Source organism: Vanellus vanellus, assembly GCF_965231255.1.
Source record: "Vanellus vanellus genome assembly, chromosome: 17".
Classification (NCBI taxonomy): Eukaryota; Metazoa; Chordata; class Aves; order Charadriiformes; family Charadriidae; genus Vanellus; species Vanellus vanellus.
This window is the reverse complement of record NC_138922.1, coordinates 10,641,956-10,784,240: the sequence shown is the minus strand read 5'-3', so window position 1 is coordinate 10,784,240 and position 142,285 is coordinate 10,641,956. Positions and strand designations below refer to the sequence as shown.

At 41.5% G+C, this 142,285-nt stretch overlaps 6 protein-coding genes across 6 annotated transcripts; 2 read left to right on the top strand and 4 right to left on the bottom strand.

The window, feature by feature from the left end:
* Positions 1-6,502: 6,502 nt before the first annotated feature.
* Positions 6,503-13,088, bottom strand: RNF135 (ring finger protein 135). Its single transcript, XM_082492181.1, has 6 exons — positions 12,737-13,088; positions 11,753-11,839; positions 11,014-11,205; positions 9,627-9,786; positions 8,233-8,334; positions 6,503-7,398 (listed from the first exon to the last, which is right to left on the bottom strand). Exons 1-6 carry the CDS (start codon positions 13,082-13,084, stop codon positions 6,863-6,865), a joined length of 1,425 nt encoding a protein of 474 aa, XP_082348307.1. The 5' UTR covers positions 13,085-13,088; the 3' UTR covers positions 6,503-6,862.
* Positions 13,089-14,504: 1,416 nt separating this feature from the next.
* Positions 14,505-22,986, bottom strand: ADAP2 (ArfGAP with dual PH domains 2). Its single transcript, XM_082492409.1, has 10 exons — positions 22,856-22,986; positions 21,040-21,170; positions 20,257-20,348; positions 20,037-20,122; positions 19,581-19,690; positions 18,762-18,908; positions 17,946-18,029; positions 17,490-17,552; positions 16,113-16,190; positions 14,505-15,514 (listed from the first exon to the last, which is right to left on the bottom strand). Exons 1-10 carry the CDS (start codon positions 22,947-22,949, stop codon positions 15,296-15,298), a joined length of 1,104 nt encoding a protein of 367 aa, XP_082348535.1. The 5' UTR covers positions 22,950-22,986; the 3' UTR covers positions 14,505-15,295.
* Positions 22,987-27,062: 4,076 nt separating this feature from the next.
* On the bottom strand, positions 27,063-45,423 carry ATAD5 (ATPase family AAA domain containing 5; the record flags this gene model as incomplete). Its single annotated transcript, XM_082492022.1, has 23 exons — positions 27,063-27,234; positions 27,425-27,589; positions 28,586-29,418; positions 29,715-29,902; positions 30,668-30,848; positions 31,757-31,821; positions 32,055-32,148; positions 33,091-33,209; positions 34,067-34,237; positions 35,818-35,968; positions 36,084-36,229; positions 36,319-36,401; positions 37,274-37,370; positions 37,544-37,833; positions 38,063-38,220; positions 38,530-38,687; positions 39,497-39,678; positions 40,170-40,254; positions 40,811-40,949; positions 41,467-41,631; positions 42,207-42,294; positions 42,675-44,467; positions 45,358-45,423. 23 exons carry the CDS (start codon positions 45,421-45,423, stop codon positions 27,156-27,158), a joined length of 5,496 nt encoding a protein of 1,831 aa, XP_082348148.1. The 3' UTR covers positions 27,063-27,155.
* Positions 45,424-45,967: 544 nt separating this feature from the next.
* Positions 45,968-59,173, top strand: CRLF3 (cytokine receptor like factor 3). The gene is made up of 8 exons (XM_082492023.1): positions 45,968-46,093; positions 49,076-49,283; positions 51,133-51,220; positions 51,685-51,862; positions 53,414-53,636; positions 54,315-54,447; positions 58,494-58,606; positions 58,914-59,173. The coding sequence occupies exons 1-8, from the start codon at positions 45,971-45,973 to the stop codon at positions 59,165-59,167; spliced, it is 1,320 nt and encodes a 439-aa protein (XP_082348149.1). The 5' UTR covers positions 45,968-45,970; the 3' UTR covers positions 59,168-59,173.
* A 4,312-nt stretch (positions 59,174-63,485) lies between these two features.
* Positions 63,486-95,100, bottom strand: SUZ12 (SUZ12 polycomb repressive complex 2 subunit). The gene is made up of 16 exons (XM_082492161.1): positions 94,657-95,100; positions 91,714-91,760; positions 91,557-91,621; positions 86,672-86,740; positions 84,107-84,156; positions 81,215-81,300; positions 79,538-79,769; positions 78,634-78,736; positions 75,911-76,016; positions 74,077-74,254; positions 69,358-69,449; positions 68,760-68,903; positions 67,944-68,101; positions 67,272-67,470; positions 66,669-66,748; positions 63,486-66,331 (listed from the first exon to the last, which is right to left on the bottom strand). The coding sequence occupies exons 1-16, from the start codon at positions 94,982-94,984 to the stop codon at positions 65,986-65,988; spliced, it is 2,283 nt and encodes a 760-aa protein (XP_082348287.1). The 5' UTR covers positions 94,985-95,100; the 3' UTR covers positions 63,486-65,985.
* An 11,188-nt stretch (positions 95,101-106,288) lies between these two features.
* Positions 106,289-121,124, top strand: UTP6 (UTP6 small subunit processome component). Its single transcript, XM_082492140.1, has 19 exons — positions 106,289-106,391; positions 106,508-106,592; positions 107,209-107,250; positions 107,337-107,429; positions 108,089-108,136; positions 108,941-109,004; positions 109,581-109,699; positions 110,311-110,388; positions 110,813-110,894; positions 112,109-112,190; positions 112,868-113,049; positions 113,910-113,989; positions 114,656-114,733; positions 114,905-115,084; positions 115,798-115,878; positions 119,765-119,874; positions 119,962-120,028; positions 120,319-120,391; positions 120,943-121,124. The coding sequence occupies exons 1-19, from the start codon at positions 106,300-106,302 to the stop codon at positions 121,098-121,100; spliced, it is 1,794 nt and encodes a 597-aa protein (XP_082348266.1). The 5' UTR covers positions 106,289-106,299; the 3' UTR covers positions 121,101-121,124.
* Positions 121,125-142,285: the final 21,161 nt, after the last annotated feature.

Here is a 142,285-nt window from a genome sequence, read left to right as displayed (position 1 = left end):
AGGCTGCAGGCACAGAGGGAAGCAAAGCACTGAGTGGACTGGAGGGGGGCCGGGCGGCTGTGGCCATGGGAGCCGGGGAGTCTGCGTGGGGTTGGCAGCCTTTGCCTTTGGGCTTTCATGGCATCCTTGAGTTTGGCCCCATGAGCCAGCGGTTTGGGGATAGGGAGTTGGGTCACAGCGGAGGGTGTTTGGGGTCTGTCCCCGCCGCTACATGGCTGCCCATAAACCTGCTGCCCTTTACCTCCTCTTCCCAGGAGAGCACTGGGGACCAGTCTGCTCCAGCCGAGACCCCCCAGGCTGACGTGAACAGCCAGGATAGGACAAGCTGCATGCTGGAGCCCAAGGGACCAGCCACACAGTCTGTGCCCAGGACAAGCACAGTGTCCCCAGGCACCTGGACCACCACTGCAGGGGTGCAGCCAGGATCCGCCAGCACCCAAATCACCACCCCAGGGGTGCAGACACCATTCCCTGGAAGCAAGACCACCACCGCAGGGGAGAAGCCAGGGTTCCCTGGCACCTGGACTGCCACGCCAAGAGTGCAGCAAGGATCCTCTGCAGTGCCCCATTCGCAAAAGCCAGCTATGCCCTGGGGGTCCTCAGCATCCAGCAGCTCCTCTGGCCACGGTATGGAGACGGTGGAGGCTGTCGGCCAGGTCGGGCAGGTTGGCCACCTGAAGGAGCAGGTGGACCACAAGGAAGCTGCCACGTCGGACTACGAAGAGCATGAGGAGCCCCACTTGCTCTTCCCAGAGGGAGGTGAGAACCCTGGGGGAGTTGGGGGGGGGGGGTGTTGGCGTGGGTACACCCCAGGTCAGGGGCTCATCGTGCTCAGAGCCTGGCCCCAAGGGTGAGACTCCCACACTGACAGTGTGTCCCCTTGGACCATGTCCCTCCAGATGAGGAGAGCATCACCATCCGGGGTCGGGTGTCCTCCCTGCAGAGCCTGGCCAGAGACCTGCAGGAAGTGAAGGAGAAGGTGAGCCGGCAGCAGTCCCCGAGGGGGCTGGGGGATGCAGGGGGGAGGTGGGCAGGAAGGGGGCAGCCAAAGGGCCCCCGTACTGGGGCAACACGGGGGGCCGTGCCCTGACCCTGCCACCACTGTCATTCCCAGATCAGGCAGCTGGAGGATGCTGTTGGAAAGCTGGGGATGGCTGGAACAGAGAGGAAAGCAGATGGCAGCGACCACATCATCCTGCAACTGAGGTAAAAGGATGGGAGAGGGTTTCCTACCCCGGGGGGCTGGAAGGCGCCCGGAGGGCCGGGAGCATCCCAGTTTGGGGGGTGAGGGACACCCCGCTGAGCAGCCCCAAGGAGCCTAAGCCTGATTGTGTCCCCATCTCGCTGTCCAGGTCTGTGCTGCAGGACATAAAGCAAGAGGTGATGGAGCTGAAGGCCCTGGGACTAGAGGAGATAAAGCAGAAGGTCCTGGAGATGAAGGAGCTGGAGTTAGAGAAGATAAAGAGGGAGCTGAAGGAGCTGGGAGAACACCGGGACATGACTGAAGCCACGCTGCAGCGGTTGGTGACAGAGGTGGCCAAGCAGACGCAGGCACAGGTGAGGTCCGGGGGGAGCACACCCACCAGCCGCCAGCTCAGTGGCGTGGTCCTGGCGGGGTTCCCGACCACGTTCCCTGGCTGGCTGGGGCCATTGAGCCTCCATGGAACCTGGGCTTGTTGACTAACTCCATGTCATCTCAGAGCCCATTCCTTCTCCCCTTCCTGCAGCAGGACAAGCTCAGGGAGATCGAGAGCGTAGAGCAGGAGCAGGCAGAGGCGCAGGCAGCATGTCCTGCCTGCAGTGGGGACACTGGAATGCAGGTGGGGAAGCTCCTGCAGCGCTACGAGAAGCTCCAGGAGGTGGTGGACTCCCTGGTGTCCCGGCAGGCAGTGGGCAAGGTGCCGAGGCAGATGCCGAGGAGGAGCCAGGTAAGGAGATGCTGGCGTGGGGGGCTTGAGAGGGGGCTGCTGAGACCCCCCGGCTAGTTGTGCTTTGCTGTAACGTGGGGGAGCCTCACGCTGCCCCCAAATTGGCTTGCACAAGTCAGCAGCATGGAAGGAAATGAAAGCCTTGGTGCAAATGTCCTGCTGGCACTGATAGCCCATGGCCACCAGCCAAGTGACCTGGGTCTGTCCCTGCAGGGCAGCCAGCCCCCCTTACACAGCACCACTTTGTCATCTTCCTCCCTGAAGCAGGATGAGGAGGCGCTGAAGCGCATCCAGGCCACCCTCGTGCAGGCGCAAGAGGACTACGAGAAGCTCAGCTCTGTCGTGGGGAACCTCTTGCGTGACAGCCACCGGCAGCAGAAAGACACCAAGGTAGGTGGCTGAAACCCTTGTGGGGTCGGAGCATCCTTCAGGCAGAGCCCCTGCTGCGGACCACAGGGGGTTTGTCTCTTTCCTGGAGGGTTGTATGGGAGGTGGGGGGTGCTCTGCTGGCTGGGAGGCAGCTGCGACCCTGCCGTGGCGTCATGGGGTGCTTTCTGCTTTGCAAGGCTCTGTTCCAGTCCCTGGAGAAGCTGGCAGAGGAGAAAGCGGACAAGGAGGACTTGTTGCTGGCAGTCGATGTGGTACGGCCTTGAGGGTGCCCAGCACGAGACAAGGGGGTCCCGGGCAGGGTGGCAAACGTCCTTGTCCCTTGGGTGCTCAATAGCAGAACCGGACAGGGGGAGGGAGGGTTTCCAGACCGGCTGCGGGTCCCTCGCCAGGTCCCTCTGTCTCCCCCGGGTCGCTTTGGCTGGTGAGACCAACCTCACGGGGGTGATGAGGCGAGCGGAGCCATGTACCCACTTCTCCCTCTCCTCCTGACACGAGCTGGCCCTGCCCATCGTACCTCCATCCTTTCCCCACCACTCTCCTGCCTTTCTCTCTTGCTAGAAAGCAGACAAAAGCGCCCTGGCCGGCAAAGTCAGCCGCAGCGAGTTTGACGCAAGGATGGAGCGGCTGACTCAGATGGTGGAGGAGATGCTGAGCCGGCAGACAGGCCAGGAGAAGGTCCAGCAACAGCTCCGTGAAGAGGTGGCCTCCAAGGTGAGGGGTGGCTTGTCCCCGCCACGCAGGACTGGCACCTTCAGGGCTTGGCAGCCTAAGGCAGCATCCCCCCAAGGGTCCCCTCTCCCGGCTGTCCCACCCGGGGACCGCAGTGTCCCATCCCGGGGCGGCTGTCTGAGGCTTTACACCCGTCCACAGCTGGACCGCCTGGAGCTGGGGCCTTTCCAGCAGCAGCTGGAGGGGCACTGCAAGAACATTCTGGAGCAGGGCAAGGAGAAGGAGCCAGAGGCAGCGGCTGATGATGCGGCTGGGATTAAGAAGTGAGTGCGATGGGGACGGTGGTGGCTTTGGGGATAACTGGCTGCTGCCTGCCAGCTGCCTGCCTGCGTCCCCCCCAGGAGCTCACCCAGCCCTTCTCTCCCCCCTCCAGCCCACTGCTGACGCATTTCCACTGCCTGTCCTGCGACCGGCCCCTCGACATGCAGGTTCCTGGCCCGTGAGTAGCACCCGGCACGGCGGGTGGGACGGGGGGAGATGGGTGCTGGCCGTGCCCCGCTGTGCCAGGCACAGGGGTTGGGGTGTCTGCCTGGGGAATGCAACCCTGCCAAGCCCCCTCGCAGTTCTGCGCGGCAGCGGGGGACAGGGAGCCGTCCGCGGGGGGCAGGGGCCGCCATGGGCTACAAGACCGTTGGTTTTGGGGTGCTGCCCCGAGCCAGGGCAGCGTAGGTCCTTTCTCCCCCATCACCCATCTGTGGCTCCTGCCCTCCCCAGACACACCGTGGCTATCCCGGCGCTGCCACCGCTGCTTCCGCGCCTCACCCAGCAGCCCCGTACCATCCTGAAGCCAGTGCAAGAACAACAGGACGGCCACAGGTAGGGGACACGGGCACCCGGCCCCTGGAGTGCAGGGTGGCTCTGCCACCGCGAGGGAGAGCTCTTCCGCGGGTGGGGGCGGAGGGGTCCAGGGGGCGTGGGCAGGGCAAGGGAGCAGAGATGTGCTGCAGAGCGTCAGCTGTGCTTGTCTCGGGTCTGTGGGGTTTTACAGCCGTCCCCCTCGCTGCCCCATCTGGGAAACAAGTTGCCAAAAATAAGCCCTGCAGCTGGGACAGCCCAGCTCCTGCCTCCTGGTGTCCTTGGTGTGGGGTGCAGCGACCTGCCACGGCCAGCTCACCGGGGCTGTGGGGAAAGGGCAGATCCAGCAGGATGGGTGGGGTGTCTCCTGCAGCAGTCAGAGGGAAGCTGGGAGGGACAGACCCCACTGGGGAGCAGCGCCTGGTCCCCTCCCTCGTGTTGTAGGCTGAAGCACGGGGTGCCACAGTGCCGGGCACTCAGCATCCCCGTGCCTCATCCCACAGGGAGCCATTGGTCGAGGGCAAGTACCCCACCGTGCCGCGGAGCTGCGGGGGCCGGGACACTGTCACCACCCCGCTGCAGCGCCGCCAGCGCCTCCAGCCGCTCCTGCTCCCCAACAAGGTAGGGCTGACAAAGGTAGGGATACGGCAGGGGCGACTGAGGCTGAGCCCCTGGGGGGTGCGTGCCTCAGTTTCCCCCGGGAGCGCTGGGTGTGGGAGGGTTGCCTGGGGATGCTGGCTTTGCCCCGTGGTTCAGCCAGCCCGCTCTCTCCTTCCCAGTGCAACGTGACAAATCTGTTGGGCACGGATCGCCCCATTTCCAGGGACCAGCTGGACGAGAAGCTGCCCATGCTTGCAGCCAAGGAGGGTACGGCCGGGGCAGGACAGGGGAGGGGACCCCAAGGGTGGGAAGGGGACAGCGGGGAGGGCCGGGCACCCGTGGGGTGCCCGGATTTCCCCCGCCGCGGCTCCCTCTGGTCTCTCTTGCCACCCCTGCTGCCCGCCCCACGGGCTGCAGGGGGGCTAACCCCTGCCCCTCACCCCCAGAGCCCAGGCCCGGGCAGCCCAAGACAGCCCAGCACCAGCCCGGGCTGCACAAGGCCGCAGAGAGCAGAGATTCATCCAACCGGCACTTCTCCATGGCACCGAGGCCACCGCGGGACAGACCCAGCACCCGGGCAGCCATGCGGGCACAGCTGCTCTTCAAAAAGTGATTTGTTATTTAATTAATAAAAAAAACTTTGCCCTTATTTTTGTCGGGCTTTTTCCCTTTTTGGGGGGAACTAAGAATGGCGGTCAGAGGGACAGAGGGGGCACCACCTCGATAAATCGCAGCCCCCAGTTCTGCTCTCCCCCTCAGAGCCCGGCGGCAAATATAGCAGGCAGTGGGCTAGTGGGCGCCTGTCCCCCTCTGCGGGGAGTTCTGCTCTGGGCTTCCCCGGGACGGTGATGGACGTTTCTGCCATTACGGAGCCAGGATGCACATTTCAAGTACTGCAATGGAATGGCTGCAGTGCTGCGCCAGCCAAGTGAGCGTGTCCAACACACAGGAACACCAGAAGTGACGCAACGCACTCCCTTTTAAATTGTGTGGTGACGTATGATCAGAGCGTAACAAATGGCTGCTCCCGGGCAGTGGGGCTCAGCTTGTATGTGGAAAAGGAGAGGTGCCCATTGAGTTCATCATGGCGGCCGTTTTTTTTCCAGACGGACCGGGAGGGGGCTCCTCAGTCCTAACAAGAGGCACCAGCATTATCTCTGCATTACACTGTTGGCAACACTGAGAGAGCGCTACCCCCAGTCTTGTAGAAGTTGACACATGCACTGCTGGGATCTTACAGATGTGCAGTTAGTCCAAAGTTCTTTCAGAGTGCTCAGTGACAGCAAAGGACACTAACCTTGAAGATTACCAGCAGTTCTGTCAAGGACTTTAAAAGCCACCCAGCTCCATTGTACTACTTGAATCCCACATGCTTTATTCACATTAAACTTCTCATTTTCCTTATTCTGGAATGCCGCTGTCTTCCTGAGAAAGTTTTTGCTTCTGGGGCACTCTGTTTTCAGTTTGCCTGAAGCAGTGGTCCTCTCAGAAATTCAGCAGTCCGTAGGTTTTACGGGATCTGAGCTCTGCCCCCTTCACCCCACACAGGCAACAGGGACCTCCCAACAGCCAGAAAGAAGCGACAAAGAGCCGAAACACTGCCTCTACACTGGCAGGGAAACTCGTTGAACCTCTTGTTTCTGCAAGCTCTCTGGCAAGTAAAGATGGTCCTTTCCATGACACGTTCACGTCTGCTGGCTCTTTGAAAGAGCAATAAAGTGACCTCATCACTTATTGGTTGATACAGACACATTTGAAATCATCTGCTTCCAAAAACCATTCCCTTGGTCACACCACCACCAGGACTGACAACCCTTTGGCTGGGCAAGACTAAAACAGGATATGGTGCCAGTGAGACGGGATCTTTTTCTGGGAGACCTCCCTGAAGATTCACGTCCTCAAATAAAAAGCCTATTTCCTGTAGTTTGGTACCTACTCTAAAGCAAAAGATTTTCATGCATGAGATCAGTAACATTCTTGCCCTCTGAGCATTCCTTACTCAATTAGATCTCCCTAAAGAAAGCTCACTTGACAGAATGAAATAGCATCACCTGGTCTCATGTAATTTTTTAATTAATGGAGGAAAATGAGGGCCATGGGAAGGGTTTATCCCCAACCTCAGTGTTTGCTTGGTGCATTCCTTCCTAGGAATATCTTGGGACTAGTTAAAGCCGCTTAAGAAATCCACCTCGCTCCCACAGGGATGGTAACCACCCTTAGCATGCACTGCAATTGCTTTAATGAAGTATAGCTACATCAGAGCATAGCATGAAGAAAAGCGGAGCAAAGTAGTATCGGCTGCTGATTTCCAGGAAAGCTTGGGTCGCTACACACTCCTTGATAAATTCCCGTGCGAAACACTGAAACTTGTAGAGAAGCTCTGCAGTCACAGCCAAAATCGGCACTTTTCTGAACAGGTTTTATCCCCTGTTTGTGTGACTTATAGTTAAAGATCCATTTCTTTCTAGACTATATAGCCAGAAAGCAGGGTAAAGAGGATTTGAGGTATTGATTTCAAACGTATGCAAAAGCATTTCTTTGTCAGTGATGGAATAAAAGGACACGGTCTTCTTTTGTAGCTCCAGCAAAACTCCAACCTTCAATGGTTTCTCCTTGTGTAATAAAGTTTCTTCATCTCTATGCCATGCTGACAGCTGCTTTTTGGGACCTAGCCATTCTACACACCAGGAATGCTCCGTTCTTCCTAATTTGTCCCTTTTACCAATCATTTCATGAGCAACTCCAACAGCCCATCCATTGCTGTCCTTGGTAATTACTTCCCAGTAGTGGCACCCAGCAGAGAAGCTCTGGGAACACATCGCTTGGCTGATGCAGAATCTGTTGGGTGATGGTTCATAACCAGTTGGGGAGCTGGAAACCATTACTGTCTTGTTCTGGGCTGTGATTGCTAAGCGCTCATATACTCTTGTGACATCAAAAGTCACATCAGCTGCCCCTAGAAGAGAGAAAGGAAAACATTCTCACTTGCAGGCAACAAGAAGAGAGATCAGATCAGTATTTCCACACATCCTAAATAACAGTAGATGTGCATCCTACTCAAGAACAGAAATGAAAACCAACGGCCATACAATAAACCTCAATCAAAGCTCAACCCTGCAAATCGGCAAGAATCCTTAACCAAACACTAATGACTGTATCCTGAGCATACTGAAACACTTAACAGACACAACTGAGGAAACATCCATGACAGACTCATGCACTCCAGTGGGAAGGTGAAGGTACTTGCCCACCCTACAGGAGGAATACTATTCCTAAGCACAATTTTATTAAAAAATTACACTTTTGCCAATAACTAATGGGATGCTTCCCTTAATAAAACTACCATAGTCATCTGTTCACTGGGACATGTTATTGCACATTTTATCAGAAAAAAAAAAATTTTTTGGTGTGTTTTCAGCTACAGCTGTAGTATTGTGTGTTGACTGTAAAAATAGTTCTGTAAAAATGATGCAGAATTCAAACAAATGGAGTCATTATGGCTTAAAACAGTAGACCAGTAAGGTGTGGTAACTGCCCATACACCAACTCAGACCCTGCAGCCAGCTCAAGCCACAACCTCCTTTTCATCTTGCGTATGCAGTCAGGTATAGCATTGCATTATGCTGCAGTATCTGATGAATTCATGGTAACTTCATTATGTTTCTATGCTTCAGGTAAACAGCCAGATCTCCTGCTGAATATTTGTAAGTACATTTTTCTTCAGCAAATCCAGAGTCTCATAGTCACTTGGATATTGTTACTGAAGAGTCACAGTGACTTGCATACTTACACTGAGAAAATTGGCTTGAAATCATTGGTTCTGGAATTTTAGCTGCAGACTCTGGAGATAATGAGCAGACACTTGTCTCCTGATATAAGTCTGGAGGTTGCACTAAAGACAAAAAAATTAAAGCATTAAGACACTTCTTCAAAGCGTACATAGGAAGTATTTATGCTTCCAAAGGAAAACGTACATAAAATAAACCTAGCTAGTGGTTAAAGTACAAACCAGAGAGTTGCTTTTTTGATTGTGTAAATTATCAAAGGATGTGTAGGCAAACATTTTTATCCAAACGTGTACACTGCTGCCCTAAGTGTGGTCAGAATGGAGCAGTCAGGAAAGCTGGATGGGTAAAGCAGTTGGATCTATGCAGATAAGCCAGTTTCTGGCATAAAAGTGTTTACAGTGTTCTTCATTTTTTTCTGAGTATCACGTGTTTCTTGTGTCCCTTTGCACGTGCATTTCATAAGCACAAAATAATTCTTTATTTTAATTGCTGACCAAAAAGCCTGACATTGAGCCCTACATATTTAAGGGCTGTTTCTAACTTTCTATGACATTGTAGTGCATATTGACAAGACTCATTTGCAGTCACTTTCTGGTGTAGCTACATAATACATCGGTTTCATCACGAAAGCCATCCTTAAAAGTTCCTGTCCCCACACTTCTGCCTACTGATTCCTTGGTTTTGCAAGTAAAAATGATTGGGGAGCAAAGCTGTAAACTCAACTGCTGAAATGATTGAGATAAGACAAACCCTGAGGGAAAAATATGATGAAGTATCTGGGGTTTTTGAGAACCAGTGCAGGTAGTATTGGAAAGAGTGGGAAGGGGAGGATCGCCCCTCAGTGGTAGTAGGATTTTAGGTCAGTCTGAAGTTGTTCTCAAAATGCTCAGAGGTCTTTCTACAGCAGAGGGATGGTGCTGGGAGGAGGAGAACTCCATAGCAAGGGCCATACCAGGTCTAAAGCTCTGCTTAGACACAGCTTTTGGTGGGAGGGAATTTTCTGTCTGCTCTTAGCAAACACTTCGCTGTTACATCACTGTGTATTTAGAAAAAAAATATTTAAATGGGTTACATTTCATTCTCCATTACTGATCTGCATGACAGTCAGTTCCTTTCTTTTGGGCTTCCATGAAAAAGTATAAAGTAACTATATTGTCTTCAAAACTGCAAGGGGTTTTATAATAATGACACACATGCACACCCGTTTTCTCTGAAGTTTTTGGGTTGTTTTCCAAAGTTGCAGGCCTGCTTGTTTGTAAGAATGGTTCTTTCATACAAATCTTTGCACAGCAGTCCAACCTCCCCACACAAGGGACTGAGTTGAGGGGGGTCACATGAAGGGCCCTGCTAGATCCACTCCCTCTGACAAAGAGACTTCAAAACAAGGAAAACACACCTGGTGGGAACCGCCGAGTGTACTTCTCCAAAAGTAAAATTTCCAACTTTCTCCTAAGATCTTCCACAGCAGTTTTGACACCATTAAGCTTCTCATAAAGTGTAATTTTAGTCATTGTTGAAGGTGAGCTTTTGTACCTCTGTCTCTCAGGTAAGTTACTCTAATAATGACATAAGAGAACCAAGGGGAAGATGTAAACAATAGCAGTTATTTCATCTAGCATGTCAGATTATATTATAAAGCCAGAGTGGAAAAACAGCAGTGATCCCTCTAAAATCTTATTCTTTGTATTGAGAGCTTCCTTTGGAGGATAGTTATCCGAGAGAACTAACCTGAAATCTTACAGAAAAGATGAAAGGATAGTTTATTCTTAATAAAAAGTAAAATAAATTGTTTTCCCCAAGAACACTAAGAATGGGAGTAATTTTTCTTATATATACACTACAATTTTCTGAAATATACAATATGTATACACAAACTTTCTCTTTTTAAACTTTCTTCTTTTTCTAGAACCCAAACCAAAAGTTTTAAAAAGCATTAGTATGAGTAGGGATAAGCCTCGTTTGCCTAAATTTACAAATTGTGGAAATCTACCTCTGAGCTTGTTCTCTCAGTCTGCCTTTACACTTTGTGGAAAGAAACAGGTGTTTTGAAGGCTTGACTAATCTCACTTGCAGGTAGGCGCTTCAAGTAGGGCAGATGACTCACATTCTCTAAAAGCGCCCGTTTCTCTTCATTGCCTAGAATGGGAGGCTGGATCAGATAGATGTACATAGTCACCCCAGGTAAATTCCAATGTACCTTGGCCCTGGAAGGCCACTTCTGCCTCCGGGCACTGTCACACCCCAGGAGCCCTACTCCAAATTCCTGATAGCTAATTTGCACGATTGGCATTGTTGTTTTCAGCATCAAAATGGGCTCTGCAGAATTGAAAGTGCTTTAACTGCTTCTTTTGAGAGCCCTTGACATATTTTCCCCAAAAAAGTTGTTAGAAAGTACTTAATAACTTTGTGAGTTCTTTAACTTGCATGCATATGTGTATATACATATTGTGGAAAATAAAAAGATAATAATTAAGTATCTTATCTTAACCTTAGATTTGACTCAGGACTAGATTTAAGCAATCCAGTCCCCACTTCAGCTCACCAACATCCTTGGAACAAACTGAGTTCTGAATTGCATCTCCAGCCTTTGCTAATATTCGTTCCCTCTGAATTTCTCACTTCCAAACTTTCCCTGGTAACGGCAAAGTCTGTGGACTGGTAGCATCGTCTCTAGTGAGAATAGGGCAGTAGGGACCTGAAAGTGCTCTGTACATTTTCAGCTACCCAAGACGTTGATCTTAAGAGTTTTTACTCATATTCTGCCACTTCCTTTCATCACTTACCATTTGGTCTTTGATGTCTGTGAGCTTGTTCACTTCACAACAGAGCTGGTGAATAGTCTCTTCAATTTTCTCTTGAGCTGCCTTTTGCTCTTGTTCAATGAACATCAGTGTGTTTCTTTCCTGTCTTTCAACATATTCCTTCATGCAACAGAAATCTTCAGTAATCTGGCTTTTGATCTGAGATGCATAGTCCTGAAAGGCAGAAAACATGGAGTTCATTGTGTTGGTTGAAAAGATGTGTGGAATATGAGAATCAACTACCCCATCTGATGTGCTCTTTGACTGACCCCTGCAGACCAGAAGCAGCTACCTTGGTTGAAAGGAATAAAATATATTTGACACTATCCTGCATTACCTGCAAGGAGATTTTGGGCATGTTAAGGATCTTGACTATTTTATGGCGAGCAGTCTCTCCTTGACAGCTTAGAAAGATCAGTATTCCCTCTTGATGATTTGCATTATGCATCTAAGAGTTCCAGAAACATTCAGGCTAATCCTGGGGTAGGCAGAAAAAGGCAACAATGCACAACTCCAATGGCCTTTGTGCCAGCAAAGACAGGAGTTAGTACAGCTGCTGCCACAGTTCACTCACATCAATAAAAACAGAGTTGACAGCAACAGTAGGAAACAAAAAGGCAGATCCTTGCTTGGGGCTGGAAGGCTATGCTGGAGTCAGTCACGTCTCCAGGTGGCAGTGGAAACAGAAGCTAACTGCAGGTAGTGAATGTACAATGTGTACCTTTGCTCTACTCAGATCTTTCCTCAAGAGGTGGATGGTCTCTGTAGTCATTTCTAGCTGCTTGGAGATGTCCCATATCTCTTCCTCCTTTCAAGAGACACATTGGACCATTTATCTACAGAACCCTCAAAGAAAGCATGACTAGGTTAAGCAGCAGGATAATAAAAATCCCTACATCATTGACATTAGTTAAGCACTGGACTGGTTGAGGAGAGATCTGGAAGACACAATTAATTCTGAGTGGGAATAATCTCAAGGAAGTCAACATGCAAGTCATCAATTACATGTTCAAATATAATTGTGAGCTTCAGCCCTTTGCTCAGCTGCAGAGACTGAAGTAGGCTTTTTAGACATATATGTGCTAAAATAATGACATTCAACAGATTCTTCTCATCTCCTCCAAGTTTGGGAGTTATTTTAAGCAGAGATCTGGATAATGAATCAGTCCCATTTTGTGCCATTCAGCTGGATGGAGCTGCAACACTGTATAATAAATGTTATGTGTCCTTTCAGGAGTCTCCAACATCATGCTGGTGCAATAACACCCAGCACAAAGAACAGTTAGTTATTACGCTCATACATCAGCTGAATGTGTACAGCCATTACTTCTTCTAATTCAGCTACATGGTCCTCAGTATATCAGACACCACCGATGAACCCCAAACACTGCTTTACCTAAACTGGTCTGCTCCACATCCAGATTGTTATGACAATACTAATATTAGGGTGTGAAATGCAAAACGGGTGGGGGGGTGGCAAAAAAGAAAGATAAAGTTCACTCAATCCCAGGTATGTCCCACGTTCATGACGCTGGTAAAACATTTAGAATTGTGGCAAGAGTTGTCCCGGGGGGTGCCGCGGGAAGGAGCCCCGGGCTGTCCCGGGAGGTGGCCCCGGTCGGAGCCCCGGGCTGTCCCGGGGGGTGGCCCCGGTCGGAGCCCCGGGCTGTCCCGGGGGGTGGCCCCAAGCTGCCTCCGGCCGTACCTTCTCCCCAAGTCGCCGCCCCGCCGAGCTCCCGTCGCTGCAGGGAACAGCTCCGGAGGGCTTCGGTTCATCCTCTGTTTCCAACTCTTCCTCCTTCACCTCCTGCGGGATTAAGCTCACCAAAGCGGCCAGCTCCCGGTTGGGCCGCAGGTCCTTCAGCTCGAAGCCTTCCCGGCAGAGCGGGCAGCCGGCGCGCTGCCTCCCCTCGCAGTACCGGACGATGCAGGGCCGGCAGAAGCTGTGGGTGCAGCCGGTGAGCCGCACCGGGTCCCTGAAGTACTGCAGGCAGCAAGTGCAGCTCAGCTCCACGGCGCTCAGGAGCTGCTCCAGGGCGACAGCAGCAGCCATGGCCCGGCCCGGCCCGGGGCGGGGCGGAGCGGAGCGGGCGACCGAGTTTCGTTTCCCCCGGGCGCCTCCTCCCGCCGGGAGAGCGCCAGGACAGCTCCCCCGGCCGGGAAGAAAGCCCAGCGCCGGCCCGGCTCTGCCTCTGCTGGCCACTGGGGCCGAGGATTTGGGGTGACTGGGCTGCAGAGCTCGGCGTGACCTGGCCTTGACTTTTATTCACTCTCTAAAGAAGTTGCTGCTGTCTGCACGATTTCATTTTCACAGGGAATTTCCCGGGTTTGTAACAAGTCACAGCAAAGTTGCTGACACAGCTGGTCCAGTGCCCCGTCCGGGAGAGCGAGCAACACAGCGCAGGGCGGCTCGCAGAGCCCTGTCCATGTGAAGATCAGGCTATGGGATGGACTGGGCTCTTCTGAGGTCATCCCAGGTTACTGAGCTCATCTCAAAATAACAATTAACATATGTCAAACCAAACGAAGACTGACATTGTTCCTTGTACAAGCCAGAAGGTTCTTTCTTTACCATCAATTTCAAGGGCTGCAGGACTACGCTGATAAAAAGATTTGCTGAGCCAGCATGTGAGCTAGAATGAATCAGGTTGTGTGGGGAGAGAGAGAGTGGGAACACAGGGAAGTTCCTAGGAGCATACCGGCAAGCAAAACTGCTGCAGGTTGCTCACAGCTGGATGGCAATGAACTGGCTGAGATGGGCAGAATGATGATCCAACTCAAACAATTCTTCTGCACTACTGGGGGAAGGGAGAGTTAATTTCACTAATCCCTGCAAGTATTGGCACTTCCTCATTTCTGCAGAAGAGGAGAACTATTCTGGCTATCTCAGACTGACTGGCAGCTGTCAGCAAAAGGTGGAAGCCTCAGCAGAAACTTAGTCTGCAAGACTTCCTTTTGACTTGCAAACTAAAGCTATCTGAAAAGAAGAATTAAAGATCTGAATGACTGGATGCTTGGTAGAACCAAATCTCCGTCTTGGTCCTGAGGCAAGAAAATACTCAGTGCACTGTATCAGCCAATGCAAACCTGCACCAATTCCTGCACAGAAGGGGTGTGAGTGGGACCTTATCAGGAGGTGCCACCCTCCCACTACCAGTGCTGGTCTTCATTCACTGAGTGTCTTCAAGCAATTTGTAGAAGACAACACTTTTAAAACTATGTTCTGCCTTTCAATGTTCAGATTAATCAAGCTCATTAAGCTTCAGATGTTTTTTAGGAGGAAAGACAGACCAGCATCCGTTTATCCTGTACTGATGATATGTTTGCTGGGGCACTATGTGAGGTTGCTTTGGAAAAATTTGGTCTTCACATGTTGGATTTGCCACTCATAAAAGTCAAACAGCAGAGACTGTTGAAAGCAAGGAGCTAGGAGTATTTGTCATCAGAGCGATTCCGTTACAGTATCCTCCACAATGCAGGCTTGACTTTTATTTTTTTACTGTGACAGAATACTAACACTGTAAAAGACATTAAACCCACTCTGTTGAAAACCATGTCCCTATCTGGACAGGAGCTGCAACCAGGTAAAGTGCAGCTGCCTAACTCTGCTCCTCCCTGAGAAGGACATCCAGCGACTCCAGCATGAATTGGTATCTTGGATCTATCCAACAGGACACCCTGCATCTTCCTGATAGGTGACAATACCTTTCCCTCTTGATTGCTGTCCCTATGTACTCATGTAACAGACAACCCCCTTCACTGGCAGGACACATGCCACTGGCTGGGTTGTCAGGTTCATCCTTCAGGATGTACAGGAGTCCTTCTGACATCAGACCAAGGCAAGAAAAGGAGGATCTGATCTAACAGCACCTGCAGGAGCCCTCATGGATGTGCATGCCAGTGCTTCTGGGGGCAGACTTTCTCCACTGACTTTGTTTTTTTTTCCATTAGACAACACTGGATGATTCATCCCTATATCAGGCTGGGAAGGCCTCCTCTGCTCAAAAGCAGAGAAGGGTAGGAAGAGAGAAGGCAATTCAAGCAAAGTTCCGCAGGGGCACAGATAATTTCTGAATATCTGGACTCCTTCTTGCTCATTTCTCCGTTGCCACCCTTCCTGTGCCTGTGTCTGTTGAAGAAAGAAGCCCTTTGCACTAAAGTCACCGCAGGGCCTTGAGCACCTTCCTTGCCAACAGAAAGAAGCCACAAAGCAGTGCTGAAACAGAGCCCAAGAAGTGCAGTTCACCAGAACTCAGCGCTAGTCTTAACCAGTCAAAGGCTGGGCGATGACTCCATTCAAGGCGTCTATCCACTCCCGCTGCTCCCTGTCGTTCTCACATATAAACACAAATTCTCTCATTGGCGTGACCACAGTGATCGCTGGTTTCCTCTTCTTCACACGGACTCCCTGGGGCAAGCCAGCTCGTACTTTGTATCCCTCATCCATCCTCCCAATAAAAACCTGGCCCTGTGCAAATGCATCCTAGAAGGAAGGAAGCAAAGATAGCCATTAGCTAGTGGACAGCGCAGTTCCACCAGACACTGTTCTATCCTTTGACATGGAGCAGGAACTGGGGATGTGTGAAGGGGACATCCATTTGCTGACAGGCAGCAGGAAACACCAGGGTTTTTTTAACACAAGTGTTCTCAGAAGGAGGAGGTAGGGAGCTATTCTTACAGAGCTGGTTGGTGGGTGTTCAGAAAGAGCTAGAAAGGATATTCTCGTGGCTAGAGCAGTGCTAGGAAGCAGGATCCTGGGGCTACCAAGCCTCTGCCATTGGCATATTGGTCATCTTGCCTAAGGTTACAGGCACAATAGCAACAGGGCTAAGAGAGAGTGGGCTATAAATGCTACAGGCAGTAGCAGCTACTTTTAAAAGACTTAAGATCTTCCTCTCAGCCACTGTAAGGACCAGAGTTCCCAACCAGCTCAGCTGCAGAGATCCATTCACAAGGGGAATGAGCTCTTGAGACTGTGCCTGCTTCAGTCTTGTGCTGGAAGAGCTGGATGAGAACAAACCCTTCTTCCCCACCAAACTTCATGAAGGGGCTAGTGCAATAGCAGAGAACCCTCCTCTTACCAGTGGATTTTTAAAGTACATCAGGTTCCTTTCTTGAGAATCCAGGCAGAACCAGCGCATCTTAAAGGCCTCCTTCTGCTGCAAGAAGAGGGTAGAAGTTCTTTAAAGACCAAGTCCCAACGGGGAGTTCAGCCCATTCCAGGCAGATCCCTGGACTGCTTAAATGACTCAGAGCTTGAGTTCAATTTCATTCATCCCTGTAACTGGTAACAGATGAGTCACTGTTGTTTGTGGCCCTCAGCTCTCTTCCCCAAAGGATTGTTGCTGAATACAAATCTCTAGCGTGAACCCAAGGAGAAGGCAGGGAAGTTTGGTTCTACCAGTGATCAAGTTACCAGGATTAAGAAAGTTGCAGCAAATGGATTACTTGAAAGCACTGCAGAGAACGATCCCTGGTCCAGTGGCAATAATGGAGAGCCTGCGATCAATTTCAGCATTTTGGTTTGGGGAGTTGTCCCAAGCATTGCAGGATGCACAATGGTAGGGACAAATGGTAGCTTTTTTAAAAAGTGCTAATTCCATCAGCTACACTCATTTGACCATTCCTTGAGCTATTTATTGCTCCGTGCTGAACTAAAGGGTCCTCTTCTAGGGCTCACTTCAGCTTGAGCAGAATTTAGGCCTCAGGAGAAAAAGACGCAATCTTTCATGCTTGTAGCTGCCAGTATTCTCTGTGCAAGTACCTGCAGGAAGATGTACAGGGGCACTAGCACTGAGCTGGGGCAGAACCCAGCATATTTAATATCAACATTTCACCACTGAACTTCTTAATGGGACTTTGGCTCATGGTTCATTCAGAGGACAGCAAGGCAAGAAGTGGCAGTTGTTCAAACAAAACCTCAGATCTTTATCCCCTCCTTCAACAGAGCCTGAAATCTCCCTCTCCTGTTCCAAGGAACAGTGCCCCAAATACTTTCCCACAAAAAACAAACCAAACCATAGGCTTCACTGCAAAGAATTTGCTCAATCGTACTTTGCTGCTATAAGCAGATGCGACTTATCTGCTACTGACTTTAAAAGAAACAGGGAAGTAAGGGAGTCAGCATGTGATGTTCTGTTCTAGCAGGAGCTGCAGTTCTAGAACTGCAGTTACCGGACACAGCAATCCATTTAATGTTGCATAACAGGACTTTGCACGTCCACTGCCAGCTAATCCATCTTGCCTACTCTTCAAGGAGGATTCTTCTTCCCAGTCTTATTTTCCACACAAAATAAAACATGATCCCAAAGAACACAACAGGTTTGAATATAATGTCTTTTAGCAACCCAGAAAGCATATAGTCACTCAACAAATCATTTACTAGTAAACATGATAGAATTATCAAATATTCTCCACCTGGCAGTACACAAACAGGATTATTCCATGTATGCACTTACTTTTGGTCCTGTTTTCTCCATATATCCTTCTTTGACGTAATTTCTTGTGATCCTGGGTATGAGCTAGAAGAACACAAACACATACATACAAAAAAAATGTCCGGCTCATTCAAGCTTGCTTTCCCGTTCTGTTTCTGTCAAAGCTAATAACGATCAATTTTGGCTTTGGGGGCATGGGGTTTTTTATGGTTGCTCAGTGAAGGGAAGTCTGAAATAAGGAAGAACATAAGATTTTTGAAAGATTACACTTCAAAAGGACCACATGGAGACTTTTTGGCCTTAAATGTTGACCACCTTTTTGCATGTTCTCCAGTATGGCCTTTCCTTCTACCTCTTCTGTCCATTCCCAAAGCCCATGTGCTGCTGTTTGAGTACCTGACTCTGGCAGAAGAAGTGAGAAAGTGTTTTCCCATGCTATGTTTGCATAGATTGCTTCAAGCTCTGTTCAGTTCTCACCTCAGGCTCAGGGAGAGTTGGAAAGGTTGTTCTGAGATAATGGTAACGCGCTGCCCGAATGGCATTGAACCAGTCAACAATCTCCTAGGGAAAACAGCAAATACAAACATAAAGACAAGAATAACAAGAAGGGGCAAGAGTGCTGCCTTTCCAAAATGCCTTTCTCTTTCCTTATGACCTCTTTGCAAAGAGGTACTTTCTCCCCAAGGGGCAGAGAGAGTCAGTGACTTGTCCCAGACACCTGAAAAACATTGAGCCTTCAAAATAATTTAAAAATGCCCCTCCAGGGAGGTCCCAGAAACTCTCAGCATGGACAGCCACCCAAGTCTGTGTACAAAGGCTTTTTCAGTTGATTCAGTCATGGATTGTTTAAAAACCTTTGTACCTGGAAAGACCTGAGAACTATGTCAAGGAAAGAAACAGAAATCTAACAAAATCCGCAGACATACTTCTTAAAATTATCATTGTTTGCTTGGAAATAATGCAGAACAACAGTATTTTCTATGTGTGTCAAGAAGGCTTTAAAGAATATAACTACAGAACTGTGTAAAACCATTAGACAGTTACCTTACAGAGATTTACATATGCGCTGCACTGAAGCCTTAAAACTACTCAGGGTGTGAAGCTGAACATATAGCCCAACAGAACAGGAGAAATATGTTATAGTTATTAGTGTCAAATTCTGCAACTTTTTATATTCTACAAGTCACAGTGACTTCAAATAAAACCAGATCCTGCAGGAACAGGGTATCTCTTCCAAAATATAGATCTAACATTTAAGCATCTTGCTTATTCCAAAATCTCTGTGGTATTCACCTTTCCACTTTCATGATAAACAAAAAGATTCCTTGTTTGACCATCTGTGTTGTATGTGATCTGCAGCCCATGAGCATGTTGGATTTTCTCTGTCTGGAACATTGCATTCAGATTCTCAATGCTGATAATGGCTTTTGGACCTCTGGACTGTGAAATGAAAAGCATCACTGTATTAAAGTGCTCTCAGGGAAGGTAACAGAGGACAGACTAGCTGTATGAGAATTATATTCCTACTGAAGAGAAAGCAGGCATCCTAACATATCTGAATACCAGATATACCTGAAAGAAAGCCTTAATTACATGCTACATAAAATCACTTACAACAAGTGACTCCCTTTCCTTGACAAATGCTGGGTGTCTCTGAGGGGGATGTGTCTGACTTGAAAGGGATGGGTTCTACCTCCAGCCTCATAGTTGGAGAACAATTAGCTACACTCTCCCACAGAAGGGAGACATATTGACAATAATGCTGAAGCAGTGGATGAGAGAATATTTTGGTAATATAAGAGGTAACAGCTGCTAACAGATCTCTCCTTCATCTTCCTATTCAACTGCAAGTATCCATTTCCTTTGTTCACTAAGCAAAAAGAGGCTGGAAGGTTAAGAAAAGGGATGAGGGAAGGGGCTAAATCCAAAAGAGCAATTGCCTAAGATATCACATATGTTAATGGGGAAACATCTGGGCTGCTCTAAACACAGGCTGGCCTGGCTGCAAAACTAGAAACAAAGCTATTTATGCTGGATTTTGCTGATGAAGAGCAGGGTCTGAGGACGGATGTTGACCAGCTACCTACAGAGAACTCTGGCTGAGGAACTCACTTCTTTGGTGTAGTACTTCAGCACCCCTTCCCTTGCTGATAGGAGAAACCGCCTCTTCTGGAACTGTCTGCTTTCCCGCCCACGCTTCCAGAGGAATCCTTCACGGCTACCTGCAGGTTGGACCAAGATAAGCAGAGAAGGGCAGCACAATAGTAGGACTGTTTATCTAAATGGTGATGTGGCACAGAGTTTCAAGTCTCTTCTCCATCTGAGAATTTTCACCTCATGAAAAAATCAGTGGAGAACCAGAGAACTGTAAGATCTGAATACATCCTTGCACTTGTCTAAGTGCCTTTTCTTAGAAGTTTCTTCTCAAAGTTAGACTCAAAGCAAGGCCTGCACATCCAACAGTTCAAATATGACAAACCAACCTTAAAGATCTTCAAAGTTGCAAACAGAACACTGTGCTGTTGGCCTTAAGGCTATCACCTTTTCCCTGACAACCCTAACTTTTACCTGCAGAACAAGGATCTTGGCAGATTCGGGTGGCAACAAAATCCTCACGCTCATATTTAGCTCTAATCCATTGCTCTCTTAAAACCCTGAAAGAGGAAAACATGGATAAAGCTGATCTGCCTCTACTCTATTTTCACCAACCAATCAAAGAGACCTGTAGAGGGAAGCAGTAGTTCAATAGCTGTAAAGGTCTGTATCAGTGAATACACCATCAACTTACAAGCAATCACAGGACTGGGGGATGTAATAGTAGGGAGGGACTTTCGCCTCATATTTAGCTTTGGCACAGAGATTTCCGTGCTTCTTCATAAACTGAAATACAAAAGAAATTACAGTTAGGTGTGCAACTACAAAATCAATACCATGTAATGAACACAAAATGAAACTTGTATCAAAGGGAGCACTGCACTTTTTGCTCAGCATTGCCATAACTCTCAGTGCATCTCTACATATGTTTATAAATTCCCCTTGGCACTGTAGTTTGCACTTTCTAGGTAGCTGAGCCTTTTTCAGTATATATCTGAACCAGATGGGAAGGAACACAAGATTACAGTTGTTGATTAAAAGAACAAAGGAAAATGAGGGGAAAAAGTATTTGTTTATGATCTCCCTGTACCTTCATCTCCTCCTAGACATTAACTGTGATTATATTATTAACACAATTCAATTGAAAGATGAGAGGCTGGACCAATATTTAAGAAGGGTATGTTGATTCTCGAATAGAGCATACTGTCTGGAAATATCTGTGGGCTTCTAAACCGCAGTAAGGAGTTGCTGCATGCTATAAAAAAATACACTGCGGGTTGTTAGAAACATAGTCACTTATCAGTGCAGTTTGATTGAGTAGGTCATAAAAAAACTCCTAAAGTTACCCACGGAGTTAACTTGGTTCTGTGTGGCTTTGCTCCTCTGTCCATGGGGGATGACGTAGGAATTACAAGGCAGAGGAGGTTATGATGAAATGTGGAGAAAAGTAAGTGAATTACTGCTTTTTCCGCTGTACCTCCATAAGATCGTTCTCCCAGAAGTCAAGCCGAAGGGATTTGACCCTGCTGATTTGAGAAAGATTGCGATGGATTCCAGAGCAATTTAAACAAATGAATATTCCAAGTTTGTAAGAAGCCCACTCTGGATCTAGATACAAACACAAAGAATGAAATAATACATGGGAAAAGGTACAGCCACTGGCAAGGGCAAAAAAAGCATATCTGATGCACAGCCCAGGTTTCACACTTAATACATCAAATCCCGCCCCATTGTTTATGGCTGTCACTTCACTGTATTCAGAGGAACAGCACCTGCTTTCCCCAATGAAGAATGCAGTCCCTGCCTTTGCAGGCTCTTTCACCAGCTACTTGTTTAAAAATTAATATGACTATGCAGGCAGCTGAGTAGTGATGTAAAAGCTCAGCTAATTATTAGTTCTGCATGGAAAACTGCTGTTGCTGAATTAACAATGGAAGGATGTTGCAGACAGTGAGTACGACAGAATACAACCACCCAGAGCGAGGACGCGAGTCCACTGCCCATGAGAGCTCCTGCTCTTGCCTGCTGCTGCATCCCCTGAAGCAGTCTTGACAGGTCAACGCTTAGAGGCGTTCTGAGTTCTCTGACATGACCATTTCCTTAGAGCACCATTTTCACCATGTCACTCTCTGCTTCCCCCTTATCACAGCAAACAGAAGCTACTTGACTTCTTCTCCCAGCTGCTGTAGGCTACCAATCGACTGCTCAGTCAGCGAGGGTGACGCCCACCTCAAATGAGCGCAGGGTGCCAGCCTGGTGTGGGCTTTCCAGCAGGCTCTTTGGTGCCTTTCTCTGCGCCAACCCCAGTGCAGAAACATCGTCATAGACTCCTGGAATGGTTTAGGTTGGAAGGGACCTTGAAGATCATGTAGTCCCAACCCCCGTGCCATGGGCAGGGACACCTCCCACCACACCAGGTTGCTCCAAGCCCCATCCAGCCTGGCCTTGAACACCTCCAGGGATGGGGCCTCAACAACCTCTCTGGGCAACCTGGGCCAGTGTCTCACCAGCCTCACAGTGAAAAATTTCTTCCAGATACCTAATCTAAATCTACCATCTTCCAGTTTGAAGCCATTCCCCCTCGTCCTAGCACTACACGCCCATGTAAAAAGTCCTTCCCCAGCTCTCCTGTAGGCCCCCTTTAGGTTCTGGAAGGCCGCTATGAGGTCTCCCTGGAGCCTTCTCTTCTCCGGGATGAACAACCCCAACTCTCGCAGCCTGTCCTCACAGCAGAGGGGCTCCAACCCTCGGAGTACCTCTGTGGCGCTCAGCACATTCCTCCCCCACCCCCTACCCCCCCAGACAGACAGCCACCCCACGCGCTCTGGCCTTGTGCACCGTCGCACCGTCTACAAATAACTCCGGGGAAGCTGCTGGGGCGCCGAGGCCACTTCCTCCCCCACGCCGTCCGCCCCTCGCCCCGCGGGGCTCCCGCCGCCGCTCCCGGCCCTGCCGCGCTTGGTGCAGCCGCCTTCTGGCAGCCCGGAGCCCGGCAGCCCCGCAGGGCCCACCTGAACGGCCGCCTCCGAGGGCGGGACAGCGGGGAAACCACCTGCTGCCGCCGCTGTGGTACCACGGAGCGAAAGGCGACGATGGGCCCCGCTTTCAGGAACTTGAGCGAAGAGACCGGCACGCCGGGAGGCTGACCGGGGATGGACAGAGGCCCGGCGGGCGGCACAGCCCTACCTGTCCCTCACTCACCCCCACTTTCCTGTCAGAAATGAGCCGGGCGGGCCCGGAGAGGGGACGAGGGGAGCGGAGCTGAGGGAGCTGCCGGTCGGAGCCCCCCTTACCTGGCTCCCCGCAGTCGGCGCAGCGGCCGTTCCCGGTGCCAGGGGCCCTCTGCAGCTCCAGCAGCAGAGTCTTGTTGCGGTCGCGGTCCATCATCGCCGCTCGGTGCCCGACACGGAGCTCTGCGGGACCCTCAGCTCCCGCAGGGAAATGAGGAACTGGAGAGCGGCCCCGGAGCGGCGGGGCGCCCCGTCCCCTCCCCTCCCCTCCCCTCCCGCGCCCCCGGGGCGGGCGCTGCTGGGCCGCCCCTCAGCCACCTCCTGGCGGCGGCTCCTCGGGCGGGGCCAACCCCGGGAGAGGGAACCGCCCGCCCCGGCCCCCGGGACGGCGTGAAGCGAGGCCGGGAGGGTCGGGTCCCGCGGCGGCCCCGCGCCACCGCCCGTTACGACGCGATGAGCCTTAAGCACCGAATGGAGGTAGGAGACGCGTTGGGCGCCAATAAATCGGGGGGGGGATCTGTCCTTCGCTTCAGAGGCCAGTCTGGCCCGAAGCGCGACAGAGGGGCCTCCGCTGAGGAGCTACGAGTTTCTGCTGTGAAAAGGGTAGGGAGGGACTCTTGGAGGAAATCGACAGGACGAGGGGGAACGGTTTTAAACTGGAAGAGGGGAGATTTACATTAGATATTAGGGAGAAATTCTTTACCCTGAGGGTGGTGAGCCCCTGGTGCAGGTTGCCCAGAGGAGCTGTGGCTGCCCCATCTCTGGAAGTGTTCCAGGCCAGGTTGGACGGGGCTTGGAGCAACCTGGGCTGGTGGAAGGTGTCCCTGCCCAGGGCAGGGCAGTTGGAATGAGATGATCTTTAAGGTACCTTCCAACCCAAACCATTCTGTGATCTTATGAAATTCATTACTGAACCCTGCTCCCAGGAGGAGGGCTCACCCATGCACCCACAGGTTCATCTCAACTCCACCTCAGGTTTGTCTCTAAAAAAATAATTTAAAAAAGCCCGCTGTGTAACAGAACAGCATCCATTACCCAGAGATGGCTCAAATCGTGGGGACACCAGATGGCAGGTAAGTCCCGCTCTGCCCCACAGAACTCTGCCGCCCTGCGAGGGCCCAGCACAGCGCCTGAGCAGCTTTGTGCCGCCAGGAAGAGCCCTGCCAGCATAACTCCACCCGGGGAGAACGGAGCATTTCAGGTTTTGCAAAACCTAACGAAAGCATCCCTCTTTCAAGATAAAGCCAAGGTCAAAAAGTCTGTGACTTAATATTTCAGCTTATCTAAGGAAAGAAAAAGACAAATGAGAAAAATTTCAGATGAGGGAAGGATTTTCAAGAAGGTTAATTAAATCGGAAATAGATGAAGAGGTTTTAAAATATTTTTAATTTTACTAGTTTCAGGCTAAGCTTAATTTGCATAGTTAACTTCCATTACTATAGTGCACTATAACATGCAGTTATTCTTCAGTAAAGTTTATGTGTAATCTTGTAAAAACACTGTGTAGTTACTTATTTTGCAGGCAACAAAATACTGTACTAGAGATGTATTCTGAGTTGAAAGTACTGACACATTTTTTCCATCTTTTTAGACACTAAATAGCATTGTGCCTTTTATTTATTTTTAAATATTGTGAAGTCATGAAATAGAGCAGCAGAATATCTGAAACGTTGAGTTTTTCATCTGCCTACATAAAATCTCTCTTTTCAGCACTTACCCTTTAAGAACTGTTGTATACTAGAATGTAAACACAGATTTAATTTTGCCCAGGGGTAATTTTCTTATTTTCTTACAAGCCACACATTGAAGCTCTTTTGCTAGCTTAATTTTTGTGTTGTCCTTAAAAATTCTGTAAAATATAAAAGATAATCTGTATGACATTTGTGAAATGATTATTTATATTCAAGACAACCTATAAACCCCCCACCAAAAAAAAAAAACCCACCAAAAAAACCCAGGCATTGGTGTGTAGCCCCATGATTTTTCTTACATTTTTCGTACTCAGATGGCTGAGCTTCAGCATCTCACTGCGACTTGCAAGGGACAAATCCTTCCCAGCCCTCCAGATACATCTTGCCCCGTTTCAGGGCTTTTACAGAGACTGAGACAGTCCTGCTCATAAAGGGATCCTTCCATCCTCCTACTTCTACTCGGCAATGGTATTAGTACACCGCACACTTGCAAGAACATGCCTAAGGCTTAACTGCTTTTTTCTGTATTACTCATGGGATTGTAGAACAATGGCAACTTCATTTGCATTCTAGAAAGTAATATTGGAACTTGAGATTTTAACAAGAACAATGTTTGTTGTTTTTTTATATTTAAATTGTTGCACACCTAGCAATAACTACTGCTTAAATAGGGTGTAGAGTCATTGTGAAACTCCAGGGATTTTCACTTCTAGTTTCACCGAATTCTTTGTTTAGGCAAGCATGGGTTTTGTCTTTTTCCTTTCCAAGTATATCAATCATTCTCAAGCTGCCCACAGCTGATTTTTACAGTAGTTGAAAAAGGACCCAAACCATTGCAGGAAAACATTTTGAATCAAAGGTAGGAGACTTCCACAGTACTGGGATGGATCTTTTGGAGCACTTCCTTTTAAGCCAAGTTAATCAAAACCAGTCCATCCCTCATAGAAACGTATGCTTTCTTCCAGCATACAAAAGATGCTTATAGTGGATGCATAAAATCACAAAGTTGCTAGTTTATCAGAGTTCAAACAAATAATCTCAAGTAGATTATCTTTAATTCAAACTAGTTTGAGTTGGTTTTATGTGGTAATTACACACAAGTATCTTATCAAGAAGTGAAATACTTGAATTCCACCTCACATTTTAGACACCATAGCCTGGAGATTCTATAAAAAAATTCTTAAGGCAATTGTTAGAAGCAGATAGTTAACTCCAAAAGGAGGTTAGGCTGTCTCCTATTGATTTCTACTATACATCTTCTATAATGCTTTATAGGGCCTGTTTCCAATTTATGTAGATCCGCCCTGTAATGTAGTTAGGTTGAGATTGCCTTTATAAAGCAGTGAACAGATACACTTTTACTTTGTTATTTAAAAATTTTTTGAAAGTTTTTATTTATTTTTACAAAAATGTACAGGAGTTGCTTAGACCATTGACACAACAATACAACCCATTGATTTTAACAGCCACCACTTTATTTCATTCTTAATGGTAATTCTGGGCTACTGAAAGAGTAAGCTATAAAGACTATTATTTACAATTCAGAAGCTTAAAATAATTTACTGTTTTCATAAATATTTCTCATTCCTGAACATCTTTAAGACATGAAAAATATAAGATGAGAACAGAATGTACTAAAAAATGCCCTTCCTTATTATTACAGAAACATTGAGGTAAGTGGAATACCACTGCATGGCACCAATATGACTCAGTTTGAGGAAGAGAAACAGTCCAATTGCAATATAAAGGCAGAAAAGTACATGGTTGAAATATTTCAAGTTAAAACACCCTTAAACATAATATTTATGGACTGAAAACAGTTTTAGGAGTCTTACTTTTCATACAACAGAAATGTTCAGAATTGTAGCAAAGTCTCACAAATTTATTGTATAAAACCAGATGCAATCACAAATAGTCAGGCTGAAGTCTTGTCAAATACAAAATGAAGTATAAAAATAGAACACAATATACAAGACTACAAGTAGTTAAATATTACTAAAACCAAAAGTGGCACTGGAATAATTGTCATTTACAAATGAGTCTATCTTGACCTACAGTAATCATTTCTCTATCTTTTCAGATTAACATACAGATGTGACTGCTGTAAATAATGAAATTAAACCAATGTATACAAATATATGTACATTGAGGCATAGTGCTTTGTAAAGACTTTGTTACCCAGTCATTATTACGAAGAGTTGTTTTTAGTCATTTACATTTTAGACTTGTCGCATCCTCTCTGTGCCCCCTCCCACCCCGGGTTATTTAACACTTAACTGCAAATTCAGAAAGAAACAATCTTCTTAAAATAAAACAATGTTCTCAGAAAGAAAGCAACTTTGCTGTTGCAATTGTGACAGTTGCTCATTACAAAAGGACTTCTTGCTATGAGATACACAAATTATAGAGAAAGACAGTATGAAGTTGTCCCCATTGATTAGTTTGTGCATTTAATACCATAAATGCACTTACTGGACAAGCACCAAACCAACCCACATGTCAGCTGTGGAGAGCAATATCATGCCAATAGATATATACATTAAATACTTATAGAAATTTAATATACAAATGGCTCTGAATACACAATAAAATAATGTGGTACAAAAAATATAAAATCAAACTATGGTGAGAATACCACCATTAGGCACAAAATATTTCTGTTGTTAGCAATTTTAAGGGAAGTCCAAAGACAGACTGTTTATCATTTGTATGGGCATTTCGAGATGAATCCCTTCAAGATAATGCAAGAACCTATAAGAAGAGAAGTAAAAGTGAGTATAAGGAGACAAAATTATTTCCAAATACAAGGCAACACTTTTATTATTTAGAGAGGCAAACATTCATCTTTCTTGTCAGGAATTATTTGACAAAATATTTTATTAAAATTCTTAACTACCGTGCATATGGAAATGTAGCGAGATTAAAGAAAACCAAAACTTACCTTCGTTTAGTCTTCCCTTGCTGTTTAAGCTTCTGAGACCTACAGATACTGCGAAGAGTAGGGAGGTATTCAAGTATGCTGGCTTGCTTATTACCCAGGTTTAAAGGACTTCTGGAAAATACAGTTCTGATGACTGCCAGCCTCTTCTGTGCTTTTTTGAGAATGCTAAAAGGGAGAATGAAGCTTTATTGTTTCTTGTTCAAGAATGTGCAGTCCCTATTTTGTTCCTTTAAGATCAAATGCTCTGGTTTAAAACTGATATACTGATGTCCAAAACTGTGTTCCAATGGATTAGATGCCTGCAACTGTGGTTGTGTGTGGCTTACACAGCAGCACAGAGCTGCACTCCGACAGAAACATGAGGGACAGTAGTTTGTTTGGCCAATGCTCTTAGCTTAACTGTAGAGTCTAATCTGGGGAGGTCTAGTTATGTGTGTGAGGTTTAGTACATCCGCCAGACAGTGTAACCAAAAGTATCTGTGGCCTTCAAAAATAAAGAGCATCATGTGATTTGGTATTTGCCAGAATGTCGATATCACATCGAATGTATAACTCATGATATATATTGGTCAAACTTGGTCACAGGTTTGATAGTTAGGTCCATATTGACATTGCCCCTCTGGGTACTGAATTAAAGTAGCATAAGGTACTACAAAAAAATTGCAATAACTTTGCTTTGAATTTTGTTAGGTATCCATCAAGCAACACCTATGCATCTAACACAGGCTCACTATGACCAGGCACTGGATGAAAAATTTGCATATCTAGTACTTGCAGAATCCATTTCAGTCCATCTGTCTGTCTGGAAAAAGCCATTCCGTTAGGGTTTTGTTATTCTTTGGGGGGGGGTGGGTGGGTGGGGGTGTTTGTCTGTTTGTTTTTAAAGTAAATAGACTAGATTAAGGCTACCATTCCTGAACAACATTGTTTAAAGTCAGGTGATTCAAAGAAGTCGTCACTTTTTGCAGATTACCAAGCAGTTAATTTAAGCTTATACAAGCAAAGTGAACAATGTATTCCAGCATTTTGAGGCATACTGACAACATTCATGTTGGTATGAAGGTGTATATATATAGTATCTGAAACAGTCCTACACCCTCTGAAATGCTTTTCTTGACAAATAACTGCATTAATATTCCAGACATATTAGCAAAGTCTTACCTTGAATCAGCTGACTGACTGAAGGATACATTATTTCTTGTGTTTGAAAGAGGCAAAGTCAGTCCCTCCAGTTGATCACTTTCGGGTGTTTCACTAGTACTCAGAGAGGATTCCAAGTTTTGTGAAATATTAACAGAACATTTGTTAAAACTGAGTGCTTCAATAGCTGCCTTTATTTCACTACAGCTCTGAGAACTCCACCAATCAGTATTTTCTATACTGAATTCATCACAAAGACCGTTTTTGAGTTTGCCATTTGTCCAATTAAATCCTTCATCTTTAGAAAACTCCAGCAGTTCCTTGGTGTTAGTGTTTACACAGCAATCCAAAAAAGACATGTTCTCCACAAATTCACTCAGTGAATTCAGACACTGAAAAACAAGAGCAGACCTTTTCTCACTTGCTGATGTTTTAGTTTTAATTTCTTTTTCTTCTTTATTCACCAACAAGTTTGATTCCTCTTTATTCACTTCAGCACATGATGTAGGACTATCCGATGGCAAAGTTATGAATTCAGCTGAATAGTTCAGTCCAGTATCAAATAAGTCACTGTCATCCAATATATCAAGCCTTTTCTGGTTCTTTGTCTTTTTAGGCTTTTTCCCAGGGCTACTTTTTCCTGAGCAATAATTGTTAGTAGATCTGTTTTTCGAAGAAACTGTGTTAGTCCTTTCAAGTATAGCGTTAGAGGCTTCAGACTGGTTTGAAAGAACTTGCACCGGTAAGGGAAGAATAAGTTCAAGATTACTATATATAAAATCCACTTTCTTCATCTGGAATTCTGTGAGAAGCTGCGTCAGTTTATTCCATTTCTCCACAGTTGTGATTTTGTGCTGTAAAACAATAATTGTGAAAAATTTATCAATGTATTAAAATATTTTTTTTTTAAGTAAATATGTTATTACAGAAAATCTCATATTCCTGGCTTTGTGTTTATGAGGCAAGGGACTGTTTTGCTTGTAGGAGACTGCCCCCGTCCAGATTTTGCTTAATAATGACAGAATCCCCTAATTCCTACAACAAACCTTTTCAAAGAGAATTGCTTCTAAGAAGATGCTATTCATAGTGATCATTACACTTAATTATCTGGCAATCATTCAAAGTACTAGCTAGTCAACTACAAGAGTACCTTAAGAAATGTAAACAAATCTTCTGAAGGCAACAGGATATTCTTAAGGCCGAGCAATGTCTCTACACAGCCTGTATCACATTTTGGAAACTCCTGGAGACGTCCATCAGCTTGAGAAAAATCAATCTTGGAATCAGTTGTCTTTTCAGAATGAATTACATGATCTGCTTTTTTTGTCTCATCTTCTCCTGCACAAAGATAACATGCTTTACTTGAAAAGAAACAAATTCATCACGAAATTGATTCTTCCCCTCTTTGTCTCAATTCCTTTTATAAAGGATACCGGAACTGTTGCCTCTTGCTGCAGTTCTGAATGAATATAGTAACTGAAATTAGTCATCATCATCCCCATGCATCATCTCCATTTCATTTCTTTGTTACCAATCTGCCCACTCTTCTGTCTTTGCAAGTAACCATTTGAAATAGTCTCTTCTTCCTTTCATGCCCCACTAGTTTCTCCTGTCACTCGCTCAAAGACCGTCTCACACACCCTCACCTGCTGAGAATACTCTTCCTGTATCCTTTGGGACCAAATTCATACCCTTGCTGCCTGCTGCTAGCTGTCTGGTTTTTCTCCTTTTTTCACTTCTGCTTCTTCTAGGTGAATTACCTACAACTCAACTAAATGGATAAAGAACTGCAAACTCTGGGCTGAAGGGAAACTACTAATGGCTCCCTGCTTTGCCCAATTTTGCTACTCAGAAGGGGAAAGGGAGATAATTCATTACGATAATGATGGGTAATAAACAGGTGGAATAAAACCCAAACTTTTAGTTCCTTCTGTATATATACAAAGCTTTGAAGTATGCAAAAACCCCCTAAACCCTACCCAAATGTTCAGGAGTCTTACAGAAAGTTACCATTTATTCATATATGTCTTAAGAATGGTTTGATTTAATCAAATTCATATTAAGATGGAGAATTATTTTTTAAATGAAATTAAATCAACCTACCATGATGTGCCAAACATTTGTCTTTCAAGCATCCACCTCCACTTCTAACCCAAAATTGTAAGTAGAGAACACTTTGTCTGATATCACAGTTGTTTGTGGTTAACAGAGCAGCTAAGTCTTTCACATCTGTTCGTAGATTCTCAGCCAGACACAGCACTTGAAGATAGCTAGCAGCGTTTATCTAAACAAAAGTTAGACAAAGACCACTGAAAACGACTCTTACCAGACTGCAATGTCACACAGAAGCAAATTATTCTATGAATGCTTGCAATACATTGTTCCTTGTAGCACAGATTAGTTTATTAGATTAGTAACATTAAAACCTCTATAGAAAAGCAAAATACTCTACCAAATCTAAACAGTCCACATCAAAGAATTAAGTTAAATTTAGAAATTCAACTCATTAAAAACAAACAAAATACACATATTTTGCTTAAGTTCCTGAATGCCTGTACACCTTGCGTCTCATCACCAGTAAAGAGGTTTTAGCGAACTATATTCATTTTAAATGTTTTGCTTTCTTTCAACTCTGCAATTGTCTGGTAGCCCAAAAGATTTTCAATTTCACATTAAAAAAATTCCCCCTCTCAGAAGTTAGTTCCTTCTGATTCTTATTTATTTAGATTTTCCATATAATACATAGCTGCAAATAAAACTATTTGCTATACAGAATACTAGTGTTTCCATTAAATAACCCTTAATGTTTCTAGAATAGTTCTTCTATTTTTTAATGAATGAACCCATACTGACATAGTCAGCCTTCAAAACCACTAGATATATCATCTATGAAACTATTTACTACATCCTAAAAACTAAATTAAACGATGAAGTGATGTTCTTACTGTAATTCTCTGAAATACTAAATGGTTAAGAAAATAAATCTTCCATGCTCGTAAAAAAGTTTCTACATGTAAAGAGAAATAAATCCTATACATACATCCTTGCATACTCCCCCCCTCAAATAGTATTCTGATGAAACAGATATATTACATCAGATAAACATAAACCTACACCAACATTTAATTCTCAAACTTACGTTAGCTGATGATTACTTGCTTACGACATACCCATGTTTCCATACAGACTTACCAAGGAAGGGGTTCTGAAGTTGATCTCTTCAAAATAGCCATCAAACATTAAGCTGAATGTTGGGTCTATATAAAGAGATATCAGTGAACTGTCACAACATTATGTTCAAAACTACCCGTTTTCTTTACCCATTAGAGCAGCTGGTATCTTTATTTAAATTCTAAAATACTCACTTTATACTCTCCACCCACTTAATTTTACATTTAGGACCTGTATTCAACTATCACCATTTAAACCATCTTATTAAAAGAGGCTCTTCTGTCTGTAAAGCCTAAGTACTGTAAAAAACAATACTCACCATTGGTAGTAAGAATTACAGGTCTCTTTGCAGTTGCCATGAATGTCTTTATTGCACTTAGAAATCCCGCATCTTCATCAAATATTATATCTACCTATAGAAAACAAATGAAGTGCAAAACACCAATAGCTTTAACAATAGCTACAAGCTGTGTATGGAGTCATACTGGTAACGACTTGAGTAACACAACACAAACACAGGTTTCTTGAACATGCTGGGCAATGACAGTATACGTGCTTCAGTTAAAGTTCACTTCTTAGCACACACCACTTCTGTCACAGTCCTCTGTGCTGAAGCTTACAAAAATCACAGGCTGGTTGAGGCTGGAAGCAATCTCTGGAGGTCAACATGTCTACCCTCCACCTGCTTAACCTGGGTCACCTAGAGCACATTGCCCAGGACCATGTCCAGGTGGCTTTTGAAGTTTGTTTGGTTTTGGTTGTGTTTTTTTGTTGTTGTTGTTTGTTTGTTTGCTTGGTTTTGGTTTTGTTTTTTTAATAGACTTGCACCAGTGATCTGTAGGATCAACCCACAGTTAGCAACAGTGCTACACCTTTATTTACTTAAAATTATATTCTTGACTGCAGTTTTGTATTCTTAGTTTAAGACTCAAAGACATTTTTGGGCAAGAGGTTAAAGAAAAGAAGAATTTAATGTGGGCTTTGATATTGTAATGAAGTGTCACCATTAACACCCCAGTAAAGTGTCTTAGTGCATGTAAGTAGTGTAAAATTATAAACCAACACTTTTGGCGTAATCAAAGGAATTAAATTAGCAGAATCCTGCAAACTGTTCCAACAGTGAACAACTGCTGACAGATTATAGTTTCTTTATCCTTTAAACTAACTTTGTAAAATGATCCGTGGTTAAAAAGTACTCATGAGGATGAAATCACTAAACATTGAATTAATTTTTAAGAAGTTGATAACTCTCACACTTGAATCTACATAGAAGACTCAAGGAGGAAGGGGAAAAAAAGTTAAACTAAACATCATGAAAGGATTGCTCACATCAACATACTTCACATGAATTTTACCTCTTCAAAAAGAATGAGAGATGTTGCACTTTTTCTGTTGTTTTCTCCTCCTTCTAACTCTTTGTTTATTGACTTAATTTGAGCATCTTTCTTTTCTTCATGTGAATTCTGAGTATTTCCTGCAGATGGGTGAAGAATTGAGCAGGAAGTAAGAGAGGACTGAAACCATTTATTATGCATTCTAGACACTGGTTTAAAAAACACCCAATGTATAAACTGCTTAAGAAAATCTACACTGACATAAAAAAATAGAAATTTGACCCACATCCTTTTCTGATGTCTCTTGTTTGAAAAAAATCGCAACAAATTTGCTGGAAATTCAACTGTGTTTGGTGAAGGGCTGACTATTTGTAAAATTAATTCTGCACCTAACCTGTCTGTGACCTATGATGTCTCTGGGGCACAGAGTTGATGCAAGTCCTTCAAGACAATGCAACTTGATTGCCTGAAAAGACAAGGACTAGACTCAGTTACCCCAATTCAATTCAGCACTTTGCTCACGCATTCCTCAAACATTTATTGGCTTTACAGGACCTTTTAATACTGTGGCAGTAATTTTGATATATATGTATATACACACCACCTAGCACAATGACCATTCCACACCAACTCGAAACAGGCACTGAGGTAATATAAAGGTGTGTTTTTCTAGAGATAGTTCTCAATTTATCTTCTTTGCCTAAATGCTCTGAAAAAAAAAAAAACAAACAATCAAACCCACAACAAAACCAAACAACTAAGGAAAGCTTACTGAACTTCAGATAGTCTGTACCCTGGTTAACTCTCCTGTAATACAGAGTAATGACTACTTCCTATGTAGCTCAGTGTATCTGAGATGCATTAAGTAACTCTTGCTGATAGTTGGAGTGTAGTAAGTGTGCTCTTACCCCTTTCTCCACACAGCTCAATGTATACCATAGTACAGTGTAGCATTTCCATCTCCAAAGGTAACTAGTTATTAAATAGTGATACCTACCTTTATTTTTTTCTTGAGATGTTACTGCTCCATCATTACCTTTATGTTTGGAAGAAATTTTGAAATAGTTTGCAAGTGTTTTAGGGGGTAAGCTTCGTTTTAATCCTGCTCCTTTTGGTGACAGTGGAGGTTTTCTTGGTGAAACAATTTTCTTTGGAGAATACATTTTTTCTGCAAGATAGGTTTTATATTAAGCTGTAATGAAATCTCAAACTGACATTTATCAGGCAAATTTAGAGCAAATCCCAGGTTTGTATCTAGTACAGGACAGGTTTACTGTGCTGATTTCTACTTATTTTACTTTTCTTCCGTTACAGGGAATGCTTTCTCTTCAACTTTCTATTCAAGTGCCATAGTGCTTACTCCACCACTACAGAAATAACTTAAGATAATCAAGACTCTGTCATTTTGATAAAGTAATTATTTAATTTCAACACTGTCTCCCACATCATCCTCACAGGCAAGCTTAGGAAGCGTGGATTAGATTAATAGACAGTGGGGTGGATTGAGAACTGGCTGACAGATAGAGCTCAGAGGGTTGTGGTTAGTGGCAGAGAGTCTAGTTGGAGGTCAGTAACAAGTGGTGTCCCTCAGGAGTCAGTACTGGGTCCAGTCCTGTTCCATATATACATCAATGTCCTGGACAAAGGCATAGAGTGTACCATCAGCAAGTTTGCTGATGACACAAAACTGGGAGGAGTGGCTGACATGCCAGAAGGCTGTGCTGCCTTACAGCGTGTCCTAGACAGGCTGGAGAGTTGGGCAGAGAGGAACCTTATGAAATTCAGCAAGGGCAAGTGTAGGGTACTGCACCTGGGGAAGAATAACCCCATGCAGCAGTACAGGTTGGGGGCTGACCTCCTGGAGAGCAGGAAAGGGACCTGGGAGTCCTGGTGGACAACAGGATGACCGTGAGCCAGCAACGTGCCCTGGTGGCCAAGAAGGCGAATCGCATCCTGGGGTCCATCAAGAAGAGTGTGGCCAGCAGGTCGAAGGAGGGCATCTACTCTGCCCTGGTGAGGCCACATCTGGAGTACTGTGTCCAGTTCTGGGCTCCCCAGTTCAAGACAGACAGGGATCTGCTGGAGAGGGTCCAGCAAAGGGCTACAAAGATGATTAGGGGATTAGAACATCTCTCTTATGAGGAAAGACAGAGGGACTTGGGTCTTTTTAGTCTAGAGAAAAGAAGATTGAGGGGGGATCTTATTAATGCTTACAAATCCTTAAAGGGAGGGTGCCAGGGGGGTGGGAACAGTCTTTTTTCAGTGGTGCCCCGTGATAGGACAAGAGGTAACGGGCACAAAACTTGAACATAGGAGGTTCCATCTTAACATGAGGAGGAACTTCTTTACTTTGAGGGTGGCAGAGCACTGGAACAGGCTGCCCAGAGAGGTTGTGGAGTCTCCCACTCTGGAGGCATTCAAAACTCGCCTGGATGCCGTCCTGTGCAACTTGCTGTAGGTGACCCTGCTCTGGCAGGGGGGTTGGACTAGATGATCTCAAGAGGTCCCTTCCAACCCTGACCATTCTGTGATTCTGTAATATGTAGTTGTGTTAACCAACAGAGCATTTCCTATTATTATGGCACAATAAACTGAAATTTGCTATATTTTTTTAAACAACTGATGTCTAAAAAAATAGTTTTGGGAACTCAGTTCCAATGAAAAAAAACAAACAACAGCCAACCAAAAAACCCAACCCAAACAAAACCCCAGCCAGACAAAATCCCCAGACATAACCACAAAACTTACTTGGTGACTTGGCACTGCTACAACTGTTAAAAAAGCAAGGCTTGTGTGCATTAACGCCTTTTTTGTCCACTTGATGAGACTGAGTAGCTTCTTTTAGTTGAGACAGTATCTGTCTACCACTACGCTGGCAAGAGGCATTGACTTCAAATATCTGCAATGGTATTTAATTTATGTTAAAAAAAACCTTAGATATCTTGTTTTATGAATGCTTTTGTATCATGAGTTACAAGTAAGAAAAACAGAACTGAGGAAAGGATGCCACAAACCTTAAAACCAAGCTCCTGAGCACAAGCATATACTGCAGCAGTTTTCCCCACTCCCGGTGGGCCTGTTATCAGAACTGTATTGCAAAGGCTAGTCTCTTCCTCAATATCAGATTTATTATCTTTAAAGTCAAGGCTGTCCAAAGAATCTGTAGAATTATTTAAAAGAAAGGATTCATGTCATTTTTATGCCAACTTTAACAAAGAGAAGCTATAAAATTTTTAATTCTCTCAGCACCTTCATGCTCTGTGTCCTCCTTTTCCCCTTTCCGATTTCTTTTTTCTTCCCAATCAGCTCTTTTTTTCCATTCTTTTAACCAACTATAAAAGGAAGGAACAGAACAAAAAATAAAAATTATTGCTGAATAAAGTGAACCAAAATTCAGATGGAACAGAACATAAAACCAAGGGACACCAGCCACTTGATAAGTTTCCAAGAGGGATAAAAAGTCCTTTCAGACTGAAAAAAAATATTGTTCAGTGTTTGTTTGATTCCTTTGTAAAACAGGATTCCTTCTTCATTCTCCATTCTATTAGTTGATTGGTATAAAAACAAGTTACCTGGTGAACTACTTGAAATGTGGAAAATGCTTTCTCATTCATAGTTTGGTGGTGTTTGTCAGATGGATCTTTAAATTCTGTGTAAGAGCCACAACAATAACTTAAACCCATACAGAAAATTTAACTCAAAGCACAATATATTAGATGGACTTGAGCGCTAAATTACTGCCAAAAGCAGAGGCAGTGCATCAGTATCAGGATCAGGGATGCTTATAAGGAAGTATAGATAAGTACTACTAAGTTGCTGTCTCTCATTCATAGTGTGTAAGCTTAAATAACCCGGAAAAAAAAAAAAAAAGTTTCTTTACTAAAATTGTAAGGGCATTGGTTACTTAAGTATTTCATCCTATCCCACAGCCTAATGTAGCATTTCATGCTTATTTTTGTTTTGTACCATACAAGCTATGGAAGTATTACTGTAAAAGAAACTATGACCAAAAGATCATTCACAACAACTGACAATTTGTTCCTGCAACTTTTTGGAACTAAACCAAAGCAAAGGCCGCAAACATACACTCTGTAAGTGTTACTCAAGCACAGTGTAAAATAATTGACTTTGCTTGTTTGAGCATAATCAAGTAATATGATGTTCTGAGTTATTTTACGAGTGGATCCATGCTCCCACTTCTGACCTGTGTAGCCTTTCAATTTCTTTCTTGTTCCCTACAAGTTCACTGGAATCTTGAGGCTGATACTTTTCTGTCCAGAGCATGTCTTCCTTTTCAACACCTACAGAAAAAATATTATCCATTTTTAAATAGTTCTTCATGCAAAGGAGTTGATCCTTAATAGAACCTTAAGACTAAAAAAAGATTTTTGCATCACAGGGGAAGGCTGACATACATCATACATACATTCCCTCAATGCAGAGAGAATTAAAATCAGACAGGAAATGCAGTTACCTGAAAGTGCATTTGACTCTGATAAATATTCAGTGTCTTCTGTCATAACATCTGGTTTCTCTGTCTTGTTTTTTCCCAAATGCGTTGCCTGTCCTGTCTCTGCTTGTATTTCTCCAGATACGGAAGAAATAAGGTTCGTGGAAACTCTGGTTTTTATTTCAGTCTCTGTACCTTCAATTTGTTTTCTTCTTTTTGATTTGTGGTCTTCTGTTTCTTTCCTTTTCCTCTTAGTTTCCTTCCAATTGTCAGAATGTTTCTGATTTACCTCAGAATTTGCAGTGACATCTCTGCTTTCTGAGGAAAAAAAAAATTACATACTTTTAAAATTTCAAGCTATGTCCATTACAACCATGTGTGTTTAAGCTGTATTTGAAGAATCTGGTCAAAATTACCTGAAATGCAAGGACCAATTTATTTCCAACAACAGTATTCCTTCACCAAAACATTTCTGTAAATTCCAAGTTGCCTTTTTATGCCAAAGAGTGTGAGCGTGTGTTTATTTTTCCATACATAGATTACTAACCTTGTATAATGTTTTCAAAAACCAAACGTTCAATTTGCTTTTTCAGAAACTTGTAGAAGTATTTTCTCACAGGAAATTGAGAATTAGAAGATGTGATCTCATCTAGTAAATCTTTCCTGAATGTATCAGGAAAAACAGGTCGGTGGCCAGAAAGCTGTAATACACACATACACACACAAAAAAATTGTTACTCAAAAATATTAAACAGAATAACAATGACTGTTTTGCATCATTTAAATGGGTAGCTGTCTTGTTAAACCCAGAGATTAACAGAAAGCTTTGAGAATTGTCTAATGTAACGATGTAGAATGAGTGAATCACACACAAGAAAAAAAATAATCCAGGACTGACAGAGATTCAAACTCCAGGAATTTTTAAAACAGAAGTCCTAACAAGTGACAAAACACTTTCAATTTTCTTTTCATTTTCCTTATAACACAAACCCCCATTTTAAAGTACTAACCACAGGTGCAGAACAATTTGCAGTTAGTTTTGAATTCACAGTAGAAAATTCACCAAGCGAGAGAGTGATTTTTGTGACATTAGTAACTTCTGTATTCAGTTTCTTTAGCTTAGTTAATAGAGGACATGATGGTGATTTCAATTTCCACATTGGATAACCTACAGAAGAACCCCCACCAAAACAAAACAAGAGGAAACTTTTGTTAACAAAACAGAGATAATCACAGGCAAAAACATCCTACAATACATAAAAGAGCATTTACTCTTAACTAAAGCTTTATCATGTCAAAGCCAAGCTTATTTAACTTACACTGCATCAACTTTTTGTCCGTATTAATTCCAACTCACACAAGCAGAACGTTTTTGCATACAACATTTCTCCAGTAAGTTGCTTCTGGGCTCTGCTTGTTCCAAGTAACAACCTGTGCCCTCACTGGGTCTCAGCAGGACAGATGCTCACCAAGGAGTTTGTTTATTGGTTGGTTTGCAAATATAAACTCTGTTAAGTGATATTCTACCTTCTGCTCTTCTGTCATGCCCCTGCATAAAACATTGTAGCATGCTTCCTCACTTAGTGAAAAGAAATGGGCTGTTCTTTTCTCTTTTGAGAAATATTTTGCCTTTGGCAGAAGGCAATGGTTTCAGCCCCAGTCAGTCCAACCTGATCTTTATTCTGCAAATTGGAACTTGAAAGACTAACTTTTTTGACTAGATATTAAGAATTTTCCATCCTCGCCCATAAATGTATACACTACTTTAGTATCAATTTTAATTTGTAAATTGTATCTTCAAAAGCATCTCACTGGAAACTTCTCGGCTATGTTTTCTTACTGTGACACAAAACAAGAGGGAACTACCAGTTATTCCAGTCATAAAAGTAAGTTCTGCTGTTCAAGTTCTTCTCTTTTCTGCACAGATTTACTAGAAATTATTATATAAATTTACACAAAGGCTGAACAAAAGCTTACAGTCATCCTTCTGCTGTACATGGACAACAGTCTTAAAACATGAACTTGCAAGAGAGTACGCTTCCATTGCTGCTGCTTTCTTTGCAATCTGTCTTTTCAGTGACTCCGGCAATCCACTCATCAAGAATTGACGTTTTGCTCTGAACTGATCATCATCTTGAGAATTTTCAGATGCATCTTGGCTTTAATGAAAACAGAAATGAAAAAAAAAAAAAAAAAGAAATCATTAGAACTACCAGTTATGTAAGGCTTACAACAGAATTTAATCACATTCATTTCTACACACAAGTTAGAAATAGTCTGGGAGAACTGCTAAAATTAATTTACATGTAGTAAGTTTAATTTAAATTTCAAATTTTGTGTTAGAAATTTTAATTTAAAAAAATCTTTGGTTTTGTATTTTTGTATGCAATTTAGGATTTCTTTTTATCAGTCATCAACTATGTCTTCAACCATCTAAAATGGCTCAACAATGGCTAAAGAAACAACTCTGGAAAGAACCCAAAATTTTGCAAGTAGATTAAACTATTGATCAGTATAAAAAAAAAAAAAAAAAAAAACAACTTCTAAATCACATTTCAATAATTGTATTTAAATTTGTAAAGTGAAAGAATGTGAAAGCAACGTGGAAATACATTTCAATTCTTGAGCAACTGCAATCTTGAAAACTGACCTGCTTTCATCAAAGATCACAATTGGTTCACCTGCAGAGTTTTGAGCATTTCTGCTTAGGAAGGAAGGGGGATATCCCAGTTTTCCTTTAAAAAGAAAAAAAAAAGTCATGATTAGATTAGCACTGATACAGAATTCTAACCTTGCTTCTCTGTTTGCTACCTATATGTTCCATTTAATAACATTAAGGAATCTCCTTTTCTTAAGGGAAAGCTGAATTATAACAAAATTAATTTCTAGTTATTTCATCACTATAGACATTATTTTCTGTAACATTAAAAAAATCCTTAAATTAGAAGACAGCATAACATGGTATACTATTGGCAGTTTTTCAAACAAACCTAGTTTTCTCTGAATGAAGCAAAATCAAAGCAGCACATGTAAATAACCTCTGCTCTATTAACTTATATCATAAAAATAAAAAGGTATACATTGTAATATAATATAAAAAGCATCACAAGAAAAGATTAATGTACTGCAATGGTAGCTTCATAAAATCACATTATAATAGTCAATAACTAATACAAATTAACTGCAATAAAAATTAAAAATTAAACTGTAATAAGAACAGCTTTATAAAATCATGTTATTGTAGTCAATAACTGTACTAAAAATTAAACACATTCAGGAAAACTCAATTACCATTTGAGTTCTTCGCAACCTTCAAGTTTCTAGACTTTTTCCCCAAAACATCATTTAAGCTCCGAAGATTCTTTTGCTTCACATTCTGCACTGTAGTAGTGGCATTACTCAGGCTTGAATCTAATATAACTACTGATTCCTATAGGGAAAGCAAATAAAAAAGGAAACACAACTTTTCCTCCTTTATTAACTATTTAGTGATCAGTACTGAGAAAACTGAAGAAACTGCTAGAGTACTTACTTAGCAAATACAATTTGAAGATCATACAATACTTTTATTACTGTTGTCTACACAGAAATAGTATATAGAATAAGATCTCCAATATATAAATGAAGGCCAGTATTACTATCATCTATATTTAAATGTCTAAAACATACACATCTGAAACAGACACCTTGCTGTCCATTAGGAAAGAAAAACAGTCACTTCCAAAGCGTGACCATCTGCTGCTGCATGTTATAGATCTGCATTAGGATGAGCTTTCCAGTCTATGCCTGGCAGTTTACTTTGACATTTACCATACCATTGCATAGACACCTACCTTATTTGATTCTTTAAAAGAAACATTTGCAAGATAGAAACGTTTTTGTTGCTTAAATGAATCACAAAAACATAAAAATAATTTTCTTCCCCTCTACAAAGTATACACACTTACTTCATTTTCTTGTAATTTTTTCTTTTCAGCAAGAGCTCGCTGCCGAGATGAGCGCCTCACAGGAGCTGGTAAGTCTTCATTAACCTTTGATCTATTATGGCATATAGCCTTTGCTTTTTCAATCAGTTGTTTCGCTTTGGACATATTTTTAGAAGTAGAGCTTATCTGTTAACAAAGTAGAGAAGTACCTAGCAATTAACAGCAATATATTTGGTAAGTATTTCACATATTAATATAAATTTCTCACATTCATATAAGCATTCTTTTATAAAATATTGTTTGTATTAGACAGAAAAGGAAAAAATGGAAAAGAGGGGCAAACCAAGATGATACAAAGTTTTCAAAAGGGAGTGAGAGCCCTACAGGGGGATCCTCCAATTTGTCCACAGTAGACATGAAATACAGGCAGTGACGTTCTTAAGCATAAGCTGTTCTGCTGTACCCAAACACTACGTCCCATCTTAAGAACCTGCAGAACACGAGCATACTATTTTACTGGATTTTTCTATTACATTATGAAAAGTAGATTTACACTAATAAAACATATTTTGATATCTAAAGTACAATAACTATACAAGAAACTCCCAAATTCTATCATAAATCACAGCAATATTCTCTTTTCATAGGGCATCTGAGAATTGTCATATTGTATTACAGTACACTGTTACACAATACTGAATATTGACATAATTATATGCATATAGTAAATGACAAAATACTGAAACTGTTACATAAATTACCTTTATGTTTTTGGAGTTAAACTCTTCATTTTTCAGTGCTTCAGCTTTGTTTGATTTTGTAGTCGCATTGATACGTGTAAACCTCATTCTAATTAGGGAAAAATATTACAAAATTATTACTTTTTAATAATGGGAAATGTTACTCTCCACCTCATTTTCAAAAGGCTTTAAAAATTCAGTGCTGCAAACAAGCCATCCCCCAATTGGTGGTGGTGGTTTTTGGTTGGTTGGTTTGGTGTTTTGGTTTTTTTTGTGGTTTTTTTTTTTTGTTTGTTTGTTTGGTTGGTTTTTTTTTTAATATCTTCAGTGCAAGCACATTTATAGAGTCAACTTCAGGTCTTTTGTACTATTATCCAACATGATCAGTATTCACGCAGCTTTCCAATCAATTTATAATTACGGCTTACTCTTAAAATACTTGCAGCAAATTGAAGTGCAAAAAGGTAGAATATACTCTAAAATGTTTACCTTATTGGGCTGTTTCCATCCAAGGGCACAGTAATCACCTCGGCTTTATACACATTACTTTTCTTCAAGGATCGCTTGCTTGCTTTTGGCGTAGAAGTCTGAAAAGAAGAGCCACTTAATTCATCTTCAGAAAAGGTATTTCTAATTCTGTTTTTTTTAGGTGTAACATTTTTGGATGTTTTGATTTTCTTCTGCCTTAAACTCCTCCTTAACTCATTCACTTTTGGACTTGATGAAATTCTTACATCTAAGGTGTTTTCCTTAGAAAGAACATTAGCTCCCGAATCTTCATCTTCATTAAAATTGCTAGTATTTGAGACATTCGTTCCCTTAGTTTCTGAAGCCTTCCTTCTTCTGCTTCCTTTTTTCTGAAACTTTTTAGGTCTTTTAGTTTTAGTTCTATTGTTTGCAGGACTAGAATGTGTGTATTTGTCCTCGTAATTTTCTGGTACTCCACTTTCTAATCCTTTATTTGAAGCAATGTCATCTTCAGGTCCTTCTTTTTCTTTTGAAGACTTTCCAATGGCTTGCTTTTGTTTTCCAGGTGCCTTTTTAACTCCACTTTTTATCGCATCTGATGTTGGCTGTCTAAATGCCTTCATAAACTGATGCCTTTCTTCGAGAGTACATTTTGGCTTCAAAGAATCTGACCCTGCAGTCTCTAGTACAGCTAACTCCAATTCTTCTTCTTCAATAACTACATTAGATTTTCTTTTCTGAGTAACATGTTCAGTTTGGTCACTGTCCAAGAGGGGTGGGCTACTTTCTTTTTCGCCTATATGTCCCTTCTGCTTCAAAAAAATGGAAGCTATTTTCCTAGAACCTTTTTGCTCCTTATGTAAAGGACCTAATTTGGGGGGAATGGAATGAACTTGTGCAAGGACAGTTACTGTTCTAAGTGGTAACTGTTGAGATTCCTCACACTTTTCTGGGTCACTAACACTGTCACTTTTGTCCATTTCGTTTGCTGTAACAGAATTGTCCATAGTTGGCTTTGTGTCCTCTTCAACATTATCTACATTATTTTCTCCCTGACTCTTCAAGAAGTCCTCAAATGACACCGTTATTATACTATTGTTTACCTGTGATGTCTTATCCCTATGAACTTCAGAACTGGAATCACTAATAGTAGCATCACACTCTGCTATTGTAGGAGATACCATCTTTTTCTTATCTTCAGTTTCCATTTTGCATGTTTCATTCAGCTGGTTTTCAGACGAAAGACTTTCAGACAAATCCATATTTACTTTGTGCTTCCTTTTCCTTGATTTCCTTAGCTTATTTTTTGTTCCATTTATTTCAGAACCAACTTTCTTCACATTTTTTCTGTAGATGACAGCATTTGAGAAGTTCTCTGCTTGCGCATTATCTTCTGCTAATTCTCTTGCACATTTTTGGTCAATTAAAGTGCAAGTAGCAATAAAATCATTACTGTCCTGTTTCAGTCCAGTTTTTTCTCTGCTGTCATCACAACTCATTTCTATTTCATGTTCATTCTCAGATTCTTTCATTTCTCTTACTTTATTATTAACTCTCTTCCCTTTCCTCTTCCGCTTTAAAGATGGTTTAAAATGTGACTTACAGTCTTTGTCATCAGCATCCAACGGTGTGTTATTTTCTCCAGGTACAACTGGTAACATAGCTTTCTCAGTTCCAGATGTCTTTTTAAAATAATCCAATATATTGTTGGGTTTTGGTGGGGATAACACTTTATCCACTGGTTTTGCTAATGGTGAAAAATATCTTGTGATTGTTTTTACAGAAGTATCTTCCTCTCGCCGTTTCTTGCATGGCTATAAAAGAGTTCAACATTAATCTTAGTTTTTAAAAACTTAAGATGACTTAGTATGGTAATATAAAGCAGTACAGTATCTGCAGTATACTAGTGACACTAGTACTTTTTCAGAGGATAAAAAACTAATGTCAATGCGCTAAGACTGTGTGAACATCAACTTATCTCCACATTTTCAAAAGATAGTTAAGCTTGAAATAAAGATTCTGCCATTTAAAAAAAGTAAAAATCCTACCTAGAGTTGGGACTGCCAAAACTTAAAGTGACAACAAGGTCCTCAGAACAGCTTTGTGGAGATTTCATGATACTAGAGTTCAGAGAGTCTACTTCAGTTCAGATGATCTGTCTATTGGTTACCTTGAGATGTTCAGGGCATTTGTAGAGCAGTGAATCGCAACATCACTTAAAGACGTATGAATCTACCATAAAGGAAACATCTAACAGATCTTAAGAAGAAACTATGCCTTTCAAAGTACTTAAAGGAAATGAATATAATTCATATCTGATATCATATTTTAAACCATAAAAGATAATTTATTTGTAAAGCTCCAAGAAAGATGGCTCACCAAGACTTTTACCACTCTGCTAGTTTATTAAAAACCGAACTTTTCTGAAATCACATAATCGGAAGCAGAGAATGCTTTTTCCCAAACCCGACTCGGCCGAGGTGCCCCAGTTCGATGACAGCCGGGCCCGCGGGCTGCCCAGCGCTCCCCACCGCCGCCTGCGGGTGAGGGCGAGGCCCCGGACCCCGGGCGGGAGCCTCACAGCGCCCGGGCGGTGTTTAACGCCTCCCCCGTTACACCGGCCAACAAAGGGTCGCCGTCCGCCTCCCCCGCCCCCGCCCCCTCCCCCCCGCCCTCACAGCGCAGCCCGCCGCCGCCTCCCCACCTGAGCGTCGCCGTCTTTCCCGGGGAGGGAGGCGGCCGCCGCGGCCACGGCGACCCTGCCCACCATACCCCGGGCGGTGGCAGGGAGCGGAGCCCTCAGCCGCGGGGGAAGGCGGGCGCTATGGCCATGGAGCGGCCCAGCCGCCCGCCCGATGGCCGCCGCTGCCGCCTGACAGGAGCGAGGGACAGGCGGGCAGAAAGGCGCGCGCGGGACGAGATTCGGACCTGCGCGCGGAAGGGGGCGGCGCCACGGCGTCCCACGTGACTTACCCACGCTGCCAATAGCCGGCCGCTTTCCGCCCTCACGTGACACGGGCCCAGCAGCTCGTCACCCCGCCCCTTCCCCCCCCCGGCCCCCGCCCGCCGCAGACTAGGTCACGTGCCGGCGCAGTCCTCCCCGCCCCTCCCGCTCCTCCGCGGCCAGTCGGGTTTTCGCGCCGCGGCGCGGAGAGGGGCGGAGGTGCGTGACGTCATGCAGGCGGGGCAGAGGGCGCGGGAGCGGCCCGACTCCCCGGGGCCGGTCCCCGCCGCGCTTCTCGCCCCGCCCCACCGGGCACGGCGCCCGGACGCGCGGCCCTTCCGGCGGCGAGGCCCGCCCGCCGCCGCGGCTGCCCATGGAGGCCGAGGTCGAGGCGCGGCTCCTCTTGCAGGAGGCTCGAGAGAGCATCGAGGCGGCGCGGAGCTACCGGCGGGAGCTGGAGCAGCGGCTGCGGGGGCTGCAGCAGGCGCGGGAGCAGGTGGGGACGGGACGGGACGGGACGGACGGGGCTCCCCGGAGGGGACGAGCGGGCGGGAGGCGCCCGCCCGGGGCGCCGGGTGCGGGTGGCGGCCATCAGCGACCCCCCCCGGGGCAGCGGCGGTGCCCGTCCCGCGCCCGGAGCCGCGTTCTTCTGTACAGCCCCTCTGCCCCGACCCTGGTAGCGCTTGGGTGGGAATTGTGGGAACAAGGGGTAACGGCTTTTAACTGAAAGAAGGAAGATTCAGACTAGATGTAAGAAAGAAATTCTTTACGCTGAGGGTGGTGAGATACTGGCCCAGGTTGCCCAGAGAGGTGGTGGGTGCCCCATCCCTGGAAACGTTCCAGGTCAGGTTGGATGGGGCTCTGAGCAACCCGGTCGAGATCGATGTAGCCTGGACTAGGTGGCCTGTAAAGGTCCTTTCCAACCCAAACCGTTATGTGATTCTGTGCAGGGAAAGAGGAGGGTGGAAAATGATTCCTGCCAGACCTGGAGTGGATGGTGGTGGTGGTGACCCTGGTGATTCTCTGCACCTTCGGGGACACCCGTGTATTGCCTCTGTAGGTACTGGAGTTGGAGGATTTGGGAATGGATGGATGGATGTATCAGGAAGGAAGGGGTGCCAGTTGAAGTCCGTTACTGAACTGAGCCTGTTTTTTTCTGGGATGATAGGGAGGTTTCCTAGGCAAGAATAAAGATTCAGCTGGACAGGGTGCTGGGCCATCTTGCCAAGACTGTGCTTTTGCCAAGGAAGGTTGGACCAGGTGATCCTTGAGGTGCCTTCCAACCTGGTATTCTATTATTTTATGTCTAAAGGAACTACTTTTTCTAAAGTAGTTGGGATGCTAAGTCTTACTTTATAGGAAGTGTTATGCCCATCTCCTTCCCTTCACATGTAAAAGATTCCTGCCTAGGCAAGTTGCTCTCTGGTTTGGTTGCTGTCCTGAATTCTGCAGTCCCCATGCACCAGACTCCGTGGGGCACGTACTCTGTGGGTCACGTATAAGCGTTGCCAGCGTTCCAGGTTAGCTGGTTTTTCTGCAGCATGTGCACTGAAGCCAGAGGAGAGTTTTCATTGGGACTAGTAACCCACCCACTCTGCACTGAAGATACATGATAAGATATGCAGATGTGGTTATGGCGTTTGCGGAGAGCCAGCGAAGGACTGGCTTCTCTCCCAAGACATCCTCTAAGCATTTTAATTTTTACAGACTAGAACCAATGCCTTATTATCTTTGATTCAGCTCTGCAAGGGGTAAATAAATTAAAAAAAAACCCAAACAACAAACTCAGAAAATGTTTCTGTGGTGACCTGATCATGTCTCTGAAGCAGATTCCATTAGTATAGAAACCTGCTATAAATCTGCTAGGTTGGTGTCCTGCTACTGAGTGTGGGCAATCACTGGACATGAAATTAGTCATCTTCAAAATCGCAGGCTACTTAAGAAAATGAAAACCTTGTCATCTCAAGGTGTCGCCTGGTAGCTCGAAGTGCGTTGACAGAGAGCCAGTTTGCCTTTCTGTGGTGGCTGTGAGTGCTTCGTTAGCGTACCTTTCTTTCATTTTCCTCTCTGGAGGAATTTCTTTGCATGTGTGCTTGTTTCTGTTTTCTCTCTTTCCATCTTCAGTACCACACGCTGTTTTGTCCACAAAGAATCCGCCATGCAACACACATCCAAGGATTCCCAGTGTCCGGAAGCGTTGAATGTCTTAGACTGGGGTTCAGATAGCAGAAACTTTATTATCTGGGGACTGGTGGGCCAGCAGGAAAACCACTTTAGATCACTTATGTTGCATCCTTTTCTTTTGGACCAATGGGACATGATTTTCAACAGTTTCACGCAGCTCTGTATGTTCAGGGACTTGCGTTTCCTCTGCTGCGTAGCTGGTAGGATCTGCAGTTCTGGGGCTGGCTTGTTGAATTTGGATCTGCGTGTAATGGAGGTGATGGGCTTAGAGAAGTGACTGTTCTGTCTTCCTCCACCCCACCCCTCCACAAAGCTAAATACTTCCTTTTTTTTTTTTCTCAAGTGTTGAAATAACAAGAGAAGGGAAACCGAGCTGTGTGGCAGCTGCAGAGGTTCATGAATATTACTTTAAGAGGAAATTTATTTTACCTAACCAGAGAACTTCCTGTGTTGGCTGTCTGTACTTCTAAAGATCTAGAAATTACGTGTAAGGCCGTGTGCGTGTTGCAGCGTTTCCTTGTGTGTGTGACTTAGAAGTTGTTCATAGGGAGATGTTTACTTCTGACTTTTGCATCTTTAGCTCAGGGGTGTTAAAATGTGTTTCTTCCCTAAAAGTCAGATTCAGCAATTTTGCAGACATTTTAATAAGCACTTGTAGAACATTCTGTGGTCTAGTTCTTCCAGAATTAAAACAGCCTTGCTGTTCACCCTGCCCTGTAACCCTGCAGCACACACAAATCAAAGGTGGCTATATAAAAAAATAATAATAAAAGAAAGCAGCTTTATGAGGATTTTAAAAATCCAGTGAAGTAATAGGGCCTGGAAAAGTGCTTCTAGATAGTCTTCTAGAAGTCTGATACCTTTTTTTTTTTTTTTTTTTTTTTTTGCCAACGAGGATTACCTGGATATTATGGCACAGTTGTTTTTGAACAGGATTACAGCAGCTTTGAGGGATGGCGGGGAGAAGACCTACAGAGCATTCGGACTTTTCTGACAAGAAAAAATTCTATGATTAAAGTACATGTAACCCAATTTGTATTTAGCTCCAGCCTCAGAGGTTATCTTGATTTGCCTGGTCAATCCACTCTTCCCCTTGGCCAGGCTCGTTTCTTTGCCTCCTTCCCTGCTGTGTGTGTACTAAAACTAACCGCACTAGTTTGTTACCTTTTTTTAAAGCTGACTTCACAGGCAGCTTTTCTCCAGCAGATGCAGATGAGGTGGTTCAGAAAAATAAAAGATGTGTGTGGCCTTTGCCTTCGTGCTGAATCCTTCTTTTTCTGTTACCTGAATTTAGATCAGAGAAAGTGCAACGTTGACCAGAGATGTGCTTGAGCAACATTTTAATGATTTGAAAGGGACCCTGAAGAAGCTGTTGGATGAGCGACTGATGTCACTGCTGCAGGAAGTGGATACCATAGAACAAGAGAGCATCAAACCCTTGGATGAATGCCAGAAGCTAATAGAGCATGGAGTCAGTACGGCTGATGATCTGCTCCGGGATGGTAAGGGAGGACCTGACCCTAAGTCTTAGCTCTACCTTCCAGTGTGTCTTCTGTGGAAGACTGGAATGTTCCTGTTAAGATCGGCATATTTGGCTCATTTTGGACTTCTGTCAAACCAAATGTTAAGAAAAAGTTAAAGTTGGGTAGATGTAGTGAAGAGCTGATCGATATTGTCTCCTACAAATCTGTATTTTAATATTTTGCTCCAATCCTAGGGTGTATGTATGTCAGTGTAGCCTCTCTGTAAGGGCAGGAGGTATCTACTTTGGAAATGTCTCGCTGCAGAGGTGTCCTGCACCCCTCCACACTAGAAAGAGGATTACGTCTGTCTAATTTGAAATAAAATACATCTTAGGTACCATAGTAACAAAATATCGCTGTTGACTGAAGAAGGTTGGTTGTTGTTTGTGTCTTAATGGAATAGCAGCTGAAGTAAATAGATTATCTTTCCTGTCAAGTGTGATTATGTTCACTGTTGAAGGGGAACATGAGGAATGGAATGGCCACTGTATAGAAATAACTTCTTCAAAAAGTCTGAGGATGAGGCAGACAAAAATAGAAATGCGGAATATTACTGTAAGGGCCAGTTTGTACCCTACTGATGTTAAATACCGAGCCAGAAAGGAATGTCACTCTTGCCTGTTTTCCCCACACTGGAGAACCTACTGGGAGCATGTCTGAGCCATGAGTATGTTGGCAGTTTCCTTGCATTGTTCTCATGTCTCAACTTTAACTTTCTTTCAACATGATCTCAGTTTTGTAAACAAAAGTGCGTTGGGCAGTCTCCCATGGGTAGGAAGTGTACCAGCTTCCACTCAGACGTGAGCTCTGCATTTAAAGAGCGTGTTGGCTTGGTAGCTCTATGCCACGGGAGTAGTGACAATATTTAAGAATTAATTTGTTGGGTTTTTTCCTAACACCACAACCTGTGAGGCAGCTGGTAGTCGCCTTGTTTTGATTTTATCTCTCAAGGTACTGAATCACAGGGTGGTGGCAAAGATTGCCTGTGTTTTATACAAGTTTCTATCAGATCTCATGAGAACCTGACGAGCTGTGCGGGTCCTGTCCTGTGGGTCACCATTCCCTCTGCAGCAGTATGAGCATTGCTAAGTCATGTCGTCAAAATGAGCAGACATTGCCACCGAGTCAGAAAGGAGTTAAGCCTCCATGGTTATTAAATCTCCTGCTGCCAATTATGACGTATGCTTTTCTTTAGAGATTTGTAACATTTGTAATCCTCCATTTGCAAAAGGACTGAGCTTGCTTATGTTGTAAATTACCATAAAATCATCAGAGAAGAGAATGGAGCATACGTCTCTGTAAGCTGAAGTGTGGGACGCTACTTTATATGGAAAGCTTATGAAAAGATTTCTATTTATCTCCACGCTTCAATGCATGGATTATTTCCTTCATTGTGACATTAGTTACCATATAGATTATAGCAAACAGAACAATGATTGAAATTATTGTTTGCTTTTAAGCTCCTGCTTTTTAATTTTCTGCTCAGCGAAGGTGCTTTGCTTTTTTCTTCCTTTAAAGCAGGTGGAGGAAGGGATTAACGATCCTGATTTCTGGCATCTGAGCCCAGTTCTGCTGCTGTCTGAGACCTGAGGCAAATTATTACATCTGTTGTGGGTGTGTCTACAGGAAGCTTTGAGAGCTTCAAAAGTTGCTAGATAGGCTTTATATTGTTAACTATAATTGTATTTTCTATCTAAGGTCTAGCAAAAGTGCTGAGAATGCTTCATTTTTAATTGGTTGTTCGTGTCAGAACTGGTTCTTCTTTAAAGCAAAGAATGCCTTTCTTGGATGTTTTCTCATTGGGAATATTTTTACCATTTGATTCCAGGAGAGAGTGCGGTTTATGGAGATGCGGGACAACACAATGAGAAACTGTGCAGCTTTACAAAAAAAGCTTTGCACATTCAGCTAGATAGGTAAGATACTGACACTCTGAGGAGACCTGAGGCAGCGGCACGTGTACTCTTCTTTATGGGGGGATCTTTTCTCCTTCGAAACAAAAGCCTTCCGCTCCATTGCCTAAAAAGATTGCTTTGAGGTGTTACTGTCCTGTTTGTTTCATAGACTTTCACTGGGGCTGGCAGTCACAGAATGGAGTCGTTTTCACCCTCCATATGTTCTGTAGAAATATAGGCTGTTTATTTGTGAATGATGAAACCACTCCTTGTGGAACAGCCTGTATTTCAGAGTATTTACTGAGAAACAGACAGTCTGGTTAGGGCTGAAACTCAGTGTTTTCTGAGTCTTTTAAGTTTGAAATGCACATGCCAATTTCTGCAGCTGTTCTCTCTTTGCAAATCTGCACAGATTCAAGTGTGTGGACAAAATAAGAATTTGTAGAAGCTGGCCCCTTTCATTACAGCAAACTTTCCTTTCTCAGCTTACCAGAAGTGCCCTCCTTGGTTGACGTGCCTTGTTTATCTGCCCAGTTGGATGACTGTCTTCTTACTATATTGAAAAATCAAATATTCAGACATGGAACTGTGGCATCTCGCCCGCCTGTACAGCTAGAGGAATTTGTTGAGAAGCCCGGGGGTATTTTAGTCCGATGGTGTAAGGTAGGTAAAATACCTTTGGTGAAAGTCATTCACACTTCAGTTTTCTTGAAAGAAACTGAAAAAGCCACTTTCATTCTGGATTCTCAACTGCCTTCAATGGAATAGTCCACTCCGGTGTGTAGTTAGAAACTTCAGAAGAGATTTTGTGGCAATGGCTTAATGTAAAAGGAGGGTAATCTGGTGATGTTGTGGTTGGCGCTGGGGTTTGTGCCTGCCTGGCAGTGACACTGGTGCGTTAGTCTCTTACTGTTGGACTCCACCTGCTCCCATCTGCAGGTAGAATGGGCCAACACGCTAATGCACCTTTGTCTCGCAATCTCCTTCCCTGGGGGTGGGAAAGTCGGGAGGGGCAGCTGAAAACACTGCTGCCCCTGCTGCCTGTGCTTCGGCAAGGGCCGGGTGCTGCGCAAGCAGGAAACACCTCTTTCATATACTCTTCCCACTAAACAAATAAATAGTAGAGAGTAATCTGTCTGCAATGCTGTGGCACGAACAAGACCAAGAAATCCCGGGGTGTGTGTTTCTGACAGAAGTGATGTGCGCGAAGCCATTTGTGCTGTGGAACCGAGTTGTTCGTTTGTGTGGCAACAACAGCCGGATGGTCTCAGTGAGACTGAACTTCATTGCTGGGGTGATGCTGTTCTTCCTTTTGAAGATGTTCAGCAGACCCAGGATGACGCTGAGCCTGTTCTGTTATTCTTTTACCCCTAAACATGTTTGTGTTCTTAGGGAGATGCAGTGGATAGAAAGAGAAAATAAATACTGTCATTAGCTAGTCAAGTAGCCTTTCTCTTCAGTACACAAGACCGATTTTTGAGTAAATCACTGCTGTGCTCTGGTGTGGTTTAGTTGTTGTTGGACAGCTCTATGCTCCTTGGCAGAATTAAACAAACTTTTGTTGTTCTATCAGCCACCAGCCATTGGTCAGCCGTCCTTACCTTGTAACGGAGGTGGATTTGGATTATAAAACCATAGGTGCTATTGTCACGTGTGGTCTGATTTTCTGTGCTATAGAGGAGTTCCCTGAATTTGGTCATGCTTGAGGGATAGTGGAGCTTTGGGGGGGTTGGGGGGAGCAAAATAAATCTCTCTTGACATAGAGCTGTCAAATAGAATATGAATATGAATGTTTCAATAGAATTGGAAATCATTCCCTGGAACAGTTTATGAAGGATAATAGTGAGTTTCCCTTGCTGTTAAAAATTGGCACTGAATTTCTTCTGCAAATTTGTCTTCAGCTTTTGGCTGAAGGATCTTGTTATACCTCTGCTAGATTGAAAAGCCTTCAGATAAGTATTTCTTTTCTTATAGATACTTGTAAATTGTGATGGAATCATTCTTATACTACTTTTGTATTAGTTGGTTCTGACACTGATATTATTTTCTATAAGGCATGCTTTCTGCTCTTTAATGCCTTGTGACTATGAATCGCCTTTGATGGCAGCCTGCAGTGCTACCCTAGTGTGTCCTGCTTTGGAGGCAAAAAGGGGAAAAAAAAAAAAAAAAAAAAAAAAGGTGTCCTTTGTTAATAATTAACCTTTATTTCTCTAGGTGGATGATGACTTCATACCACAAGATTACAGACTGCAATATCGTAAGAGTACTGCCAGTCACTTTGAAGATGTATATGTCGGCTCGGAGACAGAGTTCATAGTGCTGCACATTGATCCTAATGTTGATTACCAGTTCAGAGTCTGTGCCCGGGGAGATGGACGGCAAGAGTGGAGTCCATGGAGTGTTCCTCAGATCGGCTGTACCACGCTAGTTCCCCATGGTACTGTTGTGTTGCTCTTCATCTTCAGCCCATGTCATCAGTGCAGCGCTCCTGAAGGTCTATAGCTGAATGACTTATGGAGCTGCTTTTTGTACGATGATGGGATGTCCTTAGCTGTGATGTATGTGTGTAATGTCTGATGAACTATCCTTTCATCCTACAATTTATTCTTTGCTTCGTAGTGTGAGTGATAGTTAGCGAGTCTTCCAGTGGGTAGCTCACTGCTTAGCCTTGGAAAGCATCAATGAGCCAGAAGTGAGGAGGTGGTTTTTTCCCTTGTCCCTCACCCCTGCCTAAGCATAGTTTGATGACCTGCAGTCACATAACAAGCTCTTATATTGGAGAAAGAAAAAACTAAATTTTCTCGTCACTTGCAAATTTTTAAGAGCCGTGGGTCATCAAGGTTTTGCTTTGCCGTTTTGCTTTGCTTACAACATGACTTTGCAGGGATCGCAGCAAAGAGTGAAATTCTGGTGAACCATGTGAGCTGGGAAGCATTTTTTGTAATTGCAAATGATTTGAAAAAGAAACCTCTCCATCAAAAGGGGGCAAAACCAGCTCTTAACATAGCTTAAGCTTTATATGTAAAGTGAGTGGACATTGCAACTGACCTTACTTTGCATAGACAGTAGCTGGTCTAGTTGAGATTCATGCTGCCTTTTTTTTTTTTCTTTGAAGAATGGACAACGGGTTTGGAGGGTTACAGCTTGAGCAGTCGAAGAAACATAGCACTTCGAAATGATTCTCAGTCATGCGGTGTGCTCTACTCCAAAGCTCCTACTTATTTCTGTGGGCAAACGTTAACGTTCAGGCAAGTACTCTCTGGGTAGCTGTTCTCTGCTGCATCTCCTGTGACCCAAGCTTCCTTCTCTAGTCCCTTACACCTGAATTGTATGTAAACCCGAGCCACGATGCATGTTTGATTTTCACATCAGCTCAGCCCCAGTCAAGGTAGCCTGTCTGTGTAAAGTCTGAACTTCCTTCTCTTTACTTCTACTTCCTGGCTCCTTAGGAAAACACCTGATGTTTTTGTAAGACCTGCACCTATCTAAAACAGAGACACGAGTGAACTCCCGGGGGGTGGTAAAATACAGACCGTGCTGAGCAAAACTCTGGAATATTCAACTTTGTTGAGTTTTGTAGCAGCCGTTACTGGCTGGTCAGAAGTCAGCAGAAGCTCAACACTGGCTCTTTTTAATCTTGGGTCAGTGGTGCTTTCCCTCCCGGACTATCCATGTGCTTTGATTACTTTGGACATGAAAACCTTGTATGTGCTGCTGGGACAGGTAAGGATGGCAGTCTGTCACTGATATCTTTAATGTCCGAGATCATTAGTGGTGATCAGACTTCTACTCGAACCTGGCATTAGAAGCTCAAATGGAGGAGGGACCTTGTGAAATTCAAGGTTTTCATTTGACACAGAGGGCGATTAAAAACCTCGGCAGCTTTGTTGCCTGTAGTTGGGTCCCTGCAATGATGCTGTTTAATGGGGTATGAGGAGCTTCCTTGTGGATATGTCAGTTGTAATTACAGACCTCAGAGACTCTGAAGCTTTATTTCCTCTTTCCTTGGTTAAATAAAACTACTTGCTGTACAGTAGAAAACCCCCAAAGGCAATTTAAGGGGGTTGTTCATGGTATTTTTGTAACTTATTCCATGATGTTTCATTTCTCCCTTCCTGATAATGAATTATCTTAACTTCAGATGGTTGTGGTATGAGGATGTATTCAGTTGTCCTGTCTGAGATGGGATAAAAAGATCTAAAGCCTTCATTTGAAATCTGCTGCTAGATTTAACATCTCTTGGCTCAGAAATGCCTGTGAAATTAAAGGCAGAACTTTGAGGTTTCCCTTGGTTCTCTTTCAGACCAATGCCTTTTATCTTTTTTTATTGGTAACACATGAAAATCTTTTGCTTGACATTTTGGTAATGTGGACTCCTCTCCAAGAGGAGATTGTTTCAGGATGGCAGAGCACGAACAAGCACGTGTCCACAAGAACTATAATGACACAAATCTTAAGATTGAAGGCAGCCTCAAAAATCGGTTGTGTTCCTCTTCCAAGGTCCAAGAGAAGCTTCCTGTTTTAAAGAGTGGAAGATTTTCCTGAGCAGGGAGATGTAGTACTTGGCGCTTGGCTTTCTCCATCTGTTGAAACAAAAGTCTATTCACAAGGGGATAAGTGTCTTGCAGAGCAAAACAAGTAAGCAAGGTTCACATTACAGATGTTTGTAAAGCAGCTTTGTATTCGTTCGTATTCGAGACACTGGAATACCTCATCAGTGAAAAGTGAAGCTGTGGTAAATGCAAAACTTTGTATCTGCTTTTTAAAGACAGGCTGCTCTAGTTACCCTCTGAGGTGAGGCATTTGGACAAGTTGTAGGAAACCATTGTTGCTTTAAGTCAAGGCTCCTCCTGTTTCTATGCAGCCTTCAGGGAGTTGCCCATAGGAAGGGGAAGGTTTCTCCACAGTGCTCTACTCTGCAGCTGTCTCTGAAGCTCTTGCTTGGCGTGGGCAGGCACAGGCAGTCTGGCCAGGCTGGTGGTTTGGGATCATCCAGCAGATGCCCTGTGAAGATCAGGCTTCTGATCTGTGGTGGTGAGCCCACTACAACTCTACTGACAGCTCACGCAAAGGAAGCGTGTGTGATCGCCCACGGATGTACTTCTTTGTCCTCTGACACAAATGGAAACTGGTGGTGGTTGAACTGGTTCAGTGGCAGAGGCAAGGTTTTGCTCTGTAGCATTGGAAGTGGTGAGAAGGGATTGGAACAGAGACCCACTGAACATTGTTCCTACCATGTGTTCCATGGGCTTTTTAAATTTTTAAGTCCCAGGGATCATAGAGGCTGGAGAATAATTTTGTTAATGCGATAGGAAGAATCAGCCTGGTAAAGCAAAGCTTAGGAGATTGTGATGCTCTGTGTTCTACTTGGGCTGGTTATTAATTGCTGAAAAATCAAAATCTGGTAAGAAGAGGAATGGTGTTCTATACCAGATCCTGGCCACCTTCCCTCTGCAGTCGAGAGGAGGAAAGCCACTGCGCAAATGCAGGTTGGTCTGTTGTCTTGGGTGCTCGGGTTGTGCTTCCTCGTTACGGTGTAAGGAAGGTTTGTTGGGTTCTTCCCTCCTTTGTGTTAGCGTGCAGCCCAGTCTGCTCCCCTGGAGCCAGGGCAGCGGCGTGGGAGGGTGCCCTGCTGCTGGGTGCGATGGGTACAGGAGTGCATGCTGAAAAATGTGGCCTCTGCCTGGATTTAGTGTGGACACCACTGAGCGCGCTGAACCTCAGACGTTCAGCTGGTCCTGGACTGACTCCAGTGTAAACGCTGTCGCTCCGGGTGTGCCATCGCTCCTCCCTCAGAGGATTCACTGCCTTCTTACTTGTTTGATGTGGTTTTTTTCTTCCTACTGCCACTGGTCCAGGTTACCTTGGCAGTACTCTGCAGAAAAAGTTCTATATAAATGAGCACAGAAGTGGGGGTACAGGTTGACTTGATAGAATTCCCCCTTTTGAAGGGATTTATAATTATGCTTTTTTGGTGACTACATTCTCGTGACTGTACAAACACTTATTTCCAACACTTATTTCTCCTCTAACTGGGGATGGAATGAATTAATGTTACCAAAGCACAAAGGCTTCACCTCTCAAGTTTACAGATAAACTGTTTATAAAGCTTCACTAGTAACGCCGGCAGAGTTTAAAATCTAGAGCAGGGTACCAAAATGAACTTGAAATCTCATTTGAAGTTGTTTTGGGAAATCATGGTGGATCGCTTCCAAATTAAAAGCTTCTCGGATATTTAAATACTAATTTATTTTGCTTTGCTCTACAGTACAAGGCTTTTGCTATCTTAGTGACATTCCCAGGGGACTGAGAAACCTAATGGAGTGCAAAAGTAAAACATGGTTCCAATTTTATCTTCCCTGTCTGTCTTGAAACAGTTAACCCATTGTGTGCCACTCTACTGCCCAGTTTAATTTCCAGTTCTTAAAAGCTTCTGCTGAAGGTTTTCTGTTGTTTCCTGAGTCACTCAGCCTCTCTCTAAAGTACAATGTAGCGCCTCTGAGAGACGGCAATACAAGAGAAAGGACTCAAAGACAGAAGAGCCCTTCAGCGTACGATGTGCGCAGCCTCGCTCAGCTGCTCGGGCCCACAGGGAACTGCATCCCAGGGCCTTTGCACAATGCCTTTGCTTTTTCTTTGGAGATTCTTTCCCAGGACCAAAATCCTAAATGCAGCTGAGCAGAAGCCAGGCTTGTAAATGCCCTTCTAGGCATTGTTTTTAATAGCCATTTCCTCCAAAAACAAACAAACAAAAAAAACCCCAACCAACCAAACCCCCACATACTCCCTTGAGCCCAACAACTCACCACCACCAAAACACGTCTCCCCTCCGCCCCCACCCCTTTACAGCAGAATATGGCAGGGCTCAGAAAACTGCGTATTAAATGCTTGCTGAAACTACAGCCGTCTTGCCACAGTATGTGACGTTGACCAGCAATCGGGCGTGGATGGTTGTAGATTGTAGTTTTGCACATACTGGTTGTTTCAGACAACTAGAAATCATTTCAAAAGACTTAAGCTGTGGCAGCGAGGAATTCTGTTAAATAGCAATGACAGGTTGCAGGAAGCAGACTCACATTTTGTGCAGATTAATAGTGCGTTGGTCAGTGGAGCTGTTGGGAAGGCTGGTCGGACTTCTGGTCATTCAACAGCGATCTCCCCAAAAGGTTGGATGAATTTGCTGGCAGCCCAGGAGCACAGTAGAGGGTCTGGTGTGGCAGGGTAGCACCGTCTGGATTTCATTCTATGTTTTGATTTAAAGCCTCAGGGTTTGACTTAACTTTTTGCTTGGTAGAATTGAAACCGTGGGACAGCCAGACAGGCGAGACAGCCTGGGAGTGTGTGTGGAGCAGCAGAACGGCTGTGATTCTTTGCAGCGGGATAAAGCTGTGTGCGTTAGCACTAACGGTGAGTCTGAATCACATATTTGAAGAATGTGACCCTCTCTCCCCCCCCTTTGCCAAACCCCATAGCCTGGTTCTTTATATTCCAGGATCACATACGAACAACTTCATCCACCTTTTACGTACACGCTGTTTGTGTAGTTAAAATCTTTGGTAAGATCACAGATCTCGTTTTTCTGCTTGCAGTTACTGCAGCCAGTTTGGTGTGACAAAAAGGAATGTGGTGGGGTTGCTTGTTAGTGTAGTATTGCAGTATTGCATGTTAGTGCGTACAGAAAGTGAGAAATAACATGTTATTGTGACTGTTCTAGGGGCAGTATTTGTAAATGGAAAAGAGATGACAAACCAACTGCCTGCTGTTACTTCTGGATCGACTGTGACGTTTGACATGGAAGTTGTGCAGTTAGGGCCTGCCAGCAACGAGGGAGGAAACTTCAAGCTTAGAGTCACCATTAGCTCTAACAACAGAGAAGTGGTCTTTGACTGGGTACTTGATCAGTGCTGCGTCTCTTTGTATTTTGGATGTTCGTTTTCGTACCCAGGCTGGAAAGTTCTGGTGTTTTAGCAGTGAGGGAAGGGACTTTTGTTCTTGCTATAAAGTGTAATGTTAAACCTGGGTTTCCAGCTGTTTGACATCAACAATCTGTTAACAAAAACCTGTCTTTATACTACTTGAACTCCACTATATTGTACTTCCTACTGGATTCATTTCAAAGAATAATTGTGAAACATTGGATTTGTTACTCTGGAAAAAGTTAGAAACAGGCATTTGCGTAGGCAGATTAATTTAAGCGGTCCATAAGACCTTTCCCTTTTTTCCCTCCAGACTTGATTTTTGTCAGTATTCATTGTACTCTAGTCTCAGGGTACGCGTGTTGTGTAGAATTAACTTTGCTTAATGCTGCTGTGCTGTGAAATAAGCCTGTAAACGTTTAGGGGGGTGGAGGGGTGGTAATGGACCAAAGTTTTATTTATACCACTCAAAAAGAGCAAAGTATTCACAGCAGTGATGTCCTGCTATGCTTCCTTGAACACAATGCTGCCTTAATAGTATGAACAGATAGTGGGTTCTGCATGCAACAACCATTTCATCCATGCACGGTACTGGTCATTCCTCCAAAACAAGGATGTCTGAGCCATAATGTCTGTTTAAATATGTAGCCAGTCTGTTAATGTCTCACTTAAGTGCCTTATTTCGAGATATTTTCTTAAACTGCTTTCTGTGTCGTCACTTGGAATATATTTTCTAGAGTAGTTGCATGGTGATGCTTACATCAGCTTAACACAGATGCTTGCCTCAAACTAGACCAATGCCTAGAGTAGGACAGTTATCCTCACCTGCTCTGAGCGTCTTCCCTAGTTACAATTTACCCTGTAGCCTGTGTCAGAGCAAGTCTTAGCAGTTTAGTACTTAGGCACGATGCGCAGATGGCAGCTGTGATTCCTCACAGAGCCCCTCTGAGGCTTAGGGACAACCTCCTTTCTGTCTGGCAGAGACAAGGGAAGGGCTGTTCTGATGTGCAGGATCCCTGGAGATCCCCGAGCGCTGCCTGGGAACACCTTGGGTTCACGTGCAACAGTGCAGGTTTGTGGTCTGAGCGCTGGGGATGGAGGAGGCCACCTGGGCAAGCTGGGACTGCTGCTGGGGATCCGCTGTGGGACGTACCTGAGATGGGCTTTGTGCAGGGGCTGAAGGCAGACCCCGCTGGCAGCTGTAACCTGTGGCACTCAGAGCAGAGCAGATGGTGGTAGTTTAACGCTGTCCTCCAGGTAGGATGATGGGAAAAGATATTATTATGAATCATTTGACTTTGAATTCAGAAGATATGTAAAAAGTTACCACTATTTCCCCTAAGGAGCAACTAAGATTTAGCATGAGCTTATCAAAGAGAGCCTATTCTTGGGCAAAAGATTAAAATATTCTTTAAATCCAGTAGCATTGCAAAGTAATACTCACTGAGGGCCTTAAAAGGGACCTTCTTACCTCAAGTTCAATTAAAATTAGATATATTTTAGCATGTTAGAATAGTAATATTTTTATAAAACCGAGACAATCATTCTCCCCTTTTTACTTCAGTGTCAGTGTGCTACATTAGCCCTCTGCGCTAGCATAAAAAGCTTAATTTACATTAGATTAATATACCCCACACTCATGTTGTCAGTACAAAAAGATTACTCATCCCGTGTGCATTTTTCCCCCAAGCATCTGTAGTAGGGGTGCATGAATTTCAGAAGAGGACGATGGCGGTCGCTATTTCTACCACTTATAAGAAAAAAATTGCGAGCAGACTTAGATGGATGCAAAGAACTTGCAGGTGGTTGGAATTTACTGTGAGAGATGAAGTGAGGAAGACGGGACACCTGCAGGTAAGGTTATCCAGTGTTAGCAACAAAAAAGCCTGCGGTATTCTCAGTTTTTCAAGCTTAACTATTTCACTGTCAGGGAGTAAGAGAATACCAGCTTAGCCCGTCCTTTCAGTGTTCCTTTGAATTATCCTGTGAAGGGTATTTTCAGTACCTTTAAAATCTGTTTCTTTTGCTATAGGCAGGCAGGTTCAGTGATGATGGAGCAGTACCAGGCTGGCGCTCCAGCTAGCAGCAGACTTAAAATCTTGCTTCACTTCACAGTGTGGGTAACTTTACTTACATGCTTCAGGTGTGAGGTACTACTTGTAACTTCGTACTTTTACCATATGGAAACTAAAATGGTGAATATCTGCACTTCTGAGGTACCGATGGGTCAAGTACCTTCTCATCTGCTTTTGGAGGGGCTGGTCAGACTATCAATTCTTCAGGATATTTACTTGTGTATTAGAAAATAAAGCTTAAGCCTTGAATTCAGGTACTTCCAGAGACAGTGATGCCCTGTCGGATTGTTCAGGCAAAGCAGCTGAGGGTGACTGTGAAGGGCTGCGGAGGCCCCTGCTGCCCCCCACGAGAGCCCAGGGTGGCAACAGAAGAAATAGTTTTTTCAGACTTCAGTCTTTAGCTGTATGTTGAACAAGGGCAGATTGCCAATGCTTTTTTGGTTTGTTGTGGTTATTATTTTTTTTTAACTCAGCATAAGCCTGTCCAGATTGCAAACTAGGTACTATTCAGCCATTCTAGAGCTGCACCTTTGAAACCTGGGAGGGTGAAGAATTACTCAGGGCAAGAGACCTGAGACTAAGCAATAAAGTATGCAGAGTCAGGAGAGGCTTGAATTCAAAAGGTTGAAGTTCTGTTCTTCCACAGCGGAGTACAGCTACGTAGAAAACTTGACACTTCCTGTACAGTGTTTCACCTGTAGGTATTGGAGCCTTCAAGCAACTGAGTGTTACCTGCTTATGAAATCCAATCCTCAAAGTCATTTTCTTAAGCTAGTACATTCACTTACCTCAACTAAGACTTAGGTGTCAAGTGAAATTTGAATTTTTTTTTTAAATAAAGTTTTATCCCTCAACTCTTTGTGGTCTAGTAAGTTATTTATTGGGACATAAAGCTGAGCATCACTGCAGTCTTGTAACAAGAACATAAACGTCTGACTGCAGCTGTCTTCAAGAGTTTCTGCCTTTTATTATTTTCATTTTCTGTCCCTCAGAAGTCCCAGACTATATTTTTTCAGGTTTCTCACTTGTTCACTTACATTTCCCAGTGAAATTCAGGAACTAACTGGTATCTAGTTTTCCTTCTTTTTTAAAAATTAGTTACAGCATCTGTAAACTACTTTTCTCAGTTTTCCATCACAGCTGATTTGTCTCTACTGTTCCCAGCTCCCTACAGTTGCATTAAATGGTGCAACTCTTACACATAGTAGTGGTGGCCAGGAACTACTGAGCAAGAAGCAGACGTATTTAATCCCCTGCAAATAAAGTCCCTGTTGAACTAACTCAGTTTTACTTTACTCCTTTAGTTCTGCTTTACCTGCAGCCTGTTTCATTTCTTTGTTCTCTTTTTAACGGGAAAAAAAACTTATGAAACTAGTAAATAAGGAGAGAAAGCTACCCTGTCAGCAGCCTAGTTACACCATTCATATGAAGAACCTTCATGATAAGATGCTGTGTATTGTGCTCAAAGAGTGCACCTTCAGTCTCAAACCAAGCAGCTTAACCGCAGCCACCAGTCATGGGAGGAAGACGTACCTACTTACTTCAAAGCTCTTCTTGTTGGCTGTGAAGCCAGGCAGGATCAGGCTTATGGCTGGGGTCTGGTCCGGCGGGAACATCACCATTCAAGCACTGGTTGATGATGACAAAAACTGTTCTGTGAATTAGGAAATGCTGAACTGTGGACAATTTTGACAATATTATTCAAACAGAATGGCTTCTGCATTCTCAAAGGTAATCTCAAATTGTTGGGTTGGGGTGGGTTGTATGGTTTGGGCGATTAGCGAAGTGATCGGAACAGTTCAAATTATTTGCAACTGCTTCATTCCAGACCCCACCCCCAAAAAGCTCAAGGACTACATTCAAGACAGTCAAAGCAACATATGCTTAAGGTTAACAACTTAAATACATCTAACAATTTTGCATATAGTATTTAATGCACTGGATTAAATATTCAAGTCATATGTTAGGTTCCAACTTGGGCTTCACCAAATACAAAACATCATAAAAATCTGCCATGAGTATCTTAAAGGCTGGATTAGAACCCCGCCAATTTTAGCAACAAAATGTACCGGACAACTGCAGTCTGAAGTCAAATTTACAGAATCTCGCCGTCGTGGCCTGTACTTTAGTATCCGAATTATTTTTAACATGGATAAAGGTTTTCAGTGTCTGCTATTCAACAATCACTATTCAGAGCCAAGCAGTGCAATTCCTTACTCAGTCCATCCCACAGTACTTGCAGTATCCGTCCTCTACAGTCCCAGAGAAGCACTATTTTAAACTGATACCGATTTTAAACTTTCCTCAAATTAAGTATTTTGTAAAATCTGTTTGAAACATTAACCACTTGCATGTAAAAAACCTCACGTCTTATTTTTATAACTGACACATCGCAAGTGATATGTTTTGTTTTCAGTTATATAAATTACAGTTCTAAACAGTAATACACAGCTTATAGATGTTCTACCTCAAGAAAGGAGAAAGAAAAGTTCTTATAAGCCAGCTAAAAACCTGGTAATTTATAGAGACACCTTAAATATAACAAAAAGACTGGACAGAAACTTAGCTGCCTTTGTAACGGAAGGCAAAGGAAGAACGTGTATCCAAATTTTAAAAGACATGCAGAAGAGAAAGTTTATACAAGGTACTGCTTGTGGCCTTTCTGCATGCACACAAAATGACTGGACAACCATCATGGCAGATTTTATATTACTGAACTTTATGTACAAAAGCAGATTTCAGATAAAACATTTAATGTAAAAACAATGGTTCATTTAAACAACCGACCTTGTTTTGTTTTTTGTTTGGGGTTTGGTTTTGTTTTTACATCTACTGTACCATTCAAATTCTTTTTAACCAGCTTACATGATATCTTCAAAATCTATCAAAGGTACATATAGAAAAGGCATCTTTATAAATAGAAAACAAAGGGCTTTTTTCAGCTTTTATTATAAATTGACATGACATACAAAGTTTACTGGACAGAAGTAATTTCATTACTATTTTTGGGGGGATCACCAACTTTTTGTGCAAACAATGCTAGCCTTCTTTTAAGCATTAAGAGCATAACTGCTTAAGAAATGACATAAGCAATAATTCTAGAACTACATCTCCCCTAAAATAATCTATTTTTTTACATATGTGCACAGCTTTAGCAAATTAAAGCCAGAGAGAAATGCTCGATGTACTATCAGGAGGCGTAATCAGTTTGCTAAAACTCAGAGAGCTGGCAAATTCAAGAAGTTTGTAATGAAAGCTGCAGTTTCCCTCTTTCCTATTTTGTACACAAAATCAGTGACTAAGAACTTAATACTGGATGACAAATCACATCCACACCATTAGTTAAATAGTCTCACAGTTAAACACATCTTAAGGACCATCAAAGTCAGTATTTACATTTTATAAATTTCTGAAGACACCATTAGAAAGCTTATATACCCCTTAAACAAATAGGGAACTGCATCTCATGGTGATGGAATGAAATAAAAAATTAAAAATACCTGTATTTACAGCAGCATTGTTCCTTTATAAATAAAGAATATGAAAAATGCAATATTTTAAGGATAATAAAAAATTGAGGTGATGTCACTCAACCACAGTGCTTGCTGGAATAAACCCTTCGGTGCTGATACTGTACCAGTAGTGAAACCACTTTCCATTGGAAAAAATCTGTAAACGTATGCATAAAATGTGTTAACAGCAGTGCAAAACTGCTCAAATATAGTTTAGTCAGCATCTTAGTATCTGTATTGAATACAATACATCACAGAATACTTGCATAAGAAGTGCAACACATTTTCTGGTCCAATTTTACAGTGCATTTTTCCCTCAAGAGTGGCATCTCAAAAGCCAAAGCTAAACCTATGGCCTGGGCTTGCAGTCTGTACTCAGGCAAAACAGCAGGCATAAACTTCAGAAGTTAGTCGACGTAATGCCTACATACTGACTAGGGACTCTCGGCTTTAGCATGGCACACTATGATGCAGAACCCCAGTAAAAAGGGTTTACATCAAATAGTTTGTGTAGCTGTGTAAATGTGTAATAAAAATATAAAGGAGCTAATGTTCCAAGTTTAAAATGGTACACTGGGTGATCAATACATCAGAATCATCCATGAAAACCCAAACTGCTGGTATCCTCAAAAAGCCAAGGTGGTACTTCACTGTGTCTGTAACATGAAAAGCCAAGATCTTTCCAAACAGGCACAAGACAAAGGAAGTGCTAAGTTTGCCAACTTTGATACTTTTAGTGTAAAAAAATTAATTGGTAATTTATGATCAATTGATAAATGATTTCAAAGACAAGGATCAAGGTTAAACTTCAAATAGTGAGACGTTATTTTCACAAAAGTTAACTGGAGCATTTCTAAATAAGAAAAGCAGAAACTGTATCCCAATCCCCTTTCCCCAATGTTTCACAACTTCATGGTAGGAAAAACAGCCAGATACAGATGCAAAAATCTTAATATAAAAACAGTTTTACATATACTTAAGTTATGTAAATTCCATAAAGTTCTTAAGACACTAATTACTAAAATTACAAAAGATTTTCATATTGCTCTTCATGCTCAAACTCTTATTGTCATTACATCACCAAAACCGATATACATGTAGTACTTGCATAATTAACTGAACAGAAACCCTGTTAAAACAATATCCTTGTTGAAATCATTTATTTCCATCCAGCAGTGCCTGTTTGGAATCTCTGTATTTTTGTGTGTAATTCTTTATGGAGCTCATGCACCCTAGAATGTCACTTCAATGCTTGTCCGTTGAATGGCATTTGACTTTTGACTTCAGAGCTTTTGTTTCTTGCTCTGTTTTGTGACACCTGAGATGCTATCCATTTCTGAAATTCTCTCTCTCGTATTATTTTCACTATATCCATTTGTTGTCCCGCTTTGTTCCTCAGAAGATTCCTCATCTGTTGGGGAGGCTGATTCTCCTTTCTCTAATTTCTGCTGCATCTCTCGAAGCCTGGCAACAGCTTTGTCTATGGACATTATGCTGATGAGGTTAAAGTCATGCATGCTGACCAGATGTAGCATAAAGTTTCGACACAAGTTCTTCTTAATTATTTTTTGTCCGTAATTTTCAACAAACAGCATACAGGCATGATTCATTTGATTGTCAGCAATAAACCTGTCAAATTAGAAAGCCATCATTATGCAAGTAGAACATTTTCAAAAACAAAAAGATACCCTACAACTCGGTTTTATCAATGTAACTGTGTAGACCATCTATTACATAGTCTCAACATCGGCAATGCTTTTTATTTTCAAAGCCTTAGGGCTACTAAGCACAAGATCATTTTTTAAAACCTTAAACAGTCAAAAGCTTGTTACCAAATTATCCTTTAATGATTCCTTCATAAGCAACTGAGCTAACCAAATTTTAAGTGCTTAGTGAATTGCGATGCCAAATGGTCAAATCTATACCGTAATTTATTTGTATCAAAACTAAATATATAGTAACGTACCCGTGCTTCATAACATGAAGATTCCATAATTTCATCACTTCTTTCTCTCCTTCGTTAACATCAGAAAATTCTTCAATTTGCTGGAGAGATAAAGGATTGGGAGAAAGGACAGGAGAAGAAACAAACACACACATCAGAACTGCAGGTCTGCTAACAAGTAGTGAAAGCACAGCTAAAATTCAGCTTATGCCACCTAAACATCACAGAAATAACTACTGATGAAAAAAATCAAACACTGCAGGCAAAAAGGTCAGAAAGAAGTCATATCCTCTAGAGACCTGTGATGATAAATTACTTCCATATTACACACACGCACACCACTGTGTATTCCTGTGATACCAGCATCTCCTCTTTGAAAGAGCAAGCCAGCCACAAACAACAAACACTTGTTAGAACCCATGCGGACTGAGCTAGCTTTGCAACTGAAGACATACTTGGAAATACAAACTTTGATTCCATTAATTTATGTCATTTGTGTCTCAGCATCACAAATTTTTCTACTTAAAGTAAACGCATAATTTTCACATTCCCTACAACAACCGCAAACCATCCTTTAAACACCACAATCCATTTAAAATAATTTTGTATAAACGAAATAATTACAGTAATGGTTTTCTCCCGGAGCCATTCAGGGTCCTTTTCATCCTCACTGTCTACTTCCATTTCTTGTGGACGGAGAGGTAAACATGTGTCACTGTGGAAATATAACCGATTGTGCCCGCTGCTGTATGTTCGCTGCTGTTCTACTTCTCCATCTTCAGATTCAAGGAATTCTGACATACTGGCTTTCGTACGCTTTGGCCTAGCAGAAGAGGGGAGAAAAAGTAACTGCTTTCAACCATCATATCAAATATGCAAATACTAAGAACTGTAATTGATTAATAACAAATTATTCTTTCAAGCTCTAGCTTGCAAAAAAAGGGGGGTGTGGGGAATCGCCAGCAGTGAAACAAACCCCACTAAAAACCCAACACCCCGCTCCAATCCACACTCCACCTTTTGAGGAAGAAAAGTTTTAGTATAAGGCAGTTGTTTAAAAAGTTACATCATTATGAATAGATACTTTAACTGAATAGATGTAGAAAAAATTCACAGGTGAAGTTATCATCCTTCAATAACATTTTGTTTAGTCATAAACCGCTGTACTTTAATATGACAGTGAAATTTAACACTGTTTATGTGCACCTACAGATTTACAAATCCCTTGGTTTCACAAATCCAGTCCATATGCTGTGTTACACAAATACAGAGAGACCTTGATTTCCATCTCCCCACCTGCAAACAAGTATGTGTGTGATGGGAGTTCTTTTGACCGGTCCATTGCGACTGAAGGCAAATCCAGGTTGACGGTGGATATCCTGGGGATTTCCTGCATAGGAGCCATCATAGCACTCATTGATAGATACGTCTATCCTAGCACCTTTTGGATGATACTGAAACAGATAATTGTAAATATACTTAGCAAACAGTGATGACAATACATCAGGAGGTTTAAACATGTAACCGTTTCAATTCTGAGTACCTTAAATATCACCCTATCAATAACCTGACATAGCTCTAGTTCCTTTTTAACCTCTAGAAACAAATTATACTAAAGCTTTCTTGCTTTGTACATTTTACTGTTTTATATAAAACCACTCAGAATAGAACTAATTATAAAATTAAGGAAAATATCAGCAAAAGATTGCTAACAAGCACCCTAGAAATTAGAACTTTTCTAAATTTCTTAAAGCTTCAAGAGACTTCCAACCAAATGCAGATTACGTTGCTTTCTACATCGCATAAAACGAATACATTAATGCAAAAGCAGTAGCTATGGTCAAAATTGATCCTCCAGTGATCAGAATTATTTAAAATGCATCTTACAAAAAAAAAACAAACAAAAAACCCAACAAAACAGAAATCAAACCTGCACATTTCCCTCCCCCCATGTAAAATGAAAACATTCACGTAACAGTCAAATGAAGCTGCACTGAACCTGTAGATACAGTCCTGCCACTGAACAGGCTCACAACAGAATCACTGCATGTGCAGTATCTGTGACAGACTGTATAGTGTTTCATAGTGTTAAACTACAAAAAGATTACTTACAACATAATTAAAGATAAATCTGCTGTGGCAGAGTTTGAGATGTTTGAGTAAACTATACAGTTTCCGACAGTTCAGTGTGCACCATGGGCAATGCAAGTCATCTCGGGCTTCAGTCTGCTGTCTTGTGTTGTTGTTATAAAGGAACTGATGCAAACAAAGGAATAGGTAGTATTAGCACCACACGAGTTTCACACGTTAACCTCCCAAACCCCGAAACAAAGTTGAACATAATTTCAGGAAATCTCTACAGTAAGAGTAAGTTCTTGGGAACGCTACGTCAGCTCAGTGTACCGAAACACTGGTATTTCAAGAACTTCTTCCCCACAGGGAGACCACCTGTTCCCCTCCAGATGTCTAACAAGAGATGTCCTTTGTTTTGGAACATCAGACATGCCCCCAGGAAGATTAGTTTTCTAAAATACTTCCTGTAAGCAGAAATATGTGGAACGGCTCTAAATATGTGAATCTGAGACTGCCCTTAAGGCATCCACTAAAAAGGCAAACGGAAACGTCCACCCAGCTCAGAAGAAAAGTGAACATTTTAATTCCATGCAATATTTACAGTTTATTTTTCCCCTCTAATGCTTATTTTCAATACCTGGTAAAATATTCGCAACTTTTGTCGAGGTTCATTTAAAACATCTCTCTCTTTTCTTGTTTGAAGGTCTGTCGGCAAGGATTCTTTCACAGCTGAAAAAAACATGTATATTTTGTTGGTGAAGAGGAAAAAGACATTGTTTCTTAGGCAAGTATGGAAGTTCTGAGAAGGGCACACTGCTGCTGAAAGAAACACGCTATTCTAGCATACGTTGGCATAAGTAGCTCGGATCAGCAACAGGGAAGTCTGGATGCTCAGCTTCCTTCACAAATCTGCAGGCAAATCCATCACTTTTAAACACCAGATGTATCTCCAGTTTTGGAGAATCCATCAGAGAACTTAGGTAAAAGGCAACATTTTTCTTACTCCATTTAAGCAAATAGAGAATTCTTTAGGTAAGAAGCAGGTGTGGCGGGAAAATAAAAAAGAAACACTGCTTTCAGATGGCTGTATTGCAAATACAGATTTCAGAAGTTCCCCAAGTCACACAACAGAAAACTATGAAATGTACGGCACACAAAATACTTAACTGAAACTGTAACCCTTAGCTCTTATCCTTCAAACACTTACTGTTTGTGTATGTCATGGCACTGCTCAGTTGCCTCTCAGTCTCTTCCATACATCTTAATCTCAGTAAGATTATTTGATTCCATACAATGAAAAGGAAACCCCCCACACCTAAGCAGGTTTATAAAGCTACCCTCAGGAGAAACCAAATAATGACACCTACTTGCTTCTGAATGGTGAAAGAGATGGCAAAACAAGTCTCAGCAATATTGAAATAAGGAGATCTTTTAGAAGATACACTTATTTCATATTTAATATTTTGGAGAACAAGGGAAATTTCATCCTCTTTCTGTGCAAAAAAGAGAGGAGGACTGACACTTCAGCCTGCACCACATCAGAGAAATTAGAATTCCACGGCTGAGTTACTTTGAGCACTTTATAATTACAGCAAAGCTTGAGCCGCCACATTTAGGAAGTCTTTGATGTCTTTATTCCACTGGTCTGCTTTGGGAAGCGTGCCAAAGTAAAATGACAACACCAAATTCATATACCCTTGGGAAAGATGCAGTGGATCTTTTTCTTTTACTATCAGAACCGCTAACTAATAGAAGTTTCCTACTATTTTCATTCTCCTCCTTTCTTAGTATCCAGAGACTGAAAAGAACATGACCATCACAAATACCCTACAGTGCTGTGCATTGCACTATGATATATTCCTGCATTAAGAGCCTGTTGTCCGGTTTCGGGAGGTGGCTCTTGCTGTAACCTTACCAATTTACTGGAATACTTAGCTTCTCTGATGCAAGAAAAAATCAGTTCTATCAGTATATTAGGAATGCAGCCTTGCCACATCCCTACTATCTCTATATTTATTATGTAGTAAACTAGTACACACCTTCTAGAGTTAGTCAACATAACCATCATTTCTTTTGCAAGTCTGAGCATAAAAACCACCTAACAAATTACAATGTAGGGCTCCAAGAAACTCTAAAATACAAGGAGGCCTGGTATGAGGAAGTAAAGAGAAAGCAGAACAACTTTTATATCAAAAGTTAAAGTACTTTCCCACTTTTGTAGCCTTTCTTCTATTGGGAATTACTTCATGTTTGTGTGCATTAAATATCAGCCATTCATCCCGATTTAAGAAACCCAAGTGTCTGCAATCCCTAGCTCAGGTGAAATATTCAATTCAGAAAAGAGGAATCAGTCTTATTTAAATATTCGTGTACTCTTTCTAAGGACAAAGATGTCTGTAGGTTCACTGAGGATGTTAAGGATCATTCTAGACAGTGGCTTTTGCACAGGTAGGGGTGAAATTCTTCTTGCTTTAACTTTTGGATTACTATATATTCAAGTTTTAAAAGCAGTGAAAAGAATTGCTACTCTTAGAGAGTCTCACTAGAGATGAGCTATTGTTGACCCATCAAGTTTCCCAACATATAGAGCAATACAACTGCACAAAAAGCACGCTTGGAAAAACAGTATTTTTTCACAATAATCATACCCTTGCTATCACTACTACAGCTCCAAAATCTCAGTTATACATCCAACACAAAACCAAACTGAAATACCACTTTGCACAAATTCTCCAATGCAATACCAGAGATGAACCCCAACACTCCGAGCAAGACAACTCTTCAAAAACAGGGCCTGGCTACATTCCCCAGAGATTAATCCTGGAGACAAAACCATTGCACTCCAGATAAATTACTTCTATAATAAGGACCCAGAAGTTTCCTTAATCACACAGTCCCAATCTAGTTACAAGCTTGGAAATACTGATCACCCTGAAGTGAGTTGGATGGCAGTCACGAGTCCAAGTACGTTCATAGCTGTTTCAACAACAGCAGCGGCCTGGTGCCTTCTGTTTTCCAGCTGTCCTTGAGCCTTACCTGCCAACGCAATATTCCTAGCCAAAGTTACAAACAACTGTAACACAAAAGAGTATCTAGGCCAGCCCCCACTGCCACTTTGATTCCTAAGGGGAGTTCCAGATTAAATAAGACCCTGAGACAGGAAACTGCTATTAAAAAAAAAAATAAAGGAGGGGGCACACAATGGTCAAAGGTGCCCTATCTATCTAGCATCAAAATGTATTTTAGTAGTAGCTTTTTTGAGCTAAGCTCTGGGACAGCAAGGAAGAAACATGGTTTTAGAAACATATTAACAAAATTGCAATTAAGCAATGGCACTAAATTAATCACAAATTTGGATTTAAAAATATAAAAACTACATTAAGCTTAATTTCTTGAGATTATTCTAATCAAATAGCATGCTACCTGCTGTACAGTTACATCACTTTTCATTAACTGGACTGCAGTATATGATCAGTTACCCCTGCCCCAGCAGCTATCCCAGTATTTTGCAAGAAGATCTAAACAACTCTTGAAGGAGAAAAAAATCGTAAGGTTGTTATTTATATCCAAATGCCTATCTTAATATTACAGTCTTCTGCAAAACATCTCCCAGCAAGTATGTGCCTGTTAATGTTTTTACATCAAACATCCATTCTTTGAAAATTATTAAAGGTCAAACCTTGTAAGTCCATTGAAATTGTCAAGGAAAGACTCAGCACTGATACTAATTAGCTAGCCTGATGCAAAGGGAAATATTCCCAGAAGACTTTCCATAAAGAAACTGATCTGGAACACACAACTTCTTTAACATATACCTACAAAAATATCAAAGGACATTTTACAAAGTTTTTCTAAAAGAGTGCTTAAAATCACCTGTGTAAATTTAGGATAAATACAATTTTATATTCAGCAGCTTGACAAGACAAGCTTTCTAATAACAGCAACAGCAGCGCAAGCAGTTTCTAGACATTTCCATAGCTCTTGAACTAATGTGTTTCAATAGATGATGGGATATATTAAGGTAACAAAAACTATAATTTTGGATTTGCACTGAATATTAGTAGACTGCATTAATGTTTTTGACATTACGTAATCTCCAAAGCCGTGGATCAGGTTACAATGGCAATTACATTACATTTTCAATGACACTGTAGCTTCCACAGAATTGCCACTACTATATTAAATACAAACCAAGCAAAAAAATAAAACCAAGATAATTGTGCGCTACTTATTTTTTCCATGAGGCAAGGTTAAACAACGCAATTTTAAATAATCTATCCACTATTGCTTTTACTGTGATATATATTTAAATTTATGATAAAACAGTTCAAAAGCTGATTACAAAGTTTGACAATATGTAAACTCTTCTGGAAAGAATGCATAGGAACTAACTTGCAGAAGGAAACAAAACCAGTTACATTTCAGATCACTGAAACATTCTGAACTTAAAAAGCATTTAGTTTGAAATTACAATGCTCTAAACATTAATGACTAGGGAGAGACTAGTTCAATAACACATACAGATTAATTTACATATAACAAATACAGACTTACCTCACATTGTAGTAATAGTTTGCAGACTTGCTATGTGTTTCTCTTGCCTACACAGAATTATTTTTAGACAGCACTAACTGTAAGCCTGCGTTCTATCTAGACAACCTCAGACTGCCCAAAATGAATAAAAGCAGAAAAAAACCTTTAGGCCCAAATAGAAACCTTTACTAACTTGTGTTAATATGCAGAAAATGCAGCTAAATAATAGAAATATATATTTATTGTGCTTCCATCATGGGTCCATGCCTGGACATCAAACTATGTATCCAGGAGATTAGTGCCAGCTCATAAGCATTCTGAAAGAACCTGTATTACTTTACACCACAAACGTGCAAGGCACAACATTTTAGACAGTTTGTTACATTTCACAGTAGCAACTCCATTTTCCAAGAGCTAAACAGATCAGACAGACAAATTTTAGAGCTATTTTCCCTACGAAGCATAAAAAAGGGAACTGATTAATACCATAAATCCAAATACTTATAGAACAGTAATTAAAATAGAGCAAAACAGACAACCCTAGAAGTCCTATTCAGATTTCCCCCTGATTCATTTCACATCAGGATTTATGAGCACTGTATGTAAATCACTTCAATACTGTCATGCCTTCAAAGACCCCACTATTTTTAGCTTTTAAAATTACCTTAAAAAATGTACAAAATATGGAATACAACAAAGCCTATTCACTTCTGCTTTTTCATGTTTAAGATTACCTGAAGCAGTTGCACCAGTGAGTCAGAAACCCCGAGGTACAGATGTGCTAACCAGATGACTATTCAGCAGCAAACCCAAAGTTGCTTACCTATAGTCTGAGTAGGTTTAACAGAATTAGGCTTGTTTTCTTGAGGGAGGCTTTCAGAATTTCGTGTTGCAAGAGGCTTAGCTATAGGAGCTGTAGACTTATCATTTGTGTCTCCTGTCCAACGAAGAGTAAACTGAAGTGTAGGTCCCTGAGAAAATGTTTCAAATGGAGGCAATCTCTGGGGGAAAAATAAAAAACAAAACAGCAGAATGAGTGTTTTCCCATGTACAAAAACAATAATGAGAAAATATTCACAGAATGGGTACAGATGTAATTTTTTAATCACCTGAAGTCCTTGTGTTTTCAACGTAAGCATACACATTTAGCTATACTAAAAAAAAAAAAAAATAAAAGCTGAAAAAGACTACTGTGCAGTTTCCAGCACATTACTGGGCGACCACTTCATGGAGATTCTGTGTCACACAAATTGATCTTTGTGAAACATCAGACAGTAAACAGCATGGGCCCTGACTAGAAAGAGAACAGCACTTACCCACGAGCCTACTGCCACTGTACTACTCTTTCTACTCACACCTACTCCTAATTCTGCAGTCCAGTATTGTATATTAATACACAATCTTTAAAAACCATACCACTGTCTGCTGTAGAAATGCTGTTGTAATAGTCTCCTATGGATATGTTCTTATATTCCACTTGCTTATCAAGTTAATGTCATAAAGAAATAGAAGAGACCTGAGTCAAGTCCAAAATTTTACTATCAAGCATCATACCCCAGATTTATCAATGAGATTACAGAATTCCATCTTAAAAGGTCTTTATTATATTTAGGCCTCATTAGTTTACAGAAATGCTATTGCAAAAACAGAAAACCAATGACAATGTGCTTATCAGATCTCAGTGATAAACATATTAGCCAGGACTACTTTCTCTTTGGGGTAGCACCTCCAGTGCGGGAAATCTCTCATATTCTCCCAACAACAGAAGCAACCATATCCTTGTCTCAGTTTAATGAAGTTACAGCAATTTATATCTTTTTAAGCACGTTTACATGTTGAGGATTCTTCTCCTATGATCTTCCTAAAAGCCGTTTCTAGCTTTTTCAATTTTAATTTCTCAAACACAGTTTAACAGAATCAAGAGCAGTGTTCCAGGCAGAGGCTGAACAGGGCAACAGAGCTTGTAACTATATTTTTTACTATATACTTCGAATCATCTCTGCTTTGTTTCACAATTATATAATCATGTTGATACACAACTGCTTTGCAACCATCTAGCATTTTCTTATTCTTCTCCTCAGTCACTTACAACTGACACCAACACAGGAGCATGAGACTATGTAAGTGCGTACAGTCATCTGCATTCACCTCAGTCAACAACTTCTCTCTGCACAACATTTTCTCCTACAGTGACACACCCTCTTCCTTTCATCACTGAATTTCACCACTATTCTTTTAAGGTATGTGTGTAGGATCACACCTATGAAAGCTCTGGGTTCCTCTTTCTTTCCCCCATATATTCTGCTTCTGCAGTTTGATCCTTTTGATTTGCCCAACCTGAATTTATTACAATAAACACGATTTAATTTGCCTGATTTTATAAGACAGAAATTCAGAAGTCATTTAAATAGACAGCTGCTGTACCCACAATAGTTAACATCTGCTTGTATTAATGATCTAGTGTAGCCAAAGCTTTCCTAAACCGAGAACTAAATTAAAACTTCTGTTCATACATCCTGAAAGAGAAGCACTATTTCCTGTTTAATTTAATCAATTTTCAGGGAACAGCTGACTGACTGCACTTTAAATTGTGTTCCATCTTAATCCAGACCATTTTAAGTGAAGACAGGTCTTTCAGCCACTAAAACAATCTATACCTTCCCATCAAGTATCGTTTCCCATGTTGCTCTTTTCTTGCTGATGGGACACTCTTCCATTTCCTGCATGGCCACTTCATATTCTCCATCCAGAAGTTGCAAGCGCCTGTCAAGACAAAGTACCTACCATGAGTAATGCACCTCATCTTTATTGTTTGTTTTATTAAAATGTAGAATATATTTCACAGTAACTAAGTTTCCATGAAACTAAAGGCAGATTTTCAGGTAAACTTATTTGGCAACACTGTGAATCTCAGGTAAGCACCATATGTAACTAAAAAGCTGCCTAATGCCAAACATTAACGCAAAAACCTCCATCCAACTGATGGAGGAAATCTATTGTTAATACAAAATTAATACTATGATGAGAATCTTCCTGTGAAGAAACAAAAAACAAACCAAATGACGCTCCCTCCAAATAATCTCTTATTTATTGCTGCTTTATGAATAACGACTCTGTTCTAGCAAACCCATATGACCTCTAATCAGGCCTCCAAAACTAAAGAATCCTGTCTTCATATCAGAACCATGTCAGGTGGAACCTTAAATTTACTATGTTGAAGTCCTCTTAAAGTACGACATTCTCAAATTCAAACAAAAAAACTGCTTTACATAGAACTGAATGGGTAATTCAGACATGTTAACCAACATGCTACATTTTCACTTTCCTCCTTATCTCACCCTGGAGCATTCTGTTCAGTGAGGCTTGAGAAAATCTGATTTCTACTTAAATAGTTTTATTTTGTTGCCACTTGCTGAAGAGCACAGCAGAAGCAAAAAAGAAAAGGCAATGAATCAAAGGTATTGTCTCAGGAAAATGTTTCATGGATACATGTGTTTTAAAGATATCGACACAAATCAGCAAGTAATATCAATTTACAATATAAGCACACTTTCCCAAGATTTTGTATCTTTTCTTTTGAGACATTACTTTCTGAGGCAATGGCACTGAATTCCTGACAACAGATAAGCTACAGAAGCATCATTCAAAATAATCGAGTTCTTGCTAAGTAGATAAATTCCATGTGAATGTACGCAAACTGTTGTATAGTTTGAACTTGGGAATTATGTCTTGCACAAAAAGGCTGTTTCTGTTTCTAGATCCTTCAGTATTCTACAGTGAGATAATGGAACAGGTAAACTACAGCCTTTTTCTTTTACATGTAATCTATATTACAGCAGAAGTATCCCAGCAGAATAAAGTCATAAACACACCAAGTAAGCCACCAGAGACCTTTTGTTCTATTTCCTGACAGCATCTTGCTAACCACTAACTCCATCATTTACTCTATTTAGAATAGTAACAGCTTCAAAAGGTAAAATCATATAGACAGAGAAGATAATGGCCTTAAGACAATACTTTTTCCTCTATCTGCATGATATGTATAATCCTTGTCCAGGTCTGGAATCTGGGTAAAATAATTTATGTTTCAATTTCTCCATCAAACAGAAAACTATAACTTCAAGAGGTTAACATAAACAAATAGCTTATACTTTACAAAAATGCACAAATAATTAATCAAGTTAATAGCTTATGTGGAAAGCTACGTTCAAAATATAAAGTAAAATTTTAAAGATTTTTTTTTAAATATCAATTGTTATGCATAATTTAGTTCTGCTACAAATCAGACAGTGTCACTATACAGCAGCATGGCTTATGTCCTAGCTTATTTATCATCACTATAAAACCATCAAATGGTTCACTTCATGTTTAGCATATTAAAGCTCTCCACAGGATTAAACAATAGAAAAGAACAAAATATTGTCAAGACTTAAGAAATGTCTTTAATCTGCTTCTTCTTAGAAAAACCCTACTCAAAATAGAAGACTTCTAAAACTGTATTTGGATAAACAACCATTTTGTCAGAATCACTTGGAGCTACGTTTTAAGCAGCCTTTTCTTGAAGCTACATTTATCTTTTTACTAATGAAGAAGTTATCTAGATATCTACCTCCACCTGGGATCTACTTTTGCCATGGATCGAACTCTTATTTTCATATACAGTATATTGGCTGTTGCTGGTAGTTGTTTGTCCTGCAGACAATGTCCACTCACCAATAAATGGTATGCTACTTCTGAACTGTCTGTCTCGCTCTAACTAAAGTATAGCTACATGTAAGTTCACACCACTCCACCGTCTTCAAAATATATTAAGTAGTGTCAAGATAACAAGTATTAAAATATTTCACGAGATTTTAACTACACAGAGTAAACCTATTACAATTTTAACTACTTGTTTGATTTCACTGTAGTAATGGAGAAAAGTGTCTTTAGGATCTGTGACTGCATCAGCAAGAGTCTGGGCATGAAGAAGATTATGCCACCAAACAGAATGTCAGCAATAAGTCTATTTCAGAGACTTTTTGTTTGTTTGATTTACTTTTCAATTAGGTTGTCACTGATTTTAACATAACCACAGAAATAACATCTGTCAGGAAACTGACAAGGAACAAACTGATGTATATTAACAGGATAATACTCAAGTTCATAAAAGGGAATAATTTACAATTGTCATGCAACAGGTCTCAGTATAAAATGTACATTATGATACATGTAGACTTTTTTTAAAAAAAAAAAAAAACAAGCCTAAGCTTTTATTGAACTACCAACTAAAAATGCAGCCAAAGACAGCCAACACTGAAAATAAAGAAGAGATTTAGGTTTAATATTAAACAAATTCCTAACAATTAACAGAAACAATATTTATTTTGGATAATATTACCTGTTTTTATCAAATACGGTCATTTGTGCCACAAACGTCTTTTCGCCATCTTCACGATTTGAAGAGTTTCTTTTTCTTCTAGCTGGAAGCTCCTCATTGACATCTGTACATAAGAAACATAGTACTCAATTATTATATAAGCACAAATTCAAAAGATCAAACATCTATGTAGTTGTAAAATACAACTGCCTGCTGATTATGTCAGATATGTCATACAATAGAAAAGGACATAGCATTTAATGAACAGCTCGATGGCAATGGAGAGAGTACTTAGCTTAACAGTAATCATACTTCAGATATGTTCACATATATTTATAGTTTAGTCATATTACTCTGTCAGCATAAAGAATTTGGGATTTGACCTTCCTCCTCTTGGAGCTATAAAATAGTGAGAAAGAGAGTTTTTCATTCTACATGCAGTCTTCAAAGCTGTAACGTTTGTGATGTAACGTATCAAGTCTTGATAAAATTAAGAAATTAGCTTTTAAAACACTGTTATTAAGATATTTTCTTTATTGGTTAGTCATTTAGTTTTGATGAGAGACCATGATAGCACCTACAGCAGAGTCAGTGGTGACCAGCATTGCTGGAGGTTTAATGATAGTCACAGCAACCACAGGGCTCTCTTACATTATTCACCCCCCCAACAGTGTTGCTTCACACCTTCATCATCACACATTAGTAAAAATTGGTGTTAAATTTACACAGAAATAGAAGCACAATTTCTAGCTACCAACTGTATTTTAGCCCCATCTTGAAAAAGACTGAAAACAAATGAACGGCAGTTCTGTCGCTCATCTATTACTGGCCCCTCTCAGAGTGCGACCTACGCTGCCGATCAAGACAACAGTATATGTGTTTACAAGATAAACTTTGTAAAAGCGTATTTAAAGATTGAAGTTACCAATGTTTTCGTTAGTTTCACCATTGATCAGTCCATTAAACTCTCTTCTTCCTGGGCGAGTTACTCTGAATAACAATGAGTAAGACTTCACCATATGGCTGTTGCTTGGTTCAAACTCATTGCTGGAAACTGCAAGTGATGGGAAGTTGCCTGGTTTTATTTGGCTGAGGTCTGGGTTTAAAGGCACCTGCTTTTTACCTGTAGGAACCTGTCTTATCGGACAACTGACATCCTGTAGGAAAACAAGAAAGCAAACGTTAATGTCTTTGTATGCTAAAGACCTAAAGTGTTAAAATTTGTATCATTTTTGAATTATACTTGTCTTGCCATCTTTTTGAAAATAAGCCTTCTAACAGATGTAAATAAAAAATATGGAATAACAATTCCAGGTTTTAAGTGTAAAAACAGATATTTGAAAGTGTAAATAAAACTGTCATTTTATAACCATTTCTGGCAGCAGCCATCTTTCGCTAAGTGATTAAATTAGCGCTAACATGAAGCATTCAGAAAGATTGTAGAACAGTCATTAATACTAATTTAATTCTGTTTACCTAAAGAAATTAAATGTTTTGGTTATGTATATATTTCAAGGGCTTCCTATCTTCTCCTTCCAATATTACAAAGTGCACTTTGCGCTATCTGGGAGATAAAGAACCACTTACCTAGGATTTATTATATTCAGTATCTCTCAAATAGATCATTGAGCACTGTGTAGTATTGGAGAAACAAGGCAAAATGGCCTAAGTATGAAACTTGCAGCAAAACATTTCAAATAACCATCAGCACCTCTTGCTTTTACCATTATTTATCCATACTCCAACAAGTAAAAAAAATTGGCTAGAAACAGTATTAACTCTTAAAAACATGTCAAAACAGCTTAACGTTCTTAGGGAAAATATACAAAGTTCTGACTGCAAATCTTTCTCCCTTTTTGGTTAAATATTACAGCATGCATTACTAAGCCTCCCATATTCCCATAGCTGTGAAGATAATTTGCCAACTGGTGTGAAACAAACATAGCTAAACCAGCAAGTAAATTCAGAGATGCTGGGGGGGGGGGTAGGGGGAAGAGAGATGAAATTTTTTTATGATTCATAGTAGCTGAAATCTGCAATAATTGAGATAATCAATGTAAAAAACATAGGTACAGAAAAAGCAAAGAAAGAGACAAGACTTGGCAGATGACTGTGGAATTCAAAACAATTACTTGTTCCTTTTTATTTCTATACTCTAAAAGGCATAGATTATTTTATGACTTTGTGATTGCCTAGTTTACCTAAGCCACTGGACATCACAACAGAATTAATAGTTTAATGATGTGATACCAAGACATTGAAGTAAAAATAGAGGTGGCTGAAATTCACAATGAGTGAATCTGACTTACAAGTAGGCTAAATTGAATGAACAAAGATACATTTTTTTTTAAAACCTCCAGTTATTTCTCACAAAGCAAAGCAAAATCCATATGTATATATATTTGCTTCTGAAGAAATCCTTACACCCAGTCAACAGAAAACAACTTGAACAGATTAGTTCTTAAATTTAAAGACTAAATTAATCTCTACAGAAGCCTTATTTCACCATTACCTTGTTGTATGGCAATGATAAATAGATGTTCCAGAATCAGGTAAACATTTTGCTTTACTACATATTAATACTTTGTCAAATAATTTTTACCTTTCGTTTCTTGTGGCAAACTTTCACAAGCAGTACTTCCAGGGTTACCGAATTTTGTTCATTCTCTGAGTTTTGTGATGGCTTATCTAAACAGAAAAATATTTTAAGTTCTGAAAAAGTGCAGATCTAGTCAATGGTGTAAATCCACCTGTAATTACTTTTTAGACATAGGTACCTCCAGGCACAAAGACCTCTAGTCAAATTCCAAGTTTCCATTCTCTCCAAACGTACTTCAAATTCCCACTTGAGAACATATCCTACCTAACTATGCTAATATGATCAGATTAAAAAGCATAGTCCATCTCCAATATTTTTAAAAGAGTAATCTTGCTACCTTTGGCATTGCCAAAACCTTTTTATAGCAGAGAAAAAGGATACAGGTAGGTTTAAGTAAAGTCAGAATACATTAATTACAAATGAGTCAAATTATTTCCTTTTTTTTTTTTTCTTTACAGCTTGCAAACCTAGAATTTGGTTTGCATCAAAACTTAAGATCCAGATGCTATCATATAGGAAAACAAAAGAAAGAAACCTTAAAGATTACACAAGGTTAAGTATATGCAGAATAGCTGTTAAAGGATTCTTCAAAGAACATGAAAAAGGTCTTAGAAAAGAAGACTTGGCTTCACAGTCTCTGCACTACAAATTTCCTAGTGCCTGGAATCTTCAAAATGGCTACTACCACCACTATGATCAGCAATGCCAATTAAGAACAAAATAAATTTCACTGTACAGTAGGAGAACCTTTAATAATTTGAATTTATATTAATCTAGAAACTTGCCCTCATATGGAAAAAGTATAGCAAGAGAAAACTTCATTATATACCTAGTTAAAAAAAACAATTTGTGGAAGAAATTCCGAAAAACAACTATCAGCCAAAACTGAATAAATCTATAAAAAGTTATTTCTGCTCTCTTAAAATCTTACAAATATCATTATGAGCTTAAGTTAAAAAGCTCAACGGCTTCACCTTAGTCCATGTCACAAAGAATCTGACATTCATGAAATACCATTATGCTCATCAGATATGAAAAGCAAAGCTTTAGCATAGTAGAAACAACATAACCTATGTCTCTCCACTTGCTTTCCTCCTGACACTATATCCACATTCAATAAGCTTAATGTGTTTCAGCTGAGAGCGCATTCTGGTAACTCACCTAGAGACACTAGTAGGTTTATGAAACAAATGCATTTTTTTTTTTTTGTAAACATGAGACATATTAGAAATCTTAGCATCTTAGCAAATACAGAAACTTGGGGCAAGGGGGAACCCAACTGAAACTCCACCACACTTTCCATTTCAAGGATTTCTAACATAATTTCGACCCAGACAAATCAGCATATTAATTGCACCCCTTGATTAATTTAAATATTTTCTATATTTAATATGTTAGTGATATCCTTTTCTATGGTACAAATGACCACCAGGCTCTCACTATGTGTAGCACTCTCTTGAAGTGAAAGGTTTTTATAGTGAAGAGTAGTTGCATAATCCAAACATTCAAAGCCACACAGAAAGTCATCAAATATATTAACATCTTGAAAAATCTACTACAGCCCATGTCTGTGTAAGACCACACTGTAATAGAAAAACAGTAAGAAAAGGAAGGTCTGTCACCAAAATCTATGGAACAACTATCCTATCCCCTAGGTATTTTAAATTCCATACATGAGGTTTACTACTACATACTGTCCTGGAAGTATCCGATTTTGAAGTTACATATTTCAATTTAAGACATGTCAGCATACCCTTTCCTCCATCTTTATTCTATACTTCTCTTGTCTTATCACTAGCTGCCCCAGAAGTCTTTATCTCTTGTGGTTTCTCGTCTTAAATACTGAACACAACATATAACATGAAGTTCCTGAGAGGAGAGACAAGATGAATACTACCCATTGAGACCAGCTGTATTTGGAAGTTCCAGAAGCAGCACGTTCCTTATCTACAGATTTGAAGAACTTTCTCAAAGTAGTATTACAGTTCAATAAAGAAGTGCTTCTGAAATCTAGCCATTTGCAACATTAACTTTCAAATGTCTTACTGAATAGATCTGGTTAAGCCCAAGACACTTTGAGGGAATATAACTTCCAGAAAAAAGTACAAAACCTGTTTCATGAATTGTATTAGCTTTTACATCCAAAGACTAAGATACCATTCAGAGTATTTGTAACTGAAAAATTAGAAACATCACGTTATTGTAATGGATAAACAGCTAGGGTTTTCTGCAGGGAAGTAAAAAGACAGTAATTTATTTACCCATGCCTACAAAGCATGTCACTTCTGCTTTCGTTAAAGGAACAGAACCCTTAATTCTGGTCTGGGAAGTCCAATATTCTGATTTTGAGAGATAAAGCCTTATGTGCATAAAAGATACAACAGAATGACTGCAAGTCACTAAAACATGTTTTCCATTGCTTTATAATCGCCGACATGGCCTTTGCCTCATTTCTAGGCTCTACTTGATAACATTTACCCTCACATTGCTCTTTTCAATTAAAAAACACTGAATTTTCTAACTATTTGAAGGCTGAGGGGGTTTTTTAAAGTTACTTCAAATACCCTAAAGACACACTTCCATAAAATTGGCTTATTCAGGCACTCCTCAAGATCTCAGTTTGAATGGATGATGACTTAAGGTATTTCTCAAAAATCACTGTTTTGACCAAAATCCCAGGAAGGTTTATTTGCTTTACATTACAATTACACTACAACATATTTAGAGCACTATTGAAAGTACTGTAACTAATGGGACAGCCCGAGTTTAAATAAGTTAAAATCTGCATCCAAACAGCAAAGATTCAAAATATTCAAATATTCTCCTCACAGATCTATCCTAATTTCAAAGGTGCTACACAAATTAACAGTATAATGAATAAATTAGCAAACATACCATTTTTATGGAAGAACCCAGTAAATGTAAGTTGCAAATGAGCAGACAAGCTAAACAGAAAAAAAGAAAGGAAACATCAAAACAAAGAAGTATTTTCTTCTCCCAGCAGCCACCCCACTCCATTCCATTCACTGATGTTCAGGACAGGCGGACACAAAAGGCAGAACTATAATGAAGTAGTCCATCTTTCTAACTTGAAACTGCCTGGATACAGCAGTTGCAACCGATGCAAAATTGTAAACTAGTTTTCTCTTTACATATTGATTCTCTCCATGTATTCTATGGCTTGATACATAAGAAATACTGGAGGTTTAAACACTACAGGCAGGCAAACACATTTCCTAGACATTTATCAGAAACAGAGATGAGTTTTGGTGGAAATTTTCTAGAACTCACCTTGACATTTTCTAGAACTTCACCTTGAACCATGCACTTGGTATATATATATTTTTTTTTTTTAAATAGGTATTTTAAGTTTGGTAGGCATAATCTTTAGAATCATAGAATCATTGGGGTTGAAAAAGACCCATAAGATCATCGAGGCCAACCATTAACCTACCACTACCAAGTCCACCACTAAACCATGTACCTGAGCACCAGGTCTACATGTCTTTTAAAGACTTGCAGCGATGGTGACTCAATTTACAACGGGGAAATCAGGATTGTCAGTCACATCAGGTCGGTATCATCCATAACACACTCAATCAAAATAACAATTGCATCTATTTTGTTTCACAGCACTGCAGCTCATAGACTACACTATTCTGCTGACTCTAGAACCATTTTATTTCCAATTTATTCAAAATACATTTCAGCTTAAAGCACGTTATTCGTAAACCTAGATTAAAATGGATCTCAAAAATGCTTAGTATTTCTGAAGTACATAGTATTGAACAAAATATCATCCATTACACTAGAACATCAGGTACAATTTTGAGCCCCTTCACTGACTTCTCAGGAAGATACAACCTGATATTCAACACCTATTTTTAAAACACAAACACTCCCGAGAGCACTGAGATGATCAGTGAAAGTGCCCAAGAGCCTGAGCATTCAAAAGACTGCATCTGTATCGACTTTCATCATTCATCCATGTTTTTTGATAGTTTTGAATGGACAAAAACCAACACACAAACCAATGTTCTATTTTGTTTCAACATGATCCTTATCCTTAAAAAGAGAATATTTAGCCAGCAAGTAACCCCAATATATGGGGCAAAAGATAAATAAGAAAAATAATAGACAGTAAATCCATAAAACCCAAAATTCATAAATATGTTTCAGACTACATTGTATCCAGCATGGTTGCCTCTGAAGTACGCTAATTATTTATAACCACAATGGAAAAAGAACAGCTGGTTAAAAACCAAGCAAACACACACACCCCACAAAAAAAAAAAAAACCATCTCAACAGGTCGTCACACATTCCCGCAACTTAGGTTAATCTTTAGAATGTCTGATTATTATTTTTTTTATTTCCAGAATGCTTTGCATTTCATTATTTATCAGTACATTAAGTAGAAAGGTTTTGGCAAATTACCCACAGCCTTTCTACCAAAAAAGAAAACAAAGCCAACCTGCAGGACTAAAACAGATTCCTGACTGAATTGTATAATTAGAACAAAATTATTCTGGAAGCCTTGCAATGGATTGGTTAATTTCCATCATATATACTTTCAGAAAAAGCTTGGGTATTTAATTCATAAATAAAGGATATAGTAAAAAAAAAGTTATGGTCATCATCTATCACACTCAAATATCACAAACACATCGTATCACTTCTCAGTGAATAAGCTTTTTATACCATTTCATTTCAGCACTAGGAAACTTGTCAAGAAACAACAGACCAGGCATATTTGCTATGCCTTCTTTTTGCCATGATTACAAAGACAGGCTAGGATGAAAATGAACTGAAATGCATCAGGCCCAAGTTTCACATCTCTGCTGAACTTTGACTTTTGCCAAATAGAATATGACAAATTCAGCAAGAGTTCAGTATTTTTTTCTGAAGCAGAGTAGTAAGACAAAAATACAAGTTTTATCCAACATTTAAGTGTATGACATAATTTAAAGTAAACTCTTGCGGCAAAAAATTTAACATGATGAAACCAATAGGTACACACCAGTATGAAGGTAATTACTATTGCATCATTAGAATTCACAGAGTAAACTCGCCCCAAGTGACAAGTCCATATGAAACAAAGACTTGAAATTATCTATTTGTTAAAGAGGGAACACTGTTACTCCGATAGAACGAGACCAAGGTTCAACATGAGATACATGGAGTCAGACCACAAGAAAAACCTCAGACTAAGCAATATTTCTCACGAAAAAATTAGAAGGGAAAATTTCAAGTTGTACAGCCTTCAATAAAAACATAACTACTTACTCTATTATGGCTTGAGATTGGTATGATCTTTTAAATACCGTTGAAAGTTTCAGGGTTTTTGTTTTGGTGGTTTGGGGTATTGGTTTGGTTTTGTGTTTTTTGGGTTTTTTTTTTGTTTGTTTTTTTTTTTTTTTTTTTTTTTTATACACACACAAATACATATGCAGGACAGTACCTGTGAGATTCTTGTTCTCCCTTCATTTTCTCTACTTTTGATAACATGTCATCTACTTTGAATGTTTTCCTGTGAAGAAAAAGCAGAAAGAATAGTTTCACATAGCCACTATTCCCATAATATATAACAAGAAAATTTATCCAGTCTAAATTTTGACTTGGTTTTTAATCTAAAACTATACAATTTCAATGTTTCAGACTACACTGTATCCAGCATGGATATATATACAATTTTAGCCTTCTGTTCAGAAAGCACCCTTTCTACACCTTTTTAGGCCTAACAGCACACCCATGTTGTAGGGACACAAGTGCAACGCAGCTTCTCAAGCAGTATCAAAACAATACAAAGAATTAAAACCAGACCTTTCAGAAGTAATCCTACTGCTCCTAAGAAGCATCCTTTAACAGCACTATGTTCAATCCATGCAGTGAACATGTCTAACCACATTTCAGCTTTGGTCAAAGAAAATCTTCCCACTTTAGTGACACACATATCTACTAGGAATTTATGCATTAGCTCTGCAATCATTACTGTTTTAATCTTGATCTTAATAATGAAAACCACTTAAAACCATATCTGACAAAACAGTTAAAAACCTGATTATAAAACCCCCTTTCTTTCTCCACAAAGTTATATTAAATGGACACAATACAAAGAACAATGAATTCTGAAGCTACTTCTAGAGCAGACTCACAGGAAACAGGGAGGACAATGACGACCAATGACAACAATGTCATGGAGAATAATCACTTCAAATCATTTCTCTCTGTAATTCTGACAGCAGTCTGTTCATGCTCACATGTTCAGCGCCTGTTCTACCATAAATACCATTTAATGTTCATTGCTATATAAAGTTCACTCATGGACAGAAGTTATTCAATAGTTTCCAGAATAGTCTTTCAATTTTTCTTTAAAGGAAAATTAATGCTTGGACCTAGAGGCCAACAAAATTGCACTAGACCAGAGTAACACTGCAAGAGCTGTGAGGCCACCCTTCCTTTACATTTATACCTCAGAAAAATGAAATAAGAAGAACATAAGCTGTTGCCAAACACTCGATTTCTTGGGGGGGGGGGGGGGGGGGGGGGCAGAAGAGAGAAATAACAACAATATGCACAATATGAAGTGGGAAGCATCATCTACAGAAATATCCTGACTGAAGAAACACCAATGTCATACATTGCCTACATTCAGCATTTTGTTACCAATCACATGGTGGCTAAATAGCAACACTGAGCAAGAAACACTACACAAGTACAGGGCTGCAGTCAGATAACAAGTAGAAAAATAATTATAATTTGTGTAGTAAACAATCACTGATTCAAAGCTCTACTCAGCCTAAGGTTCATGCAGATGACAGATTCAAGAACTGACTCACCTACACTAAAACGTGGGATTATTAAAATGAACATTGCAATGCTCAGCTTTAAAGGAAGAGGAATTTGTTTCAGATTCTAGGGTAAAAAACTCTCTGCGTGCATTTTGCCCAAGCTCATCAAAATTAGCCACTGTTCTGCAGAACAGCAAGTAGTACGCCTATCTTTAGAAGGTTTTCTTCAGCCTACAGAATCGCTTAGAACAGCTCTAGAGCAAAGCTATGTCATGATAGGAATATGAGCCAGAAACCAGCTAAGAGTCAAACATGTTCAGGAATGGGGGAAAGTTTAACAATCTTTCATAAAATATACTAATATCTGATACAGCTTGCATTTAATATTTGTGAGCATTACTGATCCAGAAAGAGCAATGACACAACCTTTCCTGATGTCAAACTCAGGTTAATTAAAACAAGAGTCCTCCTAAAAATATTTCAGAACAATTAAAAATAGCAGCTAAAACCCATAAAATCAAAATTGTTGCCTTTGAAGTTAACTTACAAGAACATTAAAAAAACCACAGAAACTCCTTTAAATGGAATTACTATTTTTATGTTACAATGTTCCCATGCGTAACAGACAAAGTTAAGTCTTTGTAATAACCATCCCTAACACCCAGGATTTTCAAGATAGCATTTACTTGCGCTACAAGTATGTACATCTTGTGCATTCCTTTCCCCACCCAATCTTATGCCAATCAAGTACAGTCATAATTAACAAAGTATTAAAAGTCACATCATAGCATGACATTACTCTGCCAATATACAAAAAAAAAAAGTCTTTATCCAAATCCTGTATGGGAAGAAACTTTTGTTAACAGTTAGTAACTTTTTTCCAACGCTATCATTTGTTCTAATATAGTGACACCTGAAGACAGACCCACAGGCAGAAAGCCTGTTTCAATTCTCCATCGAGTATCACCTGACCCAGGCATGTTATCTCTCCAGTGATAAGCAGTAACTTCAATACTTTTTTAGCCTAAGTTGACACAAGGCCATTAACTTATTCCCTATCAACGTTTCTCTATACTCTAGGCATTCTGGTCTTCATAAACACTTTCTCAGTATTAAACGTATGGCCCAACATCAATGGATAATTTCTTGGTAAAAATGCAGTCTTACTTCCCTACCTCCAAGTGATAATTGTATGGCATTTTTCTCAGACTACTACAGAGCTAGAGATACGGAGCTATAGTTACTATTGTGATAAGCAAGTTCTAAATAGTTTGGAGATAATTTCTTTATATTTTATGTATGATACTGTTTACTGAAATTGCAATCAGAACAATGATCAGCAATTCAAAAAAGGCAGAATTATGAAGTTCTAGGGGAATAAACAAACAAATATACGTGTACAGTCATGGTCCCATAAGCAGGCTAACGATGATGCAGTTCTGAAAGATACTTCCTTGCAATGAGAACTCTACTAACATTCTTACTATACTGCAGCTAGGTACACGCATTTTTCCTAATATAAGCCTCAGGAAGATCTGCTACTCTAGTTTGGACATTTTTCCTGTCTTAAAGCCCCTTTTTCACCAGAATAACAGGATCATATACCCTAACCATTTCTATTGAATGAAGAATAGCAATTAAGGCCTGTGCATATTTCAAAGTGCAGATCAGCAAACAACTATCCTGCTAATCTCCTCTGGAAGTTCAGTTGAAACTGTTTTGCCACAGTCTCGCAGTTTTGCAACTAGATCTAAGTAGTACAAACTACCTTTAAACGCAACTTTTGTGGTTTTAATTAGACTGAAAGAGGAGGACCACAGTACTGACAGAGCATGGAAGGGGGGGGGGGGGGGGGGGGGGGGGGGGCGACACGACCCAGAGGAGAAGAACATGTTTCTTTGCAATTATTTTCTGTTTTTTTTTTCGCCCCTCAACTATACTAGTTCACTGTTATATTATTGCCTTTTATAAAGAAAACATTTCATTTGTTTTCATTGATCTTCCTAGACCTAATTACCAGAATTATTTCAATAAGTCAGTATTGTCTGAAACCTAGTGAGTGAAAAGGTTATTAATCTGTTATTAGAAGACTACCTAACTAAAATCAGAGTTCTAAAACAAAGTGTTCAGGGAATTAGTAAAAATCAGTATGATTCAAAGAAGAACTAAGCATTACTTGGGCAGCTGAATTTGAACTGGAATTTGGAACACTGGACAACACAATGTACGAGCAAAGTACCATTTCTTGTTTCCCAGCACTACAGCAGATATCCAAAGAAATAGATTCAGGTAAAAGAACACACACATCTCAATCAACTATAAGTTAACATAATTTATAAGCAAGAACTTCCTGTTGCACAATTCTAGTTAAAAAACCCAACCAACCAACCAACCAACCAACAATCAAACAAACAAAAAACCCACAAAACACTCTGAAAGTTATTTCTTAAAATTTGGCTCTGCCATATTTTAAAATAGCAAACAGCTCACTTCGGTAACTTTTGCAAGAAAAAGTAACCAGCAGCTTCAAGTTTAAAAAAAAAATAATAATCTGATCATTACCTGTCCTAAATACCTGAAGTTGTATGTTATGGATTCAGTTTTAAGAAAAAGTTATACTGTAGCACTAAAGATAATGGCAAGAACATTAAACAATATCCAAGAGATCTGAAAATGCCAAATATAGCTTCTTTAATTTAAATAAAAACATGCAAATTATATTGCTCAACAGATCATTCAAATATTACCTTAGATACAAATACAGCTTTAATTAGAACTGTCTGCATAATCAGATTTTATTGCTATTCCTTACGTGTTCATGATTAAGTATTTCAGTCCCACAGCAACTGTTTCAAAGCGATAAGAACTTTAGTGTTAAAATATTTTAAAATAAAGTGTTCAGGCTACACAAAAATCCAAAGTATAACAAATTACTTTCAGGGAGGGGTAAGTAACTGAAAAGACTGTGATTCTGCTGATAAATAACGTACACTGCACTTTTCATTCTGCTGTACTTATGTATTTTAAAGTCTACTGACATGCAGCTGTAGGACTTCACATGATAGGAATTACTATTTTGCAATGTCAAAACTGAAGCCCATTTCTCAGATGGAGCCCGTTCACAGCAACCTTCTTAAAGCGTTTGCTGGATTTTCTGCAAAATGCTATAAACTGACCTCCATTTTTCAGCTTTTAAAATAATTACAGAAATAATTACTGGATCCTTCCAAGACAAAACCAATAGTCTTGTATTTATTTTTTTAAGAAGTTAGGTTACAGTTTAAACTGTTTCATATGATTAAGCACTATTGATAACAAGAGCTCAGATGTTGAAGTTTTGTTTCTATTTTAAGAAGTTCTCCCCCAAAACAGAAAACAAACATGGGAGAATTAGTTAGGACTCTGCAGATAGTTATCCACATTTGAGCACTCCCAGCATCAACAGAAGGTCATGCTTTATATACCACGTGAAAAGAGGCGGTCACCCTCCACTATTTTTTGGACTTCTGCTACTTGGTTAACATTTTAGGATTATTTTTCAAAAAACAATTTTACCTTTTCATATTTGTTCGGGAGTTTCTATGGGACATGTAAGTGAGAGTTCTGTGCAAAAATATTGGCTGCAGGGAAAAAAAGAAAAAGAAAAAGGTTATGCTTTAATTAAAATTTCCAAAAAGTCCAAAGTAAAGAGTGATAAAGACCAATTACTCACTGCTATTAGATTCCGGGTACGTAGAAATCTGTATATTTGTGTTGGTTCTAGGAAAAAGAAACATATGTTATCCAACATATCTTACAACTCCAGAAAGACAGCCTTATAATGATTAAAAAGTATCTAATCTACGATGTTGATTTAAAAAAACACAAAACTATAACAAAAGTCATTGTTTAAGCGAAGCATCATAATGTCCAAATTAACTTCAAGTTAACAAGTCAAAGGTTACTCCAAGTATAGCACAAAGCAAATTCTTGTTTAAGCTACCATAAATCAGTAGTCACAACTCAACTATGGCTGCTCTTGCTTTCCACATCGTATCTTTCTTACAGGCTATCATAAATGGGTAGAAAAAAAATATCTCGATATATTTCAACCTATTATCTGATAGCTAAATTTGCTTCATTAAGTTAACGAACATATCTGATATGATACCAGGATAGTATACTAAATTTACATAGTCAGACAGTTTGGTATCTGACTGTTTTACCCTTCTGGAAAGTACTAAGGTCACTTGCATAAGGTACCAAAACAAGAATAGGGGCTGTCAGTTGACAATGACGTATTATAGATGATTCTAAGCTTGAAAATTAATTTCCAAAGCCTTTTACATTCATGGGGTCAGAAAAATGTTGATTCTGGTAAAGCAACTACTGTTTCAAAGTGCAAATGGAGGACAATACAGCCATATGCAACAGTGACATGAAAGGGTAGCATCATCTGAAATAGGTATAGTAACCAAAGTTCAAAAGATCAATACTTGCCTACAGAAAAGAGGACCTTCAATTTAGTTTCAACCAATTCAGTCAAATCAGGACAAAAAAAGGTTTTGTCTGGATCAGGTTATACCTAACAAGAATTCCAATGTAAACTGAAATACACCCTTTTCAAACTGAAACAAAAGCCAGCTTCATTAGGTAACGTCAGCAAGAAACTTGGAAATTACTTGATAAAACACATTAAGTGGAAAGAAAAAGATAGAGAATGGAGAATGCCTTGATTCCCATGCTAAGGCTGCTAACACTGTCTCCATTTCCCCCATAAAGAAAACAAACATCTATTTGTTTTAAAAAGAATATAAAACTTTATTTTTATATGACTGCAAAACATTTATTTCAAATAGCTGGAAACCTTATTGCAATTTAAGGAATTCTGTGATTAGAAGTGAAAAAGGACCGCATTTTATATCCTTTATCCTTCTTTAAAGATACAATTCAGCCTTATTTCTACACTTACGAATCTAAGACCCCAAAGAATCTACTATTAGAGTGACATATTATTATATAGAGAAGGAAATCTTAAAATGATCCCACTATTTCCTTTTAGAAGTCTGATGAAAACCAGTACAATTCTCCTTAATGCAAATTATCACAATAAAATCTGTATTTTTCAAATCAAACTAAAAGAGAAAGAAATTAAGAAAGGTGCACTTGGCTAGAAAATGAAAATACAGAGTAGTCACAAGTTTTGAAGAAACATTCTGTGTTTTTTTTAGTCTCTAAAAAAAGTGACATAATTATAATTTAGAAAGGTATGAAAACATTAAATTACTTTCATAAAGATGTAATTTAATTTAAGAACGGTGCACTGCTGCTTCAACCTTAGTTTTCCCCAGTAGAAAAATTCTGAAACACTTTTCAACCTGCAGACAGACATATGTTTCACAAGTCTGTATTACTCAGCAAAAGCTTAAAATAAATCTTTATCTTTTTCTAGTATATGACCTTGAAAAGGGACAAAAACATTCAGGAAGAATGTGATTCAATACTATAGGAGGTAGAATTTTTTAATCCAATATTTACTTATTGCAGTTTTCCCATAATATTCACACTACAGAGTTAACACGCTATGATACATTTACACTGAAACTTACTCCTGATCAATACCTTCACAGCTCCACTGCTTCCCTTGTCTGACAGACTGAGGCATGGGCAAGAGAACAGAATATTCCCGCCCCCCCCCCCCCCCCCCCCCATCTCAGACACTGAACACTGACACTGAGCAAACTTCTTAAAACTCGTTTGCTACTTAACCTATTTGCAGTACAGAATTTACTGAACGCATAGCTTTGTTAACAGGGCTAAGGTTCAAAGGGCCCTGCGTTATTAAGAATTTGAGACACCACCAAAAACTCCAACGCTTTCTCAGTCACCGTCTATAGCAAGTGAGCGCGAGCAGTGACAGCACCAATCCCAAAACAAGATCATGTATGTAGTGGGCCATTAAAAATACCCTTCAAATCCTAGCAATTGCACAGAAATCTTTTTTGTACAATATAAGTTTACTGCCGCAATGTGCTTTCAAATCAGATTTCCGTAAACTACTTTCTGGTGCATCCAAGGGGATTCTCCTCCTATCTGGAACTGCCACAGGGTGATGTGTGGGTCGCAAAGGTCAGTTTCCAATATGAAATCTCAACTAAGGGGCAATTATTACCAGACAAAGAAAAACCAAGTACAGTGAAGTCTTAATCACATCCCGCCCCTGAAAGGGGCTCGAAAGGCAGCCGCCAGAGAGCCAAGAGCCTCCTCGTTCCCAGCTCCCCAGTGCCTCCAAGGGCTGTTAGAGCAGGGCAGGGGACCAGCCACCCCGAAAGCCTGATGGGAACTGTTACTGAGGAACCAAGTTCACCGGCTGGGCGCAGGCTCCCACCCCCGCCCTCCGCCCCACGGGCCCCGGGAGCCTCTCGCCACCCTGCCCGCACACCGGCCCCCAGCCCCGCGCTTCCGCCCCAGCCCCGCCGGGCCCCCGCCTCCCCCAGACCCGCTCCCCTTCGCCCTCCTCTCCGGTCTCAGCTCCCTCCCTCCCCCGACTGTGTTTACCCCCGGAAGCCCCTACTCTCCACAGCCCTCCCCTCCTCCTCCTCCCGCCCTTTCTGCGGCGGCCCCGGCCGGTCCCGCCGGCTCGGGCCCACACTTCCTCCCCTGGCCCGGTACTCACTCTCGAAGGCCTGAAGAAAGAGCTCGTGGTCGGCCTGGATCTGCTCCATCTTCGGCTTCTTCACGGGGGGCAGCGCCGCCGCCGCCGCCGCCGCCGCCGAGGAGGCCGAGGAACCGCCCGAGTAACCGCTTCCTCCGCCGCCGCCGCCGCCTGCGGCACCTCCGGATTTGCCGCCGGGAGCCGCCGCCGCCGCTGCGGCAGAGCCCCCGAACCCCCCGCCGCCGCCGCCGCCTCCGCCGCCGCCTCCTCCTCCTCCTCCTCCTCCGGCGGCGCCGCCAGCGGAGCCCGAGCTGGGCCCCGCACCTCCACCGTGCTTCTGAGGAGCCATGGGCCTGGCCCCCGAGAGGGCCCCGGCAGGACGGAGACCGAGCGGAGAGGGAGGGGGCGGCTGGGGCGGGTGGGGTGAGGCGGGGGAGGGGAAGCGCCGAGCTCCAACTCCTCTAAGTCTCCTCCGCTCCGCTCTTCTCAGCGTTACGACCAGCCGAACCCGACGACCACGACGCGCCCGCCTCCTCCACTCGCCCATTGGCTCCGAAGATGGCGCCGCACCGCCGCATTGGCCGGCGCGGGGCCCGCCCCCGCGTGACGCACGGATGGTTCTGGAAGAGTTTGGTTGGTCGGTGCGCTTCGCCGCTTGGCGCTTCTCCCCTCCCCCTCCTTTGAACTGAATTCGCGGGAAAGGGCCGCTGGCCCTCCGGCGCGGGGCATGCTGGGAGAGCGGGCCGCCCCCGCCGGCCGCCCCTCGCCGCTTCCCGGCTCCGGCCCTCCCGCGCGCCTCCGCGGCTCTGCCCGTAGCTCCGGCCTGCCCCTGCCCCTGCCGCTGCCCCTGCCCCGCGGCACGTCCCGCTGCCTCTGCGGCCGCACAAGTTAGCTGGTGGCCCCCTCTCGCCTGAGGGAAGATGACCGCTGAGGGGCCGCTCCGCTGCCCGCAGGAGCTGGGGCTCGATCGTTCAAAGAGCCAAATTAGTCGAAATAGAAGCTCGGGTATAAATCGGTATCGGTTCTGTGGTAAAAGTGGTTATACTGGGTCGGACGCGAAGGTCCTGCTGGTATGGTATCATGTAGCTTTAACCTTAATTAACCGTGAGGTTTCCTCAGAGGACGGCACAAGAAATCACCCGTAGGTGCAGGGAGACTTGAGGTCTGAGGTAAAATGTTTCTCTCTGGTTTTATTCTTGCCTTTCCTTGATTAATGAGGACCCACGGAGTCCACGGGGAAATAAAAGTTGTGCCGCTGTGGCTGCCTCCAGAGGCCTGACAGCTGTCACGTATGGCCCAGCACGCGTCCAGGATCAGGCCCTCAGGGCGAGCTCCTGGAGCACCTCACATGCCTGATAAAGTGCAATAGAGTCCGACTGTGCAATGGGAAAATTCAGCACTGGCTTTACTTAATCAAGTGGCACAGCAAGTTCAATACATAAACGGCTTCGACACCCATCCCGTTCTGTTTGCTTTTGTGAAACTTTTCAAGAGCAATTTTACAAGTTAGGGCAAAACTGGTCTATGTGTGAAATACAGCCTTGAATTTTGATACTGGATACACCTGTGATGCTGGCACTATACTGTCTCGGTTTATCTTCTAATTCCTAGTAATATTGAGAGGAAAACCTTATCTCAAATTTAGCTGTGCTGTAAACGTGCCTTACATTTTCAACAGAGAGAGATTCTCATGTGATATCTCAATTTTCTGTTATTAGCCTTATTATGTTTTATGAAAATGTATGTATATACACCCCACACACATTCGGATAAATAAGTCTTTATTGGCTACTATTGCCCCCTCCCCATTTTTTTTTTTACAGTTCCTTAATATTTTTTCTTGTTTGATATCTGAAATCTTAATTTTATTTTTCAATTACCTCCCCTCTTTTTGCTTTTTCTGCTGCACCATTTACCTTTCATGTTTGTTTTGGAAAGATCTTTTCTTCCCTGATGCTTTCTTTTTTTAATTGCTTTTCTTTCATTCCTTCCATTCTTATCAGACATTGATGTTTTCCATGCAGTCTTTTCTGTAATTTATTTCAACCTTAATTTTCATACATTTTTAGAAATTCATCTTTGTCACCATTTTACCTACATTCTATTTTTCTTCCCTCCAAACAAAAAGTGATGTTTCTAAACTACTGTTGCACATTTTATCCTGATTATCATAATTGTCTCTGCTTGGTATTCCAGTTTCTTGATCTTCTATTTCCTACTCAGTTTCTCTACAGCCACTCATTTGTTGTTGCTGAATATATCTTTAATTACTTACTGGTGACAGCAATGTTTGATGACCTTACATCAATGTTTGAGGACCTTACATGTAGCTGCTTCACCAGGGGACTTCCTGGTGAGTCTTCTGATACATTGGGTATTTGCCACTCTTCTGAAATCGTAGACTAGGTAGAACCACATGAAGAGCATCTTCACGTGATCAGAGGTTGATCTTGAGGTCATCAATACCCTGTACCAAGTGACAAAAGGCAACAAATATTGCAGTATGTGTGAGAAAGGCTCCTAAGTGTTGTATAGCTGCAGTTTTGTCCTTGGAAGTTGTTTATTGCCTAAAATCTATTCCTGTTTCCGCTGTACTGTTTACAAGCCTCTGCTGCTCTGGTGGCTCATCCTTCTAAATTTCAAAACCAGGAGGAGGAGCCAGAGGGCAGCTTTCCAAGCAGGAGTAAGAAAGATAATTAGGCAATTAATCTCTGGCATTGGAATCGAATCTGCTTGTGAACAGAGGAACTAAGGACGAGACTCTAGCCTTGAGTGGGACAGCACAGCCCAACACAAAATGTGTGCATATGACCCCTCTGGAAGCACAGGACTGGCTGCCAAATAGTAGAGCTTTGATAGCTTTTTTAAGTTGTTTAGATCTGCTGCCCTGGGCTGTTCGTATGTACTTAAGGAGCATAGAGTACTGTTGAGATACGTTCAACTGAAAGAGCCTCAACAAGTCTGAAATCTCATATTTGGGGCTTCATAGTGTGCATGGCTAGAAAGAGTGCAGGGCATAAAATAACAAGTAACTTTTATTTACTTGGTACAGTTAGAAAGATGGAAATCATTATGGTTTCTTTAGAAGAAATGAGCTGTGGCACGAGACTGTTGTGTCCTCTACCTGCCTGGTGATATAGAGCCCTACAGATTTTACAGATGCATTTTTATTAAAAAATAAATAATTAAAAATATTATTGTATTTGTATACACGACGTAGCTTAAAGAAGTTGGCCATATTTAGCAAATGACAGGGTATCTGCAAAGCCAGAGAATATGTGTTTTCTAACAAAGTAGCCTAAAAAAGACAAGCAGTGAAATACAATGTACCTTACTGAAATTGATATCAACTCATAAAATTAAAAAAGTAGAAGATGATGACAAGTAGTGTATTATTTTTTGCTGTAAATATAGAAAATATCCTAACATAATGTCAAAAAAGGCAGTTTAATAAGTTTAATATGATAAATGGAAGAAACCATCATTTGTGAACCAGGGTTGCTGTTGGAACAAATTTCTGGAAGTGAAAGCAGAAGCAGTTGGCAGGGGTGCTTTTATGATATGTCAGATTTTATGTCTTGAGATGGCCAATCAATTCTTGTTTTCACATACTGTTAGTGATTTGCATTTGATATCCAAAAGATCAGATTTGTTTCCCGTAGATTGAAGGCATCTGCTACTTCTAAATCTCTTTTTCCTAAGGCTTTTTGCAGCCTGTATTACCCAGCATTCCTGTCATCTTGAAAGGCTAAACTGCAGCGATTTTTACTTCTTCAGATATTATGAAAAAGTGCATGTATTTTTTAAACCACTTTATGAATTTTTTCTACATTTCATAGTTACATGCTTTTCTTGGTTGCCTGTGGTACCCCTTTAGCCACTCAACTTTCCAGCTTCTGGTCCTCCAAATTACCATATCTCAGGACAGGAATATTTACAAAGTAAATCCTTGTTTAAAGGAGAAATAAATACCTGTATACTTGGAGCTCAGTCTAAATGAAAGTTCTGTCAGTATAATTATACTGTTTTCCTCATATCTTTAAACATGTGTCTGTCTATATATATTGTTAGCAACTAAGTAAGTAATACTACAGATCTAGCTTATCTTCTGAGAACTTAGTTTTAAAACTAACTTTGGAACAAAAGGGTAGTGCTTACAAGCTGAATATAAACTTCTGGTCAATCTTTTTTAAAACTTGCTTACAGATTCAGGCCATTGTGAAAGCCACTGTTAGTATTTATTAGGGAACGCTATTTTATCACATTGGTAAGGAACTGAAGTTTGCTATTCAGGGTGTTGCTGAGAATAACAAATCTAGAGCGAGTGTTCTGGGTAGCTGCATTTCTTTATTTTGGCCTTGAGCTAATGAGCACATTCAGTGGGATTCAAGGGCATCCAGCATGGAAGAGACCTTACACACTCCACTTTTGTGGTTACATCCAAGCTTTACTTCTTTCTCTTCTCATGCTTCCAGGTTCTCCTTCCCACTCTCTGTCCATCCCACCAAACCCAGGTTTTCCAGGAGAGAACTGAGAATGCACAAGTGCTATAGAACCAAGACAAATAAAAATACTTCATGCATAGATGGGAAGGTATTAGGTCCAACAGCGGTATCACTGTATTCCAAATACAGATCCATTTCAGTGGCATCCCTTTTTTTCGCTGACATGAATAAACTTCACTAGATGCTGAGTTAATTTCATCTGCAATAGTTATTAATTAATTTTTCAGTTAATATTCTTTATTTTCAGCCTGATTTGATGTTGATCAGCAGTAATAGGCAATGGAAATGATTAGATAAGCTACTCTTCCCTACCTACTTGGAAAGCAAAAGTCAATTCCCACTTTGTGTTTTCCCAGTCTCTTGTAAACAGAGGCTACATAATACCGCAACTGGAGAAAGGGAGTAGCTACAGCTTTCTGGGTAACAGCGTGAGAGCAGGTAGGCGGAGTACAGGGTATATTTAGGATGGCAGGATCATATTGCTGTTGGGGTGGTAGCTCTCAGTTTCTGTTTGCTTTTCTGCATGGTAATATCTAATGCTGCCCTGTTTTTACAAGCAGGGAACTAAGACAAGAGGAAATAAACTTTAAGGGAATGACTACTGAAGCATGGCAAAGGGAAGAGCTAAGATCTGACATAGCAATCCAAGTATTCTGATGTACAGCTATGAATGCAGCATGTGTGGAAGATTGACAGAGCAGCCACTTGTGATTCTCATTCATGTGTTTGGCTGGGGACTGCTTTTGTACAGAGCTGTTCAAATGTATTCCAGAAGCACAGTACTCAAGGAACTTGGCCCTCAGGGAATCTTAATGCACCCATAATGCACAGCTTTCAGTGATCAGGTTGCTTACATGTCTTGAGTTATTGTAAAGAGTGAAAAGTGAATGCACAGTATGTTTTGCACCACTGAGTCACCTATCTTCTGCATTCACATGGTGAACAATAAGTGATAATTATTAGTTATTATTGCTTAGTAGAAATGTGTGCTCAGAAGTTGTTTCTTGGAGTGTTGGATGTTTTAATATATTTTTCATGACTCTCCTACAGTGAAATTTATTTCCTGATTTTTAGTTAATGATTTATTTTTACTTGGTGGCTTTTGGGCAGTAGTGTTTGTATTTAGTATTTAGATAGTGGACTAAAAATACCAGAATTGTTTCAAAAGCATTATGGAAAGCCTAGGCCCCATATATTAATTTGCTCTAGAAAGAGAAAATAGTATGCTGTTAATATTTTAATCCAGAGTTGCTTGCCTTTTTTACAGAAAATCTGTAGACCTCCTGTATATGATAAAAAAAACCACCCACATTACGATATGTTTAATGTATGATTCCAAACAAAATACACAGAAAAAAAAACATGCCAAATCTTGACATTTAAATGCTTAATACATGGAAATGGAATAGGAATCATGTTTGTTCATGTTATAATTTTAGAGATCCAGCATGTGTAGCACTTACCGCAAAACTATCAAAAAATAATTCTAAGTGAACTTTCGGAATTGTGTTCTCTTAATTGAGTCCCGGAAACCGTGAAAGATATGGCAACTGAAAAACTTGTGATGTAAACTTAATGATTAAACTCAGAAATGCAGAGATCAAAGAGAAACTTCTGGGAAGATGTGAGAAGTCAGTCAGTTACAGATGCAAATAGAAGTTTCTCACCAAAAGGTCTGTTGACAGTACAAGAATGAAAGCTTCAATCTATCGAAAAGAAAAATATAGGAGGATCAAATAACATGTCAATAGATAGTAAAATTAACCCCCAAATTAATTAGTTAACAAATTAATTTCAGCTTTAAGGGTAAGTTTTAACAGGGATTGGTTCTCTTTTGTGGCTAAATCAAGTACAGGTTAAGATGAGAATTTTGAATTTTATCATCAGCAATTACTTAAATGATAAGATCAGGGCAGAAACTGTTTTCCCAGTGTTTTCCAGTTAGCACAGGTATACAAAATTCACACATGGGAAAGCTTATCTAAGTGTTGCATATAAAAATTAACATGTTATCTGTGGTTTTATATGCTAGAGGTTGCTTCAGAAGGCTTTTACAAGAGTTTATCTTGTTTTTGGAATGCTGCTTGTGATATATGATTCTGCACACTATAATCTGAATTATCCATACTCCAGAAGTAGTTTTACTGGTTGTTGCCATGACTGTGGTCACAGTACTTTTACCATGCTGAACACATCTCCACAGAAGGAGGTGAGAATCAGCAGGAGGCAAATCACAATCAATCCTAATCCCACTTTATGGAAGGAGAAATAAGTCTAAATGTGGCATAATCTATGCTCTTTGGCATGCCAGTTTAATTGATGCTGGTATTGATATTTTTGTGTTTAAAAGATACAAGATACAAAGATACTTTGCTCTGCGAAGTTCTATTTTTACCTGCCTTGTTACTTCTGATATAGCTAGGTCACCCAAAGCCATGCCACAATTTCACCTGCTTGTCAAATACCAGGTTAGTGAGGTAAATTAAGATTAGCACGACTGCTCTACAGAGCTCTGGCAACAATTTTAAGTACAAATGTATGTGCAAGAAATAATATTAAATTAAAGGTAATTAAGTGATACGTTTCATGGTGTTGACAATTTGGGAGTATGTAGGAGATGACCGATACAGTTTTAAATTGTTGAAACGTGACTGGCATTCCATTGGATTATGAATTGACAACTAGAATATGATGACTGACTAGTTATAACTGCCCTGCTGCATTTAGACAGACTGTCAACTACTTACTAACCAGCCAAATGACAAAATCAAATTAAAAGCCATACTTATAGCCACTATTGTACAAGCCCCTGGAGACCCTGAATAAACAGACGGATCTTGTACTGAGTACCAGATGTGAAATGGCAAGGAAACAATTCCAGAGGCATCGTCCCCTTCACTGAAAATTCTCTGTGTATAGATATTCAGATCTTGGGGCAACTGAGAAGAAACAGAATGCCTCAAAATAAGTAGGGGGAAAAATCTCATTCATAAACACTCAAGTTCAGAGCTAGTGCAGAGAAGAAAGTAAAGTTCTCACATTTTTTAACAGACTACATGTAAGAGTAAATTGTCGGATCATAGTTCTGTTAAGGCATTGAATGAAAATGTTTATTTCTTTGACCAATAACAGTTGAAGAAGAGATAAGTGAGTGAATGAAATTCTAGGAAGCATTCAGGTCTAATGCTGCAGGGTAAGGGCCAACAAGCTGCAAGAGTAAAGCGACACATTGACAAAGACAAGCATTGATCTATCAGAATGGGAAAAATAACATTTGTGTTAATACAGGTCCATGTACCAGTGTGAAAGTAGGTATGGACCAGTCCAACTGACTGATTGCATAGTCTTAAATATAAAGTTTTGGAGGCTCAAAGTGGAACTGCAGTGATGAAACCACTGTTTATGCAGATTGACTGCTGGTTTTGGCAGAGGTGAAACCAAATCATCATGTAAATTGTTTTAATTACAAAACTAGGGAAGTTAATATAGTCCGAAGTTTGTGTTAGACTATTTTTGAGAGTAAATTCCAAGCTGCTTTATTGACAGATGTGTTCATATATTTTTTAACCAAAGCCCCACATTCTCAGTAAATGCTTTGAGGGATTTGTTAAGAATGTGTCCCTAGGGATGAACCACTGGCTCAGCTGAAGTTAGTGGAAGTTTCCCAATAATTTGCAAGAGATCAGAACACTTCTCTCATTGTTTAAAAGGCATTTTCATATAGTATAAGTTAACTATAAAATACTGTACATCTGGTGTCATCTTCTAAAAAGCTGTAATTGTTTATGCACTCAGGTAGTAAAATAGCAGAAATAAGATACATCTAAATCAATTTATAATTTAAATATTTGCCTTATGCACACTAACCATCATGCATTTTAATATAGATAAGACTTAAAGCAAAACCACTGCTATTATTCCTAATTCACAATATATCCATTGCTTGCAGACTATGATCTAGAAATATTAAGCTGCGACAGCTTGCCAGAACTTCTCCTGCAAGGATCTACTGATGGAATTTTTCTAGGGAGACTCCATAAAAGAAGCAGCAGCAGCAAATTGATTGACCCTAGAGGTGCAAGCTGCAGCAGTTGTCTCTCCGGTCTTTCCAATGAGGTTTGTTGAAATTCTGTGTATCGCAACGTCTTTATTGGTAATGGATCCCTCCCTCAATTTGCACTGATGCATTTGGAATGTCAGCTTCCAAAACAAGGCACATGGGAGGCATTTAAAGTAGATTTTTTGAAAGGAAAATGAACAAAGAGCATGTCAGGTTCCATTTTGATTTGCATGACAAATCCAGCATGCAGTGTTCTGGTGGGTCGGGCTGGGCTTGCCTGCCACTCACTGCATTTGTCACTTTGGTTTGAACACTTTTGACAGTCCGTTATGTTAATTGTTCTCAGGATTGTTTTACTTGGGGAAGAAAGGAAAGGCATTTTTATTTTTTTTACTTTTTCCATTTACAGGAAAGGAGGGATATCTGGGGGAACAGAAAATGCTTTCAATGGGTTTGTGATCTATTTTATTTTTAAATAATCCTGTGAGGTCATCAACAAGTTCAGTATTTTAAATCTTATTGTTACTCACTCTGTGCGTGTGTGTTTGAGTGGGAAATACTAGGCCCCTAAACTAGAAACTTGGGGAGTGTATTGTTTTGGTGAACACCATTCTTCCTTTGAGTCCCACAGTGATGGGTCCTGCAGAGTGGTTTGTGCTATGCCTATATGCTTCTATCAGATGATATTGTGGTGCTTTGACAAGTGCTAACAAGGGATTTAATGCCCTAAGAGGCATTGTTGGACACACTGTTATGCATATGTGGACAGTATATGAATAACTCTCACGTGTGTGCAAGACCTGTTGGTAGATATCTGCCTATGACTGAATTCTCCTGGAGGCACAATTCAAGGTGGAGGTTGGTTTTGTCCCTTAGGGTACACACACTTCTCTATCATCTCCATTAAAGCACTCATGGATTGTTTGGTGGTGGGTTTTGAGTTTCAAATTTCCTAACTGACTGCAGGTGGCAGAACACTGTAGGTTGGTCACAAAACAGTATTTTCAGACTGATAGAATGATCAACCATAAAGTTTCAGGAGAAGACTCTGTTGTTTGTTTCTCTTTTTTGCAGTTACTGCTGGTTTTCAGCCAAGGGAGAGCATAGTGTTTAAAGAACAAGGAGAGCAAGAAGATAGAAATAGAATTTCTCAGAGGTTTCCAGGTAATGACTGACATCTACCTTTTAAGCTTTGAACTCCTACACTGCATGTGGTGTTCTCATTTACATGTTGTGATCTAAGTGCACCATGACAGGAAAGCTCTAAATACAGAATGCTTTTGTAGTATAACGTCATGCAATCAGATGCAGAAATATCAAAATAAATGAAGTTATACAATCGAGTGTAGTCATTCTAATCGCATTCTTGCTTAGCAATTCAGTATGCTAATGTTACTTTTCATGCCCAGTGTTATCCTCCTTAAATATATTTTAGTAAAGTCTGTGGACTTACATGACAATCAGTTTGAGCTGGTGCATCTCAAAAAACCCAATATAATTAATAAGTGTTACTGATGATCATGAGTAATATTCTTACGCCACCACTTTGAGAAGGATTACCTGTTGTGCCGCTTTACTGAAAGCTGAACTGAATGGGCAGTGACCTCACAGAACTCTATTTCCTGAGAGATTGAAGGCTTTCCTCACAAGTGGATATGGGTGGCGCTGGGGTGTCTGTGCTGTGGGAAGTTCCTCCTTCCACACCAGGAATGGCTCAGCTGCTCTGAGGCAGCTGCTGGATTTTGCCAATTCTGTAGTGACTTGTGAGTATATGAAGGTGAATTGATACCACTGTGATACACAACACCAGAGCTCGTGGCAGTTCAGTGTAGGACATTGGGAGCCTCCAGGGCACAGAGCCTACAGCAGGAGTTGCTGTTCTCCTTGCGAGGTGGGGAAGTTGTCCCTTGGTGTGAGACAGCCGCCATTTGGAGCTCTGGCTGCCACCAAGCTCAGAACTCAGTAGTCTGTAATTATTGGTCTTGTGGCTGGATGGTGCCTCTCCGTTTCCTGCTACCTTTTCTGTTTGATCACTTCTTGGAAAACGGTGTCATGGTTTCCTGTCAAAGTTGCTAAACCTCTCCCACTGAGAATTTGTTTGGCTTTTTTAATTGGTGCCCAATATTGAGAAAAACCACCATGAATCCAAGGTGAAAAAAATGACCACTGTTCTTGATAGTTCTTGTGAAGTGTTTTGTCTTATGTGCACTTTTGGCCTTAGTCAACTGCTCCAGTTCTCCCTTGGCAACACTTTTTAAATGATTCCACTATAATAAACGGGAAAGATCACCCACAGCTTTTTTTGGCTATTGTATATGAAAAATGCTGTTCCTGAAGTCCTCTTGCCCCTAGTGCACTGCCTCTGACCCCTGTGCTCCTCCAGAGAAACAACTCCCACCTCCTTCTCCAGGAGGGAGGAATGGTCGCAACAGGGCAGAGCAGGCTGGAAGGCGTGGGTCCAGCTCTTACCAGATGGTGGTGACAGCTCAAAGCATGAGCAGAAGATACCACTGTGGATAATGCATATTTAAAGCAACTCTCAAAAAAAAATCTCCTACCGCCATTTTTTTGATTTCCTGGGACTTCCCTCATTTAAGAAACAGAAATTTACCATCACTTGAGTTTTATTGTTAATTTTCTCAGAAGAAGAGTGCTCTGTGAGAGGGGAAGGGCCATTTATCCCATGAGGAATCCCACCAGAAAGCGATGTCCTTGTCACGGCTCTGGGCCGACGTCCCCCCAGCCGGTCAGTGTCTCTGGGTGGAGAGGCCCCAGCGGAGCACCTAGCGGATCGGGGGCGCCCGAACGGTTCAGGCCCATCTCTCCGCCTGCCCTCGAGACGGCTTTACCCGCAGGACTCCTCCCGCCCCAAAGCCGTTGTATTTGGAGCCGGTTCCCGGTTCGAGCGCTCACCTGGGCGCCCGCATTCGCCGGCTTCGCCTCTCCTGCCCGGCACCTCGCTGTTCACCGTCGCGGCCGCCAGGGAGCGGCAGAGCGGCGCGGCCCCGCCCCGGAAGGCGGCGGGCGGGGCGGCGCGGCCGGAAGTGGCGCGAGGCCGGGCCGGGGCGGGCGCACGCGTTAGGTCCATTGGGCGCCGCCATGGCGGAGCGCATCGAGCAGCGGTTGGAGGACCGCGTCCCGGAGCTGGAACAGCTGGAGCGGGTCGGGCTGTTCACGCGGAAGGAGATCCGGTGAGGCGAGAGGGAGGCCGCGGAGGCGGGACCGGGTGCTCGGCGAGGGGCGGGGAGCGGGGAGCGCAGGCCGCGCGGCCGGGCTCGGTCCGCTCGCTGATTTCCCCTTCCCGCAGGGCCGTCCTGAGGAGGGCCTCGGCTCTGGAGTACAAAATACAGCGGAGAGCGCTTCGGAAGGAAGATTTTATTAATTATATTCAGGTAGGCTTTATGGATGAGCAGAGCGCGCTGACTCGCGTTGCAGAGCCGGCTCCGTTAGAAGGGACCCGATTCTGTAGTGACCCGCGTAGGAAACGGGCGGGCTCTCGAGGCCCCTCCTCACCGGGCCCGCGGTGTTCACTCCTGAGCGGTTCATGGGCACACACTCCTTATTGACACACACCAGAGCGTGAAGTATGGCCAGGAGTTGCTGCCTGAGTTTAGGATGAGAGAGTCTTCTTTTTTACTGTTTTTCCTATAGTTTATTCTCCTTCCAGGGATGCAGAGACCCCCAGTTCCTTGATATGCTATGCAAATTGTAGCTAAGTGTGTAATTTTTTGTGGTGTTAGAAGTTTGGCTTGTGTATTACGATTCAAGGAATATGTGGAGTGCTAAGTAGCTCAAGTCTGAAATGCCACGTGTGATACAAATACTCAAACTTACTTTCAGTCAGCCTTAGAAATGTGGCGATCTAGAAAAAAAATTGTTTTGTATGTTTTCTTGGATGTAATTTTTATTGTCCACTTGATTAGCTATAAAAAACTTGATCTGTAATTTTTTTCATTACTGTTATTTGTCTCCTTATTTGCTTTTAATTTTTTTTTCTCCCTATTCTAGTATGAAATTAATCTGCTGGAACTGATCAAGAAAAGAAGAGCAGTAAGTTTGTCAATTATTTAGAGTGCAAAATACTTTATGTCAAATTTTCTATTGCAATAAAATGAATACTACTTTTTTCCTCCTAGCGCATTGGTTATTCATTTAAGAAGGATGAAATTGAGAACTCTATTCTGCATAGAGTCCATAGCCTCTTCAACCGTGCTACAGGAAAATGGAAAGTAAGTTTCTTTATTTGTACTGATAGGTTGAAAAATGCCCTTTTGGTATGTAAAATTTATCTAGATATTGCTGCCACCAAATATTTGTAATAATACAGAAGAATGTAATAGAAAAACTTAAGTGGATATTTGGTCTTACAGTTAGCAGTAGCCTAGAAACAAATCTTTCATGTCAGATAGATTTTTTTTTTATGCAAACAATATTACATCCTTTTTGAGTCTTTAGTCTTCCAACTATCTTGAAACAAGTATTGCCATGTAAGTTTAGTCTTTCAGCTTGCAGGTACTAGAAACAGAATGAAAACAACTTTCAGCTGCTTTAGGAAACGATTGTCTTGATACATTTAATGGTAAAACGTAAATGAGGTGCCTAAGGAACCATTACAGTGAGCTCTCTATTGAGTTCAGTGTAATGCAGATTTGACTGGAGAGGCTGCGAGGGTGTGTTTTGAGATGGAAGGGTTGGTTTTCTTCAGGTGTTTTGCAGGAATTTGAAGGTCTGGGTGGAAAAAAAAAGAGGGAATTTGGGATTCAAAATCTCTTCTCTCTGCATGCCAAGTTGTCATACCAAGGACGTATTGTTTGCTTGTCAATGTGCAAGTGATTTTGATGCTCACCTTACCGTAAGGTTAATTCTCTCCCTCTCACATTTCCAACAGGAAGATGTCCAGCTTTGGCTTTCACATGTTGCATTTTGCAAGCAGTGGGTGAGTTTTCAAAACACTAATCTTTCTTACCTGAGTTGAGATACTGGATTGGTGTTTAATTGGGCACCTGGAACTTGAATTACAAGACAGGGGTACAAACTTCACTGCCATATGCTGTATTCTTGAAATAATTTTGATAGTATTATTGGAGCTTCCAGGGATCTTCAATGATGTGTGTAAGTATGGAATTTGACTCAGTATGAATTAGTATAAAATTTGATGCTTGCAGGTGGGAAAGGTGAGGCTGATTGCATTGAATCTGAAGTACCATTTGGTTTGGGAGAATCATAATACTGGTTGTATTCTCTGGAATTAATGCATCACCTGTCTGTGAATTGTGATTTTGTTCCAAACATTTCTTACAGTGGCTATGCTGAAAAGTGTAATTCTGGCAATTCTGTACTTTGTAAACTTGTGCAAGTCTTTACATTATTATTAGCATTCAGTTGTCATTTCTGTACTGAAGAAGGTGACCTCATCATAGTAATGCAAATGGTCAAAGAAAAATGCATTCTTTCCCTCAAAAGTGGTCAGTCAGACTATGGGTTTGTGTCTTAAGCAAGATTTGTGTTAGCAATGTACTTCAGAAAGGTTTGAATTAATTATGGTAATCTAGTCTGGTAATATTTGAAAGCTGATCAGTATTGAATGAACATGAGAAACTTTCTACTGAAGGCAAAGTATCAGAGAAGTGTCTTTTTCAGTACAATTGCATTACAATTTGAAACCTCTCATAATGAAACTTTGGTGATGGTGGTTCAGTTCGGTACTAGAGCAGGTAAAACAAAACTTCCTCTTTTACAGAATGCGAAACATCAGCTTAGTAAGGTGTTTTCTTCCATGTTGGCCATTCATCCCAATAAACCAGGTAAATAAAACAATAGCAACAGCTGCATAAATGACTCAATATAGATTGTATAGTGTTGGTTTAAGTTCTTGTAGATCTCAGTTCAAGCTATTGGGGTAAAAGTTTCTACTCTCTTCTTTGCCTTGTGGCTACTTCAGAGAGAAGAGGTCTGACAGGGATTGTGCTGAGCAATCAAAAGATGATGTGAAGTAGGACTCCCCATGGTCTGAATGACCGTTTCCTAGGTAGATTGGGGACTAGGTAAATGTTTCAGAGGTAGGATATCTTGAATACTCATGGATGCTTTTTGGCTTTTGATCATGGATGCTTTTTGGCTTTTGGCATCATTGTATGTCATTGGATCTGTAGCTATACTAGATTAAACTTCCTGGATCTGCTTAGCTGCTTAGGTCTGTCCTTTAACTTGTTTTACACGGGAGATAATCAGTCTTATTCCATTGCTGAGCTCATGGATTATGTTGGGGTGATTACATCAAACAAGAACATGTGCATCCTGGGGAGTAGTTTCAAAATGGGTTCTCATGACCAGTCACTTGCTTTGCTTTAAAATGAATTTATTTGTGTCTTCTGTTGTAGCACTGTGGATTATGGCAGCAAAATGGGAAATGGAAACACGACTCTCATCAGAAAGTGCTAGGCACTTGTTCCTTCGTGCTTTGCGCTTCCATCCAGAGTGCTCAAAACTTTATCAAGAAGTGAGTTTTCTGCGACCAGTTATTTGATCAATCAGAGCAAATCAGTCCAGCATATTTCTCAGATCAGTCTGAGAAAACTGGAAAAAAAATTGTTCCCCAGTCAGTGGGGAAATGTTATCAAAAATATATTTTAAAAAAAAAAAAAAAAAAGAAAGAAAAATTTGCTTTATACTTGTAGCATTTTTCAATTATTTAGGAAATACTGTATTTATGTATGCAAAGTGAGGGTTTTGCACTGTTTGTTGACAAATGTGTCAGAATTCCCTTTTAAAGTACTGTAAGCCTTGCTAGGACATAGTTCTTTGGATTTGGTCTGGCTTCCTTACCCTTTGGTAGGGAACAGGGTTTTCTTTGAGGACAAGTTAAGGTTTAAAGAATTACTAGAAAGTGGTAATTTCTACATGTGGAAAATTTCAGGAGTAAATATGTAGGGCAGATAGTTATATTCACAAACCTTTAAAAACAAAGGCTCTCATGTAGGCACGTGTGGGATGTTGGCAAAGTCCTGATTTGTAGTTTCTCAGAGCTTGTGTTACTACGTTTGTGGACTTCGATGTTTTATGATTTATCCCTACCCCCACAATAATTTCATTTTATTCTTTCTCTTGCAGTATTTCAGAATGGAGCTGATGAATGCTGAAAAACAGAGGAAGGAAAAGAAAGAATTTGAACAAGCAAAGATGGACTTGGTAGGTCAGCTAAACTTACTTCAGAGATAGTCTGCTTGCGTATCATAAACTTGAGTGCATAGTTTCAAGGGATCATGGTTTGAGAATAGCTTAGAGAAAGGTTTTGTTCATGTCCTGTGCCTGTGTTAAGCTTTTCAAGTGTTGGCTGATGCTCAGTTCAAATACTTCATACGTTGATTTTTCTTTACGTTTGTAAAGTCTTTTGTTACATCCCCCAGTTTGAAAGTAAATAGTAATTTCTGCAAAGGAGTTGTTAAACTTACTATTTCTTATTTCTTGATAGTTTACTTATGCAAATTGGATAAAAATGAGAGTTAGATAAAAGAAAATTAATATCTTATTGTGGTGCTTTTTCCATGTTTACAAAAATGGTAGCAGAGAAAGGAAAGCCATTTTTTCAGTGATATTATCCTTGATATTGCAGGAGGAATTCAATTATTCTGAAGAGATTCTCAATGGGGAAATGGCTCGCATAATCTACAGGGATGCTGCTCAGAAGATTAAAGGTGATTTAACATTTCTTGTACTTATTCAATAGAAAACTTCTCACCTTTAACTCAGCAATCCAGCAGGTAATATAGATAGACTTAGTTCTAGCGCACATGCTAAGATCTTTTTTTTTTTTCAACTGTACCATTTCTTCAGTAGAACCTAGGTCATGCCTAGTATAAAAGGCAAAAGTATAAAATAATAGTGCTGATAGTTCTGATTTCATAACTATTCTGCAGGCTGACACCTCTTCCAGTAAAACAGCTTTTGGGCTGAAGTGTTTGTTTTGGGAGGACACTTCAGAATTACGCAGCTTTTTTGCTTTGTTGTGTACTGAACATTAGATCACAATTAATCAGCTAGCACTAGTGACAAATAAGTAACAATTCAGACTAATAATAAAACAGGTTAGATGATTTTAAATTAACCAGACTTGGTAAAATGTACCTATTTTATTGAGAAAAGTGGGTAAAATAACTGCAAAGTAGTAGCAGATATCTTTGAGAAACCATGATAGATGGGGATATTTTGGAAGACAACGGACAAAATATAGTAACAGCATTGAAAAGTAAAAGGGGAAAAAGGACGTTAGAAGAAATTATAGAATGAGATGGCTTAATTTAAATTCCTGGATAAATACTGGAATAAATAGGCATGCAAATGATTTGTAAGTACCTAAAAATGAGGAGGCACGTAATGACTGATAGGGATTTGCAGTGAACTAATTAGGTCAAGTCATGTCACTTGGCATTCTCACAGATGTTCCAGAGGTACAAGATGGAAGGATAGAATTCATTGACATATCTGTGTTCAGCTTTGGAGAGGTCTGTACCAAGTGTGGAGCCTTCTGTGTTTTCATGGCAGAGTCAAATGAAGGAGTAGAGGAGGTCCTGATTAAATTTGCAAGTGGAACCAACCTGGAAAGATCTGTAAGCATGTCAGGACAGGACTAGTTTATCACTTTGAAGTCTGGAACGTCCTGCCTCTCACGGCCTTTTTTTGTAACTGGATAACATGAAGTCATGAAGAATATAGTCAGGGAATCAACATTTAACATATGGCTTATCATATGGGTGGAACACTGAGACTTAAAGAAAAGGAAAGGGTATCTATCTATGCACTTAAATGTTACCCATGTCTCGATAAAAGCTTGCAAAGATACGGAAATGCAAAGTGTGCAATGGATGTAATGCTCCACTTGATAGTTTTTTTTTCTCCTCTTGAAATGTAGGTGTTGAGTTCCATCTGGCTGTGCTTTCTATTGCAAAGCTCTTTGATTTTACCCAAGATTTGCAAAAAGAAATTCTTGAAAGGTGAGGTGTGGCTCTGTGTTGTGGTTTTGGTGGGGATTCTTAAATTTTGTTTTCTTTTTTACGAAGCATGTACTCATAACTTCTCTAAGATATAGTGGGTTGACAGGTTAACAGCAAACTGCTGTTCCTCTAGGGAAATAGAATGGTTAAGGCCGAAGGCAAATCCTCTAAGAAAAATGAAACATGAGGCAAGCATGCTCTTTAGAAAAGGATACTTGTATACAACTTCAGAAAAGGCTTTGAGAAGTTGCTAAGAAAAACGTAGATAAAATACGGTTGTCACAGAATAATTACTACACTTTGTTTCCATAAATTTACTGCAGGAACTGTGGATTTTCCTAGTGTACTTTGTGGTTCTTTTGCCTCTTTAGTTTTTCCAGTTGTTCCTCTCTTGGAAGGAAGATCTCAAAAACTTCCTGTCTAGTTCGTGCTATTACTGTAGAGTATCCATACTAAAAAAACAAACAGACAAAAACCCCAAAAAACAACCCAACAACCAAAGAAACTCCAAACTGGACTAATATTTTGTCTTTCTGGTGTGGAAAAGTAAAATCTATTGTCTGTGATTTTGTTGCTTAGAAATTAAGTACATTTCTATACCAATATAACAACCCTTCTAAACATGCTTGCAAAAGAAGAATGGCGATTGAAGGGTATCACAGACATGGTGTGTTTAGTTTGCAGACTGAATATGCTGATGATCCTCTTACGTGGGACTACATGGCCCGTCGTGAGCTGGAGCTGGGGTCGCTGCCGTCCACAGAACACACCACAAAACAGATGAAAGTATCTGATATGACCCAGAGAGAGGACCGGTGCTGTGCAGTCTTTGAAGAGGCTGTGACAGCAGTCCCAACAGGTTAAAGTTCTGCCTGCGTTTAAACATAATTTTTGCCTAGTACTTCAGTGTTCTGTATACTGTGAAAGTTTTTAAGTGGGTGTTGGCAGGCTGTGCCATACCTAAGAGAAGGCAAGCGGTTTTTAGATGCTACCTTTTTGGGATCTATTTTATGTGTTATTTGGGTTATTTTCCAATGCATTTATGCTCCCGAAGGAGCTGCTTGACTGAAAGTGCTTTTAGTTGCTTGTTTGATTATATTCATGTGACCTAACCAATAAGGAGAATTGAAGCCCACAGATGAATAGAGGCTTGGGAGTTGTAAATGGAGCACATTTCCTAAATAAAGGAAACCTGTAGAACTGAAGTATATTGCTGGTTAGTTGTGAGTAAGCGATGTTTTTGAGTTGGCAGTGGAGTGGATATCCACCTTCAACATCTGGCTTTGTCATTATTATCAAAGGAGGCGATCAAGGGGCTGTCTGCAGAGTGGACTCCAACTTGGTGCTTACGTAGCCTTTGAAGTCGGGCAGACAAAGCAGGATTTTCTTGACTGCCTGTGAGTGTCTTCACTCCTGCAGACCCGTTGAAAACTACAGGCAGAGAGTGCAGTGAATGTTAATTGTGACAGTGTGCGCTGAAGCCTCAGCTGAACTAAGTGTGAGATGCTCTTTAGAAGGAGTTACCAGCTGCAGCTTATACTGGGAAGCCATTTTAAAATGTTAATGTTAGAAATGTGGGGCCTCTTTTATAATACAACCTTTTAAGACAAAGTTGGCATTAACACTTATTGCTTGGATGCTTTATATTCCTTAGAGACAGATATTTGTGCTTACTCTTGTGATTCCATGAAGTGTGACATTATGCCTTTGATCCTACAGAGGACATGTGGAAATGCTACATCACTTTTTGCTTAGAGAGATATAACAGGAAAACCAACAGTGAAGAATTAAAGCAACAGGTAAAAGTTTATTAACAAATAAGTAACAAGTAACAATCGTTCCTATTTTTACTGACTTCTGTAACCCATCAGACAAGGAGCGAATATATTTTGACATTTTATCAGGAATACTTGCCTGCGGCTATCATTAAAAATCATTTAGTCTTCATCTGAGGGGATCACTTTTACTGCCAGGCTCACATATGGCCTGTCTCAACATGAATAACTTGGGCATAAACCAGTCTTGTCAGTAAAGTACGGTGACCTCTTTGCATGGAAGTTCAGAGTGCAAGCTTTTAATGTTCCCTGACAGCCCTGCAAACCTGTGCTTGTTCAAAAAAAAGGATGAATTAAAATGACTCTTGCAAATAAGTCTGAGCAAAGTTTGGTGCTGGCATGTGGGAACTTAATTATGACTCAATGAATTAGCTAATCATCCTGTGCAGGTTCCCTTTTAATACAGTAAAAGAACGTTGCTGTGTTGTTCTTTTGCTCCTTAAGGAAAAGATGTAATTCAGATGCTCAAATTTCCCCTTTATCTTGGAATGTGTGCAGGTACCTAAAGCATTAGATACGTAACTCTTAGTGAATTTCAGTGACATGTTGATACACTAGTCCACTGGGCTTGTAATGCTGGGATCTAGTATATGCAGGAATAACGCTTAATTTCTTCTTTGTTTGTTCTAGAGGCTGGAGAGGACACTGGGTGTGTTCAACAAAGCCCATGAGTCAAGTTTGCTGCCAGAAGCTCTCTATAAGCAGTGGGTAAGAGTTGACACAGGAAAATAGATTGTGTGACTGTCCTGCGTTGCTTGTGTGCCTGTCTTTGCCATTTTGAGTAGATAGGAAGGTGGGCAATATTGTCTTCAGGGCCTTGCTTTTTAACAAAGTATTACAAATCTCTTGTGGTGATGAGCTGTATCTGCTGGGTTTTAGCTTCAACTGTTACTGGAGTCCAGCCTCTTTGAGGAGGCTACGGAGGTGTCAGAAGCTGCAACTAAGCGCTTCAGCCTGTCAGTGGAAATGTGGCAGATGAGGCTGCAGGTGCTGATTCAACTGAAGAGAGACGATGTGACCCAGTGTTTTGAAGAAGCCGTTAAGCACGTGAAATCTAAGGTTTGTGATGGTTTTATGGACTTGCGTGTATTAGTCTTAGACAGGAAAGCTCTGATATTTGAGGGTTCTTTTCCTTTACAAGGCATTCAAAGTCCCTAGCCCTATTTAAGGTAAAAAATAAGAACTTGACATTTCACATGCACATTGCATTCAGGAGCATTAAGGAATTGCAAATTCACTTAATATTCACTGTGAATGCTCACAGGTGACATTTTGTGTACTCTTCTAGCAGTCAGCTGGTATTCTTTGTGTCTTATGTGAAAAATGTGTTTCCTTTTCTTCACTGTCCTGATATGTTGTTTTCGTATGTGGTATTACAAGTCTTGAATTAGCTATGTGTTCTTTTACTGTTCCTTTTCAAACCTTGGGTACAATGAGTGAGGAGAGGAAACAAGGAGGAGATTGTTTTTTTCTTCCTTGTTGCTCTCAGAAGTTACCTTTGTGCTGCAGTGTTTGTTGATACAAAAGAACTTGTGTCTCATCCCTGACAACGTGTCTTGCAGCTGTCCAGCTAAGTAGTATGTGTCCTGTAAGTGAGGAAGGAAAGAAGAAATAATTTCAGTGTGCAGTCTGAAGTTGTCTTTCTAAGAGATATGTCTAGAGGACATTTTTTACAGCAGCTATAATACAGAACCCCGTGGAAGTGTTGTTGTCTGTTTCTTGAAATCAAAGGCACCATATTTCAATCATTTGATTCATCTGCTGCGTTGTAGGGCACTTTGCCATTATGGACCCTCTGGGTGGAATGGAGTGAAGGCACAAACAGCAAGGAAGACACAGAAGCTCTCTACCAGGTACTTAGTTAACGGAAATCTACTTTTTATGACAGTATGTAAATAAACAGAAACAATTGTTTGTGCGGACGGAGCATGTAACAAATACACTGTACTGCATGTCCTTCATGGATATGTTGCTATCAAAGAACTCCAAGTAAAACAGTGAGTGTTCCGGCGTCCGCTTTCCGGCCTCCACTTTCAAGCCTCCGGCCTCCACTTTTCGGCCTCCACTTTCCAGCCTCCACTTTGCGGCCTCCACTTTTCAGCCTCCAGCCTCCACTTTTCGGCCTCCACTTTCTAGCCTCCAGCCTCCACTTTTCGGCCTCCACTTTCTGGCCTCCGCTTTCTGGCCTCCGCTTTTCGGCCTCCACTTTTCGGCCTCCGCTTTTCGGCCTCTGCTTTTCGGCCTCCACTTTCTGGCCTCCGCTTTCTGGCCTCCACTTTTCAGCCTCCACTTTCTAGCCTCCAGCCTCCACTTTTTGGCCTCCACTTTCTGGCCTCCACTTTTCGGCCTCCACTTTCTGGCCTCCACTTTCCGGCCTCCGGCCTCCACTTTTTGGCCTCCACTTTCTGGCCTCCACTTTTCGGCCTCCACTTTCTGGCCTCCACTTTCTGGCCTCCACTTTTCGGCCTCCACTTTTCGGCCTCCACTTTCCGGCCTCCAGCCTCCACTTTTCGGCCTCCACTTTTCGGCCTCCACTTTTCGGCCTCCACTTTCCGGCCTCCACTTTTCGGCCTCCACTTTTCAGCCTCCACTTTTCAGCCTCCACTTTTCAGCCTCCACTTTTCGGCCTCCACTTTTCGGCCTCCATTTTTCAGCCTTCACTTTTCGGCCTCCACTTTTCAGCCTCCACTTTTCAGCCTCCACTTTCCAGCCTCCACTTTTCGGCCTCCACTTTCCGGCCTCCAGCCTCCACTTTTCGGCCTCCACTTTCTGGCCTCCACTTTTCGGCCTCCACTTTTCGGCCTCCACTTTCTGGCCTCCACTTTCCGGCCTCCAGCCTCCACTTTCCGGCCTCCACTTTCCGGCCTCCACTTTTCAGCCTCCACTTTCTGGCCTCCACTTTCCGGCCTCCACTTTCCGGCCTCCAGCCTCCACTTTCCGGCCTCCACTTTTCGGCCTCCACTTTTTGGCCTCCACTTTTCAGCCTCCACTTTTCGGCCTCCACTTTCTGGCCTCCACTTTCCGGCCTCCGGCCTCCATTTTCTGGCCTCCACTTTTCGGCCTCCACTTTCTGGCCTCCACTTTCCGGCCTCCGGCCTCCATTTTCTGGCCTCCACTTTTCGGCCTCCACTTTTCGGCCTCCACTTTTTGGCCTCCGCTTTCTGGCCTCCGCTTTTCGGCCTCCACTTTTCGGCCTCCGCTTTTCGGCCTCTGCTTTTCGGCCTCCACTTTCTGGCCTCCGCTTTCTGGCCTCCACTTTTCAGCCTCCACTTTCTAGCCTCCAGCCTCCACTTTTTGGCCTCCACTTTCTGGCCTCCACTTTTCGGCCTCCACTTTCTGGCCTCCACTTTCCGGACTCCGGCCTCCACTTTTTGGCCTCCACTTTCTGGCCTCCACTTTTCGGCCTCCACTTTCTGGCCTCCACTTTCTGGCCTCCAATTTTCGGCCTCCACTTTTCGGCCTCCACTTTCCGGCCTCCAGCCTCCACTTTTCGGCCTCCACTTTTCGGCCTCCACTTTTCGGCCTCCACTTTCCGGCCTCCACTTTTCGGCCTCCACTTTTCAGCCTCCACTTTTCGGCCTCCACTTTTCAGCCTCCACTTTTCGGCCTCCACTTTTCGGCCTCCATTTTTCAGCCTTCACTTTTCGGCCTCCACTTTTCAGCCTCCACTTTTCAGCCTCCACTTTCCAGCCTCCACTTTTCGGCCTCCACTTTCCGGCCTCCAGCCTCCACTTTTCGGCCTCCACTTTCCGGCCTCCACTTTCCGGCCTCCAGCCTCCACTTTTCGGCCTCCCCTTTCTGGCCTCCACTTTTCAGCCTCCACTTTTCGGCCTCCACTTTCCGGCCTCCACTTTTCGGCCTCCACTTTCTGGCCTCCATTTTTCAGCCTCCACTTTTCGGCCTCCAGCCTCCACTTTCTGGCCTCCACTTTCCGGCCTCCACTTTTCGGCCTCCACTTTCTGGCCTCCATTTTTCAGCCTCCACTTTTCGGCCTCCACTTTTTGGCCTCCACTTTCTGGCCTCCACTTTTCGGCCTCCACTTTTTTCGGCCTCCACTTTTCGGCCTCCACTTTTCAGCCTCCACTTTCTGGCCTCCACTTTCCGGCCTCCGGCCTCCATTTTCTGGCCTCCACTTTTCGGCCTCCACTTTCTGGCCTCCACTTTCTGGCCTCCACTTTTCGGCCTCCACTTTTCGGCCTCCACTTTTCGGCCTCCACTTTTCGGCCTCCACTTTCCGGCCTCCAGCCTCCACTTTTCGGCCTCCACTTTCTGGCCTCCACTTTTCGGCCTCCACTTTTCGGCCTCCACTTTTCGGCCTCCACTTTCTGGCCTCCACTTTCCGGCCTCCAGCCTCCACTTTCCGGCCTCCACTTTCCGGCCTCCACTTTTCAGCCTCCACTTTCTGGCCTCCACTTTCCGGCCTCCACTTTCCGGCCTCCAGCCTCCACTTTCCGGCCTCCACTTTTCGGCCTCCACTTTCTGGCCTCCACTTTTCGGCCTCCCCTTTTCGGCCTCCACTTTTCAGCCTCCACTTTTCGGCCTCCACTTTTCAGCCTCCACTTTTCAGCCTCCACTTTTCAGCCTCCACTTTCCGGTCTCCACTTTCTAGCCTTCAGCCTCCACTTTCCGGCCTCCACTTTCCGGCCTCCAGCCTCCACTTTTTGGCCTCCACTTTCCGGCCTCCACTTTCCGGCCTCCACTTTCTAGCCTTCAGCCTCCACTTTCCGGCCTCCACTTTCCGGCCTCCAGCCTCCCCTTTTCGGCCTCCACTTTTCGGCCTCCACTTTTCAGCCTCCACTTTCTACCCTCCAGCCTCTATTTTTCGGTCTCCACTTTCTGGCCTCCACTTTTCGGCCTCCACTTTTCAGCCTCCACTTTTCAGCCTCCAATTTCCGGCCTCCACTTTCCGGCCTCCAGCCTCCATTTTTCGGCCTCCACTTTTCGGCCTCCAGCCTCCACTTTCCGGCCTCCACTTTCTGGCCTCCAGCCTGCACTTTCCGGCCTCTGGCCTCCACCTTCCGGCTTCCACCTCCTGGCCTCCACCGAGGCCTGCACCTCTTACCAAAAATCAGTTGGACATAGGCTCATAAGCACAAATGTTGTCCCCATGCTTCTAAGACATTTAGATGTTTGTAAGCACAACTAGTGATGGACTCTTACTTTTCTTTTACTTTGTGATCTAGAAGTTTTACTCTATTGTCAAATGTCTGTCTGAATACGCAGAAGAGAATTTTCCAATCTGTGTGAAGACATCAACCTTGTTACAGAAAACTCCAGAACAAAACTGGGACTTTAGTTTCACTGTAAATTTCTTAAATAGCCTAGGGCAAAATACTTCCTCTGCCTGGCACGTTGTTGGTTGTTCCCTCCCTTGCCCCCCACTTACAACATAAAACGTATTTCAGGTAGAAGCTTGAATTCAGTTGCTTGTAGAGCACTGTGAAACCCTTTGCATGAAGGATGTTAGGGTAATGCCAATTGCCAGCTCTATGAATATTGGACAAGACATGTATTTTAGGTTGCAACTAATACTTTAATTTGAAAAATCTGAAATGTGAAAATTTTAGCCATCATTTGGCATGCTTTTTGTCCAGTACTTCGTCTGACTTATGAGATCTGCTTTATGTCAGATGCCTAATTAGTGAGAAGGTACTATTTGGTTTGTTCTCCCTTGCTGCCTGTTATTTGTAGCTTATGTGATTGGTTTGGTTTTTGTTTTTTCTCCTTTTAAACTTGCAGAGATCCTTACATGCCACAACTCATGCTGAATCTGTGACTATGAAAGAAAAGTATCTTGACTGGACCTACAGAAATGGTGGTTATAAGACAGTTAGAAGACTCTTTACCAGGTAACAAATACAAACCTTCAAACGCAATTGTTGTAGGGTATATGTTAAAAGATTTGAAGTCTAAAGTTACTTATGTTTTTACTTCAGCCTGTGTGAAAATCGTCCGTTTTCACTTAACTTCTTCAGGAAGATGATCCAAATAGAAAAGGAACAAGTAAGTTGTTGAATATCCAACTAGGACCTTGTATTTGTAAAATACACTTTTAACTTGATTTAAACAGGAAACAGAGGGCTTATGAGTACTGTCATTAGTTTGTGATCAGTTCATATTTGTCTTCTACAGTTGATTCATAGCATGTAACACAAAACCAAGTTCCATGGTAACTAATCTTTGGCAGTGTGCGTGTGTAATTACCATGACTCTCTTTCTTTGTAAGAGTCTAATCAAGCTGCAGATTCTCTTCTGTACAAAATAAATGGCCTTTTAATACCTTCCTTTGTTAGGAATCCTGCAAAATGGTTCATCTGAGAGAATACTATGAACGTGCCTTGAGAGAATTTGGTTCAACAGATTCTGGTAAGGAGATTTTATTTATGTATTTACTCATTCAGTGCTGCCTCTTTTATTTCCATCCATTTCAAAAGGCAGCTGTTTGTTCTGCCCTTGCAATTGATGTCATGCAAAGTGGAGCTTATTTCTTCTGTGCCATTAAGCGCATGACACTGCAGCGACCCTTCGCTTTCAGTTCAGGGTTGTTGGTCACAGTGGAATGGCTTCAGCAGAACTAGCAAATAAGGTTTTGACACTGGCTGGTGTAAGAGATGCACATCACCTTTCATTTGGATTTGTGAACAGTATGGAGTTTTGTTTTGTTTTTAAATCGAGATTTCTGCAGTATTGCTTTTAAGAAAATAAACAGCTCCATTATTTTTGCATTATTTATTAAGACATTGCTGTTCCAGCTGGGAACAGAACCTAGGCTTTTGGCCCTCAAGGGGCAGGGGGTTGTAGTTTCACAAAGTAAGCCTCATTGCATGAACATCAAGGAAGCATCTAGGTTAGGTTTGGTATGTTTGTTAAGTAATATCGAATCAAAATCTAAACAGAACTTCTATTTTCTTTTAAAGATCTCTGGCTGGATTATATCAAAGAGGAGCTAAGTCATCCCCGAGGCAAACCAGAAAACTGTGGGACCATTCACTGGCGAGCTATGAAGATGTTGCAGGGAGACCTGGTGGAAGACTTTGTTTCCAAATACACTTTATTGCAAACTGGCCATTTATGAAAAACTATAAATAGTTAAAACGTTGACAGTGTGGATTGTTGTCTTTTTTTTAAACTTCTTTGTACAAAGGTAAATGTATGCCTAGATCATATAAAGTGTATCTTCTTTACATTCTTGAATCACTGGGGGGGGGGAATCATTGTCCCTGCTGCAGTTGTTTCTAGTGCTGCTTCTGCCAGGGACAAGTGCACAGTTAGAGGAGAAAGCAAAGGCATCTCTGAGGGTGTTCTTTGTTGAGACTTGTGAGAGCAAACTCTTCCTCCAGCCTAAACATTCATATGGAATAGTCATAATGCATCAGCTTTTACACTCTGGAAAGCTAATTTACAGCACATAAATGCAACTTCGTCCCTGGAAACTACACCTGTGGGAGATCTTTGTATCTTCCTAAGTTGCATAATGAAAAGTGGAACATTGGAGAAACAATTTGTAAAATGATGGTATTTATTGTTTCCGAGCCTTGAAGTCATCTGTAATCCTCTTTTTGGGAAGAAAAAAACCCCACCCACATAACAAAAAAAACCAAAACAACCTCTGAAACCGCCTTGCTTAGTGTTTGTATCCTCAGCTGTAATTCTGAGAGTGTCTATGAAATGTAGAGGGGAGCTGAGATCTGTTACAAATGGTCCTGATGTGACAGTAGAAAGTTCTGATCTATGCTTCAACTTTCTGTCCACAATGCCTGAAAAATGGGTAATGGTTGGTTTAAGACAGTGCTGTTGGCTGTTTGCAGAGCTGCGTTTTCCCATGTCAAACCCATTAAATCAGCATAAATGCTATCAGACCGATACAGCACGCCTAGGGGAAGTATAGGAACATGCAGCAATAGTTCCTTTATCTGATTTCCCAGTGACTGAATGATGATGTAGTGACAATACAGAGAAACATTTTTACACAAGTAGAAGCTGCAGCTTCTCTCAAACAATGAATTCCAGTAACTTTTGACTAGCTGGAAACAAAGTTTGGAGCAACAGCCTGTTAAGATTCCTCCTTGTGTGGTTTCTGAAGTACATCCTGCTTTTAGCCAGGCCATCTTGTCTCCCCAGTACTTCTGCGCTGTCTGGTCTCTGGCATTGAGCTCCCCACGCAGTAATCACTCCTATCCTGTCTGCCCTTTGATGTTACTCCCTCCCCTGAATCACTTGTCTTGCTTTTTCAGTTGCACAACAAAAAGCTTTTAAGTGCTAAGTCTGGGTTTGGGGGATTTTTTTGTTTGTTTGTTTGTGATTTTTTTTTTTTTTTTTTTTGGGGGGGTGGGGTGGGTGGTGTTTTTAAGTGCAGCAAAGCTTATAACACAACTGTTTTGGAAAGTGGGCCCTTTTCCTTCACCTGGTCCGGTTCCTTGCAGACCTTTCCCACTCCCGTCCCTGCAGCGCCTTTGAGCAATGGGTGTTTCCTAAAGGCGGGTTTGGCGACGGGCCTGCGTGTTAACCGAGCGCCTGCCCCATCTGCCCGGTACCGGCGCTCCCCCCTCTAGCACGAGGCCGAACAGAAACTGTTGTCTTTTGGCGAGATTAAAAAGCCCCAGAGCCCGGTGAGGTATTGATGTGTTTTATTCACAACTTTGAGTGTAAAGGTGTTTTCTTACAGCTCTTACGTCTGCATTTCTCCGCCTTTTTTCTCCGGGTGTTTTAATTGCTTATTTCTGTCCTCACGTGGGACGGTTTTCCTCTCCGCCCGGACACGGTGAGAGAAGTTCTGCGTTACGCGCCCGTAGAGCGCGCGGGGCCGTGAGGGAGGCGGGCGGCGGGAGAAGCCGCCGCGCTGCCCGCCCGAGGCTGAGGCGGGAGAAGCCGCCGCTTGCCCCGCGGATGGGTTGGAGGCTCCCGCGGCGCCCCCGGGCACCGAGGCACAGCCATTACGGCCACCGGGTGCAGCAGCAGCAGCCGCCCTTCCCCGGAGACCGCCCGCGTCGGGCGCAGGCGCTGCTGGGCCGGGCGCTGAGGGGCCGAGCGCTGAGGGGCCGAGCGGCTCCGGCAATAAGGCGGGCAGGGACGGGCAGATCAACGTCTCCTCACGCCCGGCCCCGCGGCTGCGCGCCCGGACGCTCCCTCAGCACCGGCCGGCATGGCGCGGCTGGTGGCACCGCCGCCTCGGCAGGTGTGGTGGGCTCCTGCGGGGCGGGGGGGAGGGCAGGCTGGCTTCCCCCGCACGGCCTGGGCGGGCAGCGGAGGCAGCGGGGCCTGCCGGTGCAGGGTTGGCCGAAGTACGCGGTGCTGTGCCCTCGTTCGCCGGCCGTGGCCCCTGTCAGGGCCCTCCCGGCAGGCTCTGGCCTGCCCGGCTCGGCTGTTGGGGCTCCTGGGAGCCCAGCTGTCTGTACCCACTGCTCTTGGCAGGGGCAGCCCTTTAGCAGAGTCATCCTTGTTGTAGTGGAAGTGGTGGGGATAATGCACTCGCCCTTTTCTCACCTTCTGGTGACTGTGAAACCAGTTGAGGTGTTAGCTTCTGTGCCCCAGCTGCATGTCCGCCATCTGTCTCCAGCTCCTCAGGGCTGCTGGAGGGCTTGTCCCTCACCTGTCCCTGTGGCGTGTCGGGCCCCCCAAGGTTGGTTGGTTCGTGCCCTTTGGTGCTTGTACTTGTTCCACTCCTTATGTCTTTGTTACCTCTGCAGCTTTCACAGTCAGCTGCTGTTGACAAACGGGGGCATTTTGGGGCAGTTTCAGGACCCGTTCCCAAAATGGTGGCAGCAGGATTATGGCCGTGGTTGAGGAGACAGGCTGTTCTGCGTGGGCCGCTGCCTGGGGTGACTGATGGCAGCAGCAGGATGAGCCATCGCTCGGCAGATTTGCTTTGTGAAGTGAAAGCCTGTCTTGTTTAAAACCTCTGATTCATCAAGGGGACAAACAAACAGGTCAGGCTCAAGGGCTCAGAAACACCCAAATGCAGCAGAAGTTGGTGTGAGCCTCATTGGAGGAATCAATGAAAGGTGCTACTAGATTCTTTGAAACTGTCTTGTAGGTGATGGCTGTTGCTATTGGGTCTGCAAGCTTTGAGGAGGAACAGCTTCCTAATAGGAGAGAAACTATGATCTGGAAGCCCAGAAAAGGTAAGCCTAAACTATTAGAGCAAAACAAAGCAGATAGCAAGTAATGAAACTTACACTCTGCTTGAGGAAATATGCTTAAAATTCTTTGGTGATGCATGGGAAATGTCTCTCCAGTTTCTGCACTGAATTATTTCCATGTAGATATTTGTGTGTGCCTAGGTGCAAGAGTAATTAGTCAATACTACAAAAAAATCTTTTTTTTTTTTTCTTTTGTAAACTAGAGCTGTGTTTTTTCAACATACCTATTTTTTAAAAATATCAACAGGTGAATGTGGTGAAACAAGACTTCTGGGTCCTGTGCCCTAGTTTAAAGAGTTATTTTCCAACAAGAATCTGTGGAAAATCCTGGCTTGGGCTAATGTTGTGATGCAAACCTATGTCTGATGTTCCCAAGCACCTGAAGCAGCACTGTCATGTTATTACATATGTAAGGAATTGCATATATTATAATTTGATTGGTAGTCACAAAATGCATTCATATACCTGGCTGAATTATTGAATGCTGAGAATGTAATTGTTCCTGTTTAATTCCTAAGTATCTTTGTTGGGTCTTTCTATTGTTTTTAGAATGTTTGCTGAAGAATATTCCGAATGTTCTTGATAGTGAGTCTGAAGAAAGTGAATTCTCTGATATTTCTCACAATGAAAATGATGTCAGTGGCTCTCCTGTTGACTGTGTTCATATACGTCCTGACCTGGAAGACTTAGATGGTGAAGTCGCTGGTATGCCTGAGGCTATAACTTTTCCAGAGCTGCAGACTGCTTCTGTGTATGAAGCGGAGGAGGACTGGGATAAAGAATTGGAGGACTCTGAATGTAATCCTTATGGTGAGTACAAATTTACTTGTGTTTCATTTGAGTTTTGATTAGTATGTGATGTGAGGTAGGTGATTTGCAGGAGAATGTGTTTAAATAACTCCATGTTCTATTTTGGGAAGCATTTTTTTTGTTATTCTTGACCTCATAGATTAGTAATGCATAATTTTGTTGTCAAATACAGGATTTAAAGGCAGCATTGTGAAGTTCACATGAAACTCTTGCTTGAGCAATTGAATTCTTAGGGAGTGGAATGGTAAGGAGAAGAATTGTATGTGTGTATTGAGTTTCTCTGGAGAAGCTAGGTCTCAGTAGTGTATCTTTGTTATTGTGAAGCAGAAGAGAAAGGTACATGGAGTGCAGGAGTGTAACTTTTTTTTTTGTGTAGAAGGAGTTCTTCCTTTCCTCCAAGAAAATTCATCCAGACCGTACACTGTAATGTCCCTCTAGAGCATGGAGTTCTTGGAGGGGAGCAGTACAAGTGCTCAGTCTCTGAGTACGGTTTGTTGTTGCTTTTGCTGTAGGGGTTTGGTTTGGTTTTGGTGGTGTGGGGTTTGTTTTGTTTGTTAGGTTGGTTGGTTTTGTGGTAGGATTTTTTGGGGTCTCTTTGTTTGGTTTATTTTTTTTTAAGCTTGATCCTTCTAAGTGATTGTGCATGTGATCAGTCCCATGGACAAAGGTGGCAATGGATAGAAGTAGTTTCATCCACATCTTTAGAGTTGTGTTAGCCCTCCGGTTTGTAAACTGTTTTACAGTGACTCATGTCTCAATCTTCCATTTGCCAGGCTGTATGTTAGGATAGAACAGGGGTGACCTGCTGTGTCTTTGTTGACAGAGAACAGTACCATTTCCATTTTCTTCTCATTAATGCGTATCTTTTGTAATTAATACAAATGGACCTTTCTTTGCTTACGAAATATCAATGCTCTGTTTACTTTAATTCCATAAATGGCTGTTATAGTCAAGTTTGTTGTTTGATAACAGAAGGATGTTTGCAGCCTTCCTAGAAAATTATTCTGATTTTTAAATGGAAATACAGTAGTGGTTTTCACACTAGGTAATCTGGGAAAAAGACTCTTTCCTTTTCAGATGTTTTCCTCTCTTCCATCCTGGGATTCCCTTTTAATCTCTCATATGCTCAAATTTATGGAATATTTTATTTTTTTTTCTTTTTTTTTTTTCTGGAACTGCCACAATTTCTCTTCCTTTCCTCTATTTAACTCACCCTTACCTTTAGCTTTTGCTCTTCAAACCCTCACAAACTAAGGAAGCTGTGATTATGGGATTGAGATGCTTGTGAATGATACTGAATTCAAGTGTCTGAATTGTTAACTGCTACAAATAAAAAACATGCTTGTTTGGTCATTTTATGTTTTTTAAAAAAACTTTTTAAAAATGCTTGCTTTGATGGCTTGTTTGGCAGTGCTACTGGAAGGCTGACACGTGGATATATTGTGTTGGGTCCTCTGGGTGCCCCATACTGTGGGCTTTTCATTTGCTCAGTCCTTTCAGTGCCTGCTGGCTAGAAATCTTTTGCTTCTATTGAAGGACTTAGCACTATTTTTGTGCTAGGTTGGTTAAATAACAGGCTTATTAGGCTTAATTCTAGCCTTGTGGAAATGTTCAGAGCTCGCTCTTACAGGACCCCACCCTTCCAGTCTGTCCAGTGACCCAGTTGTTAAAGGGTTTGGAGGGCTTCTTATTGGGATGTGGTTATGGAAACAGCAGGAAGGTGGAGGAGAAATAAAAGTAATGCTTTCATGAGCCTTTTATGCCTGGAGAAAACATAGAACTGTATGCACTGTAAGAGCTGGTGTTGGTTGGATGTTCTGAATTCAGGTAGATCATTGAGCTTTTTGGAAAACTGATTTGTCTCTGTGGCAAGAACCTTCTTTAAAATGAAGACGTTGCCAAATTCAGCTTTCTGTTTGCTTTGTTTGTTGGTCTGATTCATGAGTGCTGGCAGATCAAATTGAAATACTTAACTGGAAGATGTGGTGGACCTGCAAAATAATCCGCTACACTATACGGCTAGTTTTCTAAGTATGTCCCATAGTTTAAATCTCTTCTTTGATCTTCTTTAGATGCTGGCGATCTCCACTGTGGAAGCTTTCAGGAAAATAATCTTTTGGCCTCATACTCCTGGCAAGAGGATTCGTTTTACAACCCAAGCTGTCACCATGCAGCTTGCTTTGTTTTTACGCCACCAGTTAGAATGACTGAGACTGGCCAGTTTGATGATGCTGATGAATGAGGTTGACCCTGGTCAGAACTAAGTTTGGCTTCTGAGTTGGATCATGTTCTTCAGCAGTTGAGTCATGTCAAGTCCTTTGGCTTGCTTGCAGAATTCTGAATAAGGCCAGAAATGCTACACCATCTCTGAAGTTTTGTTTAGACTGCTTCTGGGCTGTTTATAAATTGACCACGCTTGATCTCTGGAAATGAGAGTGCAGGTGCTAGCTGTAAGGAGTCAATGCATTTTTGTACTTTTTCTTTGTATTATATAGATCTATGTTGTTAATAATAAATTGCTTGAGAGGAAGTATTTTAATTTCTAAACTTCAGCTTGTTTGCCAAGCTTTGCCGGTTTTGACATGCTGATCCCTTTGTGTCTGCATAACCTGTAGTTTGCTTTCCTTTTCATTTGATGCTGTGAAATTGGTTCTCATAGCTTTAAAAACTCTTCCCCCTTCCAGCTTCTCTGTTGTAGTTCTATGTTGCAGTTTGTGATTCCATATCTAATACTGGTGTTTAACAAAACTAGCCATGACAAGTACAGAATGAGTTGTTTCATTTGTATTTTTATGTATTTCAATATAAAGGGATTACAAATACATGATACACATTTTGCAAATACACATGTGAATATACACTAGGGCCTGTTGCATCCAATAAGCAATGCTGAGTGCTTAAGGCTGCCTCCCAGCAAAGGTTTCCCCACATCAGACTTTCTTGTATATGGACATATTGTCCTCCAGTCTCAGAGTTGTCTTTGTAACGTTCTCATGCAACATCAGATGTGTAATCACAAAGAAAATATCTATGCTTATATAGTGTCTTGTAGTATATAATCTTTGTGTCCTGCAAACAGTAGCAAATTAAGGTTCCTGATGCTGCTGATACACTTGTTTTGTTGCTTAAGTTGTGGCAAATGAGGAGATGGGAATACAAAATACCTCCATGAAGTCTCTGAGACAATAGCTGGAAATAGAACCATATTCTTGCCTTTGCTTTGTTTTGCTTTGGAGTTAAAGGGAATGTTCTCAAATGAAGTATGTGAGTCAATTGAATGGCTGTTCACTTGAGTAACAATCTTCTACTAATGCTTATGTTTCATTAATCACTTATCTTTCAAGAACTTCTTGATGGCTTTGTGTTCTGACACTTACTGATACTGGAGCACAGGACCAATGTTTGTTTATTCTCAGACAAGGAGTTAAGTTACCACTGGAAGACTTTTTTTTTTTTTTTAATGAATTATCCAATGTATGGGACTGAAATAATTTATGCATTAGTTTGGAAAGAGGAAGCGAATGACACAGCGGTATCTGCTTAAACTTTTACTCGAGAGCAGAGGAGGACCAGAGCTTGGAAGAGTCTTTTCTTCTGGTACCTTGTGGTTCCTGGTTACGTCTTGGTAGCTAGCAAGCAATCAAAGTAAAGAGTGGAAGCCTGGTGGTAAGGTTGCAACAACAAGGGCCTGTTCTTTTATTCCTATATGTGTGATCTAGGGGTTAGTATTTCCATCAAAACTTACTTTGGCATGCCTTCAGAACACATACATACAGCAGAAAGCACCTAACAGACTGTTCTTTCCCTGAACGGCAAGAAAGCCCTAGCTGTGCTCTCTAAGGCATTGGGGGAGTCTTTTGTTCTGTGGACTGCTGTGTGTAAGAGAGGGAGTGCAGCTCTTTGAGTCCTGCATTGGTTAGAACATGCACTTGACTCTGGAATAGAAGTGAGAATTGGCTATGCCCAGTTTACCAGGTTTGGATATACAATGACTTCTTTCTCTGAGAAAACAGGAATGAAACTCAGAGTATAACTGTAACTGACTCATCAACTGGAGAAAAATTGTTGATTTGCATTTATATATGCACTATTAATAAATATAAATTGAGTACAGATTACTGTTGAAATAACAATACACCAGTAAGTTGTGACAGCTCTTCTGAAAAGGTACAGATTATTTTGTAAACCCATTTATAGCTTCCCAGGCTTCAGCTGTAGATGGCAATGCTCAACGCTACCCTGCAGAGGGCAGCAAAAAATTGTCTACCCTGCTTAGTGTATTTTCGTCTGGCACGAAGTTTCATCAGCAAGCGTCAAATCCCCGGCCTGGATTCCTAACGTTGATAGCAATTTAGATCTGTGTTCTGCATAGCCCTGTTGTTCTCCAGTGAGAATGATTCTTGGCCCTGATTAGTTTCTCATTTTTTTAATTTTACTCTGAAGTTATACTTACTGGACTGAAAAATTTCTCCCGTGGCTGAGAAAAGAACATCACTTGATTTCAGGCTTAATATATTTTTTTTTTTCACTGTGCTTGTGGGAGATGTCCCACCGTATTTAATAAAGATGAAACTAACAGAATTCTGTGGAGCAAACATGCCTTTTTTAGAATTGTTTTAAAAGGATAACCAGATAATCTTTATAACATCAATTAGGATGATTTTCTTCTATGGTTCCAAAATTCTATCAGTACTGAAGTCTTCAAACCATTTTCTATGCACTCTATAAATCAAGTTTGTTCAGCCTGTACCTTTAATTGCAGTCAACCTTGTCTATCTTGACTGTCTTGTTATTGGAGTAGAAATTGTCTTGAATGGCTGTCTTGCCAAGCTGTTTGTATTTTAAATGATTGTAAACTTGAGATTTGTTTTTATTTTCCCTTTAAGGTTAAAACTGACACCACCCCCACCAGCTTTGGAAAAAAACAGCATGAGGATTTTACAGCAGAGATGCAGTGCACTCTCTAGGGATATGTTGGCAAACGTAACTTAGTTCGTCTTGGCCCTGCTTGTTAGGGAAGGGGCTGAATGTAAAGCTCGATCTGAATGCTCTCAAACTTCAGTGGGATTAGAAAACCAGATGCAGACTTCCCAGAAAGCATCTCCCTGGAAGCATTTGAAACCAAGCTCATGGATTCCAGTGTTTCTGCACTACAGTGTGTTTCAAATTCCATCGTGAATCTTGCACTGAGTCTGTTTTGTGTTGACACAAGCGTGTCATTCTAGGCAAAAATGCATTGCAATTAAAAACAACATAAGGTAACACATGAGCCAACAATTCAAACCAAGAGTGGCAATCCTTCAGCCTGCTCAGATTATTGGAGGGAGAAGAGTCCCATTACAGGACAAAGATCATACACATACAAGAAACATATTGGCAGTACATAAATCAGTTGGAATACTTGTCAGAAGTGTCAAAGATTTCTCAGTTAAATGCACATACATCTGTAACAAGATTTCCCTATTCTTCTATACCTACAGTATAAGATACCATTCAAAGGACAGAAGACTCCACTGCAGATTAATATCTTGCTGGGTTTGTAGTGTGGCATAATATGGTGACTCAGAAGGAGACCTGGGTACAACTCTGAAGCTGCTCTTGCATTTCTTCTCATTTCCCTATTTTACAGGTAGAGATAATGCTACCAGCCTGTGTGTAAAGTACTTCAAATTCTCCGAGCAAGAAATTTTGTCTAAGTAGTGAGGTGTTGAAAAAAAACAAGACAAGAGTCTTGCATTTTCTTTGAACAGGCCAGCAAAGAAATGAAAACTTGTTTTGGGTGCATCTGTTGTTTCCTTTGAGACCTACAGGGAATGATTTGCAAGAGGAAATAATTGAAGGAAATGTGTTCATATTTCCTGTTGGTAAGGTACAGCATTTAATTCATACATCAGATTGAGATAGTGGTTTCTTGCTCTTGTATAACCACAAAATCCAGCCCGTTTTAGTGTCTTTTAAAGACACCGCTGCTTGACTTGTTTTGTCCCATCTTTTAACTAGTGTGCTTTTGCTCTTAAGCAGAGAAAACTCCTCCACTGTTGAGGGGACTGTGAATAATTTCACAGACTAAAGGAAAAGTGCTGATGGCAGCAGCTTGTCCTGACCATCTGCTGCTTCCAAGGACACCAGTGTAAATCCCATTGTAACAAAGGTCATTTTGTGAAGCTAGTGAGTAAGTCTCTGTAGGCACGGGGAAGGAACTTGTGATAGTTACCCTCTGTGGTTCTGTATTGCAAACATAGACATGGGAGGCTTGAGTATTAGAGGATAAAATTGTGGTGGAGTTGTTAGTCCTGGGAGTACCAGCTGCTCATAGCATAGCTTCCTAGCTTGGCAGAAGAAACTGTAACGTACTAAAAAAAGCTGCAAAGCACACAACCCTAATAATTGTTTTTAGTGATGAAAACAGCTTCCTTTAAGCTTTTGGAATGGATCCTCAGCTGGTATGAACTGTTGCAGCACGTTACCCAAGCAGAAGCTCTGTCCCTGTATATCCCCCTATGCAATGCCTGTGTCATCTCTGATCATGTTCAGTATTTCATTATTGCTGTGGATTTTAGTTCTTGATATAATGGGCTTTCTCTACATTCATAGTAACTGTTGATCTTCACAGAGAAAAAAAAAAAACAAACATGAATGTGGCTCAATGTTTATACTTGTTTCTTTGCAGGTTGTTTTGCTGTGTGGGTTTTTTGTGTTTTTGGTTTTGGTGGTTTTTTTTTCCACATGGAGGATGGCTAATTTCCAGACACATAGCAGAAAGCAGCCTATCAAAGTTAACTTCTTGTAATTCAGCAAGTCTTGATTCTCTGGCCTGAATTATTTTAATCAAACCTTTTCTACCTGCCTGCAACCTCTGCATTTAGACCTGGAAAATCTTTTCATTAAGACTGAGTTGTATAAGTTGTATGTATTTGTTTATGAGCCTGAGGTCTCAGTTTGTTTTATTTCCCTCAAGGGGAAATACCAGTTAATTCTGCTCTGTTCTTTTTGAGCTATTGGTCCGTAGTAAAATTTACATTGAGCAACGTATTTTCTGTGAGACCTAGAGTACTGGAGAATGCAAAGTTCTCATTGTGCTGCCTTGCAATTTTAATTAGCGTAGATATTGCAGACCCTTGTTCCGACATTAAATGAGTTATTTAGTATTTCTGTCTTTACCTCAGGAACTACTCCAGAACTTTCACATTCTCACTGAGGAGTTCCTTCAGGTATTTAACACATACTAGAAAATATTTTGTTTTTTAATTATTTGATCACAGATAAAGTAATATGATTTCATCTGTAATCTTTCTCCAGACACCTTATGGGTTTGTGAGCAAATGTTCAACATTGTAATATAGAACTGGCTGGCTACAGTCGGCTGGGAATTGTGTAACTCTGTCTCCTGCTGTACGTGTTACATGCTCAAATGCTTCTGGGGAAGTAAATAGGTGTGACAGTGTGATTAAACAGGCCCTACACTCCACAGCAGACAGTACAACCTCCTTTTATGTAACTGGAGTTCCAGAGAGTAAGGAAAAGTATTTAAGCAAAGCAGGACTTCACAGTGTTGGTGACAGTAGTGTGGTAGGAGTAGCAAGGCCAGAGGAAGAGCTGATACTTCCAACAGAAGCATGGGCAACAAATCAAAATTATATATTAGGGATTGTCTTTGTAGAGGGAGTGGGGATAGTCTGGAGCCTTGTTCAGTGCTGGATCTGAATTAATTTCTAGCCTGGGTAAGCAGCCACTGAAAGCCCATGCTGTTTGAAGCCAATTCGTATTGCGGTATTTGGCACAAATGAATACTGACCTGATGGTGCCTCAGGTGGATGCTCTGCAAGGAATTGGGGGCTGAACTGAGTAGCTCCAAAAGCACCCTTTTTGTCAGGAGAGAAGCATGTTACATGTTTGGTCTGGATTTGATATACCCTTAAGTGGATAATATTAGAAAACTCAGGAACTGTATCTGCTCCAAAATAGCGTATTTTGTGAAAATAAAATATCTGTAGAGAAGGATAACAAAGAACGTCTATATTTCATGCTGTGCAAGCCTGTTAGATTCTTCTGCTTGGTTCCAGTTGCTGTACTTACTGCATTTTACCAAAATATACTTGGTCCGATATAAAAAAACATGTGATACTACATTGCAATTCTGAACCCCTCTTAAAACTCCCCTAGGGAGAAGGAGAAGGGTGTAGGGGGAAATTAATATAGCTGCTATTTTAAACTTTTAATGGTGACATGTCATAGATAGGGATCACTTTGGTCATGCAGCCTAGCTCTCTGTCCTCCAGGCTACAGCCAAGGAATTCTTGTGGCAGAAGAAATGCTTCTTCCATATCGGTTTAACACATTTTGTAATCTCTTACTTCACAGACAAATTAAAGCTATAAGTACAGGTTTAATAATTAAGTATAAACACATGAGGTGATGTACAAAATAGTACCTGGAGCGTTGATCTGCTGGAACAAGCCCTTGTCCCTGTGTGCCAGCCTGAGGAAGTCGGCGGGGGGGGCGTGGGGGGGAGAGAAACAGGTCTGGTACAGGAATCTCGGTTGCTGCATTCTTTTTAGTACAGCAGAAGCACATGTAAGGAAAGTTTGCAAATGTTGTTTCAACTGCAGTTAGCTTATTACATCACAACCTGTGATAATCTGAAATGAATGCAGAAAGGTGGAGCTGGTAAATAACCACAGTGCTAATTCAGAAGCCGCCATCATCTTCTTGTCTGCTGTCACTACTGGATTTGCTAGAATTCTAGATCACCCTTGTTTTCAGTGTTACGTTTATCAGTACCTTCAGTTCCATATTCTTCAAACAGGCCATTATTTTCCTGGTATGAAACACCTTTTACCTTCTGGTTTGGGTAGTTCTAGCTTTTCTGCATCATTCGTACTTGATTTGTTTAATTGGGCCTTTAACCCTGCAGCTTGTAGTTTGCCAGAAGTCTGGTCTTTTCAGTGGGATTGGTCAGATGTTATAAATAAAGCCACTTAGATAAATATTTCTCAGGCAGAGACTGCCTGTCTACTAGATAAGAACTACATTTAGTTCTATTATCTGCACTTGTGTTAGTCTGTTGGAGAGAAGCAGGCAAATTGTTCTTCAGGTAGATCTGGGATTTGGTTTAAGGACAGGCTTTCTTATGTGGTCTATAAAGTGCATTGTAGCCCCATAGGAATACTTTGTGTGCCTGGTTCCTGCCTGCAGTTGTGAATGCTAACTTTAATGATGGTGCTTCTCATTATGCACGGAGGTAAATTCTCAGATCAAAGAATGGGGAGTTTCATCATCTCTCCCATTAACTGTAGCAGGGTTTCTGTTGTGCAAAGGAGGGATTGCCTAAAACCTGCAATGACAGCGAGGGGATGCCCTTCTCAGGTACGCTGGCTGCACAAGGCACCTTCCATCCCTCCACAACTCTGATTAAAGGATGTATCAACTTCTTAATACAGCCACCCACACCTTTGTCACTTACAGGTTGTGTTACTGTTATTTACTTTTAATTAGGTTCCATCTGAATAGAGGGTAGATGTGGCTATTTTGCCAGCATGTAGCAGCGTGGCTGTTTGGTATTATAGGACTGGGGAAATCAGTAACACCCAGCCTTTGTGATCCTGGCTGCCTGTAAACAAAAGGGCTAAGTTCAGCATCCTGCTAATGGACTAAACTGTTCCATAATTGAGACTCCAGGTACTTGGGAAATAACCTCTTTTGCTACATATCCTTTCAACTTTACTAAGACATAATAACTTTGTCTTAGTTATTCTTGTTCAGCTTACCTTGGTGTTGGAGTCTTAGTTATTCTTGTTCAGCTTACCTTGGTGTTGGATATTGCTGAGCCTTTAATGCTAGCTTCCACCCCAGTTCAGTTCTCAAGGTTTGGCAATAGGATTTTTACTGGCTTCAGGTATTACCTCTGTGGTTTGTGTCTCACTTTCTGCTTGACTTTTCCGTTTTGGAAGGATTCTTTTCCTTTTTTTTTGTCTTTTTTGTACTTAGTGGCTGCTTCTGCCTGAGGTTAAATTTAGGTTTTGTTTCCACCTGTAGTACTAAGATCCAGCAATGGATGTTAGCTAAAGAAAAGGAGAAACACGTTCTCTATTATGGTAGTGTCCACGTTGTGTAACAACTCAAGGATTCTATCAACAGTGAGTGTGGGAGGAGGCTGAAATGAGGTAAATATGGGAGAACACGGAGAGAGAGAGTATGCAGTAACCAGTAACTGCTCTTTTTTTTTTTTTACTATTGGAGCATGCTTCAAGTTTGTCTTGATTACTTCCTCTTTGATTAATTGAAGCCTCACATAATTGAGCTGAGAGCTTTCCCTTCTCTAGTTTAGAGTGCCTTGTATCCTTTTTTTCTGTACTTGCTGTGGTACCTTAGACATGACACTGATATGACAGGGATATTTATTTTTAGCACTTCTTCCCATGATTAATCCATGCAGGTTCTGTTTGACTGTTCAATGCTATTTTAATGATGTAGGCAACAGCTGTTTTCTCCATGTCTTATCAAATATCCTCCATGTTCTAATAATAACAAAGAAATTTCTTTATTCTTGTCTATTCCAAATTTCCACCCCAGGGCATCTCATTGCACCTCTTCATGGAGACTGCAATCTAGGAATAGGTACTTGTGGCTACATAGATAGATAGATTCCTTGCTTTAAAAAATAAGTATGATTGAGGATTTAGCGTTGATTTAATCTTAATTCTATCATTAAATCTAGGATGACATTTAGGGCTAATTTTTTTTAACAGCTCAGTAGTTTTAACTATCTTGTTGTTCAGGTAAAATGACAGTATAGCAATGTGCTTTGCCATCAGATGCTGTAGGGATGATTTAATTAGACTAATTTCTGTTTTCATTAACACTTCTGTTGACTGTGTTTTAGTGCTACTGTTTACAGGTTGTTTTGTGATATTTTCTCTCATCTTTTTTGTTGCCTGTTTACTATCGCACAACTGATACTGTAGCAATTGTGTAATTTTACAGGAGGTCTCTCTGTGATTGATATTATCCGGCAAAATAGGGTATCTGCACCACTGTTAAATGGTATCCTTTTGGTTTGGTTTGTTTGGTTTTTTTCCTGTTGAACAAGACTGCATGTGATTTAACTTGTCCTTCTGCATGTGATTTAACTTGTCCTTCAAGTGGCCCATAGAGGCCACACTGGATGAGAGAAGATGACATCTCATCTCCGTGATTCCACCCAGAAGCAGGGTAGCATGAACTAGTCCTCTACTAGAAAACCTGTACTCTAGGCCAAAATCCTATGAATCATGACAGTGTTGCCATACCCTGATAGAAGAGAACTGTGATAATGTGACATATCCCAAATTTCTTCTGACTTAATATTTTCACTGCTGATATTTTTTGACTGTGGATTTTTAAATCATTACACACTTAAGATCTGTTGCAGTGGAGAGTCTGTCACGTTTAATTGTCATAATTATATTGAGAAAGTTCTGGATTTGTGAAATAGTTGATTGTTTTCAAGCCTTTTACAGTGTGCAGTATACAACAGAGGAATGCAGTTTATTCTTAGGCATGGAAACTTATTCTACTACCGAAGTGCTTCATCAAATCCACTAGTAATAAATAGCATGTTTTTTTCTTGCTTAGCAGTCTTATCTTCAGCAGTGAATTTCAGAAAGCCTTTTGCAGGTGGATTTCATTCTGATACAATATTCTACCATAGCTCAGGGCCAGCTTTATTCATTAATCTTCTATCCATACAGCTACATACTTTTAAAATAACTTGGATATTTAATAGGATTTGGAAGGCAAAGTATTTCAGCTACTCTTAACAACTTACGAGTTAGTCAGCACAGAACATTACCTGTTCTGTCTTCTAAAAAAATGAACATTTGCAAACACTTCACTTGGTTTTTAAAGAAAAAAAAAAAAAGTAGTTGTCCAGGACAGTAACAGCAGACATAGAAACCACTTAGCAAATTTTCTTTGTCAAGGTTGATATGAAAATTGTATTTGGAAGGTAGCTATGTTGTAAAGTGCTTCAGAGGCCTCTGCTAGTAAACATGAATAGGTTCATGTATTGAAAAGCCTGGGTCTGCTGGAAAAAAATGGCTTGAATGCCAGTCTATGATTTGCCAAATTAAATATCTATTAAAATTTATAATGAAAATTACAATGTTGCTATAGTTACCAAAGCTTCCTTAGTTGCAGGACTGCAGTGCATTTCACTTCAAAGAATCCCTTTTTCCCCATTCTTTCACTGTAATCAAATGGAACTTTCAAAAGTGCTTTTAATTTGCATGAATTAGTTGGTGGACTTGTTGCCATGAGGAATCAGAAAAGCCGGAAATATAGCTGTTCCCAAAACATGTGCTTTCATTTCACAGCATCTTTGAATTAAATCTCATTAAATCATATTCTTCAGTTCTGTGCTGCAGGGCAGAAGTGACCCATCCCTTGGTGGGGAAGACAAGTACGGCTTATGGCGACCCACTGAATGTGGGTAGAGCTCTAACAGGTACTACCGTGGGTCCTTTGTGTGTGTGTGATGAAGAGAATGGAGTCACATGTTCGTCTGTGTTTATGAGTGGCTTGTGCCCACTTGTTCTTGAAACTTCTGAACATTTCTGCTGTAAAGTATGCCTTGACTAGTAAATGAAAAGATTAAGGAGCAATGACTTTTAAGGTCAAGATATGTCATTGTTGTTCCATTAGGGCTTATTTCCTCTGGAGCTGCAGGTTCTGCCACCATTGTCATCGTGGCCGATTGCTGCAGAATGTTCATGAATCTGTTGGAAGATATAACCTGTTATGTGTAATGTAAAGGGATGTACATAAGCCCTATGGTGAGATCCTGGTAGACAATTCCTATGCAGCTTTCCTCACAGAGCTCAAAAAAAGATAATATTAGCAAGATTATAAAAACAATACAGAGTAAAGCAGAGGAAATAAAACCAAAGGATTTTGCTCTGTCATCTGGCCTGCACCAACAGCACATCTGCCCAGCAAAGGTCAAAGATCAAGTGCTTCTGACACTGCTTACTTTTGTCAGGGATTGTTCCCATTATATTGAGCACAAAAGAGTGTGTGTTTAGGCATTTCCCATCATGTCCTCTAGGGTTATTATGCAAAGATGACTCTCTTCTTGTGGCCATACATTTTCTGCATATTATCAAACCTTTTTTTATCCAATGTAGAGCCTCTGCTTATGGTTTTAAAATATTTTTAACATGTGCATTTGTGTCTGTGTAAATAAGTAATAGAAGGAAAGTATTTGCTGAATTAAGTCTGTTTGCTTTAGAGCTGCAAAGCTTTGTTCTTCAGGAAAACAATCTGACAGGAGACACGAAAGCATTCAGTTGTTAGCTGTGAGTGTACACATCTGGCCAAGCCGTGGCATTCCTAGTGATATGATTCACTACTCCCTTCTTCCCTGTCCTGCCTGCTGTGGGCTGGGCTGGTCCAGCTGGAGGGGTGTGCAACGATGCCTTTCCCCTGCTACATCCACAGAGGAGGGTGTGGGTCTCATGTACCACTGGTAACCAGACTCGTCATTGATTTGTGTGGGCTCTAGGGGTGCCTGAAGGCTTCCTTAAGTGAAGATGAAAAACAAGTGATGAAGTAATATTGACTGTGACTTTTGTTGCAGCTTGGATATGAATATAAAATCTCCTACATCTTGTATAAAACTACTTGTTTATTTCAAATGAAATATATAGGTGGTTACTATACCAGCCTTCCTGAGGTTTATGAGGAGTTGAATGGAAGATATTTCTTTTAAGCCTTCGATACCTTTAGGTCCATCTGCTCCGTAAGAGCCTCTATTGTCTTTGCATGCTCCTGAGTTGGAGTAAGAACAATCAATATAATTTTGTACACAGAGAAGAAAGGAATTAAAATTTGAAATTGCCACAGTATCCATATCCTCTTTTTCATATTAAATAAACAGGGAACTGGTTATTTAAATCCTACAAACAGTTTTGAAAATAGCTGAAAGACCTCACAGATCTGCAACATGCAGTCAAGATAGTTCTTTGTGAAAACAAAACAATTCCCCTATGTACTTTTACAAATACATACTTGGGGACATCCAGGGCATATTTCTGAAAGAGCTTGTTCACCAATACCAGTGTGTGTCAAAGTTCGTTTTTCTGGCATTTTTGAATCTGCTGCCTGAACACATTCTGAGGATTGGAAACATCATGTGGTTTGAATAAATAAAAACACAAAATTGCCTGGGGTGCATCTGTGCCCCCTTGCTGCGCAGGTTGGCTGCTTGTCTGCCATCAGCCTAACAATTTCAGTCAAATTTTTAATGGACTCCTGGGCCTTCCCCAGTTTCTGTTCAAGCAGAGTCTGCCACCACTCTGCCCAAGTCCATAGCAATGAAAAGCTTTATTTTAGCTTCTGATTTTACAAAAATTTAATGGCAGGTAGGAAAGAAACAGACTGGTAGAAAATTAGTAGGAAAGGGCTATCTTTAGAAAAAAAAATCGTAACTTGCTCTTTTTTTTTTTTTTTTTTTGTCAAATTAGGAAATGCAAAGTATAGAACAACCATAGATCAGACTTCTGGAATCTCTTCCAGAATTTGACAGATTGGCAGTTTTAATTAAGAGCATTTCGTTTAATTCCTTTTGCTGTTACACCTGAGAGTGTTCACAGGCCTATGCAGGTTTAGATTGCAATCCAGCAGGTTTCTTTGGAAATGCAATTGTTGGTCGTTAAAAAAAATTGAAGTAAATATTATGAAGGCTTTTAATTTTCATTACTGTTCAGGAAGTTTCCAAACCACCTCTTATGCTTACATAAGTTATTTTCAAGAGTTTCTTGTATTTCAAAACCTTTTTTATTATAAAGGAAGAGTGTACCATAAAACCATAATAGTTGCCACTTTGTGATAATTATGAGCTAATGATCTCTTTTATTCTAAGTAAAGAAGCCATTGTGACTGTTTCTCAGTGTCAGCTTTTTAAGAGTAGCTGTTTTAACAGTTGCTAAAGGTTGAAGTACTGTGATCTATTTGGAATAGATGTTGGGGTTTTATAATGAGAAAGGTATTCAGTATCTTTCTCTGTATCCTTCAAGGAGTTATGAGTATTATTCCTCCATACAGTAGGTGGAGACAAAGACCTAATGAATTTTATCATGTCTCAGACTGATTTTATTGGCTATGCTAGGTCTCTCCTGATTTTTTGGTATTATTAAATTCCTTTATAAAAATAATAAATATCAAACAATTTTGTTCCATAGGCTGTTAATTTATGTTTACATTAAGTGCTGTAATTCTTTTGCTAGCTACTATTGATAAATTGGTACTTTAAAATCTAAGGTCTGATCTGGAGATTGAGGAGATACCTGTGAAACCTTTCTGTGCAAGTTCAGATCTGTCTTAGGCCCAAAAATTCAGGGGTCAAAGCATGCCCAGCATTGACTTCAAGTTTGAACGTATCTAGAAATTCCCAGTGGTGTAGGAGTTGGATCTCTGTGCAGACTGGAAGCTTGAGGTGTGGTCTGCCTCTGTTTATAAAGTGACTTTTTATGTGTACATATGTTTGTATAAATCATGTGCATGTTTACAGGTAGGTGTTTGTGTGCTTACAGGATGTTTGGCCACATGCAGAATATGGTGTTGGCATCCTGCCTAAATATAACTGAAATCTTACAAAGCAATTTGGAGTAGTGAGAACAAATGAGTTGTAATCCATTAAGTGGGAGAGATGGTTTTCTTAGCTTTTCAAAAGGAAAATGGAGCTTGCAAGTTTTGCAGATACATTGGTTGACTGTTTCAAGTAAGAAATAATCTGTAGATATACTTTTGTTTTAATCTTCTCCTTAATATCACTTACACTGGGCTGCGAGATGCTTCTTTGATAGAGGGAGTCTCTCTGCCATATGCATCATACCACATGTACTGAAGTTGATTGAAATAGCGATACCAGAGGTGGATTTCCAGGTGTGTAACAACAGTGCAGGGTATGTTTCTCCTATTCTGTTGGATACAAAGCAGGTTGCCTTAGGAGAGAAGGCTTTGTCACACCTGTCCCTCATGCTCAGCTAAAGGTACAATTTAACATTAACCTCTGTGATTTCAGCAGATCACAGAAAGATTCCCTTGTTCGTTGATCTCAGACTGGTCTGTTGAAAGTTTCTGTGCTACTTAAGAAACGCAGAGTTTAGCCAGTGAGGTATGTTTGTGACAGCGCAGATGTGAGAATGCAAAGTGGAGTTTAACCCAGCAGGGAGGATGTGGAGAGGAGCCCACATGTCAGGGTAGATCAGATGACCTGATCTCAGAAGCCATTTTAAGCAAACCCTTTAGGAAGGTATTTCTTGCCTTCTTTGCAGTTCCACAGGCTGCTTCAAAGCTTGAGAAGGATTGCTATCAGGCGCCTTCTGTTCCTTGTCTGTCTGCAAGGGGAGGACGTTTGCCTTCTTAAAATGGATACTCACGATTAAGTTTAAACCAGGAGAATGAGTCGTTCTCTGATCAGTTCCTCATTATGCCACATAGCTTTGTGCATATAGAGCATATCTTTTAATTTCTCTGGACTCCTTTCACTGGAATCGTGACAAAACCTCTATCTCGTGCAGAAGAGTTGCGGGAGACCTGATTTTTACTCATGGGCAGTATATGCTACAGAAGGACGAAATGTATGTTATTATTAAATACAGTTCAAATGAAGAGGCAACAAGCAGAGAAGTTTTCCAAAATTAAGACAACACAGGCTTTGGGGGTAACTGATAAAGATGTACAAAGTCAAAGTCTGCTGCAGTATCATGTCTGTTTTGGTGAGGTGGGTGTTTTGCAGGGCATCTATTTGAACAAATCAAAATATCCTCTAGTAAACATCAGTGGGAAGCTGAGAATGACATACAAGTGGGTGTATGGATCTTGTCACTAGTGATGGGCAGAGCCTGTCTTTCCAGCATCGTTCAAGTACAGGTAAAGGGGAATATTGTATTAGCTTTAACTCTCAAGGACAGAAGCAGTATTCAGCTCTTCAAATGCAATGTGGTATTTTCCAATTTGTGACCTACTGAGTTAATTGCAAGGACTCAACAGAAATCCTGACTTGGAGAATAAATGATGGTAGTCCGTGAACATGCAGTCAAAATGACAGTGTTACTGCTTGGTACAAGGATTACTTTTTATTGGTCTCACTTAAAGTTGTGGTTCATCAGGGTTTCTTGTATGCTTCTTTAAGAGCATAATTTAATTTAAAATGTCAAGATCTGTGTAATAAACTGAGTTAGATCATTAGCAGGCATAAACTATTATATTCCTGAGGCTTGTGGCACCGGTCGCTGTAAATCCAGCATGATGCATCTGCAACTAGGAATGC

What these genes read in the sequence shown, in the direction of transcription:
- ADAP2 (XM_082492409.1), bottom strand. Translation starts at nt 22,949, where the DNA reads ATGATGGACCGCGACCGCAACAAGACTCTGCTGCTGGAGCTGCAGAGG. An exon ending in CGCCGACTGCGGGGAGCCAG is followed by an intron (nt 21,171 to 22,855) that starts GTAAGGGGGGCT and finishes GTTTGTATCTAG; the next exon opens with ATCCAGAGTGGGCTTCTTAC. An exon ending in CCCCAGTCCTGTGATTGCTT is followed by an intron (nt 20,123 to 20,256) that starts GTAAGTTGATGG and finishes TTCCTCTTTCAG; the next exon opens with GGTTTTAAGAGAGCAATGGA.
- RNF135 (XM_082492181.1), bottom strand. Translation starts at nt 13,084, where the DNA reads ATGGCTGCTGCTGTCGCCCTGGAGCAGCTCCTGAGCGCCGTGGAGCTG. An exon ending in GGCGGCGACTTGGGGAGAAG is followed by an intron (nt 11,840 to 12,736) that starts GTACGGCCGGAG and finishes GTCTCTTGAAAG; the next exon opens with GAGGAAGAGATATGGGACAT. An exon ending in AAGATCTGAGTAGAGCAAAG is followed by an intron (nt 11,206 to 11,752) that starts GTACACATTGTA and finishes TCTGCCTTTCAG; the next exon opens with GACTATGCATCTCAGATCAA.
- UTP6 (XM_082492140.1), top strand. Translation starts at nt 106,300, where the DNA reads ATGGCGGAGCGCATCGAGCAGCGGTTGGAGGACCGCGTCCCGGAGCTG. An exon ending in CATTCATCCCAATAAACCAG is followed by an intron (nt 109,005 to 109,580) that starts GTAAATAAAACA and finishes CTTCTGTTGTAG; the next exon opens with CACTGTGGATTATGGCAGCA. An exon ending in ACACAGAAGCTCTCTACCAG is followed by an intron (nt 115,879 to 119,764) that starts GTACTTAGTTAA and finishes TTAAACTTGCAG; the next exon opens with AGATCCTTACATGCCACAAC.
- CRLF3 (XM_082492023.1), top strand. Translation starts at nt 45,971, where the DNA reads ATGGAGGCCGAGGTCGAGGCGCGGCTCCTCTTGCAGGAGGCTCGAGAG. An exon ending in TGCAGCAGGCGCGGGAGCAG is followed by an intron (nt 46,094 to 49,075) that starts GTGGGGACGGGA and finishes ACCTGAATTTAG; the next exon opens with ATCAGAGAAAGTGCAACGTT. An exon ending in TTGCACATTCAGCTAGATAG is followed by an intron (nt 51,221 to 51,684) that starts GTAAGATACTGA and finishes TTCCTTTCTCAG; the next exon opens with CTTACCAGAAGTGCCCTCCT.
- SUZ12 (XM_082492161.1), bottom strand. Translation starts at nt 94,984, where the DNA reads ATGGCTCCTCAGAAGCACGGTGGAGGTGCGGGGCCCAGCTCGGGCTCC. An exon ending in ACCGTATTTGATAAAAACAG is followed by an intron (nt 76,017 to 78,633) that starts GTAATATTATCC and finishes TTGTCTTGACAG; the next exon opens with GCGCTTGCAACTTCTGGATG. An exon ending in AGTTGCGAATATTTTACCAG is followed by an intron (nt 68,904 to 69,357) that starts GTATTGAAAATA and finishes TGTTTGCATCAG; the next exon opens with TTCCTTTATAACAACAACAC.